Source organism: Mustela nigripes, chromosome 9, assembly GCF_022355385.1.
Source record: "Mustela nigripes isolate SB6536 chromosome 9, MUSNIG.SB6536, whole genome shotgun sequence".
Lineage (NCBI taxonomy): Eukaryota > Metazoa > Chordata > Mammalia > Carnivora > Mustelidae > Mustela > Mustela nigripes.
The window spans coordinates 42,705,385-42,839,133 of record NC_081565.1 but is presented as its reverse complement, the minus strand read 5'-3'; the positions used below and the strand labels follow the sequence as shown (position 1 = coordinate 42,839,133).

General features: G+C 41.3%; 1 protein-coding gene across 2 annotated transcripts; it reads left to right on the top strand.

Annotated features, from left to right (window-relative positions):
• Nucleotides 1–17,864: 17,864 nt before the first annotated feature.
• Nucleotides 17,865–114,481, top strand: TEK (TEK receptor tyrosine kinase). 2 transcript variants are annotated; one of them, XM_059411538.1, is made up of 23 exons: nt 17,865–18,343; nt 61,930–62,241; nt 70,746–70,856; nt 71,712–71,864; nt 75,650–75,781; nt 76,095–76,235; nt 76,979–77,107; nt 79,857–80,008; nt 81,640–81,784; nt 86,280–86,441; nt 87,599–87,733; nt 91,773–92,060; nt 94,298–94,597; nt 96,658–96,812; nt 98,587–98,797; nt 101,168–101,278; nt 103,516–103,706; nt 104,257–104,370; nt 108,518–108,588; nt 109,623–109,663; nt 110,757–110,853; nt 112,559–112,658; nt 113,491–114,481. In XM_059411538.1, the coding sequence occupies exons 1-23, from the start codon at nt 18,292–18,294 to the stop codon at nt 113,563–113,565; spliced, it is 3,378 nt and encodes a 1,125-aa protein (XP_059267521.1). In that variant the 5' UTR covers nt 17,865–18,291; the 3' UTR covers nt 113,566–114,481. The 2 variants fall into 2 exon arrangements, with proteins under 2 accessions (XP_059267521.1, XP_059267522.1); XM_059411539.1 differs by having other exon boundaries at nt 17,867–18,343; nt 96,658–96,809.
• Nucleotides 114,482–133,749: the final 19,268 nt, after the last annotated feature.

Below are 133,749 nucleotides of genomic sequence, written 5' to 3'. Positions count from 1 at the left end.
AAAAAAAAAAAAAAAGATTAACAATATCTATCTAGTATTTCTCCAAGTATTGAGCATTCATTTTGTTTTCATTTTTTGGCACTACAAATTATGCTACAATAAACATCCTTATATGTCTTTATCTACCCGTGTATTTATTTCTTTGGGAAAGAGTCCCAGGAGTGGGATCTGTAGGTTGAAAGGAATGTGCATTTTAAATTTTAATAGATATTGATAAATCTTATCCACTAGAAGCAAGAAATGTAAAAACAGCTTATGTCACTTTTACCAAAAATGCGACTTCTACACAACGGTTATGTAGCAATAAATGTGAAACCTTTAAAAAAAAAAAAAAAGAACAATAAACTTCTGGTAAGGAAGTTTAAAACAAAGATGCATTCCATTGGGATATGTCCTCCTTTTTAATTACTGTAATTGGGAAGTAGAGTTGAGTAGGAGATAGGGGCAGGAGGCAGGAGACTTTAAAAAAGAAAGGATACTAAAATAGAAATCTTTCCAAGTTTACTTTCATCAATAGGTGACTTTCCCCTCCATTAAGTGTGCTGTTCTAAAACAGGATGTCTGAACATCCTGGTAATATACAATCATGTGGCTGTTACATACTTTTTCTTGCAAGTTCATTGGCTTCTTATTTTGGCTACATGTTCTGTGGTGGTCAGCATACTGATTTTTACCACTTAAACATTTTTCATTGATTTTCTGTAGTAAGGAGTGGAGAAAGGGGAGAGAGTTATAAGAACAAAGGCTGCCTTGGGAAAGAAAGTACAAATATATTATCAAGTCCTTCAGCAAGTGCAAGTGAAGTCTTAGCAGAGCTAATTGCCCATTTCACTAAGTTTATAGTGCATCTTTGTAGGGAGCAGCATAAAATGTATGCTTTACAAGTTGGAATGAAAGAAACTTCATAAAGCGAAGTTATCAGTCCATTACTATTAATAGAAAGAATACTAATAGAGGATAGTATGCATTCTAAATGTTTCTTCATTAGTAATTTCTGTTAAGAAATACAAGTTTTATACATGGTAGATGTATAATAAGAAAGATTGGCATATTTAATTTTCACACTAACTTTAAAAATATGATAGATGAAAATTGGCTAAAAGGAAACTGTTTAAAATGGTAAACAAACAAAAACGTAAAAAGATCTTTCTACTACAGACCAACAGGAGAAGAGCCTGATTAATTAATGGCCAAGTGAATTAATTAAAAAAGACAACATGAAAATGACATTTGAAACAAAGTTGAGGGACCCCTTGGTGGCTCAGTAGTTAGGTGTCTGCCTTTGGCTCAGGTCATGATTCCAGGGTTCTGGGATCGAGCCCCACTTTGGGCTACCCGCTCAGCGGAAACCCTGCTTGTCCCTCTCCCATTCCCCCTGCTTGTGTTCTCTCTCTTGCTGTGTCATGCTCTATCAAATAAATAAATAATATCCTAAAAAAAAACAAAGTTGATACAAGATTTTACATTATTTCAAGAATAAATCAAGCCCTTCTGCAAATATGTTTTATTAAAGAAGAAAATATTGAGAAACTTAGGTAATGGGAATACTTCCTTAGTGTTTGAAAATGAAACATTTCTTGCTTCTTGCATCACAAGGATGCTCCTTGCATCACATTGTGCTTTAGATGAGAACGTTCTGGAAAATACATGTATGTATGTATGTATGGATATGGATATGGATATGGATATTTTTTAACTGAGAAATTTGTCATCTTCTTAAAAGATAAAAAACTATTATTTTTAAAAAATACAACTTTAATTCAAATTATGTGGATAATATGTTCCAAAAAAAGAGAATTTTCCTTAATTCCTAGGAAAAGGAGCAGGATATATAATGTTTTTCTACAGTAACATTGGAATTGTTTTTCTTCATCAACTGTAGGTTTGGACAAGCTCTTGGCCTGGTCTTTATCAGGCTTTCAATGAACTGAAGAGAAGCGGGTGAAGGTACAGACCAGGCATATCTCCCAGTGTGGGAGTGACTAAGAAGTACTATATCTCTTCTTTTAAGTCTAAATCTTCAAAGAGAGTAATGATTAGAGGGCAATTTAAACTATCAAGCCAAAGAAATGCACACACCTAATACCTAACTGTCAAAGGGGTGATTCACAACTTAGTCTCATAACTGGAAGAAAAAAAGAAACTTTTGGAATTAGAATAAACAAATACACTTGTACAAGATCTGCTGCAACTCCAAGTGGTTCTTCTCATAATTTGGAGAATTTTTTAAGAAGGGTGCCCTGAAAATCCCAAAGTTATCTAGCAGCAACTCAAATTCGACATAAACCAGAAAGAGTCATCTTTCTCCCTGGCCTTTTTTCTGCTGTGGATTCTTTTCTATATGATCGAGCCTCTGGGCTGTGTTTGATTTATATTTTTTTATTGTTATTTTATATGCATTTTTAGAGAAATCACAAAAGGAAACCCCAACTGAATTTACTTTTTAATAAATACTACATAATAGAACTTTTCTAGACTTCAGTTCCTTGTTTGTAAATGAGGAATCAAACCAATTACGTAGAAAGATTATAGACTCAAAAACCAGATGTGTCTGTTCATACTCCCAACTCTGCCACTTACATGTATGCTCTCCTGGAAAATTTTAACAACTCATCTGCATCAAAGTCTCCTTGTTCTTACATTCTTTATCTGATGATGTTTCCATATTTCCATATTTCCATATCATACTAAAGAAAATTAAATAAAATTAAATAAAATATTAACTTTAAGAGAGCCATGAAATTAGGTATAGACTGCAGAATTCATATATATTGCAGTTCGAAACATTACAATTGGAGGCTCCCAGGAGACTATTTCAATCCACTTGACTCTATACAACCATGTTCTTGCCAGCCCGAGTGACTGCCTCTAGCTGCTTCCACCTGAGATGCCCTCCTCCTGCCCATTTATATGTACCCTAGCCACACTTCAAAGCCCAACTCAACTCACATTCTCTAACTGAAGCATCCATTTCAGAAACACCCTTCTAAAAATTTCAGTAAAAACTGAACAGTAACTGAACTTTCTAATTAAACAGGACTTAGGCTCATTTTGCATTTCCACCCTTAGCAATATGTAATATACCGTTTTGCATGCATGAGGTACTTAAATTATTAATTCTCTTATTTACTTTCTTTAAATGCTCATCAAAAATGTACCACATACTCTGTGCTCTAGGACTTTATGTTTCTTTGTAAAATGGAAATGAAAATTCCTATCTTTCAAGGTTGTGGAAGATTTAAAACGATGTTAATGAAAGGGCCTGGCCTGAGTTATGGCATAAATGTCTGTTTCTTCTTCTTTTGTAAACAGGTATTTTCTGAAAATTAAAAAAAAAAATTAATTCTCAAGAATAAATGATATCCTATCCAGAAAGCAGTTTTCTTTTTTTGTCACAAGCAGCATTGTAACACTGTCTTTTTTATTAGAGTATTTTGGTATCTACTTGGAGATGTCTGTCACTTAAAAAAATTTTTAACTTTGCTAACATTAATAGAATTCCATGACCATACGTTTAGAATACTGGGGAAAGGTGATTCCTTCTCTTTTCCTCATGCTTGAAGGGTTGCTACATACATTTGTAATATAGATAGACTCTTTTGTTATGTTCTGTACTACATCTTTGGCCTCTTAAATAATTTTTTAAAAAATTCGAGTGCATTAAGTTTCACTCTTTGTGCAGTAAAGTTCCATGAGTGTGACAAATGCACAATGCCATATATCTACCATTACAGTATGATACAGAATACTTTCACTGCTTCTAAAAATTCACTGTACTCCATCCAATCAACACTACCTCCAATTCCTAGAAACCATTGATCTTTTGACTCCATAGTTTTGCCTTTTCCAGAACATTATAGGAATCATACAACATCTAGCTTTTTTATACTGGCTTTTTAAATTTAGCAATATGCATTTAGCTGTTTTTATCACCAAATAGTATTACATTGTATGCATATATCTGAATATATTAAAAATAGCATCCTATTCTTGCTTGCTATTTCCTCCAGTTGCTTTTCTTCTGACTGTTTCTGTAGGCTTCTGGTAAAACCAGGCTTTCCTCAGATACCTGGCTCTCTTGACTGTTTGTTTAAGAACAGGGGACCAAAAAGCTAACTGGAAGCTCTGAGCATGAGGTCAGTATGTTGAGTACGAATTTTCCTGTAGCAAAACTAATGGATTGGTTTTGTTGGAGGTGTCTTACTGACATATCTGTTGGAGAAATATCAACATCTTCAGACATAGTCACTAGGAATGGTCAGATTGCCTAGAGATATGCTGATCCTTTTTGCCAACTTTCTGCAAGTAAAAGTGGGGAGAAAGCCCAAGGTTTAAATTCAGTTCAGAACTTTAGCCTATTCCTATTGCCTATAACTGTATGGTCTAAAGAACCTCTCTTTTATACCTCCTTCAGCAAAACGGACTCCCATCCACTGTACTAGTCTTCTATGTGGTAGAAAAACTATGGTTGCTCTACTGTACAAGAAAATGCCTGGAGGGTCTAACTGTTGCATTTGTATTGGAATAGTTTTATTGAGATACAATCCATAAACCATACAATTAACTCTTTAAAGTACATAACTCAACATTTTTTAATATATTCACAAAGTTATGCAACTCACAGCACATTGATTTTAGAACATTCTCACCACCTCACCAAAAGGCCCTAAGTCCTGCCCACTATACCTCACATCCTCCACTGCCCCCCAACCTTAGCCCTAAGCAATACTAATCTACTTTATGTGTCTATAGATTTGCCTAGTTGGGACATTTCATATAAATGGATTCACTTTTATTTCTGCCAAACAATAGCTCATCATGTGGATATACCATATTTTATTTATTCACTTATCAGTTAATGGTTTGGAGTTGTTTCTACTTTTTGGCTCTTATAAATAATACTTCTATAAACAATTGTGTACAAGTTTCTCAACAGACATGTTTTTACTTCTCCTGGGTATATACCTAGGAATGGAATTGCTGGTAACTCTTTTTTAACTTTTTGAGGAACTGTTGGTATGTTTTCCAAAGTGGCTCAACCATTTACATTACCACTAACAATGTATGAGTATTCCAATTCTCCACATCCTAGACAACACTTGTCATTATCTGACTTTTTTATTACACCACTCTAGTGTACATGAAGTGGCATCTCATTCTAAATGGTTTTAAAACATACTTCCAGCTACTCTTAATTTTATTTCCACTTTGTCTCCGCTTCCAGAAGTATAAGTGGCTGCTAATTTATCATCTTTTAGGGGTTCTATAGAGTATGTTGCTTTCTCTACCAATCACTTAGCAGTAACATTTTGGGGACTGCTATATCAGGTAACTCTGACCCATCAGTTTTTCAGCTTCTAAAGTTTTGTGGTTTCTGTCTTTCCCATTTTCTTTGGTTGGCTTTCTATCCTTAAACAATTCATTTGCTTTATTTTAATGATTTTTAAAGGGAAGAGTAGCCATGCATATGATTAATTCACCATCTCTAAACTGGAAGTTTATTTTCAATTCTACTTGTATGTTGCAGTTTTTGTTTATAAAATAAAGAGAATAAAGTTGAACTTTTCTTTTTTCTAAAAGAGACATAAGGTGGCTTATGCCTCTTTCAGAAGAGGCATAAGCCATCTTAGAATAAAATACTACTTTTGGGAATAAAGGCAAACACAAACATACTTGAATTCTTTGTCATGGCTCTTTTGTGATCATTTAAAAATATATAAATTATATGAATAGAAACAACTTGTATTAATTTTTCTCATCTTTTAAACCCCTGAGCCACCCAGGTGCCCCAATTTTTCTCATCTTTTAAATTAATCACTGAGATACATTAAACTTTAAAACATCATACAAATGATGGCTATCAACTTCCTTTTTAAACTTTTAATGATGCTAATAGTAATACTTTGTACATAGTGTATCCCAGGCACTGTGCTAAGCATTTTTCATACATTACCCCACATAATTTTTCTGGGAGGCAAGAACTTTCGAACCGCTAGTATAGAGAAGGAAGCTGCAGTTTTCATATCTACTGTAACATGCTAGGAAATAGTGGACTTAGGCATTTATATTTGCTTTTCTGATTCTGAGGCCTGTTCTCTTAACAATATGCTATATTTTACTGGGGAAGACCTTTGCTTATTCAAGTTAGAGGCAGCCCAGGTTGGTTAAATCTGCCATAGCAGGGACAGCTGGGTGGCTCAGTTGGTTAAGCCACTGCCTTCAGCTCAGGTCATGATCCCAGGGTCCTGGAATCAAGTCCCACATCCGGTTCCTTGCTCAGTGGGGAGCCTTCTTCTCTCCCTGCCTTTGACTGCCACTCTGCCTGCTTGTGCATGTACTCTCTCTCTCTCTAAATAAAATCTTTAAAAAAAAAATCTGCCATAGCATAAATTGTATATCTATGTGTTTAAACATTGTGCTTGGGTCTGTAGGTATTACTAATATCTGTCTACATTTTAAATTGAAGATATATAATTGATTAAATTCTTTCTGCTGATGGATTTTTTTGAGCTTTAATCCAAATTAAAGTACAGATGATTATAATCAATTAACAACTTAATGTGGGATTCTGGAATGCCGGTTTTGGAAGTCAATTAAATATGGGCTTTCCCGTTTTAAAACAATTTGTAGCATGTGGGCCCTTGGGTGCTTAGTCTCTTAAGTGTATGCCTTCACTGTAGGTCATGATTCCCAGGTCCTGGAATCAAGGCCCACATTGGGCTCCCTCCTCAGCAGGGAGTCTGCTTCTCCCCTTGCCCTCCCCAAGCCAGCTCATGCACTTGTGTTCTCTTGTTCTCTTTCTCACGAAAATAAATAAAATCTTTTTTAGAAAAAATCTGTAGCACAAAGGGACTCCATGTTCCTGCCTTAAAGAGTATTTTGCCAAATACAGGAGGAAAATAAAAACAAAACAAAACCTTCTTACTTAAAAAAAAAAAAAAAAGTTGGTTTCTATTTTGAGTTGTTTTGTCAAATTCCTCATTACAATTGTTTTTTTGTTTGTTTTGTATCTCATAAGAACGACTGTGATTACTATCTCAGAGGTTGGGTGTGGCTGAAGAGATGATACACAATCTAACATTCTTTCCGAGTTAATTTGTTCTCTTTCTCCATCTCTTCCCCCCTTGACTGAAATGATGAACTGAAAGAGTTTTCAAGATAATGGGATGACTTACCACAAAGGCCCCAAGGAGGGGAATGGTTTATGAGGCTATGTGTTTAGAATGTTCCAGGAATAGTGAGGAGACCATTGTCCTAAGTGCAGAGGGCAAGGGGAAGGCAGCTCCTGATAAAGCTGGAGAGGTTGGCAGGATGGCTCCGCTCCTGTAGGCACTGCAGGCCACACCAAGAGTTCACAATACAGAGCTGATGAGTAGCAATGAGTCACAAAGGGCAGGGGGCCTTCCATGTGGTCAAAGCCTTGTATAAGAGAGCACCTCATGACTCCCTACTGCTTTAGCCTCAAAAAATCAAAAGGGAGAAATTTGGGTCTGAGTTTCTAAATATTTTGCAGGCAGTTTTAAAAGTCAAAGAATTACTGTTGATTTATTTTACAGTGAGATGCCTATATTCCTGACTGGCCAGGCCAAGATAGCTTCAATTTCATCTATGGACACATACCTGTGGAACTATAAATCTTATATGCAAAAAACAAACAAACAAACAAACAAAAAAACTTAATGTGCAAACTGCCTCAATTCAGAGAGCTCTTCCTCGACATTTAATCCATCAGTGCTAATGGCACTGAACTGAATGAACTCATGCTCGTGTAGGAACTAGTTAAACTGCTTGTATTTGCTTTTCCAAAATACTAATGCTATCCAAACTGCAATGTCTCCTAAATAGTATTTAAGGGCTCTGTATTTCATGTTTCGATTCTCTGAACCTTTATAGAAATAGCTGCTGAACAAGATTCCTGCTTTCAGGGAGCCCACAAACTATCTACCGTGTTAGAAAGACAGGCACACTATTTTTTTTTTTTTTTTTTTTTACATAAAGCATGATAGATTGTCCAGTGGAAACCTGATTCAAATTTTTCTCTGGTTGTCATAGGTGGATGTTGATGCTTTTTATCTGTGAAATGTATGAGTTATATTTGATGATGATGATGATAACTATCATCAGGCATTCTGCTGGATGATTTACACAAATTACATGTTATTTCAAAGTAGAAGTCCTCCTCCCCCTCCCTTCATTTAGTGTGTGAAGAAACTAGGCTTCAGAGAACTGAATTAGCCAAGGGTAAATTAGGTAGTGAGTGGGGTCACTGTGATCCCCCCATTAGTGATTCTGGAGTTCTGTACTTCTTGCCCTTCCACAGAGCAACTCCTTAAATACTATGATATATTTCTGGAATGAATCACAGGCAATTTGATAGCAACTTTATCACTAACCCTCTAAGGACATTTGTACTTGTTTTGTTTTGAATGATCAAATTGTTCTCAAGTGTGGGCCCTTCTGTATTCATTTACCAAAACTTCACTGAATATCTGTGAGTGAAGCATGATGCCAATGGAGCTACAGTGATGACTACACCATTGTGCTTGACTCTGGAGAACTTCAAGCCTGAAGAGAAGCAAGGAATTATAATGCAGAGTCACAAATACTGTTAGAGTAATTTTAAAAAGCCCCCTTCCTGCTTCTCGAGTCCTGTCTCTCTCCCTCCTCTACTCTTCCTCCTCTATCTACTTCTTATGGTAGTAGCTTCTCTGGGGTCCCTCACTTTGCATGCCATCTGAGTGACCTCCTTCATCCCCAAAGCTATGCTCAGACTCTTCTCGAGCTGCAAGCTAAGCGTCTATCCAAAGTTGGCTATCCAATATCCAACCCAAACCTATGTATCCTAGAATTTTATGCTGAATTTTCAGTATTTCCCGAAAAATGAGCTTGATGATCCTTTCACAGTGAGTATTATCATGTAAATATCGTTACACAAAACAGCAATCATGGACTTAACCCTAGTCTCTTCCCTCCATGTCAACCCCTAACACTCATTAAATTAATATTTATATCACTTTAACACCTATCATTTTCTCCACCTCTGATGCTAGTAGAGCCTTAGCTCAGACTTTAATGATCTCTAAATGCCACATTGCAATATTCCTCTATTATGAGTTTTTCTAGCTATAATCTCTAAAAATTTAACATGTCCATTGTTTCCAGAGTGATCTTCCTAAAATAAAGTTTGGGTCATGACATTCTTTGATTTAAGACCTTTTATTTCCTGGGCGCCTGGGTGGCTCAGTGGGTTGAGCCTCTGCCTCTGGATCGGGTCATGGTCTCAGGGTCCCGGGATCAAGCCCCACATTGGGCTTTCTGCTCAGCAGGGAGTCTGCTTCCTCACACCACCCCTGCCTCTCTGCCTACTTGTGATTTCTCTCTCTGTCAAATAATAAAATCTTAATAAAATAAAATAAAACCTTTTACTTCCAAACATTGTTATAGACCTCAGTATTGTAGACCAAATCAGAATCCAGTTTGATCAATGCACCTTGTCTCTTACCAAACCCTTTCTCACCCTTATTTCTGCTTGCTCAATCAATCATTTACATTTCCCCTAATATGGTACATTGCCTCACACCCCTGTATTTTGGTTCAGACTACTGGTCCATTTGTTGAAATGCCTATCCTCTCTCCCTCCTGTTCTTATCATGGTTCACCTGGTAAACACCTCTGCTTTTAGCATCCCACTGGAGAGTCCCCTGAGCCATATGGACTTTTCTAGGGTGGAGGAATGAATAAGTAAGCATGAAGAAGAGAGAATAAATCTGCTATGACAAATTTCAAAAATTGCCACAATATCAAAGTAGACTTCAGAACAGGAAATATCAGAAATAAAGATTAGTATTAAAGACAAGTCAATTTACAAAGATATGTAACAATCCCAAATATGAATAAACCTAACAAATAACCTTCAAAAAATACATGAAGCAAAATTGATAGAATTCGAAGGATAAATACAAATCCATAATTATAGTTGGAGCCTTTAACACTCTGCTTTCAGAAACTGATATAACTGGTAGAAAAGAAATAAATAGGGATATAGAAGACCTAATTAACACTATACTCCAACTGGAACTAACTAATTTTTGGAACATTTGGCCACCAACAGAATGCATATTCTTTTCAAGTACATGTGGAACATTCACCAGGATACACCTTATTCTGGGCCATAAAACAAACCTAAATGAATTTAAAAGAACTGAGATCATACAAAGCATGTTCTCTGATCACAACACAAACTATAAATCATAGAAAGAAAGATACCTATAAAATTCCCTAAATATTTGGGGAGTAAACAGCTCATGGATTATAAGAGAAACTAGAAAATATTTTGAACTAAATGCAAATGAAAATTCAATTTATGAAAGTTGGAGGTGCAGCTAAAGCTGTGCTTAGAGGGAAACTTACAGCATAACATGATTGTATCAAAAGAAAAAAAATATCGATTTAGTGATATAAGTGTCTACCTTAAAAAACTACAATTTAAAGAGCAAATTAAATCCAAAGTAAGCTGAAGGATACAAAGAAACTAGAATAACTAAAACAATTTTGAACTAGAAGTACAAAGTTGGAGGACTTAGGCTCCCTGATATTAAGATTTACTCTAAAGCTCTAATAACCAAGATTAGTACAGCATTCACAAAAGAATAGACACAGAGATTAATGGCATAGAGTGAAGAGTCTAGAAATATACCAATACATTTGTGGCCAATTGATTTTTGGCAAAGATGAGAAGCATATTCAATGGAGAAAGGGTGGTCTTTTCAACAAATGGTGCTAGAATGGTTGAGCTTTCACATGCAAGAAAATGTACCTGAACTTTTATCTGACATCTCATACAAAAATTCAAATGGATTAGTGAATGAAATAAAAAATTATAAGACTTTGAGAAGACAACACAGAAAATAATCTTTGTGACCTTATGTTTGGCACAGAAGTAATACTTTTTAAAAAAGATTTTATTTATTTATTTGACAGAGAGAGACATAGTGAGAGAGGTAACACAAGCAGGCAGAGTGGGAGAGAGAAAAGCAGGCTCTCCACCAAGTAGGAAGCCCCGTGTGGGGCTCGATCCCAGGACCCAAGCATCATGACCTGAGCCGAAGGCAGACGCTTAACCAAATGAGACACCCAGGTGCCCCCAGAAGCAATATTTGTAAAAGAAGATACAACACAGAAGCAATGTATATAAAAGAAAAAGATAGGGGTGCCTGGGTGACTCAGTCAGTTAAGCGTCTGACCAGCTCGGGTCATGATCTCAGGGTCTTGGGAATGAGCCCTGTATCGGGCAACTTGCTCAACAGGGAGATTGTTTGTTTCTCTCCCTCTCACTCTGTCCCTCCCCTTGCTGTTCTCTCTTTCTCAAATAAATTTTTTTTTCTTTTTTCACAGCTGGTGCTCCAGCGGGTGTGGATGCTGCGGTGGTCCATCCTTTCATGGCTTTCTCTCTGCTCCCAGGTCAGAGGCCACAGAAGAAGGAGCGGTTCTAGATTATCACATGAGAGAGGGGTCACAGCACAGAACCCCAAAAACTTAACTTTAAAAAAAATGACCCAAAGTCTTCATTTTGAAAATTTTTTGCCCTTTGCATTATAACTTTATAACTCTTCATACCAAAAGATGAAGTCCGCTTCCACCTCTTGGATCTAGTCTTAGCCGGGTGACTTGGTTAGGCAAATAAAATGTGGCAGGAATAATGACGTGCCTAGGTCTTGTTAGAAGATAAACTGAGCCATATAAAAAAGTTAAGAATTTATTTGAGCAAAAATTTATTTGAACCAGGCAACACCATATCAGAAGTGGTTAGGAACACTCTACCTACAGGAGTATGGGGAAGCAGCTCGGAAAGAGGCTTTTATAGAGAAAAGGAGGAAGGAAATTAAGAAAATTGGTTAGCTGTAGCTTAAAGCCTATTTGGCTGTGATTGGTTGTCCTTAAGGAGAGTTTTGATTTCATAATCTTGAGGCATTTACAGGCTTGGATTTTGGTTTACTTACCTTGGCCTAGGGCCACCTCAGTCTAATGGGCTCATTAAATTAGTTGAATGTCTTCAAGAAAACTTGCATCCCTGACTACAGACAAATGAGGGAGTCCAGGGGCACCTCGGTGGCTCAGTTGGCTAAAGCCTCTGTCTTCAGCTTAGGTCATGATTCCAGGGTCCTGGGATCGGGCCCAGCATCCCGGGGATCGGGCTCTCTGCTCAGTGAGGAGCCTGCTTCCCTTACCTCTCTCTTTGCCTGCCTCTCTGCCTACTTGTGATGTCTGTCAAATAAACAAATAAAATCTTAAAAAAAAAAAAAAATGAGGGAGTCCAGGTGAGCCTGAACTGTTTGTCAACCCACAAAACCATGAAGGTATTTGTTGTTTTAAGCCAATAAGTCATGGGGTGGTTTATTGGAGATCATTAACCACCAACTGAAAGTTTTCACAGATGAAGTAACATATGAATTGTATTTTGAAGGATGAATAAAAGTTTCTTTTTCTCTTTTTTATTATTATTTTTGTCTTTTTTTGAAGGGTTTTTTGGGTGGGAGGCAGTTCATGAAAAATACCTCCAGTCTATTCTGTCTGTGGCATATTAGTCTCATAGTGGTTACGGGGCATCCTGGTTACCCGTTCCCCCAAGCCATTGAGAAAATAGCACAGGATCATCTGGAATGAATTACAGAGTCCCTGCAATCTTGGGGGCAACAGCACAGACTCCTAAAAATTTTATTGCCAGTACCACCCTTTGGTATTTAGCCACATAATGCCTGATTTTGTTATTTAACTTTTCCTGTTTTGATACATCATTGTCATGCCAGGATGGTGTCATTGTGAGGTTCAAAAGCTAAAACTACATCTTCTATACCTGCATCTCTTCCTACAGCAACTGGCATAATCCTTGTCATTTAGATGCTAAAAGAAAAAAAAAAAAAAAAGATTTAGAGTAAATGAGGCTCATGGAGGGTCAGGTTTTTTTCCGTATTTTCCATAGCCATCAGCTCTGCTCTAGACCAGAGTGGGTGTTGCCACTTTAATTGTGGTGTCCTGGCAGAGGCCCAGGACTTAATTGTTGAAGACCCTTCCTTTTCTCCTAGCCACTGTTAAGTACAGAAGGTTCACGAAAAAGTTCATGAAAGTCCTAAAGAAGCCAGACGTGATAGCACTGGAGGTTCAGTAACCACAGCCCTACAAAAGGCAGGATGATGCCAAGACTACCCTGTGGGAAACCAACACTGGAAATCTGCTCACCCCTCGATGCTGAGCTTCACTTGGATCCCCTTCATATTTGTCATTGGGTGTTTTAAGGTACATCCTATGGCCTTGGGTCAACTCTCTCAAGGATTTCCCCCAGTCTTCTTCATTTGTGTAGATATGCTTATTATTTTTTAAAATGTTGAAATTATAGAAAGTTATAAAGAAGAAAATATTGTCAGTTTTCTAATAAACTAGAAATAATAGCATTTAACATTTTGGTATACATTTGTCATATATAAAGGAGTGTGTGTGTATGTGTGTGTGTGTGTAAATTTCACACTGATCAAACTTTTTTCCCAGTCAACAATATGCCATATACATCTTTATATCCTTCACTGTCAGTATGCTGACATTTTGACACTTTGTCTATTTTATTGTATATCATGATTTATATAAATCATCCATTTTTATTGGCTGTTCACATTGCGTCCATGTTTTGATTATTGTCAACAATGCTTCTATGATGCCCTTGTACATACATTTTGGAGCACATCCTTGACCTTTACTTGGGATATATCATAAAAGTGGATTTTCCCAGCTAAAGGATATACATCTATGGCTTTTGCTACATATTTGTGATACTGACCTCTAGACATGTGAAACCAATTCACAGTAACATTGTATACTTTCTACACCTCTTCACATTTTTTATTGTCCCTTGATATTTTTGTTAATATGTCTCAAAGATTTTTAATGTTTCTTATGGATATTTTTTCCTATATTAAGTGCAAAAACCAGAGAATAGAAAAGAAAAGATTAGCCAAGTGCCTTGTTTGCTCATTGTTGGTTTGGTTCTTTTGTTCTGTTGTAAGTATGTCTAGAAAAATAAAACTAAACTGAGTAAGCTTGACTCATAAGGAAGCTCCCTTTCACTTCCCTGGAGCAAGCAAGGCAGTGGGGTGCTCACAGGTCCTGGTATTAGCAATTACTATTTTGGAAGCACAATGAGAAGTGACTACATTCCTCAGTGTTATCAAGCTTTTTCCATTATCTGTCAAAGTTTCATTTCACATACTTTCTTAAGGTCTGGGTATACCCTGTTGATGGTTATGATATTTCCTATATTTCTCTTTATCTACTTTTCAGCATATTGTAGTCTAAAGATGAACTAAGCAAAAAAAAAAAAAAAAAAGAGTCATATATTAAACTTGCAAAAATTGGAAACCAAAAGACCAGGATTCTAATAGTCCCTCTGCTACCCACAGCTGAACACATCACTTAGACTGTGTGGGACCTCATTTCTGCATTGCAAATAGCTCTATATAACAGTCCGGGGGGGATAGTGGTGGCTGTAAATGGGGAAAGAATCTGTAGAGAACCTTTATTAAATATCACTTGTGCCAGTTACTATCTATTTATTACCTTGCTAAATAAGCATTATTTCCACTCATTTTATTTTTTTCTTTTCTTTTTTTCTTAAGCAGGCTCCATACCCTGCACAGCCCAGTACAGGGCTTGAGCTCATGACGCTGAGATCAAAACCTGAGTTGAGATCTAGAGTCAGATGCTTAACTGACTGAGCCACCCAGGTGACCCCTGCCCTCATTTTAAAGAAGAGGAATCTGAGGTTCAGAGATGTGAATGGCCCAGGTCATACAGTGAGTTAGTTATAGCTGTAACATCAAATCTAGGTTTGCCTAACTCCAAAGCCCTTTTTAGATGTGAGTATTATTTATTATTGACTAATGAGTAATTTGTTAGCTCAATTTATTATAATTATTATAATATATAATATATAGTATATATTTATATTATAACTATTATAATTATTATAATTTATTACTCAATTTATTATTGAGTGGCGAGTAATTTATTAGCTCATGAAGTATTTATTTAAGGCCTACTATGTGCCAAACACTATGCTCAGGTCTGAGAATTCAGTAAATAATTTATATCTTCTGCCTTATGAAGATTACAGTCAACTTGAGGTGGGAAGAAGAGGCATTTAAAAGATAAGGACACAAATGTAGGATTACCAGTTGTGATTAGCACCATGAACAATAGGGCATGGTGTTGTGAGAGAACAGGGGAGACCTAATCTGAATTGAGCAGTCGGGGAAGAAATTCCGGAGCCTGAGAAGGTAGCAAAGAGTTAGTCAGGCAAGGATGAGAAGATAATTTCAACCTTTCCAGGTGGACCAAGCTGCTAAGGGTGGAGAGCTGATCCAGCTGGCCCCCAACAAGCTCTTCAAGGGATGGAGAGGCCCTGATGATGGCCACAGCTAGCTTTCTAGAGAAGGGCTGTGGCATGTCCAAGTGTGTGGTATTTCCTTAATACGTTATGTACTGGGGAGAGTCCTGTCCAGACGTGGAAGTGGCCTCTCCCTTCCCTTGGAAATTCTGGCATGCCATCCAGTTTTGCAACTTCCCAGTATGTTGCCAGTCAGCTCTGCTAACCTATTGGCCCCACATCTCCTGGTGAATCTTGTAGTATTGTTCCTTGATCAGTTCTTCATGTTCTAATATCCACAGGGCAGAAAATGAGAGCTGAGCATGTTTAGCCACTTTTGTCTCCAATAATCTTCACTTTACACTGGGAATTTACATGCTAAAGATTCGGACATCTCAGAGAAAAGTTGCTCAGCCTTTTGACTAGTGATGTAATAATCATAGGCTCAGGAAATCTAGCAGTTTTTATTCAGTGGGGTCAATACTTTAGATAGCATTGGAAAGGATTACATGGAAGATGAGATCAAACTACATAGCTCTTTTGGATAAAGGAGCAACATTGTCTTTTCCATAATGAGCAGAATTTCTGGATTACAAATGAAACTGAGTCATCTATTTTGGATAAGGGAAGGAGAGAGGACTTAACAATTAACAATAAGTATAGATCTTTCTGGATAACGGGGGAAAGATGAAACTGAGGTGCTTTTCTGAATAACAGAGAAATAACTGAGAAAAGGAAGCGAGGTAGTAGCATCTTTGGCCCACAAGAACAAGCCAACAGGAGGGTGTGTGAGCAAAGACTTCCTTGTGTGGCCATCAAGCACAAACAGAGGAAGCTGTGCCTGAGGAGGCAGGTGCCCTGGAGTTTGTTTATTTCCAAGGCTTTCCATCGTTGCCGCATATGGCCTGGGGCCAGTAGAGCTCACAAAGCCTCAGCCGCCATGTTCTTAAAATAGAGCATGTTGTGACCCTCTAGGTTCCGCGGTGACTGAGATACAAAGCTAGCATCTTCTCTGAACTGCCCAGATAAGAGGACCTAGAAATCTACTCGGGGATGCTGTGAGAGGACAGTTTAGTCATTTAGACTTATGAACTGTTACCAGAGGAGGGAAATTAGTCACATCCAGTACAAATCCTTCATTTTACAGTTGAGGAAACTGAGGCCTGCAGGTGGGAAATGACTCGTCCAAGGTCTCACAGGAAGAACAGAGCTGGGACAAGAGCCCAGAATCCCCGACTCCCAGCCTGATTCTTTACAACACCAAACTTAAAGCCATTTCATAAAACGAGAGAATGGCTTTCGGAGAAATTGCTTGGGGTGGAAATCAGAGACTGAATGGAAAGACTCAAGGAAATGAATACTCTAACATTTAACGAAAGCCTTCTATGAATTAGGCACTGTGCCAGCCTCATGTAATCCTCTCAAAAATCCCCCCATTGGAGATATTATTGCTGTTTTACAGCTGTTGAAACGGAGACTCCAAGAGATTAAGTAAATATGTGGCTGAGTCAGTATTTGAACTCAGGTCTGCTCGAAAACAGCCTGCGCCTTTCTACCCGAGCAGACTGGAAACATCCATGGTTCTCAAGATCATCACTGATGTGATAAAACGTGGGACAGAAATGAGGCAAGGCTAACAAGCGCCTGCCTTTTTCTGTGGTGAGCAGGTCAGGAGGAGCAGACCGCTCTTTCCTCCAGCATGAAGGCAGGGTGATGAACAAGAACACTGACATTCTGTCCTGACGTCACAGTTTGTGTTAGGGAAAAATGATTTTCTGGATCAGTTCAGCATTTCTGATCTCATTTTAGCTATGGTTACTCCAAGAGCTGTTTTCCTTTTGGCCTATGTGGTCTCTCTGGTCTTATGAATGCTATTTTTATCCCAATTGAATCCCTTCTATTAGGTTTTGACAGAGGTTATTTGTAAAGTTTTGTGTATAATTTGCTTCTGAAACACCACTGGCCAAGAACCATGAAATTCCTGTCATCACTAAAACTCTTCTAGATGAAATGCTTTAAGAAATGAAATCACCTTTGGATAAATTGTTAATAAAAATTAAAGCTATAGCCAGTAGCATGGATATTTTTGGGCTCTTGGCCAGAAATGTAACCATCTGTGTGCAGGAAAACAGGCCGACAATTTTGGACTCTGGTCTCCGGGGCTGCATTGTGCGTTGACCTCACCGGTAATTACCCAAATGAATTGCTTTTGGGTTGTGTTCTCTCATCATGGAAACCTTCTCTTACCAATGCAAACCACGTGGGTTAAAATGAGAAAATAAAAGCCAAAACTCCTCCCCACCCCATACCCGAAAGCCCCTCTGTCAGGGAGCCCAGGTGGACCTGGTGAGCGGAGGGCGTTTGCTGTTGGAGGCTGAGAAGGGCTGGTCCCCCCCCATCCCCCCGCATGCCATCCATAGGTGGAGGGCTGTTATTCTGTTTCCCGCCTATGAGAGGATACCCCTATTGTTCCTGAAAACGCTGACCAGGACCCACACTTCCAACAAAAATTCCTCTACCCCTACAATAGCAGCAAGAGCAGCGGCAGAAGCAACAGCAATAGAGAAGTGTTTTGATGAATTGCAAGACGGATAGGGCTTGCCATGCCCCCAGCCCTGCAGATACCAAATGCCTTTAAGATACAGCCTTTCCCATCCTAATCTACAAAGGAAACAGGAAAAAGGAACTTAAAACTCCCTGTGCTCAGACAGAAATGAGACTGTTACAGCCCGCTTCTGTGCTGTTCCTTCTTGCCTCTGACTTGTAAACAAGACCTAGTAGAACATGCGAATGGAAAGTCACAAACCTCTGTGTGTTTGAAAGGCTCCTTGGGACCTCATGCACATCTGTGGAAACTGGATGGAGAGATTTGGGGAAGCATGGACTCTTTAGCCGGCTTAGTTCTCTGTGGAGTCAGCTTGCTCCTTTCTGGTAAGGTTTGGCTTTGTTTTCTGAATTTAGTTTTTTTTGGTTTATTTATTTATTTATTTTTGTTTGTTTGTTTTTAACGGAGTTAGTGATTCTGGGCTTTCTCACCAGCTGTTAGTACTAGTTAACAAGGGGCAGCTGTGGCTTCGGCACTGTTTCTCCAGGACTTTCCATTTAATCTATGTGTGGATTGAAATGCAATGTCTTTACGGCATTGAACTGATTTTTCTAGAGTTTTCCTTCTGCGCAATTGCCACCTGTGTTGCTGCAGACTCTGTGAGAACTGAGCAGGTCACTTTATTTGTAGAGATCCACTTACTGTGATATAGTATTTGACTGCCCCTCATTTGGGATTGTTTCCTTATTTAAAAAAAAAAAATACCTGCTTCAAAAAAAAACTCCCATAATTTTGTAAAAAATGAAATTCATGCAGAGAATTATGGGACCCACTTACAGCAATGTGCAGATTGTTATTTTTAAATGTAAGAACAAAAACGCTTTTCTATAAGGATTTCATATCTATCCACCTCCTACTTTAAGCAAAACAGCCAAAGGCTAGGCTTTTCTTCTTTTTCTCTTAGAGCTGGGGTCAGGACTTTATAATTTTTGTTAGATTTTTAAAAATATTTGGCATGTAGTAATTTATAAAGTCTTCATTATCCCAATGGGATGAAAGTTGGGGCAGTTACCCCGATCCCTGGGCACAGGAGAGTATCGAAAGCTGCTGGAGAGCTAAGAAATGGTGGGTTTGGGTGTTTTTGGATATGGTCTGTCTGTTGCTCAGATTCTCCAGATAGTGGCATGCCTCTTCTATTCCCTCACTCTGTGGGAAACTGGCTGAGAGTGGAATGAAATCCTGACGTGCAAATCACAACTCTAATCGCCAGCAGCTTTTCCCTTTTAGTTTGAAAACATTCTAATTATTGTAATGAAAATAGAATTGTTAGTGGAAATCAAATTGGGAAAATGAGCTGAATTCAATGGTGCAGCCTATATTATGTTATTAGAAATGGATCCAAACATACACAAGTATGTGTTACATTATTTCCATCTTTTTCTATATGTTTGAAATACTATATTAAATAGTCAAAAAATTAATCCAACAAGATACAAGAATTGCAGGTGATTTGTCTATAGCTTTTCAGTTTGCTTTCAACACCCAATTATACTGAGGATTTAATAATATTCTTAAGACTGTGTAATATAAACTGCTGAGATGGTTCAGTGTTTTGTACAAATTATTTATATTAACATAGAAATGCTGATTTCTCTAGTAATAGGCACCTTTAAAACAAATAATTACCATGATTCCATTTTTATTTTGCTTTCTTTTCTGTGTGACATATTTATCAGTAACATGAAATCTGGAACTACTCTACGCCAAGGATTACAATAAGGCAAGGCCCAGGGGGCTACAGTTGCTCTGAGATACTTTATAAGTTAAATCACCTGTGTGTGCACACATGCGCGCGCGCGCACACACACACACACACACACACAGAGTTTTAATTCATTTTTCCCCCTCAAAGTGACTGGATCATGGTACTTTGCAGCATAAACTTAAAATCAGACAAAAAAAAAATTATGTGGCTGAAATAGTTGCTCTGTGTCTAGACCTTAGTTCCCTGGAAACATAGCCCTGACTTCAACAGGGAGAGGCTCAAAGAGAGGGATTTCATGCTCCTTTTGAAAAGAAAGGGTGACACTAGCAAAGTTGGTTTCTGGGGAAGGTCTGTTGTATTGGAATCCTAACTTACTTTGCCAGTATAACCCTCCATGGACATGGATACACAATGCTTGGTCATTGCCACAAGAATCCAGCATGATCATGTCTATAAGCATAGGACTCCATTCTTTTTTGGGGGGGAGGGGCGTGGGGAGGCCATTCTTTACACCAAACTCCAGTCGTGCACCACTTAATGGAACAAGGGACTTACGGCTTATGCATTTCTTTCTCTATTCCAGTGGGTGGTTTCTGATTCCTTTTTCCTTTGGACATAGAGGACTGAAACCATATGTCACATTTGCCTCAATGAAGGTGGTTCTGGGTGGCAGATACTGACCCATAAGGGGTTGGAAAATGTCTATAATTTTCAGAAGAATTCCCTAGATTGTGGAGAATGGAGATTTCCCCTCCCAATGGAGAATCATGGCCAACTTCCAAACAAGTTCTCATAAACACACTAGCTTTTCCCTACTCTCCCATTCTCTCCAGTCAGGCTGTTTAGTCTAAAGAATTGTATATGCAGAAATACAAAATATATTATTCTTTGTGCTTTATCATAGTATGTCCTATACGATCAACACCGACCCAATGGTAAGTCTCTAGTAGTGTGCCTTCATATCTCTTTCCTGTTTCATTTGGCATTTTAAATAACAACTATTATCTCTAATAGTGGATATCTTGTCTGGAATGACAGTGGAAATTCGGTTACAAGGTCAGGGAAGTGGTCCCAGATGGAACCTTCTCTTTAGGGCTGGTCTTGGAAGGTTATATCAGGTCTGAGTAATCTAGGGTGGAGGTCCAGAAGCTGGGACTAGAGACACACCTGGGAATTACTCTCACAGGGAGGAGTTTTGCTTTCTTCACAGATGCTCCCTACTAAGCATTGTCTTTGTTGGAAATGTCAGGATTTCCCTTTCAGCTCTATGCTGGGAGAGCTTCCTGCAAGAGTTCTGGTTCTTTTAAGACCTCTCTCGAGGAGGGAAGTACTCATCCAAGTCCATTTCAGAAGATTGTGCTGTGTCTTCTGGGGGAGTCATATGGGTGGATTCCAAATTTTTCTGACTTTATAAATTTGTCTACTAAAAAGATATGTGTATGATTGTGTAACCTGCTTATTCCCTGTAGATGGCTTATTGGTTAGGCCACAGAATCTGTATTCAGATGATTTCTCTAAGATGAATAAGTGGACCAAACCCAAAAGATAGCATTTTAAAATGGATCAATGTGAAGTTTGGTTTCCAAAATGTATATATTTATGTTCAGTGTGAGAGAGTCTTGTTTTGTTGCAAGTTCTAGGGAATAATACCTACATTTTGGTGATACACACAATTCATAGGTACCAACATGTGCTCTAGAAATGTAATAGATAAGCTGCAACAGTGGACTTTAGTAGAAATATAAGGTCCACATTAGAAATGGTAGTCACGGGGCGCCTGGATGGCTCAGTGGGTTAAAGCCTCTGCCTTCAGCTCAGGTCATGATCCCAGGGTCCTGGGATCGAGCTCCGCATCAGGCTCTCTGCTCAGCAGGGAGTCTGCTTCCTCCTCTCTCTCTCTCTCTCTCTGCCTGCCTCTCTGCCTACTTGTGATCTCTAGCTGTCAAATAAATAAATAAAATCTTAAAAAAAAAAAGAAAGAAATGGTAGTCACATCTCCACTTCCTCATATCAGGGAGATCATATGATAGTTGTCTTTCTCTGATTGACTTATTTCGCTAAGCATGATGCCCTCTAGTTCCATCTATGTCGTCGCAAATGGCAAGATTTCCATTTCTTTTGATGGCTGCATAGTATTCCATTGTGTATATATACCACATCTTCTTTATCCATTTGGGGTGCCTGGGTGGCTCAGTGGGTTAAGCCTTTGCCTTCAGCTCAGGTCATGATCTCAGGGTCCTGGAATCAAGCCCCACATTGGCCTCTCTGCTCAGAAGGGAGCCTGCTTCCCCACCCCCAACGCCTGCCTCTCCTCTTATTTGTGATCTCTCTCTGTCAAATAAATAAAATATTTTTTTAAAAACATAAAAAAAGGTAGTCACGTTATTGCTCAGAGAATATCTATTAAACACTGAAGAGACTGAGAAATTTGACAGCAAACAGAGTGGACAAGCAAGAAGGTAAGTGCTTTAGAAAAATATTTAGCCATGAGAAAAGAGATGAATTTTTAAGGTTTTCCATAGAGAAGACACCATAGATTGACATTGTATTTTGCTAGATCTAGCTAGCATACAAGGAAGAAGGGAGTTTAGCTTGATTGATAGAAAGTTTCTGAATATTGGACCACCATCCCCATGATGAGTGAACTCCCACACTGGAGAATTTTGAGGCATAGATGGGGTGATCCTCTAGCAGGATCGTCTGAAGACACTTCTCTTTTACATCCCTTTCATTTTACTGTTTGTGGCTCTTCCCTGATCATTTAAGTGAAGAAGAGTTCAGAAAAGCCACCAACATCTTTGCCCAGTGAAACCAACCTGGGTGTTTCCTGAATTTTAACTCAACATGCCTTATGAGGAAAAACAGCGTATGCGTACATGTGCTATGATGACGCTTCCGAAGCCATTGCTCTTGGAGACTGAGGTGGAGCTACAAAACAAATAAATAACAAAAAACAGGAGAAACAGTGAAGAGTATGCATTGTGAAACCACAGATCTGGGGTTAAGCTCAAATTTGATGACTATGGGAATGTCACTTGATTTCTCAATGCCACTGTTTTCTCCTCTTTCGTGGATGAGAGGACTTATTTCCCAAAGTCATTATGAGCAGCATGTGATGCAAATAGAGAGCTTAGCCACTAAGAACTTCCTTAATAAATGAAGCAAGTATAATAATAATAATAATAGTAATAAGTGCTTCTATGAGGAACTCTGTGGTAGTTCAAGACTATTTGATATTCTCCAGCATGTAGGGAAGTCACTGCTCAGAGAGGTACTCTCCTTCTAAAAGACATCAACTTTATCTAATTCCACAAGTTTTATGTTCGTCTCCATCCATGTGGGCTATTATCCAGTGCTTCCCCTCACTCCTCTTCATCCTTGCTCTAGGCTCTTTGCATTCAGTCAGGCTCATCTCTACAATCTATGCATTCCTTCCTCTTGGCTCTTGTTTATGCTCCTCCAACCATTTGGAAAGGATACTCTCCATGCTTACTCAGCTTACTCAACTCAACCTGCCTAGGCCAAATTTTCCTCCATGATCTTCCCCTAATCCTCAGTTCCCTTACCATAGAGGCTGTGTCTTTGTGATTTGGGCACATGCATTTAGTACATTAGCCTGTAACATTTTTGGCAAGAGATGTTACTTCTTTTCTTTTTTATTCTCCATAACACATGCATTTGATGTTGAATAATCTTTATTGGATAGAGTTTAATATGCCATAATAAGAAATTGTTGGTATGCCACAGCAGGCCTGAAAGAAAGCGGGAATGTTGTAGGAAGGGTTTTAGTCACAGTGAAGTAATAATAATGACAAAAATAACAAATAATTGGAGGACAGTAACCAATTTCATGTAAATGGCAAGTTGTATTTGCTCAAATCTTAAAATGTTAGCTTCTGTTATGTATATATGATGTGAACAAAGTCAAAAGAAAATTCCTTCATTCCCTTAGATGCGAAACATAAAAAAAATTCATGAAGATGGGTCTAACCTGGCCTTTACCTAATATTAGATATTGTACTATTATTGAATTTCACCTGAAAGATAGACTCTTTATTCAATAGATTTTTGAGTTCTTGCCCACCTTTTCTTTGTTCATTTTATTCATTCCTTTACTCAACTATCCTTTCGGTCAAGGAAGACATTGAAGATTTAGTTTATGCCAAGTACTGTACTACTTATGAGGAATGCAAAAAAGAATGAGTCGTTTTTTTTCTCCCTTCACATTTTAGTAGGAAAGAAGAGTATAGGCAGATGAATTATGTGATGTGATAAATGGTACCATAGGGATACATAGAAAATCAAGCTTTTCAAGAGCTACAAAAACTATTAGTGACTTCAATTAAAAAAAAAAAGGAACTTTAAAATCTAAATTAAATGTCTGAAAACATAGAATGTCAACTTCATGAGTTGCTAAACATAGTATGAATAAAATGAATAATATTTCACAACAATCTGTAGGTTAGATTTTCCTCACTTTGCAAGAATTCCTAAATAGTTGTGGATATTGCCAATTATTGCCAATTGTAATTATAAGTTGCTCATAACCAAATGATTTGAAAACTAAGAATAAAAAAAAAAAAGGAAAAGGGAAGAAAGCACTTCCCATTAGAGGGAGCAGGGAGTGTTGAATAGCAAGGCAAGTTCAAGAAAGTCAAGTAAGGTTGGAATGTAGGGTGGGAGTGGAGAATCATGGTTGGGGTCAGAAAGGGAAGGGCCTTGTAGACCATTTTAAGTAACTTGTACTTCATTCTGTACATGTTGAAATTTAATATGGTATTTGTCCTATCACAGCTGATTTATATCTTGGAAAATTTACTGTGATAATGGTATGGAAGATGGGTTGACCCGGCAGAGACTATCAGCCCAGACTAATAATGTTTCTCTTCAAAACTCCAGGAAGGAAGGCGTGGATGGGCAGGGGTGTTGAGAATGTTTAGGAGGTGAAGCTATAAGGATTGGTGATGCGTTGCATTTGGGAGATTGAGTGATAGGGGACAGAATAAGTATTGCTCCATGGTTTTGATTTGAGTAACGGTGGTAAAATTCACAGTGCTGGGAAAGGAGGCAGAAGGAACTGGCTGGAGATGAGCTGAGGTGGAGCCCATCGTTATTTTGTTCATGTTCACTTTGAGGTTCCATGAAAAGGGAAATATTTAGCAAAATTGAGCTCTCTGGATCTGAAGCTTAGATAAAGGAGACTGGGCAAGGGTTTGAGACATAGGCAACCTTGGTTTATGGGAAGTGAAGCCATGGTCATGGATGTGTACAAAAATTAAAGGATGAAAAATAGGAAGTCAAGGGTTCTATGAAGAAGCAGTCAGGGAGTTGGTAAGAGAAGTAAATCCAATCAGATTTCTTTTCTGGAATTTTAGAGAATTGGTGTGGCAGTAGCTAAAGAAGAAGAGCTTTTTAAGAAGAGGAGAGTAGGATGGGGACAGCAGAGTGACAGCCCCCGGGCTTGATGTGGGGGCACCAGAGTATCGGTGTGTTGTTTTACAGAACACCAGCTGCACTCATAACATTCTGGACCAGAACTGGAAGGGATGTCAGACGATCAGTTGGCATCACTCCCAGCCTTCAGGAAAGGGAATGTCTAAAGTTGCCTCCCTTATTTCTGGAATTTCAAACTGATAACCGAGTTCCCACCAGTCTGGCCAGACTATTCCTTTACTCCTAGTACACGTGCACAGTGTTTTTTAGTTTGATCTGTGCCTGCTTTCCTCTGCACCCCATCCCCCCACTACCTCCACTTGTCCCTTCAGGAATCTGATCATCCTCCTCTCCATGTTTCTTTACCAAGGCAGCAGGGGCAGGTGTGGGGGCGTGGGTCTGCCAGGTGGAGAGACTCCTCTTTTCAACACATCTGCTGATGAGAGGGAATGAATTCTTTCTGCCCCGCTGTTCTCTGTGGGACATGATATGGATATGACAGGGGAACCTGTCCGGGGGCCAGATGACAGACACTCTGGGTGGCTGCTGTTAGCTTTCTGTTGGCCACTGCCCTTGCTTGGAGTTTGACCAGTGAGGTGTATATAGTGGTCACACCCATCTCAGCAGATCTGTCAGCTTTCCCGCCTTTGTTAGAGGGTGATATCATGCTTCCTGGGGGGAGTGCTGGAAGACAATGCTCGGCCACTTTTCTCCAGATACAATAGGCGGAGTCAGGAAGGCAGTATTGACATTGCTGGGGCCAGGGAGGCACTCAGAGCTCTGCGGCCGTTAGATGGTGAACCAGCTTAACCTTGGCACGCGGGGCCTGGGTTGTGCAAGGCGTCTGGCTGCACAGCCAAAGGGGACTCCGCCCTGGGGACAGGACTGCTTTAGACATCTGGGAATCTGGGATTGGCTTCCAATTCTGATCCCTCTGTCAAAAACAACCACAAAACAGTAACAGTACCAGATAACAAAAATGACTACCATACACTGAGTGTCTCTGTGGCAAGTATTTAATAGGATTTTTCCTAACTCACAACAATCTTGCTGAATAGATAATATTATTATTATTATTTTTTAATTTATTTATTTGTAAGAGAGAGAGAGCGAGCGAGCACAGGCAGAGTGGAAGGCAGAGTCAGAGGGAGAAGCAGGCTCCCTGCGGAGCAAGGAGCCCGATGTGGGACTCGATCCCAGGACGCTGGGATCATGACCTGAGCCGAAGGCAGCTGCTTAACCAACTGAGCCACCCAGGCATCCCGATAATATTATTTTTTAAATAGACGGTAAAACCGAGGCTCAAAAAGTGACTCGCTCAAGGTTAAAAACTAAGACCTGTATTATTTTGGACTGCCTAGCATTCCTATTTTTCAAGAGCTGTCATTAGTTCCCTCCATGTGACCCTGATGGGACTGCCAGTCACTGATTGCACAGGGTAGCCCTCCGCTGACCACAACAGTTGGTTCCGACGGAGGAAGAATGACCCAACAGGGACAGTTACACTCTTTCTCTGGGAATTTGTGAGCAAGAGGTTCTCCTTGTCCAGTGAGGACACTGAACACCCAGAGCTACCAGCTGAGAGAAATTGGTCTTTAGCAGGAGAGAATGAGTTCAGTCACGCAGAGAGAACAGAACCATGGCAGGCGCTCTGTGCTTACTGGAGTGTTGAGTCCAGTGGTTTTAGATCAGAGACCCAACCCTGTACCTTCCAGTTATGGGAACCAGTCACCTTCATTTGCTTCCACTATTTTGAATGTTTTTCTGTCTCTCGAAAGTGAATAGTCCTGAGAAGCCCCGTTACCTCAGGCTGGTTCCTGGAAAATGAGGCTGATGACCACACTTCTTCATGTGGTTTTGGTAATGATTTTAAAAGAAATACTACTTAAAATACTTAGTATAGTGTTGGTACATGATCCGTACTCAGCAAAACCAGATGCTCTTAAATGTTTGCTTATAAACAGAGCTGCAGACTCTTACATTGTTTGATGCCAGTCTTTTCAAAGTTCATCTGTGTGAGGGCAGGCAACTCCTATTCTATGCCAGACGGGGCTCCCCATCTTCCCTGGGTGAAACAGCCTTCGTATCCCACATTTGGCCTTGTCTCGGGGAAAGAAGAGAGAGCTTGGAGCTGTGGTTTCTTGGGTTTTTGCTAAAAATCTGGAGTGTCAGGTAGGAAAATTCCTTCCAGTCCCTCTATTGGGTAGCAAGATGGTGCTCTTTACTTTTCTCTGTCCAGCCCTCAATTCTTCCTTCTCTCTTGTCTTGATTGAACAGAGGGTCTAGGATGATTTGTCATCTATAAGTCCCACCTCAATTATCCCAAACCTAATTCCTAGTTCTTGATGATTTATGGTGGAATTGTCAATTCCAAATAGAAGTCACCTCATTTTTAACCAAGCTCATTATTGAATTTTTGGACCCAACTAGATTGTGTGTGTGTGTGTGTGTGTATGTGTTTGTGACAGTAGTTCTTCTCCCATTTCACCACTGTCTTTGCTCCAATTACTCCTGCTCTTACTCTTAATTCCTCTTTATGTCTAGTGCCCTCACGTCTAGAAAGCGCTTTCTTGTCTTCTGGGGTTGCTTTAAATGTCCACCTGTTTTGTTCCTTCTTGCTGCCTCTTCAGACTCAGACAGCAGGGTGCAAATAGCCGTTGGTTGTAATCAGTGCCTTTTCAGGAGCCAGTCTTTGCCTACCTCACCAGGGTCTTGGGATTCTCAGTCCCTCATGCTAACCTGGATGTGTATTTCAGCCATTCCAGGCTCTTTGCAATCTCTAAGCATACACTTCCAAGCCTCCCTGCCTTTGTATGTGCTGTTTCTCCTGCCCAGAATGCCCTCTTCCCCTTCCCTTCTTCATTTGACTTATTCATGCTTCAAGGTTTATCTCCAGTGTCATGTCTTCCAAGAAGTCTCCCGAACCTTCTTGCATGGGTTTGGGTCTGCCCTTACCTGGGATTCCGTCAGAAATGTGGCCTGAGGCAAAGGCACATGCGTAGGCAGGTTATCTGGGAAGTGATTTCGGGGAGCAGAAGTGAGGGATGAAGGGAGCAGAGCTGTACTAGGACATGTTATCATGCGAGTTCCTGCTGTGGATCCTGGATCCTGCCGGCATCCCGAGGAGCCTTAGGAAAGGAGACTCAGGACTGTTCACCTGTAGTACGGGAAAAGGAGAGGCATTCATCCTTTGTAATCCTACCCCTTTGTGCAAGGTTCTGTAGATAAAAGAAGCTGGTGAGTTACTGCTGGTGTCCTGTGCTGTTGAGCCAGAGGAAGTCCCAGGAGAGGAAATGAGATGGACTCACATGGGCTCTGGGTGAGCTACTTGGAGATTACATCCGCTGCTAGCTGGTGGAGGTCTGCTCAGAAGTGGCTGCTGCAGGTGGAGCTGGCCTGAGAGCTGGGATGGGGAGGATTTGCATTCATGCCCAAAAGGGGTTGCATGTAGGCACCCTTATGCTTGCTTCTGTCGTCGTACTTAGAACTTTAAATTATAATTAACAGTTTACTTGTTGTTTTGTCCACTAGGCTGGGAGCTGTGTTGGGTGTTTCAATATTCTAAGCACCAGACATAGTATACTGGCTGGCAGAGAAATGCTTTAATAAATGGTTTTTGCATTGGTTTAATTGTTCTAGCCATTGCCTCCCTAAGTGTACTGTATATATGACTGCTGGCCAGAAAAAAATAATTTGATGTAGCTCTTGGAAACATATTCTAAAACTATCTACTTGTTTTTATATGTAAGAGTAAATAGATGTGGTGTATATATATATATATATATATATACACACACACACATATATATATCTATACATTTATCTATACATATATCAGTCATAATTTTTTGAATATTCTTTTTTCTTTTAAAGATTTTATTTATTTATTTGTCAGAGAGAGGGAGAGCGAGAAAGTGAGCACAGGCAGGCAGAGTCAGAGGGAGAAGCAGTCTCCCTGCTGAGCAAGGAGCCCGATGTGGGACTCGATCCCAAGACACTGGGATTATGACCTGAGCCGAAGGCAGCTGCTTAACCAACTGAGCCACCCAGACATCCCAATTTTTTGAATATTCTTAATACAAAGCTAAGAAAACATGAGTTAAAGAGAATGGTTAATAGAATAATTGTACAAGCAGCATGTAGAGTCAGTAAGAATCTGACTATCATACATAAAATTATGCAGTTTGGGAGACATTGTTCTAGTTAGTTAGCTAATCTTTTTCAGAGCTCTGTGTGTCCAAATAAAAAATAGAAAATAATTAGGTATATAATTAATACTATCCAAGTGAGATGAGCAAAGTGAAGGCATCTGTGGTGATCAACCTGACTCAAGGACAGTCTAGGACTCTAATCTTGCTTTTCCCAGTAAGCCTGGAAAGTGGGCATTTGTTAATAAATCAGATACCTAGTTTGCCCCTTGGGCATACTGGGAATCCATGAAAATAGGCTGAGGGGTCAGCTAGCAAGCCGAGTCATTGTCAACCAGGGGAGGAATGGATATGTCAGTGATAGTCACACATTCAGGCTAACTTCTTCTGAGCCCTTTCTATGTCCTGGGAATCTGCTAGGTAATGCAGTTAGAAAGATAGTGAAAAGAGGCACATAACTTCCAATGCCTTGTGGTCTGCTGGGCGAAAATCTCTTTAATGGAGGCAGACATTGGGAGCATGGGAAATGGCGGCGGGGGTGGGGCAGGGAGTGGTAATCCTGGATGTTTGAGGAGGATGAATTAGGATTATGTTTTATGGAAAATCTGGAGTGAAAGAGAGGAGTAGAGCGTTCCAGGCAGAGGAAAAGCATGAAAACGGGGAATAGAAAGTTTAAGAATCATTGGTACACTGGTTCTACGTGGCTATACTCCAGGGCACACTGAAGGAGGTGGCAGGGGATACCACTGGGGAGATGAGTGGGAAAGAGAAGGTAATTTGGTTTGAGATGGGCTGAGTGGGCAGGGACAGCGTAGGGACGCTTCCGGGAGTCATTAATACTGTAGGGTGAAGCTGTGTGAGGGAATGAGATTGCCCAAGAAGAAGACAGCAGAGTGGGTCTGGGGACACCTATATTAAGGGGTGAAATGGGTAGAGGAAGAGAAAACTGAAGACATTCAAAGCGAGAGGCCAAGGGTGAAGGGAATTTCAACCACATCAAAAGTTGTAGAGGCAGGGGCAGCGTAAAGAGAGGGACTAGGGACTGGGTAATTTGGGACGGTGCACTGCAGAGCATTCTCAGTGGATGGGCTGGGCTGGGGTTGAGGGGTAAGCAGGAAGTGGGGAAGTAGAGTAGGTAAGTGTAAGTTCCTTTCTGAGAGATGTCCCTTATCCGGGGAGGTTCCTGTTACCATGTGCTTTTCTCTACGCTTGATTCTGGGTGATCTGGTAGAAGGTATGAAGTCCTCTCTGCCAAGATTGGCTTGAGATGCTAGGAAGATAACACAGAGGTCTGGAGATAGTAGGGAAGGAACTCTTCCATCACAGACACCCTCTCTTGCCCCTGGATGCGGTCCCAAGTTACCTGTATTAGGGAACTATGTTAGTGTCACAAACATGGTAATAGAGGTCTTCATGGAATAGAGTCTTCACGGAAGGGCCACACATTAACTGTTATACAGAGTAACAGAATAATAGGACTTAAGACTTAAAAGATTATTTAGTCCAGCATTTCTGAATACCAATTCCAGGAGAATCCTAGAATCTTTTATTTTTATTTTTTGTGTATGCTAGGGAGCTAACACAAGGTACCTTAAGAAATACTAACTTGGTTCAACTTTCTCATTTTATAGACGCCAGCACTGAGGCTCACCACTTTGGTCAAACCCACTGAGCTCATTAGAGGCTAAGTTTTTTCTCTTTGCCAGAGAATGTGGAAGGCAATAGAAATTAGAACTTAATGTACGTACTGTGTCATCAAACTACCTTTTTAAGGATAGTTTGTTATCATGTTATGCCTTTCGCTCAGGTCATGAATTTAAGCAGCAGTAAAGTGCTGTTTAAGTTAGAGTCCCCTTATCGTCCACTTAAAAATTCCTTGTATTCTTTTTTAAATGCATAATGGACACAGCTGTAAGGCCCCCTAGCAGCATTGGCTTGCTTCGTGCCTCCCGGCCCTCCCATCCCCTTCCCCCCTGTGGATCTCACACCCAGAGTCAGTGGTGCTTTTCACACAAATAGTCTGCCAAGAGGTGTGGAACTAGAGCCAGAAACCCAGAGCAGCTGCAGAGGCTCAGCCACATCTAGAGGCTTGCAGAAATCTCCACCAGGCTTGGCCACAGCCCCGATCACTGAGTGACTCTAGAGTACATAAACTATCAGCAAAGTGTGATTCCAACATGAGTAATACATGCATTCTGCCAGCTGCTTCTGGAATGAAACAAACAAACAAAAAGAAACAGTTTTGTTGCCAGCCAGGGAGAAAAAAAAGATCACCATTGATTGCATCACTGTCTTCCTATTAAAGCTGGGGAGAGTCTGTGACTCAGGCTGATTTCTGTTAGAGAACCTCTTTTTCTCTCCTAGAGAACATTTTCTGATGGAACTCATGGCTTATCACCCCTGCCAAGCCCACATTTTCACTCTACCCAGATTATGAGCACAGACTGTGGGGGCAGGAGAATCTGGTCTGGAGCTCCACACACTGTGGCAGCTGTGCGACCCTGGACAAGTCCTTTGTCCTTTCTGTAGAATGGAGATATGTTATGCCTCTAAAAGTAGTGAGGATTACATAATATAAGTAGATCAGAGGTTCAGCAAGTGCAGTTTCATACAAAAAGCTCAATAAATATTAGCTATCATTATTATTTCTTGTGTTTCCCAATGTGCTGAAGAGCTCCCTGTTGCTAAGAATCTGTGTAAATGTTATTCTATTCCATCTAGTCCACTCGATCTCATTTCAACAGCTCCTTCCTTCCCAGCCTATTCTATTCTATGAACATTTCTTGAACTCATCTCTGTGCCCCACCCTGGGTCAGCAGATGTGAAGATAAATACAGTCCCTGCTGCTAAGGGGGGCTGCCGGTGGGGTGGGACATACCGATGGCCGTCCAGTAGGTTCTCATCATTCAGAATAGTTCTATAAACTGCAAACACAGGGTTAGATTCAGGCAAGTCACCGCATTTTTGTCAACTAGTTGATACACCTAGTTTTGTGTGTGTTTTGTTTAAAGGCAAATCATTAGCACATGTGGCTGATGGATGAGCATGGACGTCAAGGTCAATGGCACTAACTGCTGCCTGAACAGAGCTCCTCTAACCCACGGAGTTTCTTTGGAGGCACATCACCGCTTTCTCATGCTTAGCAACATGAGACAGCACTTTGACACTTGGGGACACTTAAACTTGGGACCATTTCATTTTTTTTAATCTTTTGAGTTTGTCTTAAAAATCTTTTGAATACAGTTCGTGCACAAGGTTACATTAGTCTCAGGTGTATGATATAGTGATGTGATGGATTGATACGTTATGCTACGTTCATTACAAACGTAGCTGCCCTCTGTCTTGTTACATCACTATTCTGGTATCATTGACTATATTATGATATGCTTTTTATTTGTTTGGGAGTCATTCTTTTAAAAGATTTTATTTGAGAGGGAGAGAGCACCAGCAGGGGGAGGGGCAGAGGGAGAAGCAGGCTCCCCACTGAGCAGGGACCCAGACCTGGGGCTTGATCCCAGGACCCCGGGATCATGACCTGAGCCGAAGGCAGAGGCTTGAGTGACCCAGGCTCCCCTAGGAGTCATTTTACATGGTGAAATTGCCAACTAATACCACCAAAAATGTGAAAAAAAATAGCACTAGGTACGGTGTGAGGAGGATACTGATTTACAGTTAGCAACATGGGCATCTGAGGACAACCTAAGCTACAATGGGGGTTGGTTTTGAGGTTGTAAATAAACCTTAAGCACATTGACCGGTACAGAATACAAATGAGGATAGACTGTTGATACAAATGACTCAACTCAGGTGGTAATAAAATATCCAGAGACAGTTGAGGACAAGCACAGGAGAGAGAGAGAGAGAAATGGGATCCATCTGGGACAGTCCGCTCCACTGACGGCAATGAGGTGTTCAGAAAGGCATTTCTGACAAGCAGACATGGAAACATGGAGGGATGACAGTATGGCCCCAGGTTAGGGTTCAGGGGTTGGTTTTGAGGGGTGGAGGGCTCTGGGCCTCCAGCACTCTACTGTGCCGTCTGACTTGACTGGATACTTTTCGGCAGGCCTCTTCTTGCCCGCGTTCACCTAGAGGTCTTGTGAGACTCCAGACACATGAAACAATCTGACCCCATGGTGTTCGTGAGTAGTAGACTACTTAGTGGGCCGAAGGGAAAGATGCTTTGCATTGTACAGTGTGCAGCACGTACTGAGCGCATAAATAGACCTCTCTCTATTTCTCTGACAAAGTTCATCTCCAGCTCCCAGTCTCCTGATTTTTCTTCCCTTGCTCCACTGCCTGCATGATCCAGGCCATTCCATTCTCACCCCCCACTTGGACATACCACTCAGCCAAGGATAGACCAGCTAGTTATCTGGCCCACTCTCCTCTGGAAACTTAGCCGGAGCCCAAAATTGTGAGTCGAGCATGGCTTTGGGGAGTTTGCACTCTATGCTTCATTTCCCACTTATCCAAATACTCCGTAAAATATTTTCCTTCATGGTTTGGCATAAGCAATAAAGAAGTACAATGTCCCAGATGAGTTACCACTCCCTATTACTGCCAGTTACTCCTGGTGGAGTATTTTCTCATCTTGGACACGTGACCCATGGTTGCTACAGTTTCTTAATCACCTCGTCCAGGCTCTAGTCACATTAGATATTTGATAAATGAATAGATTTCCACTGAACTGATGATTTGGGGGAAAGGAGACATTTTTATATTTTCTTCCTTAAAACTGATAGGTAATTTTACTGTCATTTTCTTATACCTTTTACAAGGTTTTGTAATTCTCATCACATTAAGTTCTAAACATTTCTTCCTAATAATTCTCATCAAAATTTCCAGTGATACTATTTTTGAAACTTAAAATAATTGTGAATTTTATCTTGAGGAATAAGCAGAAGGAGCAGCTAAGAAAATTCTGGGAGGAAGAAAGTAATTCTTGGGAATAGCTCTATTAGATCTTAAGGGTATCTTAAGGGCAGAGTACTATACTATAGTAACAGTGGGGTACAGAACAAGAGTCTGGAGACACAGATTGACAGACTAAAAAAATCAGAACCAGACCCAAGTTTATATAAAATTTTATTACCTATAAAGGATACAAATTAGTGGAGAAAGGAGTAATAGTTCTGGGAAAATTAGTTTTCTGTTTAGAAAAAATAACTGTTTAAAAAAATCCATCTGTTACCATACAGCAAAACAAATTCTAAATAGATTAAAGAGTAAATGCAAGAAATCAAGCCATCAAAAGAAGATGGAAGTGAATATATTTTGACCTTTTATATGGAGAAAAACTTCTTAAGTTTAAAAACAGTGGAAGAAACCACAAAAATAAAAATCAATAAACTTAAATACATAAATATTTAAACTGTTAATTTAACAATAAGCAAAATTAAAAGGCAAAGAAAAAATGAGAACAATATTTACAACAATTATGGTAAATAAGCAACTAAAGTATTTTCATACACGAAGCTGATTGAAATTGATACAAAAAAAATCAAAAACATCAACAGTAAAAGAGGAGCAAACAATTCACAGAGAAAATATAAATGGCTAATAGTCTTGTGAAAAAGTTTATTCTCTAAATTAAAGTAAAATCAAAACAAGATACTATTTTTCTACATCAAACTACCAAAGATTAAAAACCATGTGGGGTTATTTAAGAATACATGGCTAGGGTTGGTGAGATGAGTGTGTTTTCATATACTGTAGCTCTTTAAATAGAAATTTAGAAAAACAAAGCAAATTTTTACAAGATTTAAAATGTTGTAAGGTTAAGTTAAAATTTAGGATATGAAATGTTCTGCTTTAACCTAGGAAAAAACCTACATATGTTGGTTTCTGCAGTTCCTCTTTGTGTATACTTTGTGTATAAAGGATATACATCAAAATGTTAACAAGAGTAAAAATGTTTCATCATAACCATTTCTTCTCACCGTATTTGGATCTCAATGTCCAGATTTGGATAGGCTTATCTGGTATTTAAAGAAAAATTTTATGAAAAGAATATGTATTTTTAAGTGTTTTACATTCTGAGTGTTTTAAAAAGAAGATTAAATACAATACTTCTGTAGTTTTAGAGATATTCCCTGCTGATCATTTTTATTCTCAAATTGTTACTACCTAAAGGATAAAAGTAATAGGAAAGGAACCCACGTTTATCAGGATTGCTGTCTATTTTGCATACATAGATTGTTAGTGACTGTCAATATATTAATTCATGCTGCATGAATACAGGAAAAGAGCAACATCTTCCTTGGACATTTTCATTGGGCCATTCAGATGATCTATTGAAATAAGACCAGGAGAAACTGAGAAATGTTTCTTTCACACGATTCAGTTAATTTTTGATGTTTGGGAATAAAAAAGTACTATTCAAATTGGAACTCTGTGGTAGTTATTTCAAATTATAACATTTGTATGCATTAGCTTCCTTAAAATGTATATTTTTCTGTAAAAATAATTTGATTATAAAAATATTGACAAAAGTATTTCATGTTCCTATTGAAAAATTTGGATATGCATAAAACATTTTAATATATAAATGAATTTTATACTTTTTAAATATACAAATATATTGAATACGTGTTAATATATAAATATAATATATAAATACAGAAATAACATATTTACAAAGGGATCAAGAGAGAAAGAAAGATTAAGAGACAGACTGAGAGGCTGTAGAAATACAGATTTGATTATTTGGTTTTAAACATCTGTTAATTATTGTCTTAAGGCATAAACCCAGCTTTGCCAGCTCCCTTTTATGATGGGAACTGAAAGAGGGACAGAAAAGGGGTCTCCACCACAGCATCATTGACCATAAATCAGAAGGGCTATGCAAACTGAAGACAGAGCTAAGCCAGGTCTTTTTTTTTTTTTTTTTTTAATAAGATTTTTTATTTAATTGAGAAAGGGTGAGAGAGAATGAGGGGAGAGAGGGAAAAGCAGGCTCCCCACTGACAGGGAGCCTGACACGGGGCTCAATCCCAGGACCGGGAGATCATGACTTGAGCCGAAGGCAGACCCTTAACCAACTGAGTCACCCAGATGCCCCTAAGCCAGGTCTTCTGATGGTGCCATGTTGTACTCAACCAAGCCCTGAAACAAATACTTTCCTCTTGTCCCTGGACCTCTCATCACTTAGACTTAACCATGAGAGATGAAGTGAGAATTCAGGGAAGTGGGAACGATGAAGGTAAATTTCAGAAATGGAATTGGAATGTCATCTACATGTTACTTGTTCATAAAGAAGACCTTTTGCTATTAATGAAGAAGAGGGTCATGGCTTGTTTTAGGGTCGCAAGGCTTGAGAATGTCCAGGAAGGCATTTTTCAAAATGTTGTGTCCTTCTGGCTCTGTGTCTTTTGCTCTCCATGTCACCATCTCTTTGTAAAACAGAGGGGCCATAGTCAGCTGAGTTTGAGGAAGGTGAGGACGGCAGCCCCCAGTGCCCTCCCAATCTTGCTTCTTGGCCTCCTGTGTTATCACAGTGGCTGTGATGTGGCCAAACCTGAAGGCCAGTGTCCTCACCTCACCTTAGCCTTTAGTATTTGTATGCAAACTAATTACCACACCATGTCTGATCTTTCTACAGATATACCATTAGGTAGGCCAGTGGCTCTCATATTTTCTTTCTGGGGTCCTGGGATTGCAGGGGGCACCTGTGTGTCTGGCACACCTGGCCAAAGTGAGTGAATGCCCGTTGGTCTCCAACCCTATGCCCCTACTTTGCCAACTTCAATCAAGATTACTATACTTTTTATATAGTTAACATCATCTTCTATATAATACAGATATACTCAGGCAAAGATGGCCCTGAGCTGGGCTGGGTAGACACGTATCCCGTATGAGGAATTATTGGCTCAATACTGGCTAGAAGTACAGGTTTTGAAACTGAAATAAGAAAGCGGATGGGTTTCTTTATTTACTGTAAACCAGAAACCAGGTCATTACTTCTATCTGTAAAGGCTGATAAAGTTTTGAGAAGGTTTGAGAGACTCTTCTAGGAATAAAGGGGATGTATTTTTAAGCCATGAGCTAACACTGATCTTAGTGTTATGGAAAAGATTGTTAAAAAAAAAAAAAAAAAAAAAAAATGGCAGAATTTTGGCTGGATGAACTGTTACTTTATGGATATTAATATTTTATATACTTGAATTAGGAGTTAACACCATCTCATTTATTCTATGAGATTTATTGCCAACGAACCCGAAGTTGAGTAAGTCCTTTGGTAATCTATTGAATATGTACAGGTATTCCCTTTTAAATTGACATTTGAATGTTGATCCTTTTCACACATTAAAATTTTGAAATTAACCACTCAGACCTCAGCAATCAAGTTTTAATTTCAAGCAAAATAATAGAGCAAAAAAATGATCATACTTTGAATACATTTTACATCACACAATCTAAGAACTAAAGTCAATTTGATCTTGTTTTGAACTCCTTTAGGAGCCAAGCATAGGACTCTCAGAAATTCTTTTTTGAAACCTAGGGCTCTGGCTGATGAGTCCTCATTTAAAATTCAGAATCCAGGGATTTGGGATTTACATTCCTAGAGCAGATGGTAAGTCTTGTTTTCCAGCGGTGACCTTAGACTTAGTCATTCTTAGAATCGGATTTCATTATCATTAAAGAAACCATAGATTAAAACTTCATGGCCCCTACTAGAAGTTAAATCCATTTGAAGATCCAACCCATTAAAGGAATGGAGGCTTGAGCAACACAGCCCAGGGAGCCGGATGTAGAAGGAACATAGTTCTGAATGTTCAGAAGCTGATAGGCTGAGGGAGACTCATTTCTTGCCTCTGTTTGTGTTGCTTCTCTGGGCTGTTACTATCTGGAAAAAAAAGAGAGCAAAAAGGTGTGAAACAAATTTTAAAAAGGATCCTTGTCCCAGTGCACCGTTACTGTGCAGGATGGTATTTAACAGCTCACTCTCTGGACCCTGTTTTCTCTGGATGTAAGATAAAAATGCTACTATAAACTTGAGCTTTTTCCTGTGATGGGCTCTGCAAGCAGGATCACCCCTCGAGAGGGTGGAGTTGGGCCTATTCTGCAGGACAGCAGGCCCTATTTTCTCCTCATCAGTCTCACAGCTTTAGGGAATCCTGAGGTCCTCCTCCTCCTCATCATCATCGCTGTTCATCGACTATTACACTATTTGTCACACACTCTTAACACATCATAGAATTTACAAAAATCGTTCTATATGATGTAGACCTGCACATGTATCCATCCTCAGCAAAATGATAAGCGGTCAGGATCCTCCTGTCCTTACAATGACACCTCCAAGGCATAAAAAGCTCAGTCATTCGAGGATGGGTCCGTGTTACATGAATAGTATATAGCAGATCTGGGACTCAAACACTGGCCGCTGGATTCCCGAGATTCTGACTGGGAACTGCATGGCTCTGCTCCTCAGCCAGGCTTACCTCGCTGGCCTTTCACGCGACGGGATGGGTTTTGAGATAGGCGTGGCAGGGCATTGGGGGCTGATACAGAGTTTAGACCCATCGCCACAGTGAGAGGCAGGACTGTAAATCCAAGACTTAGCATGCAGAGCACAGGCCCTTTGCTTTCCTTCCAATGACTTCATTTAAAAAAATGTTTATCTTTTATTCTGTGTGTCTACTACCACCATCCAGAGATAGCCACTGTTAACATTTTCCAGATAAGATTGAATTTTATATCCCTCCCTATAGAATTCACAAGCCTCCTACCAGGTTTCCCCTGTGAATTCCCAGGGCACTCCCACTCCCAGGGTTCCCCCCTACCCTAAGTTTGGCTTCAGTCTTCGTTTAATTTATGCACCCCTCCCTGACTCCGTCCTGCTGCTCTAGTCTCTGTTCCACTTGGTGTCAAGCTAGACATGCAGCTCAGGCTTTTATACCTCAATTAAAAATAAAAAATGGCAACAGTTGTTCAACACACAGACAGACGATACATTTGTGATTATAACGCACTTGAGTTGAACCAGAGGTGGGGTTTATCCTGTGGCAACGCAGACACACCTGCTTCCTAAAGTCCTTTAGCTGCCCGTGGTACTGCTCGAACTTCTCTTTTTTTCTCCTCTTTCCTTTTGTGCCACCAACTGGGATTATCTTAAGTTTATGAGTTAGTTTAGGAAGAGTTATTTTTCCACTTCAGAACACAGAGCATTTCTCCGTGTCTTTAGAGCTTTTTTTTTTCAATCTTTCAGTAAAATTTTATAGTTTCATAAAGGTCCTACACGTTTCATCGTGAGCTATTAATACCACTGTGATCTACAACACCATTCTTGCCTGCTGGGAACCATAGATGTATTTACAGAGAATGAATCCTTTAATAAAGGGCTAAAGTGATTTTCTAATATTTGGGATTTTTGCTTTTTCAGAAGTGAGATAAGGAGTAGTTTTCACTTGTCAGCTATTTATTTGAGGTTAGATAACAGGATTATACTACCTTAAAGGAATTGGTAGATTTCTTTCTTTTTTTTTTTTTTAAACATGCTGATGTATTGAATGAACTCATAAGCAAAATCAGTTGGCTCTGTGAATTTTTTTTTTTTATTATGTTCAGTTAGCCAGCATGCCCTGTGAATTTTTGATGAGCTAATTCAGGCTTTGTATTTTTCGAGTTTAAGAATCTATATTTCCTGGGGCGCCTGGGTGGCTCAGTGGGCTAAGAATCTATATTTCCTAATAAAAATCACTGAATATATGTTTTTCAAATCTACTGAGAATTATACATGAGATTTTCTCGTGATTTAAAACAGTTTTTCACAAGCTATTTTGCCTTGTGTTTTATTGACAATTTTAGTTTTTTTTTTTTTTTTTGAGGACTCTCCTCTTATCTTTTATTTTAATCTTTTTTTTAAAATTTAAACTTTATTTTTTCAGTGTTCCAAGATTGATTGTTTATGAATTGTTTACCACATTGTTTACCACACCGAGTGCTCCATGCAATACGTGCCCTCCTTAATACCCACCACCAGGCTCACCTACCCCCCACCCCCTCCCCTCTAAAACCTTAAGTTTGTTTCTCAGAGTCCACAGTCTCTCATGGTTCATATCCCCCTCCGATTTCCCCCAACTCCTTTCTCCTCTCCATCTCCCAGTGTTCTTCATGTTATTCCTTATGCTCCACAAGTAAGTGAAACCATATGATAATTGACTTTCTCTGCTTGACTTATTTCACTCAGCATGATCTCCTCCAGTCCCATCCGTGTTGATACAAAAGTTGGATATTCATCCTTTCTGATGGAGGCATAATACTCCACTGTATATATGGACCAGTCTTCTTTATCCATTCATCTGTTGAAGGGCATCTTGGCTGTTTCCACAGTTTGGTGACTGTGGCCATTGCTGCTATGAACATTGGGGTACAGGTGGCCTTTCTTTTCACTACATCTGTATGTTTGGGTTAAATACCCAGTAGTGCAATTGCAGGGTCATAGGGTAGTTCTATTTTTAATTTCTTAAGGAATTACTGTTTTCCCAAGTGGCTGCACCAACTTGCATTCCCACCAAAAGTGTGAGAGGGTTCCCCCTTCTCCACATCCTCTCCAACACTTGTTTACTGTCTTGTTAATTTTGGCCATTCTAACTGGTGTAAGATGGTATCTCAATGTGGTTTTGAATAGATTTCAGTGACTTGCTATTGTGAGTTCTATCCACAGCATAAACAACCTCTTGGAATTCTTCTTTTTTCTATTTTTATTAATATCTGTATTTAGCTTTATTTTTTCTTTTTCCCTGCCTTAATTTTTTTTTAAAACTTATTATCTATTTAGAGAGCGAGGGAGAGAGCAAGAGAGAGAGAGTGCGAGTTGGGACGGGCAAAGGGAGACGGAGGCACCATACTCAGAACAGAGCAAACACAGGCTAGAAATTGAGATCATGGACCTAGTCAGACCAGGACCCTGAGATCGTGACCTGGGCCACAATGAAGTTAGACGCTCAACCAACTGAGCCACCCAGGAGCCCTTCTCCCTGCCTTTTTAATGACTTATTAGTTCTTTTACACATATTTCCTGAGTAGAGTTATTGGTTTGTTTATATTCATTAATAAGCAAAGTATTTAAAGTTATACATTGTCTCTGAAAGTAGTTTTGGACTCGTATAGTTTTGAAAGTAAGAAGATTATCCTTTATTTTCTAGAAATCTTGTCTTTTTAGTTCTGGTCTTTTCTAAAAATTATTTAGAAGACAGTTTTATGATTTTGAGGAGTTGGGAAGAGTTGGATTGTTTTCACTTGTTCATTGATAGATCATTAAACTCGATTTATCATGCTGTGTATGGCCTCATTAGGTTGTGTTTGGGGAATGTTGCATGGGTGGTTTGTCTTTGCTGGCCTTCACTGAGGCGCGCACGCACCATGAGTTGCGGCAGGGCTGATATTCCACTGTTTCATACTCGTTCATCTGTACTGATTGTTAAAAGAGTGAAATAATTCTGTGCTCTCTGGTAAAAGTTGCTTTCTCTTCCTAAAGGCCCCCTGTCCTATCACCTTGGCTGCCTAGTCCCTGTAGACTTCCCAAACATCTAAAGGGTAATGTCTGGCCTGTCAGAGTCTTTCAAAGCATTTTCTGGCACTCAGATCAATGTGCATTTTAATTTGGTTGGCCCAGGTTGTTAAATATTTTGAATATTACCTCTGAGCCAAACCAAATGGAAATTAAGCAAATACAACTAGATATGCTTGGTCTAAACCACATACAAATATAAAACGGTGCAGATAATTTCACATGCCTTCCCTCTTCCACAGAGCTTGGTCTCTATTCAACTGCTTCCCATGCTCTGGTTGTGAGCCCTGTGTGTGGAGGTACATATTTTTTGTGTCATCTGATTCCTGAATACCAACCGGCTCCTTTATCTGGTTCTCATCCAAAGCAGCAGTGATCTGTTCCGGTGGGGGAGGAAAACCTACATGTTACATTTGTGGATTAATGACACACTTCCACATTATCTTTCTGGATGAGTTAAAAGATTATCAAAAGTAATTTTGTCTATATACAGTTTGACCTTACATGCTGATCTTACTAAATGTGTTGCTCCTTTGAGTGTACTCAATTTTGGTAAATACTGTTTGGATGGTTGGAGAAAAAAGAACCTGACTTCCTTGTTTTAAGGTATAGAATTCCTGAATTCCTTTGTTTTAAGGTATAGAATTACAGAAAAATATGTGTGTGTGTGTGTGCATGTGCGTATAATTTATAATAATTATATGTTTGATTTTTAGTCTACTTCATCAGTCCGCATTTGAGAGAGATGTGATGCTGTCCCCCAAAACTATTGTACTTACATTCTTTTTGCTTTTACCTTTTTTCTTTATCTATTTGACTCTGTATGATTTAGAGCACAGCAATTCATGACCACTGTGTTTTCATTGTGGACTTCATTTTCCATCAGCATAATATAGATTTAGTTCCATTTCCATTTCATGCCTTCTGTCTTGAATTCCTCTTTGTCTGAAACTAATATTATTACCTTTCGTTTCTTTTTTCTTTATTTTTTATTCTTTTTTTCTTGTCATTTCTTGATCATCTCTTTGTTTTTAAGATTGTGTGAGTTTAAGTGAGTCTTCTATAAGGATCATCTAGGAAGATTTTAGTTTTTAAACTAATTTTAATTAATTAATTTAATTAATTAATTTTTAATTTTTGTTCATAGGTGATTGTAAACACTTATCTTTAAATCATAATATATTTAATTTTAACTTCTAACCTCCTGTTTTATATCTGTTTTTTATTCTTCCCTGATGTTTCCTTTTAGGTTTTTTTTTTTTTTTTTCCTGTCCTTTACTTATTTGACTTATATTTTTGTTTACCTTAATCTTCTCTGGTCATTTTTTGATATATACATACTGTTTTTAAATTTCATTAGTGGTTACTCTAAGTTTGTCAAAAACATTCTTTAACTTACACTTCTCTATTTATAATAGTAAATAATGAATCCATATCTTGAACGTCTGCATATCATTGAGGAACTCATCACATTTAAACTCCGTCCCATCCTTCATTCTCCCTTCTAAATCCTTCCTTACATCATATGGAATTTGAGATCTAAGTTACACATTTTCAATTTTAAGAGATACTTTTATTTTTTAAAATATTTTATTTATTTGACAGACAGAGATCACAAGTAGGTAAAGAGGCAGGCAGAGAGAGAGAGAAGGAAGCAGGCTCCCTCCCGAGCAGAGAGCCAGATGCGGGGCTTGATCCCATGACCCTGGGATCATGACCTGAGCCGAAGGCAGAGGCTTTAACCCACTGAGCCTCCCAGGCAGCCCTAAGGAGATACTTTTGATATTATAAATATTTTAATAATAAAAATGAATACATTTTTCAGTCCAATTTTATTGGCCTTTGTGGTTGTTAGATGCTGATAATAGGCTGATCACTATAGCAACAATTCCTCGTTCTTTGTTTTATCTTTAGAAAAATTTGAAAGAAACTACACTAAAGGTGCTAGTCAGATGACACTGTAAATCTGAGATCCTCAGCTCAAGTGTTTGTTGATGGATGAATGGATAAAGAAGAGGTGGTGTATACACACAATGGAATATTAGTCATCACAAAAAATGAACTCTTGCTATTTGCAATGACTTGCATGGAGCTAAAGTATATAATGCTAAGCGAAATAAGTCAGAGAAAGACAAATACCTTATGATTTCACTCATATGTGGAATTTAAGAAACAAAACAAATGAGGGGTGCTTGAGTGGGTCAGTCAGTTAAGAGTCTGCCTTGGGCTCAGGTCATGATCCCAGGGTCCCACAGTTGAGTCCCATATTGGGCTCCTTGCTCTTTGGAATCTTCTTCTCCCTCTGCTCCTCCCCCCTGCTCATGCTGTCTGTCAAATAAACAAATAAAGTCTTTTTAAAAAGAGGAAACAAATGAGCTAAGGAAAAAAGAAAAGAGACAAACCAAGAAACAAACTCTTAAAAAAAAGATTATTTATTCTAGAGAGAAGGAGAGAAAGAGAAAGGGAGAGAGAGAAAGAACATGAGCTGGGGAAGGGAAGAGGGAGAGAATCTCAAGCAGACTCCCTACTGAGCACAGAACCCGATGGGGGGCTTGATCTCATGACCCTAAGATCAAGACCCGAGCCAAAAATAAGAGTAGGAAGCTTAACCCACAGAACCACCCAGAGACTCCAAACAAACTCTTGACTACAGAGTAAACTGATGGTTACCAAAGGGGTGGTGGGTAGAAGCATGGGGGAAATAGGTGATGGGGATTAAAGAGTACACATATCATGATGAAAAAAAATAAAATTATTGAAACAAGGGGCTCCTGGGGGGCTCAGTCATTAAGCATCTGCCTTCAGCTCAGGTCATGACCCTGGGGTCCTGGGATAGAGCCCTGTATTGGGCTCCCTGCTCAGCGGGAAGCCTGCTTCTCCCTCTCCCACTCCCCTTCTTGCCTTCCCTCTCTCGCTATGTCTCTTTGTCAAATAAATCTTGAAAAAAAAAAGATTGAAAGAAAACAAAAATAAATCTGAGATTCAGACTTTAGTATTTAGTGTTAATAGGCTCTATTTCTATTTCATGATGTTATTAATTTAATATCTCACATTTGTTATCTTAAAGTCCTCTGTATTCTTTAATTCAAAAAAATAGGTATAGAGGGTTTGAGTTATCAGTTATGACAGTCTACGCATCTGAACTCTCTTGAACTTTGCAAAATGGAAGGGAAATTCCTGTTACCTTAGAGACTTGAACTGAGTCTCAGAAGAGACTGGACTTGAGCAGATCAACATACATAGGGAAGGGCGTCCTTAGCAGAAAGAACCACGTCAGCAGTGGCCAGAGAGGCTGGGACTACAGAGACCACTATAAACTCACAGTAGTTCAAGTGAGAAAGAATGAAGGCATGAAAAGGGATTGAATGTGAGAGACAGAGTCAAGCTAGAATGTGCAGAACATGACGATTGGCTAAAAACAGTGGGGGAAGGAGACTCGTCAACAATAACATGGAGTTTTCAGGTATCTGTTAGGAAAGGTGGAGGCTTAAGAGATTGTAGGAGAGGAAAGGTTAAGGCAAGAGAAGATGCTGAGTTTGTTACAGTCCTATGACACTTGAGATGCCTGTCGAGGGGTCCGTAGGCATTTTCATAACGTGTGCTTGTAGCTGGGAAGAAGTTAGAACTGGAGACCCCGATTTGGCATAAGTGGTCACTGAAGCCTTGGGAGTTGGTGAGATCACTGGGAACACGGAAATGGGGTGTTCCATAACACTGGTCAGGCCATAATCTCGGGGCTAAGGCCACAGCCACTTGCTGAGTTTTGGCAAGAAGGGTGAACGGGAAATGAGATCCAAGGGAAACCTGCTCTTTTGGATGGCCGGTGTTACTCGCAGAGTACTCCCCACCTCTACTGGGATGACCTGGTGTATGGGTACTGAACCAGTGCACATAGAGAACCTCCTGTGCCAAGCTCTCCCTCAGGGAAAAGGAAGAGTTAAAATTCTAACTCTATTGCGGGTGTTTTCCATTTGAGATCCCCCTTAGTCACGGGTTGTTGCTTGGTTCAGTCACCACTGATGTACAGAGATATAAATGACCAACGGGATTGTTGTGAGAATTACGTAAAACAACGCACTTAAGGTTCTGAATGATGGTAGGTGCTTGATAAGCGGTGGCTATCGTATTACTAGCAGTTTTAGTAATTGTTCACGTGTAATTGACACAATGCTATTGAAACACCAAACTAGCAAAATACTTCACACTGATTTGCAAATGCTTAAACGAAGAGCTCTAGAGAGGCGCTCCAGTGGCTGCTTCAAGGTGGGGAGAGTAGGGACGAATGCTGGGCTCCGGTTTCCCTGCCAAGCCACAGGAAGCATGGTTTTATCTGTTTTAGTTATCAGACATCACAAAAAAATGAGAGTTGTTTGAAATGAGCATAGACCTGAAGGCATGAGGGAAAGGAACATTCACTGAACCCAGATAGAGCAGTGGCAACAGGGGACAGTCCACCAGAGCCATGGCTTCTGTAGATGGCTTAGCACGGGGGATGCTGGGAGAACAGACGCCCTGACCACACGCTCCTTCCACCCACCAGTCTCCTTCTGGGGCTTCCTACCAGCAGAACCTGGTGGAACACAGGGGACCTCCATGGACCCAGCGCTAGGGGGGAGGAGGTAGGAGAGTGGCTGCTGCGGGGCACATCTTGTCAAAATAGAACTGAGGAAAAGCCTGACCCTAGTGGTTGAGACTCTTACACTGTGACCTTCACATTTGTGAACTAAATTTGACTTAAAAATGGACTCAGCCTATCTATGCCCAGAGTATCTGACTCGGACATTTCATGAGATGCTTCTCTGGCTTTCATGTTTTCGGACTGCTTCCCCTCAAGTGACTGCACAGACAGGCTCTGTCTCCTTGATGCCAGAACAATCTAAGTACATCCTACCTTGTCTAATTGGGAAGATAAAGGAATTGTTCTAAACCATTACAGTGATTAACTGCCCAGCAGCAGCTCTCTGTAGGATCACAGCCTCTCACACGGCCATACCCATCTGTGCCACAGGTACCACATCTGTGCAGTCCCTAAGACACAGCCCCTGCCCTGTGGCACCTGGGATGCTTCCCGGTGTTACACGAGAGCATTAGCCTAGCTCGTGGGCCAAGCAACAGTTGACCAGTTGAATGTGGGCATAAAAGCCCTGGAGGAGGCCATACAGGCACGGAGTGTGGTTCATGCCAAGAGATTCCAAAGTTGAATCCTTGGGAAGAGCTGCTGACATGTTTGAAATGATGTCACTGTCACTGGAGTAAATGTGTGGGGCCTGGCAGAGCCTCAGGGATTACACGAACTGTGGCCTCCAGGGCTTCTCTTAGGAAGAGCACAGACTAACAACCCTTGAGACATTCAGGCTGCCGTGTGATCGGGGAAAACCTGACAGAAAGTTGAATTGGTTTTCCACCTGGCAAATGTGTCTGTAATTTGGAAGTACAAAGGATTTTTTTTTTTTTAATGAAGGCAAAGGTATGTGAGGGTATGTGACCAGACAAGCTGCTTTGCTTCAGAAATAGGTGACTTCCATTCACAGAAGTAATTCTGTAAGTAAGGCACAGAAGACAACAGATTCCAGAATTGTCATAAAGGAATTTCTAAACTAAACGATGCAAGGCTAGAGGGCATCTGCCTTTTTTTTTTTTTTTTTTTTTACTATGAGTTAGGATCATGACCCCATTGGTGAGGCCAATGCTTCTAGAAGGCAGACCTATTGTCCTGTTTAAAGAGTAGAGAATTATATAGAGTGCACAGACTCACTTTAAAAGATGTATATAGAGTGCACAGACTCACTTTTTTAAAGATAATGAAGAAGATGTCAGAGCAAGTGCTCTGGCCCAGGGACACACACAATGGGGGGCTACTGGGTTAGGTGAGTGATTTCCCTGAGGCTAGCAAAGGCTGATGGAAAGATTGCTTGTGTTATCTTCAAGTGGCCCCTGGTGCCCCCTCAAAGTTGCCACCGTGTCATCAAGCCAGTTGTGAGACTGCTTTTCTAGAATCACTTGCACGTGCAGAGAATTGGTTTCCTGTTAAGGTCAGTCCTGTAAGAAAGGGGACAAGAATCAAAGTGCTTTTGAAGGAAACAGAGGGAATCTTCATTAGCTCAGGACTGGCCTGTTTCCTGTTCATGTGGGTTTGAAGTGTGTGGGAGGGTAGGCACGCAGCAGGACAGAAAGCCCTTAGCAGTTCTTCCTTTTGTGGGTGCTTTCGTTCCAAGATGACTTAAAAAAATAAAACAACACATGGGCGCCTGGGTGGCTCAGTGGGTTAAGCCGCTGCCTTCGGCTCAGGTCATGATCTCAGAGTCCTGGGATCGAGTCCCGCATCGGGCTCTCTGCTCAGCGGAGAGCCTGCTTCCCTCCCTCTCTCTGCCTGCCTCTCCATCTACTTGTGATTTCTCTCTGTCAAATAAATAAATAAAATCTTAAAAAAAAAAAAAAAAAAAAAAAAAAAAAAATAAAACAACACAAAACAAAACCCCAGCTGTCCCCTAAGGCTAATGCAGACCATGAGTTGATAGAAATTCAGTGATCAAATTGGCTTTGTGACAGGTCAATACAAATTGTCCTTGACACAGAAGTCCGTGATTGAAATTTCATTCTCCCATTTCACAGTTGAGTAGAATGAGACAAGATTTCAAGACCAAAGATCTTAACTACTCCGCTATCTGGTTGACGGTGCCAGGCAATTAGTAATTCACAAAATAGTCACCTGGGTTTAAGATGGATTATTTTCAATTATTGTGAAATTCTTCCAGTTCAACTTAAACATACCGAGAATACAAACTATCTGTCAAACATAGTGCTTGATGCTGGAGAGTCAAGGGTGAGCAAAGCAGTTCTTTTCTTCAGGGAGCTCAGAGTCTAAGGATGGAAATGGACATCTCAATTACTAATTAGAACATGGCCGTTAGATTGATTCGCTGTGTTACTAATTAGAACACGGCCATTAGATTGATTCGCTGTGTGTGCTTTTCTGTAAATAAAAATATTTTAAAATTACAAAAAAAACACTATATGAATAATAAGTGAACATCTTTTTTAAAAATTTTTTTATTAACATATAATGTTGTTATTAGCCCCAGGGGTACAGGTCTGTGAATCACCAGGTTTACACACTTCACAGCACTCACCATAGTACATACCCTCCCCAATGTCCATAACCCCACTTCCCTCTCCCTACCCCCCTCCCCCAGGCAACCGTAAGTGAACATCTTGAACAGATACTGAACACAGTAAGTGAACATCTCCCTTCTTCCTCACCCCACCCTTAATTTCTAAGCCAATTTCATTATCCAAAGGTACCACTTACTAAATCGGAGTATGACATCTAGGCTTTTCTCTGTTTGGCAAAGATGAGATCACGCATATGGTTCTGTGTCTTTATTTTTATTATTTTTATTTATTTTTTACACTTTTGTTTTCTTAATGTATCAGGGGCATAAATCCCTGTAAACTTCTAATATTCCATTCTATGTAAGAATCGTCATTTACTTAGCCATGTTCCTATTCATGAATTTCATGGTGTTTCCAATTTTTGGCCATAGGCTGTGATGAATATCCTTGCCATGTCTTTGCATATTTTTACCAGTAATTATGGAAGATACATTTTTATTGTAATTTTAAAATTAACATACAGCGTAATTGTGTGTGTGTGTGTGTGTGTGTGTGCGCAGCCCTATGAGTTTTAATGTTTTAGAAATTTGTGCAACTGTCATCATAATCAGAATACAGAACCATTCCATTACCCCAGAAGTCCTACTGGACTGACCCTTTGTAGCCCGATCTCTCCCACTCCTAATCCTGGGCAACCACTCATCTGTTCTTCAGCCATAAAAGGCTTTCCTTTTCCAGAATGTCCTATAAATGCAGTCATACAGTATGTAGCCTTCTGATGCTTCCTTACTTTACTCAACATAATACCATGTTGTTGCAAAGATCAACAGTTTGTTCCTTTCTGTTGTTGAGTAATATTCCATTGTGTGGATGTTGATAACTTCATCTACTAAAGGTCATTTGGGTATTTTCAGTTTTGAGTGATTATAAATAAATAGAGTTGCTATAAACATTCGTTGCAAAAACAAAAATTTCAATTTCTCTCAGGTAAATACCAGGAGTAGCCTTGCTGGGTGATATGATAAATTTAAGTTTGATTTTATGAAAAAAATGTGGAAGCATTTTCACAGTGATTGACCCATTCATTTTATGTTACACCCAGGAATGAATGAGAGGTAGAGCTGTTGTGCTTTCTTAGTGCACTTAGTATTATCAGTGTTTTTTGATTAATAGTTTTGTTTTTAGCCATTCTGATAGGGGTATAGCAATATCTCATTTTTTACAATTTAATTATAATTAATAATTTTAATATCTCATAGTTTTAATGAGCATCTCCCTAATGGCTAATGAAATGGGACATCTTTCTGCATGCTTTTTTGCCATCCATATGTTGTCTTTGGTGAAATGTCTCAAGTCTTTTGCCCATTACAAAAAATGAATTTTTTTTTTTTACTGTTGAGTTTTGAGAGGTTTTGTTTTGTTTTTTGATACCTTCTGGATACAAATTGTTTGTCAGATATGTGACTTGCAAATATCCTCTCCCAGTCTGTAGTTGTCTTCTTACTTCTAACACTGTCATTTATAGACTGAAGTTTTCAATGTTGATAAAATAAAATTTGTTCATTTATTTCCATATGGATCACAATTTTGGTGTCCTAGCTAACAACTCACAGCCTAACTCCAACATCATGAAGATTTTTCTTCCATATCCCCATATTTTAACATTTTATAGGACTCATTTTCAGTTAATTTTTAAGGTTGGAGGTTTTTTTCAGGGCTCAGTTATTTTTGCATATGGATGTCCAATTGTTCCGACACTATTTCTTAAAAAGACCTATTGTCACTGAATTGCTGAAAGATACATTTTTTATGTGAAATGGTGTAATATGAGTATAGTTTAATTGTTAATAGGTTTTGAAGCCAGTCTGCTTAAATTTGAACCTCAATTCTACCACTAATTACCTTGGTGACACTGACCACGCACTTAACCTCCCTTGGCCTTAGTCTCCTTTTTTGTAGAACAAAGAGTTACAGTTCCTGCTCCGTAAGATTGCTATGATGATGATTATGTGTAATACACTTGAAGCAGCACTTGACACGTAGTAAGTAATGAATTAGGGTTAGCTTTTACGTAGCTTTATAGTTATTGTAGATATTGCAAGCATGTCCCATAAGTGCATTTCCAAGAAAATATAAACTATTGCAACCATTTTTTCTTCAACCTACTAGTTGGCTATTTGTATTTCTTCATCTGTGAATTAACACTGATCTATTTTCTCTAATATTTTATTTATTTATTTGAGAGAGAGAGGGCACATGAGCAGTGGGGTGGGGCAGAGGGAGGAGGAGGAGCAGATTCCTCACTGAGCAAGGATGGGGTGCGGGACTGGATCCCAGGATCCTGGCATTATGACCTGAGCTGAAGGCAGACATTCAACTGACTGAACCACCCAGGCACCCAACACTAATTTATTTGTATATTATATGTATTAACACTTGAAGTTTCACATATAATAGTGTTTTTTTCCATTAGAGGCTGGACCTTGAAGTTCCACCTCATACCCTCTGGGGAGAGGTGAGGAGCTGGAGGTTGAATCAGCCAATCGCCAATGACTTAGTTATGAGTCATAATGAAGCCTCCATAAAACCCAAAAGAACTGGACTCCGAGCTTCCAGGTTGGTGAGAACGGAGCTGGGGATTCAGGGACCGTGGTGCTCCTGGAGAGGGCACGGAAGCTCCCAGACCTCCTCCCATACTTTGCCCTCAGTACCTCTTCACCTGACTGTTGATTTGGATCGTTTATCATATCTTTAATTGACTGGCAAATCTGTTTCTCTGAGTTCTTTGAGCCCCTCTAGCAAAATAAAAGAAATTGCTCTAGCAAACCTCCTAAGAGGAGGTCCTGGGAACCTCTGCTTTATAGCCGGTCAGTCCAAAGTACAGGGAACAGCTGGCACTTGCAGCTGGGATCTGAAGTCCAAGGAAGAGGGTTTGGGAACCTCTGATCTGTAGCCCAGTGGAGAAGCACAGATAACAGCCTGGACTTGTGACTGGCATCTGAAACAGGGTAGAGGGTGGGTCGTGGGCTATCTTACAAGACAAAGCCCTTACTCTGGGGAATCTGATGCTGTGTCGAGTACATAATGTCAAAATTGGGTGGAATTCTCAGACACTTGCTGCTTCCAAGAATTGCTTGGTTTGGGACATTGGGGAACTCCTCCCCTCACATTGGAATTGAGTCCAGGAACCCAAAAAGGGTTGGTGTCAGTAAACCTATAAAATGGAATATAAATACCTTTCTTCACTATTATTATAAGAATTCAGGGGTACAGTGTTTGTAAAACACCCAGTACAGTACCTATTAAGTAGTATATGATAAGGAGTGCTAGCTGTGTCCCTACAGGGTATAATCTGAGGCCTGCTGGCAAGGCTACCTTCCTCCTTTGTCACTCTCTTCATAAAGACTATTATGATTCTGAACTTTTTCCATTACAGACTCATTTCTTTTGTTTGCTCTTCTAATAGTTCTCAGTGTGTGGTCACTTTAGGCAATTCTTGATTATTCTCTTTTTTGTGCAAACAAATCAATCAAATTGACTTCTTTATCAGGATCTGGAGATCAAGGCATGAGGAGATAGAGTTGTTGAATTCTGCCTTGGAAGATAAAGACATTAGATTGTAGAAGCAGACACACGCACACATTAGGGCAGCCTAAGGGTGGGGGGGGAACTTGGCAGGTGATTAAATCGGGAGAAGAGCCCAGAAAGAATTGGTAGCCTGGCACCAAGCGTGGATTCCTCTGACACCCGATGCATTTCCTGGCGCAGATGAACGCAGTCCACTTCGGGAGCAGTCTTCTCTCGGGGTGAAGTGGACAGGAAAGATTGTAAGGCAGCATTGTAAGACTTGGGGGTATTTGCGAGGTAGGAAAACTTCATTTCTGCGTATTCCCAATCTCTCTGTCCTGTATCCTTTCCAGATTTTTGGCTGCCTCTCCTCCAGCTCTTTCCTCCTTGCCTTAGCTTCTACCAAGCGCCAGGATTCTCCACGTACCATGCTGCCAGATCTGTAAACATTCCCAATTCCCTCACATTAACGATCTGTCTGGTTCCAATCCTATCCCTGGTGACAGAAAGGGCCCTGGAGAGAAATCAGCAATTGGGGACTGGCTTGACTATCGCCTTTCCTGTGACCACTGATGAGTCTCTTGTCTGTAGGCCTCAGTTTACTTTTTAAACACTGTGAGTCTTGCTTTGGGAAGTCTCTCAAGTCCCCTTCAGTTTAAACGAGCCTTGATGGGATGGTACCACGCTACCTCCATCCCCACGATGTGGAACAGAGTTTGTAAGTAAGTGCACACGTGTGCTTTATACTCAGTAAAGTCTCCCTGTGTGGACGTTCTGCCTATTCCCTGGAAATAAACAGTTTCCTGCCAACTGACTGTAGCTAATTCTAACTAGAACATGTGTTACTCTCAAAAAGAAATTGATAGGAAAAGAATGATGCTGAAATTGTAATTAGGCGGACAACACTGTAGTCTTGAGGTAGAATAAATGATGTCACTAAACAATATCTATAGTTAGAATATTTGTTATTTGCTCGATGTGTGAATTTATTCTAATTTAAGTTATCATATCTCAGGAGGTACTATAACCTCAAGAGGTGGGAACTGACTCAGTTTTTCTCACTGTTATGTTCTCACCACCTAGCACAGTGCCTGGTATGAGCGAATGCTCAATAAAGGTTTCAGGAGGAAAAAAAAAAAAAAAAAAGAACATGTGTTACTTATCCTGAATGGAAAATTTCTGGTATTCTAAGGTGGGGAGAGGTTGCCATTTCATCCAGGAGACAGACAAGGACCATATTTGGCTGGGAGACAGGGATGGGAAACAGGCATGCCCTTTGGGCAAACAGGCTTGGCACAGCTCCTGGTGAGATGTTAGAGATGCCCAGCCTAGTCACATCAAGGATGTCCTTCTCTAACTCCAAACTCCCAATTATACAATAAAAAAGGTAGCAACTTCCTTTAGTTATTTCTAGTCTTGTACGTTTTGGCATCTTCTCGTTAATTGCCCAATACCTTCTTGGAAGGAACCTTGAGGATAACGTTAGTCCTCAGAGACTTACTACATACATAAAAGGATCATGAAGAACAAAAAGAGATTAAAGTGTTGGAAGCATGCCTGGGAACTGGATTTCTTCAGAGAAGGCAAGAAAGCAGAGAAGATACTAAAAATATTTTAGCACAGACACATAGAAATGGCTCTAGTAGTTCTTAGGATCCAATAAAAAGAAACTAATGCCAACTTTAGGATAGATTTAAGAAAGAACATTCTAGAAGAGAGTCTTATCAAACACTTAATCATTCTTAAAACTCTGCTTTGTAGTTACCCTTTCAGGGAAAAGTATTCTGTCTTCTCATATCCCTTTTGCTTTATCTGAGTAAGTCTAATTCTTCTTCAGGCCAAATGTCATTTCCTGAGGGAAATCTACCTGACCCACAAACCATTCCCCCACCCCAGCCAAGTCTGATTAAGTTCACCATTATGCTATCCCATAGTCATCAGAACTTGTCATTCTCTCTCATACTATTTATCATGATTCCAGGGTTACATTTATTTATGTACCTAGTTTCCTACATCTGTCTTTCACATTTGCCTGGAAGCTACATGAGGGTTGAAATCATCTGTTTTATTTATTATTGTGTCTCCAAGATGGAGTACAGTCACTGGCACAAGGGAGGTACTCGGGAAATTTTTTTAGTAGATGGATGAACATGTAAATGACTTCATGACAGGTTTTTAACCCACAGATAATTTTCCTTTTCTGGGCAGTATATAAAAAATAATAACCATTCCGCCAAATATCCTGGGTAGTTTGGGGGTTGTCTTGGCTTCTTCAGCTCTTTGCCAACTCCCTCATTCCAGAAATGCTTTGGTTAAGATAGTGTTCATTGACATTTTAAATATTTGGAAGTTTAAGACATCTACTGCTGTTACTAAGCTGAGACATCCAAGAACACCTTGAAAAGGTTTTAAATGTGGTCAAGATCAAATTTCCAAGAACTCATACATACAGTTGTTCTAGTCTACGGCCATACTACCCTGAACGCGCCCCATCTCATCTGATCTCAGAAGCTAAGCAGGGTCGGGCCTGGTTAGTACTTGGATGGGAGATATACAGTTGTTGTAAAGACATGATATCTTACTCCAGACACATATCGATGAAACTTTACCAATACTATAAATCTAAGGTGTTAAGAAGCACAAATAAATGGCCTCAGTATGCAATAATTTAACCTGCTTTTTCTGCTTACCCTGTCAGTGCTTTGAAGATGGGGGAGCTGGTTTAATCAGAACTTCATCATCTGCAAACAGTCTCGAACTTGAATGTGGGAAGAGAGGGACAGCAGGCTAATTGGAATAAGCATGTTGTACTGCATTGGAATGTATTCTCATTGATAATCATATTTAACCTTTCAGTTTTTTCATCTGTAAAAAGAAAAGTAGTTAAAAGCGGTGATCTTTGAGGCTTTGTGTGTTTTTATTGAAACAAATTTTTAAAAAGATTTTATTTATTTATTTGACAGAGATCAGAAGTAGGCAGAAAAGCAGGCAAAGAGAGAGGAGGAAGCAGGCTCCCCACTGAGCAGAGAGCCCGATGTGGGACTCAATCCCAGGACCCTGGGATCATGACCTGAGCTGAAGGCAGAGGCTTTAACCCACTGAACCACCCCGACGCCCCTGAAACAAATTTTTTTCCCCAATTTTTTTCCCCAAATGAAAGCTTACATGAGTGTAAATGTAAACAGATAAAAGTTAAGTAGCTCATTGAGAGCATGTATGTGTGATAATTTCACCTCCACCAGTCTCAGAAACTTCTGGAACAACATTTTAGAAAACCAAGAAATAACTCCTTGAAATAATACAGCTTGAAAAATGGCTCCATCTCTAATTTCCAAATCAGTTAATTTCTATTGTATGGGTATTCATTTAGGTCCACAATCCTTTCTATAATAATTTTTAAAAATATTTTTATTTAAAATATTTTAATTACAGCATAGTTAACATACGGTGTTATATTAGTTTCAGGTATACAATACAGTGATTCAGCAAATCCATATATGACTCGGTGCTGTTCAAGATAAGTGTACTCTTGGGTCACCAGGGTGGCTCAGTCCATTAAGCATCTGACTCCTGATCTCAGTTCAGGTCATGATGTCAGGGTTGTGAGATTCAGCCCCACGTTGGGCTCTGCTCTTGGTGAAGAGGCTGCTTCACATTCTCTCTCTCCCTCTGCCCCTCCCCCAGCTCCCGCACACTCTCGCTCTCTCTCGAATAAGTAAGTAAATCTTTAAAACAACATTAAGTGTACTCTTAATCCGCACGTTACCCTATTTCACCCATCCTGCTGCCCATCTCCCCTCTGGTAACCATCTTTTTATTCCCCATAGCAAAGAAACAGTTTTTTTGCATTGTCTCTTTCTCCCTTCTTTATTAATTTATTTCTTAAATTCCACATATGAGTGAAATCATACGGTATTTTTCTTTCTCTGACTGGCTTATTTCCCTTAGCCTAATGCTCGGTAGCTCCATTCATGTTGCTGTGAATGACAAGATTTCATTCTTTTTTTATGGCTGAGTAATATCTTCTTGTGTATATGTGTGTGTATACACCACATCTTTCTCCATGCATCTATTAGCAGACATCTGTGCTGCTTCCATAATTGGGCTATTGTAAATAATGCGGCTGTACACATGGGGTGCATATATCCCCTTGATTTAGTGCTTTTGTATTCTTAGCGTAAATACCCAGTAGTGCAATTACTGAATCATATTCTTCTTTAAATTTTTTGAGGAGACTCCATACTGTTTTCCACAGTGGCTACACCAGTTTGCATTCCCACCAACAGTGTGCAAGTGTTCTTTTTTTCCAAATCCTAACCAAAACTTGTTAAAAAACAAGTTTTTGATTTTAGCCATTTTGACAAGTGTGAGGTGGTATCTCATTGCGGTTTTGATTTGCATTTCCCTGATGCCGAGTGATGTTGAACATCTTTTCATGTATCTGTTGGCCATCTGGATGTCGTCTTAGGAGAAATGCCTGTTCATGTCTTCTGCCCATTTTTAAATTGGATTATGATTATTATTATTGGTATTGAGTTGTATAAGTTCCTTATATATATTTGGATACTAATCCTTTATTGCGTACGTCATTTGCAAATATCGTTTCCCATTCAGTAGGTTGTTTTTTAGTTTGTTGGTTATGTCCTTTGTTGTACAGAACTTTTTATTTTAGTATAATCCCAATAGTTTATTTTTGCTTTTGTTTCCCTTTCTTCAAGGGACCTATCTAAAAAGATGCTATTATGACTGATATCAAAGAAATTACTGCTTATGCTCTCTTCTTGGATTTTTATGGTTTCAGGTTTCCCATTAAGGTCCTTAATTCATTTTTAATTTCGTTCTCTATACAGTGTAACACACTGGTTCGATTTTCATTCATGAATGTAGCTGTTCAGTTTTTCAACACCATTTTGTCAAAGAGACTGTTGTTTTCCCTTTGCATATTCTTACTTCTTCTGTTGAAGATTAATTGACCATGTAATTGTGGGTTTATTTCTGGCCTTTCTATTCTGTTCCATTGATCTATGTGTCTATTTTTCTATGAATATTTTTGTTTGTTTCAAATTTTTATTTGAATTCTAGTTAGGGGTGCCTGGGTGGCTCAGATGGTTAAGTGGCTACCTTCGCTCAGGTCATGATCCCGGGGTCCTGGGATCAAGTCCCATGCCGGGCTCCCTGCTCAGTGGGGAGCCGGCTTCTCCCTCTGCCTCTCTTTCTCTATGTCTCTCATGAATAAATAAATAAAATCTTTTTAAAAAGATTAATTCTAGTTAGTTAACATATAAGGTAATATTGGCTTCAGGAGTAGAATTTAGTGGTTCATCACATATAACACTCAGTGTTTATCACTAGTGCCCTCCTTAATCCCCATCACCCATTTAGCCCATCCCCCGCCCACCTCCCTCCATCAACCCTCAGTTTGTTCTCTATAGTTAAGAGTCTCTTATGGCTTGCTTCCCTCTTTTTTTCCCCCTTTCCCATATGTTTACCTGTTTTATTTCTTAAATTCCACATATGAGTCATATGAGTGAGATCATATGGTATTTGTCTTTGTCTGATTTATTTCACTTAGCATAATACACTCTAACTCCATCCACATCAATGACTATTTTTAAAGAAAAATATTTCTTTGTCTTAGTTAATGAATCATTATTCAAAGCAATATTAAACATAAGAAAATCTAAGGGCAAAAACAATTTATAAACATTTCGAGTGTACCACAATGCAGTTTAATAAGCAAATGTTACTGTGAATGATTAGATAATGTGTCCTATAGCAGACAAATGACAGAGTGAGAGAAGTAACATTTTAGGATATTGGGCTTCAACTGTGATGGACAATCATTTGTTAACTTGGCAGATGCCATGTCATGATGGAAAGCACTTCTTTATAAATAAGACATATTTTAGGCAAATATTAAAAAGTGTTTGCAAGGTCTTTGCTAAGGAAAAATCATATCAACTCCCAAAGCATGGAAGATGCCTGAAATTCAACATGCATCTTACTTACTCATATAGCAAACTTAGCCTTTTCCTTGATGCTAGGTTTGTCAAGAACTAAGCACTGGATTGGACTAGAGCCCTTCAGACCGTGACTGAGGTGAAAGAACTCCATGCCAGTCCCCAGTGGGACTTGGGGAAGACAGAGTTATAAGGTAGGAAAAGGCGTTAGGCACAGGAAATGATACTGGTGTGAACCTGGTCTGTCTTCTGGCAATTTTTCTGAGACCTGTGTCCCCAGTAGCAGATTACTCTGTGGCACCAGCTGTGTACCTACAGTCACATCTTTCACAGTGTCCGTGGCTGAACTCTTTCAAGAAGCCACAGACCACAGCTGTACCCATGGCGTTAGGGCCCCGGCTCCTTTATTCTCTTTGAGAGGCCAAGTATGGTTACTCTTCTTCTCCCTATTCTCAAGGGTTTTTTCTCTTTTTTCTTTTTTTAAACCCATGTTTTTCCCCCCAGCATTGTGGAATGGTATCACATTTCCCACTAAAGAAGAGACAAAGAGAAAAATGCATTACTTGGATGCAATCCAAAGAGATTGGGATATGGGGACAAATGATGAGAGACACATAGATCCCTCTGGCTCTTGATTCCTTTCCAAATACAACTTTTTAAGGAATGAGCAATAGCATTTACTTTTTACATTTGATTTTTATGTGTAGGTATTATTCAAATGGTTCTAAAAGCCAGCGTATATATGTACATGGTAACAAACCTTCCTATTATCATGTCCCCCAGGTACCCCACTCTCCCCTAATGGGTCACTCTTGTTCTCAGTTTCACGTCTCACCTTCCAGAATTGCTTTAGGCATATGCAGACAAGTTACAGATGCATACTCTTGTTTCAGGAAAATTAAGTAGATGATTTTTAAGATCCACCCCAGGAATCTGGTAGGGATTTCTTCTCATCTCCATAGCTCACATACAAAATCCTACTGACACCTCACCGTAAATGGCATGACCAAGGACCAACAACTCATCGGTGGGAGAGGGCTTCCTGTAAGTGGCATACTGAGTAAGGGGAGGGAAGCCTAGTCCAGTCTGGACCCGCAGAAGTTACATGATTTCCCTTTCTGTCACTGAAAGTAAAGGGAGAGAACTGGGAGCAAAAAAGGGAAAAAGAAACCGGATCCATACCCAGAAACCATGTAGAGATGAAATGTGGCTGTCTTTTCAAATCAGCTGCGTTTTCTATTATTTCCTAACATCCTTCAAAAACCAGAGCCAGCGCAAGTTCAGTGAGTTCAGAGTCAGTCCCTCAGTTTTGGCAAGTCACTCACCTCGTCCTAGAAATGAGCCTCGATTGAACCGGAGCTGAAAGAATGACAGTGTTTCCTTCCTCTGAGGACTCTCTCTGGGAACATGCCTGGAATGAGTGAGTGTGGGAGACGAGGTGGTATCCACTCCAAGGCACAGCTGGACCTACGTGTGGAGGGGAGCTGGGCTCCAGTGTTATTTTTGGAAGCCCTAATTCCACTGCTAGTTTTCCTCACTCATCCTCTCTTACAGCACTTTTATTATTATTATTATTATTATTATTATTATTATTATTATTTTAAATCACAATCCCTGTCTCTTCTCTAGAGATCGTGAAGTTACCATTGAGGCTTGGAGCAAGATACATGCTTCTTTCGGGTCAGGTTGGGAAACCCATTCAAGGCAAATTTTGTCCCTCAGTCCCAAATATTGAGTTAACATTACAAAATATATATATATATATAGCTCTCATTCCCACTTATATTAAGATTTGACTTGGACATTCTTCTTAATTAATCAGACAAAAATGTAACTCCTAATAGTGTCCTTCTCAAAATATCACGGCGTCCATCCAACACTGGCAATTGCCATTCAAATTCTAAGAGGACTTCATGGCAGGCATAATGTCTGATATAAGCAGAGGCTCAAAAACGATCTGGTAGATGAATGCCAGTCAGCCCTATATACTCAGCAATTGATCACCTTCCTGTGGCATTTTATAAAAATTAAAACACTTGCTTTTTCTTTCTTTAAACTTAGTACTTCTCAAAACAGCCTTTTAAATTTGGGCAAGGATGTCAATTTAGACTCAGAGGAACACTTCCACGTTTAACTCATTATTCTAGAAGTCGGAGTTGTAAACTTGGACCAGGCAGATCTGGAATAAAATTAGTCCACCCATCCATCCACCCAACCACCCACTCATTCAACAAATATTTGTTAAGTCCTACATTCAGGGACTAGGCAGGGTACTCCTATATACGTCAGTGTGAACAAAACAGCTTCTCTCCTTCACGGAAGAGAACTTGTCATCCATCGTGCTTGACTTCGCTAGCCCCCAGGTCACTGCATGTAAACTTGGGGGATCAGCCATCACCTGAGCCAGTGAATACCCTTCATCCCTGGTTTTCCACACTTGAGAGGAGCAGAGATTTCATTAGTTCATCTTAGAAACTTTGGAAATCAGAGGAGAAGAGTGAGGAGGGAGGGAACCTGAAAAGAAGGCATTTTCTTTTCTAAAATGTGCTTCATCATTTATGGAAAACCTTTTAAAGGCCAGATAGGATTTCATTTTCACATGTGGGGATGGTTGAGGTGTGGGCCTAGGTGTTCAGGAAACAGAATTAAGAGAACTGAAATAATGGTCATTGTAAACCCCATAAGATACAGTGCTTAGTAAGTCTGGTACCTTATCTCATTTAATCTTTACAGGAATCCTGCAAAATGGGTCTTGTTAGCCTCGTTTTTTAAAATTACTTTATATATTTTTTAAGATTTTATTAATTTATTTGAAAGAGAGCAGGAAGGAGAGAGAGCAGGAGCAGGGGGAGGGAGAGGGAGAAGCCGACTCTGCTGCTGAGCAGGGACCCAGACATGGGGCTCCATCCCAGGACGCTGGGATCCTGACCTGAGGCAAAGGCAGATGCTTCACCCACTGAGCCACCCGGCACCCTTGTTAGCCTCATTTTAGAGATGAGGCAAAAGAGGCTCAGAAGGAAACGTGGCCCTTACTCAGTCCTTCTCTATGGAATTCTTTGATAACGATGAGAGTACCACATTCTCATTAATTTTTAATAATTATAATTACTTTCATTAATAATTAGTGGCAATAATGCTATTGTTGTGAATTTAACTCAACAAGCATTTGCTGAACACCTAACTAATGTCACAGACACTGGAGTGGGTAGAGCTATAACGCACAGCTCTGTTGGGGGGGATGGAGAATAACTGAGAGTCCATGGCAGCCGCGGTGTGCAGTGGGGCAGGAGGGGCTCGTAGTGTCTAGGTGATGCCATGGTAAAGAGTTTCAGTTCTTGTCCTATGGAACAGTAGCATTTTAGAAAGACGGCTCACCAGCTATTCTCAGCCAGGACTCTGTAAGCCCCCATTTATCCCATGGAGCCACATTAATAACCTTCCTCATGGATGACGCACCTTCTTTCTTTTTCAGGAACAGTGGACAGTGCCATGGACCTGATCCTGATCAATTCCCTACCTCTGGTGTCTGATGCAGAAACGTCACTCACCTGCATCGCCTCTGGCTGGCGCCCCCATGAGCCCATCACTATAGGAAGGGACTTTGAAGCCTTAATGAACCAGCACCAGGATCCACTGGAAGTTACTCAAGATATGACCAGAGAATGGGCTAAAAAAGTCGTTTGGAAGAGAGAAAAGGCTAGTAAAATCAATGGCGCCTACTTCTGCGAAGGGCGCGTTCGAGGAGAAGCAATAAGGATCCGGACCATGAAGATGCGGCAGCAAGGTAACATGCCCATTCGTCGGGGGCCGTGGCGTCCGCTGAGGCTCACACAGAGCTCGTCTGCGGCTTGTCTCTAGTATGCACATAGGATTTGGGAGCAAAGACACCGGCCAGTCCACCTCACCCACGTTCAACCCCTTCGCCGGACATTGGGCCTGGTTCCTGAGATGAAATGAACTGTAAATACATATTGTGCTAAGGTTTCCGTGGCCCTTATGGAGATAGGAACATGTTACCTGTATGGAGTAGGGAAATCACAGAGACGAAGACAACTGTCCATGCCAAGATAGGAGCTGTTTTGAGCTTTCTAATTGAGTTTTCATTTGTTTCTTTGTTTTGCTTGCCCCCGAGTATTCTTAACAGAAGTCACTGTTTTCAGGGGACAATGTGGTAGAAATAAGAAACTTAAAAAGGGAGCATCTATCAATAACTTAACTGGTTCCTTAGTCTGTCGGTTATCTGTGGCCGTGGTCATGCTGTGTCCCACACAACCACAGACCCCAGTGGCACGGCACAAGTAAGCGTTCACAGCCCGTGAGTATAAGTCAGCTGGGCGGATTGGGTGGCTCTGCCATTCCTGACCCGGCTTTCTCACACGTGGATGTTGGCCGACAATAGGCGTATTATGCCAGCCTTGGCTGCACCAGCCTGGGTCTGTTCCATGCGTCTATTTTCCTCTCGCAGGTTTAGCTAGGTGCATTCTCACAGAGATGGCAGAAGTGCAAGAGAACAAGAGGAAACGCACAACGCTTCTTGAAACCTAGCCTCAGTGTTGTGCGCTCTCACTCCTATCCCATTTCTTTGCCCAAGAAAGTCAAATAGCTGAGCCTAAGCTCACAATGGCTAGGCCTCCCACAATTAAATGGCAAAGATGACAGAGACAGGGAAGGTTGAAGCACTGGGGCCCTTCCAGCCCGCTGCCATTCTTGGAAAGAGAACGTGGTTTCCTTTTGGCACTTGAGTGGCCACACTTAGCTCACAGAACCCTGGAATTTTGAAGGCAGATGTTGAGGGGTTTCTGCAAAGGGGCACATTATTCTTAGCTACTGCCTCACAAGGCAGTGATAGGATGGAACCTTTGTCCCAAAATACAAGTGGCTCTAACCTAAGTCTTTAGGCCCGTCCACCAAACTGATGACCGCTGGAGAAGGCAGCTGTGCGTATTCTTTAATGGTTCTGTTTTGCCCTGAGACTCCCAGGCCTGGACAGGTGGGTAGACTCCTGGTATCTTGATGCTGCTTGCTGGGAGGAAGGCACAGAATTCCAGCAGAGATGACCTCTCCTTGTTCTGACTGGAATGATCTGGCCACTCATGTGTCAACCCTTTTTTCTGAGCTGGTCATACTCTAGAGGAATCCTTTCCAGATTGATGTCATCGTATCCACAGGGACCGTGGCCTGAGAAAGTGTCATTTTAGGAGATAATGACATTGTGAACTCTTCAGGGTTTGATTTTTCATTGCTAGACTGATCCACATAAATAACACAGCTCTACATGTGTCTCTGATGGTCTGTATTTAGCTAGGAGTCTGCTTTTTTTTTTTTTTTTTTTCTTAGCCCAGTGTCTCTCTAAGTTGAATGAGCTTCTAGACCAACCGTGGGTCTTGGTAAAATGCAGACTCTGATCCGTAGGTCCTTGAGGAGAGTCCCGAGATGGTGCATTTCCCACAAGGTCCCAGGTGGTAAGATTCCTCTGGGCTGTGATAATGAAAAGATTTGAAGGCAGCAAGCTCATTTTAAAGTCAAAAGTGATAAAATCACCATTCATTACAAATAAAGGAAAAGGTTTTCTTAGCAAAACTGCACCGGTCACCTTTAAATGACACTAGGGTGAGTGGGAAAGTGCACAACAGACGTTCCCAGGAATGCAGCTCTCCGGTGAGGGAAGAGAGTTTGAACAAAGGGATGTGAGGTGTGCCAAAGCTATCAGAGCTGAAGAGTCAGCCCTGTTATGTTCCACACGTGTCATTCGGGATTTGACTTGTGTCAAGAGTTAGTCCTTTCTGCTGACGCTTTCACATTCAGAATGAAGATAATCCGAGACGTGGGCCCCGGTGCCTTCGTAGGAATGAAATGTGGGATGCCACTGTGCCCTTTTCAGGCTGGTATGGGTCTGTCCTTGATGGTATAGAAGTAAGAACCTGCAGAGTATATTAAACCAGAATTTTGGGAGTCAAAGACCAACCATAACAACCGCTCCAAACCGAAGGTCTAGGCCAGCGCAGGGAAAAGAGAGCTTAAATTCAGCTAAATGAAGTGAAGGCTGGCTTTCTAGCGAGAAAGCACGGGGAGGAGATGGCTTTTAGATGCCTTTTCCCATCAGTTTTAATTCTTTCCTCACCACTCACCAGCTCTGGGGCCCTGGACAATTTCTTTAACATCCACTGGTCTCATTTTTCATCATCTGTGAAATGAGTATAATGATACCTTCAAAATACCATGAGTGCCTTTCCATGAAGAGTGGATGGATACGGTCGACATGTTGCTAAAAGCTGGGGTGAAATGAGACTTTGCAGAGTGAGTTACAGAATAACAATAGTGGTTTGTAAATGGTGGGAATGGGATTTTAAAAAAAGATTTTATTGATTTATTTGAGAGAGAGAGAGAGAAAGCATGAGAGGGGAGAAGCTCAGAGAGTGAAGAAGACTCCCTGCAAAGCTGGGAGCCCGATGCAGGACTCGATCCCAGGACTCCAGGATCATGACCTGAGCCGAAGGCAGTCACTTAACCAACTGAGCCACCCAGGCACCTGGGACTGGGATTAAATGACCTGTGACCTGACTGCTGAGCCTATGTGGGTGACCGTTACCATACGCTTGGCACATCCCTCCCAGTTGCTGTTAATCCCCCTCCTCCATTCTGAGCACATGTTTTATAAGGTAGAGCCAGTCCATTGAGCCAGTCCTGCAGGGCACTCCAGGGCACAGTGTAGAAACATGGGCTTAAGCCTCTGCAACTGAATCATAGGATGCAGGGAAAACTCCTTCACTGAAATCATTTTTCTCACTTGAAAAAAATGATGGAGGTAGAGATTTTACCCCAGACATCTGAGAATCAAAGGAGATGGCCAATCTATCTGGCTCCTAGTAAGTTTTCAATAATCATCACAGTGCCATGGAAATAAGCAATAATTTAGTAAGACTATTTTTCTACTCCGTTGTGGAAAAATGTAATACCATCCATTAACGTAATTGTGCAAATGTATACAAAATAGGAAAAGAGGTAGCGCTTGCTCTCTTGCATTTTAATAACAACATCACCGGCTGTTGAACTGATTCTGTTTCTTTCGCTGACCATCCAGTAGCTGAAATGTGGTGGGGGGAAAGTGCTATCCTTTACGGTCAATCAGGAAAACCTGCACAGCTCGGTCTTTGTGACACTATTAATTCCCTAGCAAAACACCAGGGGATCTCAGAGGTGCCTGCGCAGGGACATAGCAGGATAGGATAAACGGCAACGTAGTCCAGCTTGCTGCTGACTCGTGCATCTGGGGAGGAAGTGGAAAATCCATTTGAGATGGGCCAAAATACGCTTATGTTGGCTCTCACACGCCAAACAGGCAAACCATTTTTATCAATGGCATCATGCAAAAAAATCAAAAGCAGTTTGTTCAAACCTCAGTGATGATTTCATGTGGGGGTAGGGAGGTATAAGTGAAGTTTGAGACCTTTTTACATCCAAATGCTGTCTCGGTGTTCCATCAGAAGGAAGCATAGGTTATTTCCTTCCTATTTTCATCTGAGAAATCGCTTTACTTTAAGAACATCAAACTTTGCAGGGGCGCCTGGGTGGCTCTGCCACCAGGTTAAAGCCTCTGCCTTCAGCTCAGGTCATGATCTCAGGGTCCTGGGATCAAGCCCCTAGTAGAGTCGGGCTCTCTGCTCAGCGGGGAGCCTGCTTCCCCTTCTCTCTCTGCCTGCCTCTCTGCCTACTTGTGACCTCTGTCTATCAAATAAATAAATCTTAAAAAAAAAAAAAAAAGAACATCAAACCTTGTAAATATGTTTTGTGACATTGATAAAGAGGAGCTATTTCTATCTAAACCAACACAAATGAATGTGTTAAAAGCAGAAAAAAAATAGGAAAACTTGAGATCTGATTCATTCATATATTCTTTCATTTCCCAAGTACTCTTAGGCCTCTTTTTGTGTCACACATGGGAACTAAAGTGACAGTAACATTTCCTGAATACTTCTGTGCCTGACATTCCCCTAGCAGTCTTATAGACATTACTGCATAGTTTAGTCTTTACCAAATGTATCTCTGACGAGGACTGTTAGGACCTGTATTAATAGATGAGGCTTAGAGCAGTTGCAACTTAGATGCAGTCACACACCTGGTTTTCATTGTCAGATCTGGAAAGGTTCACTTGGGCTGTTCCCAGAAGCCAGGCCCTGACCAATACCCCATGCTGCCTTTCAAAACAGATGTGAACTTGTATCTTGGAGCGTTCGGGCTAGCAGGGGTGCTGCGCTCTGCGGGGGCTGGCATGGGGACATGCGGGGCCTTCGGAGAGCAGCCTTGAGGCACTCACCCTGGATCCCAGGGGAGGGGTAAAGTTCCTGGAGAAAGGGACATCTACGTAGGGGCCGAGGATGAGTGGGACTTGGTGAGACATGGGGGAAGGAAGGAGCCAAGGAGAGAGAGAAAGTTTATGACTTGTGTATGAGTGATCCGTGGTCCTTTCATAGAGCTGAGTACAGTTCAGAATGGCTGCCGTTGAAAGCTGAGGCCATGGACTTGGAGTGAGATCGGTCTGGAGAGCTAGCATTGTTGAGCAAGTGGGGGTATCTTGAGTTCATGTCTCAGCTTTCACACGGATTCACTGTCAGGAAGCCTCGGGTAAGGGACTAAGTCACCCTTAACTCCATCTCCCACATGGGTCGACAAATGGATACACCATCTTTCTAGCACACTTGTGAGACTGCACAAAAAAGTAATGGGCATAAAACTGTGTTATTACCCTTAGTCTCTATCATTAAAGGAGATACCAAAAATTGAACTCAATTATTTTATACCAGTGAGAAATATCTTTGTTTATAAGTGTTACTATGACCTCTTCTCTTCATCAGCCCTTAAGGAATAGGGAATCATGTTCTTAGTTAAGCTCTGTCCATTAAATAGCCCATTCAAATGACCTTGAACAGTCATCTTCACATTCAGTCCCTAGCAATCTCATTGATAAACGAGGTACTAGGACTTTAAAGCCTTGTGAGTAGTAACATTATATAGCCTCTGAAAAGCTTCCAGACCCAAGGAATCTAGTTTAAATCCTGACTCTCCCATGAATTTGCTGCATGAATTTGAACAAGTTACTTTACCTCTCTGCATCTTAATCTCCTCATTTGTAAAATTAGGATAATTGTAGTACCTATCTGATAGAGATATTGTGAAAATTATATCTGAATAAAGTGCTAAGAAAAAGTTGTGCCTGATCGTAGGCACTACTGAAAGGTGCTTATTATTTTCATGATCCTGTAAAGTCACATGAAATTAATCTGTGCATGCTGTAGACCAGCGGGGCTCCAGCAAAGGACAGTGTGAAGGTTGTAGATCCCTATATTAGTACTCAGCAGAGAACAGTCAATTTAGAGCCATTAATGCAGGCGTGGGCAGGATGGGTGGCGTGGACTCTGTTGTTACCGTGTTTCTACCTAAGGAGACAAGGAGCTTATGGGACACCTGGATGGCTCAGTGGTTAAGCATCTGCCTTTGGCTCAGGTCACCATCCCAGAGTCCTGAGATCAAACTCCACATTGGGCTCTCTGCCCTGCGGGGATCCCGCTTCTCCTTCCTGGCTCTTGTTCCCCCTGGTTGTGCTTTATCGCTCTCTGATAAATAAATAAATAAAATCTTTAAAAAAAAAATGAAAGAGAACAGGGAGCTTAAAAGGCACAAAGTCTAAAATAAGAAAGAACCACAGAGTGGGCGGGGGGGGCGGGGAGAAAAGCCCCTTTAGAGCTGAGCCTCGTGGGGAATAGCAGTTCCTTTTCAGGATATGATGTTGAGTGAGAAGTTCCATGGTCAGCTCCATGGTCAGACCGCCACACAGAGGGGCAGAAAATCAAAACAAACCACAGAGAAAGGAACAACAGTAAAAAATGGTCACAAAAGGTTCTCTCTGGTTCTCCTGCTACAGAGAGCGGGAGCCGCATGTGTCAGGACTGCTTGAGGAAGCCCCTTGTCACTGCGAGCAGGAGCCCCAAGTCCCCCTGCCAGTCATGTGTGCCTTCCCTGCATGCTTGATCCGTCTCAGTCCCCGTGAGAAAGCTGCCCCTGTTGTCCGTATTGCACATGTCCGTGTAGCTGTGCTGTCTTTTGTTTATATTTGGGAAGGATGCTGATCACTTCTAAGTCCCCCTGCACTTGGAATCCATCATTTCATATTCCACAACAACCTTTTAAAGTGAATACTTTTACTTCTAAATTAGAGATGAGGAAGCTGAGATGTTCAGAGGTTAAGTAACTCCTTCAAGGTCCAGTAAGTAGTGGAGCCACTTTGACAGCCCAGGACTGTCTTCTTCCAGTGCTCCCACTGCCCTTGGGTCTGTCCCATCCCCCCTCTAGGTGCTCCCCATGTCACCAAAGGCATTGATGGGGGTGTCCTGGGAGGGCACTATGCCTGGGTGTGCAAAAAGACAAGAACAGAGAGATGAACCTAAGGCTGAGTCCTGCTGAGTGCAGTTCAAGGCATCGTCTGCACCCAGGGTAGCCCTCTAAGCCCATGGTGTGCACGTACCTAATCAGCCTCTCTCAAGGCACCAGTCTGAGAGCCACAGAGGAGCCAGGAAGGAAGGCTGATTCACCCTGCTGTCTGCAGAAGGCTTGCTCCTGGGCTGAAATGCCTTAGGCATCCAAACGTCAGGGCATAGGGTGCTTTGCTACTGATGACTAATTTAGGTGCATCTGGTCAGATAATTTGTTCCATGGGATATTGGTTCTATGTTATTTATGGAGATGTGCTTTGTGGCTTAATAAGGGAGGCGATGATCTTAGAACTGGGTACAGGGATCTGTGAATAGCCAACAGATCTTTAATTGTGTTACTCAGTAATTTTGGTGTGTTTGATGGATCAGTTTTGGGAAGCTTCCACAATGTTTGTGGGTTTGTCAGTTTCTTCCTTTAATTCTGTCAGTTTCTGTTTCGTGGGTTTTGAACCTGTTGTTAGATGCATATATAGGTTTATGATTACTAGATCTTCCATTTTTTATATCATCATGTAAAGACCATCTTTATCCTTAAAATTTTGTTTTGGCTTTAGAGTAAATTATTTTTTTCTGACATAATTATTGCAGTACCAGCTTCTTTGAATTATTGAGTTTGGCATACATTTTTCTCTCCCTCAGTCTTATGTTTTACTATGTTTAATGTGTAGGTCATGAAAAAGAGCGTGTGTGTGTGTCTGTGTCTGTGTGTGTGTGTGTGTGTGTAATATATTTTTAAAAAATTCATTTAGGATTCTCTGGCTTTGGACATACATTTGGCAGAATCTATCTTTTCTGTATGCTGTGATTTTTACTTGGGCTTTTTTCTCCTTTTTTAGGTCCCTCCTGGCCTCCATGTTTAGGAAATTTACATGTTCTGATTCTCTTCTTTAAGTAGTGATGCTTAAATTTTAAAAGTTGGCTTAACATGTATGTCAATTATACCTCAGTAAGGCTGAAATTTTAAAAAATTGACTTACCTCAGTAAAGCCTAAAATTAATCCCCCCTTATTCTTATAATTGTGGCTCTCTATAGATTATGGCATAAATTAAGGGAATTCAGATACTGTTGTGGCTGGAAGAATGCTAGAAGATTTTATCCACATACCTTGTCCAACAAACCGAAGGACTCAGACATATATATATATACATATATACATACATTTATACATACACACACACAAAATTAAGAGGAAGAAAGGAAGATACTGGATCTCATCTTTGCCTTACTGTCCAATATTCCAATATTTACATCATTAGTAATAAGTCCAGTATTGTGCTGATTCCATTTGAGAAATACTTGCTGCATTCCAAAGCAATTAGAATTAGTTGGATCAACACAACCCAGAAGGACCTTGACCCAAAAGGGAAGAGCCATTTGGCAAATCTCTAACCACTTCTATTCTTTTCCACTTTGAGAAAACTTGGTAGGAACTGGAGAAGGTTGTTTGATCCATTGTTACTATAGTTTATAGCTAATGTCAGGTCTTAGTTTGATATCGGATACTAATCAACATAAAGTCCTTATCTCCCCAACTAGTTGTATGAAAACAATGTGTTTATGTATAGTGTGTGTATATATGTATTTATATTTTTATGGAGAGAATGAGTATTCCTTTCATCACATTTTTCAAAACCTTAATGAAGTTTATAATCTGTTAGGGGCCATCGATTTTCCTGTCCTACAAATCAGCTGACTTCTGGCAAGTGCCATTCCCCATTTGTTGAAGTTCCAAGTTCACTTGCTCCTGGAGAAAATGTGTGACCTCATTTTCTTATTTGTTTTCCTTCTTTCTTTCAAAAGCTTCCTTCCTACCAGCTACTTTAACCATGACTGTGGACAGGGGAGATAATGTGAACATATCTTTCAAAAAGGTGTTGATTAAAGAAGAAGACGCAGTGATTTATAAAAATGGTGAGTATGTGTTTCATTTCCTGCCAGCACCATGGTGTGAGACATTAGATAGCATGAAATGTATCGGGTCATTATCCTGGTGCAGTCTTGGGGGCAGATGTTGCAAGCAAAGCTCTTATGATGCAAGACAGTTGAATCTTATTAAAGAAGCTCTATGAGTCACTGTGGTTGGTTGCTTAATTAAGTAGAGATTCATATACATAAATGAATGTACATTCTAAATTTATGAGTGTATAATGTGAAACTGAATGTACAATAGACACCCCCTTATGATGTGATAAGAGAGGGCCCAAATTCAGCCATGTAGACTGAGGGTTGCTTGATTGCAAGGTTAAGGAAATTAGCAGATTGAGCCTGGGAACCAACTGGAAGTAGGTCTGGGAGTCCAACTGTGTCTTACAAATCTGTCCAGTTCCAGCTGTGATTTGACACCTTGTGGTGGCAGTTGCCTGATCCAGCTGGAATATTGATGGGGACTATGCGGAGTTCTGTGAGTAGAGAGGACTTCCAGATTGCAGCAGGGATTCTAGGTTATCTCCTGGTTAGCTGATTAGTCGGCTGGGTGTCTGTGCCTGTTCACCTCTTCCTGCAGAAGATAAGCACTTTAGCCTTACCTCTATCTTCATAACTTTGGTGGTAGATCACGTAGACTAACCTATCTGCTCTATCACTGTAACTTTCTCAGTTTGGGGGAGAGCACTGCATGGCTCAGCCTTTTCATTCTTCTATACCCAATATGCTAGAGCACGTTTTCTGTATCCAGTAAGAGCTGATGAAGTGGAGGGGCCAGAGGTTTCCAGGGGAAACAGAGTGTCTGCGTATGACTCACTGTTCTCTACTCTTCTCCCTCACCAGGTTCCTTCATCCACTCAGTGCCCCGGCATGAAGTACCTGATATTTTAGAAGTGCATCTGCCTCATGCTCAGCCCCAGGATGCTGGAGTGTACTCAGCCAGGTACATAGGAGGAAACCTCTTCACCTCAGCCTTCACCAGGCTGATAGTCCGGAGTAAGTGACTGAGAGGCCACAATCTGTGATGATTGGGTCATTAGGATTTTTAGTGGCAAATAACAGAAACTGACTCTGACTACCTGAGCAAAAGCCAGGGGAATTGGTTGGAAGTTTACTAAGGACTCTAGAAAATTGGTAGAATGGCTGACAAAGAAGTTTCCAGAAAAGATAGGCCCCAGGGAAGATCTGGGGCTCAGCGTGGGTGGGGGCAGATGGACTTTCTCTCAAGGAGGCTGAGCTTACTCTAACTGTGCTTCAGCAATGGTTTTCTATTTACTAAATTTGAATTCCCAAGATAGAGAATCGGATAGGTCTAATATATGTCAAATGTCTACTGGCTTACACCAATGAGCTATAGTTGAGTGTGGGGGCAACATACCAAAGCGCAGACTCCAGGACCTCACACTTGAATAGCAGCTTCATTCCCCTAAGAAGGGGGCATCACAGTGAGCTGGGCAGTCTCCCTGAAATGCATCTGATACACGGGGATGAGTTGGGCCTTCTGGATTGGTCTATAGCTAGTTAAACATTCAGTCTCCTGTGAGGCTCTTGGGTAGCTCAGTCAGTTAAGCATCTGACTCTTGATTTCAGCTCAGGTCACGATCTCAGGGTCATCAGATCAGATCAAGCCCCTCATCGGGCTTTGTGCTCAGCATGGAGTCCGCTTAAGGTTCTTCCCCCTCCCTCTCTCTCTGATCCTCCCCAGTGCCCTCATGCTCTCTCTCAAATAAATAAATAAATAACATCTTTTTAAAAAAACACATTAAGTCTCTTATAAATCCTACACTGTCCAGACTATTTAACTCTCAAATGGGATTTCTATTCTCATGTTTGAAAATGTGCATGAGTTAGAGAACTAGTAAACAACCTGATCCCTTTTTACAACTATCAAAGTAGAGAGGAACTGTCAACCAGTAGTTGTTTTTTTTTTTTTTAAGATTGTATTTATTTATTTGACCGAGAGGGATCACAAGCAGGCAGAGAGGCAGGCAGAGAGAGAGGAAGGGAAGCAGGCTCCCTGCTGCACAGAGAGCCCGAAGCGGGGCTCAGTCTCAGGACCCTGAGACCATGACCTGAGCCGAAGGCAGAGACTTAACCCACTGAACCACCCTGGGGCCCCTCAACCAGTAGTTTTTATAAGAAGTTGATTTATAGAAAGAAAAACTTGCCTTGAACTTCCTGGCTATCCCACGTATTCATGGTATGAAACAACGCAGGTCTAAGTATTTGGGCTGTTCCGTCATTCTAATGATTGGAATCTTACAGTTTTTCTTTTTCTTTGCCTTATATTTATTCATTTGTTCATTCAACAAAAATCTATTAATCATAACTCTGTGCCTAGTATTGTGTTAGTATGGAAATACAAGGATGAGAAGATGAATCACTGTCCCTTGGGTAATTCTCAGAGCAGTTATATCGGCAAATGGATAAATCGTTTTGGATTATGACAGTGGAAGTGTGAAAAGTGTGGTTCATCTGGTTTAGTCCCCTTTTATTCCACTGCTCTCAGGAAGAGTCCAAATGGCAAGAGCACGGTTGGACTTCATTTCATTTAGGTGTTTCTCTCCAGCCTATACAGCACTGCATACCAGGTGTACTCAGAGTCCAGGGAAAATGGGCACATTTTCTAGTCATATCAGAAACACCAGATGTTGACATATGGTAAAAGATTTAACTTTTTTTTTAATGTCAAAACAATCATGACATAATATAGACTAGAATTTGAAACTCACCTGAAGTTTTAAGATAAAGTGAAAGATTTCAAACACATTTTGATCTCTAGCTATCTCTTGAGACTGCTAGGAGCACTCCTTTGCTTCAGAGTATTTTGGTGAAACTGAGAAGCATTGCTAATATCTAAAATAATTCTAAGAAAGTTTGAGTTCTACAATCATCCGGTTTAGGAGTATTTTTCGCCAGTATGATTTACTTGATGTTTTAAGCAATGAGGTACAGCTAACGGTATTTGTCCATTTCTCATAACTCTAGGGTATCTATCCAGGACAAATTGAAACCTAGGAGTAAATCACAAGTTCCTTAGACTTTGTGCCAAGAATCACACTGGTTATATTTATAGCATTTCTTTTCAAAATAAATTCTCTCTCTGACAAAAGATTTCTTAGAACCAATGAATTTATAGGATTTCTCTCTATATGCATGAATATTTGGTTTCCTAAAAATATAAAACCTCAGGGTTTTTGATAAAAATCGCAGAAGGCTGATTGCATCTTGTTGCTTACCAAAAACCATTTTTCCTAGCTTCTCCATCTCTAGGAGATTACCTCAGTTTTCCCTTCAAGCTTTATTCTTTTGTCTTTCTCAGGATGAGGGGAAAAGCTGGGAAAGGTCTATAGATAAGTAGAGAGCTAGAGACATAATTCAGCGTAATAGGAAGCTCATCTTCTTCTCCATGGGCTGCCATCATTAGTATTCAACACATGCAAATAACTGTGATGTGGCTTTCAAGAAATCACTAATTGTGCAGAAGTATTTTCCCCTTTATATAGTAAGGCATGTAAATATTAACTTTTTGACATTTTGTAGCTTTATCTTTTAAATGGAAGTCTGTAAGAAAGGGTCTGTGTAGACAGTCTTCCTGATTGTTTTAGAGAAAATACTGATAACCAGGAATTCTCGCCAAAGAAATTATTACATCAGCTGTAGGCACAGGTCCAACCTTACCACCGTGAGACTAACATTCAGGGACAAAGACACTCGTTCCTATCAGATGAGAAATTAAATCGCTGACCACAGAGGGTCATCCCAATGCCCCTGCATTTTTTCCTTATATCAGAAGGTGTCTTTGGACCTAAAAAAATCATCTAAAATCACTAAATGTTAGAAAGAAGTAACTAGTAAGTAAAAATCTAGGAACATTTAACCATTCTTGTACTTTAGGTTTTGTATAGCTTGTTTTACTTTCTGTATTTTTTTGGGGGGGGGTGGTGGATGCTAGCAGCTCCTGCTCGCTCCTTCAGCCACATCTTGTCTCTACAAACTGTGGACCACAGGTTCTCACACTCTGGCGTGCATTAGAATTATCGGGAGGACTTGGTAAGAATAGATCGCTAGGCCACCTCCAATTCAGTAGGTCACGGATGGGGGCTACATTTGAGATTTGCATCTCTAGCAGATTCCCGGGTAATGGAGAAGCTAGTGGTCAGGGATCACACTTGGAAAACCATTGCTCTAGCTCTGATCGTACCTGCAGCTCTGGAGAATGCCAGGCCTTCCTCCCCTGCCCTACCTTTGCTTGGAACACACTTTGCAGCCTATCTTCTTTGCTAATTATGTGGTCATGCAGGTCCTGCTTGCATACCACCTCCTCCAGGAAGCTTTCCTTTCATCCCCAAGATAGGATTAGGTACTCCATGTCTCTCTCTCTTTTTAAAGATTTTATTTATATATCTGATAGGGAGACACAGCGATAGAGAGCACAAGCAGGGTGGAGAGGGAGAAGCAGGGAGCCTGGCTGTGGGGCTTGATCCAAGGACCCTGGGAACATGACCCAAGTGGAAGGCAGATGCTCAATTGACTGAGCCACTCAGGCACCCCTCCTTGTCTTTGTTGCTATCCTTATTTCCTGTTTCCCACAGAGGACTATTAGCTTTTAAAGAACTGAGATTGTTAAAAAAAAAAAAAAAAAAAAAAAGAACTGAGATTGTATTTTGTTTCTCTTCATTTACTCATGTCTATTGAAATGACTGCCATGTTGTAGGTGTTTAGTAAAGGTTTATGGAATGAGTGTGCTCTACTCAGCAGAGCCTTGTTTTTCTTAAAAGGATGTGAAGCTCAGAAGTGGGGACCTGAATGCAACCGTGTGTGCACCGAGTGCAAGAACAACGGTGTCTGCCATGAAGATACGGGAGAATGCATTTGCCCCCCTGGGTTTATGGGGAAGACCTGTGAGAAGGGTAAGTCAGGAGCGCTTGATGAGCAAGTTCCACATTTAAAAAGCCGTCATTGCTGGACGTAGAATTTTAACTCTGGACACTGTTGGGAACAGAAACTAAGTGGCCCATGTTAGGCCATGTAGGAACTCGGTGGGAATTGGGAAAAAGCACCCTTTCCTAAAGGTTCTTTATTGCCAATCAAAGTTGTCCCTGCCGCAGCTGAGATTAGATTGTTTTCTGTTTTCACTAGTCTAGGGGAGACCCGTACAAGAAGACCCATACATTTCAAGGGTTTGAATATTTGACTCTGACTCATCTTTTTCTCCCACCAAAGCTTGCGAGCTGCACACATTTGGCAGAACGTGTAAAGAAAGGTGTAGTGGACCAGAGGGCTGCAAGTCCTATGTGTTCTGTCTCCCAGACCCCTACGGGTGCTCCTGTGCCACAGGCTGGCAGGGTCTGCAGTGCAACGAAGGTACGTGCCAGTCACACCCCTGAACAGAAATGTTCCAGCACGTACACCCGGGAGACCCAGCTTGCAGGAGATCAGAGCGAGGGATGAACCTGGACTGTTCTCTCTACAATCCAGTGCTGAGCTATGGGTTTGTTTGTTTTTTTAAAAGATTTTATTTATTTATTTGACACAGAGAGAGCAAGAGAGACAGTGAGAGGGGGAACACAAGCAGGGAGAGTGAGAGAGGGAGAAGCGGGCTCTGATCCCAGGACCCTGGGATCATGACCCGAGCCTAAGGCAGATGCTTAACAACTGAGCCACCCAGGGGCCCCTGAGCTACAGGGTTTTGAATCACAGATGTTTTCATTGCAAGTTAATGATGCTTTCATAATTAAGCATAAGACTCTGGATGTTAGAGAAAGTGTTTTTCCTGCACATTATCTAGGGTTCTTATTAAAACACAGCCTCTTATTCCATAGGTGTGGACTGGGTCCTGGGGTCTGAGTTTCCCAAAACTCCCAGATGGTGCTCCACGGTGCTGGTTTTCAGATCACATTTGAGTTGGAAAGGCCATAGAGATTTGTATTTTTTTAGTGGACTCTAGATATCAGAGCTCTGAGGTCCTATCCAGACAGGATTTGGGCTTTGAAAATAGAGGAAGAGCTTTCTTCTGTGGACCCACTAACATCACCTCCTAGGCACCCACAGACTTCGTTTTCTCCCTTCGTCTCTGTTCACCATGGTTCTGGGGTCTTGGTTTACAGCGTGCCAGCCGGGTTATTACGGGCCAGACTGCAGGCTTAGCTGCAGGTGCACCCACGGGGAGCTGTGCGATCGGTTCCAGGGATGTCTCTGCTCTCCAGAACGCCAAGGGCTGCAGTGTGAGAAAGAAGGTAAAGCAAGGTAACACTGTAATTAGGGCCGTGTTTAGCCTGTCTGCGCTGGGCTTTGCCGGTTTTAATTCTTGCCCAAATTCCTCAAGCCCAAATTCCTCAAGCCACTCTTCTGTTTCCATCCAGAAGTTGGGAAGAATATACCCCAAGTTCTAAAGGACAGCATTCTTGTCCTTTCCTACAGGCCCTCCTCCCGGGCTTCATTCCTCCTTCTGCGAGAGGAAACCACGTACCCTTTGTGGAGCAGGGAGTGATGACTGGCGGGCGAGGGCTCTGCCTACCCCGTCTGCTCCCTTCCAGGGCACCCATCTTTTCCCAGGGTATGCACAACAGGGGAGAATTCCTTTGGAGGGATTTGGACAAAGGCTATTTTTGAAAAGAAAGATAGAAAAAGGAAGCAAAAAGAGAAAAGATGAAGCCTCAAAGTGCAATTTTAAGTAATTCTACTTCAGAAATTACCGTAGAGCAAGGGGTCCACAAACCCTGACCCACAGGCCATTCAGTCTGCCATTTTTTTTAACAACTTTATTGAGATATCGTTTCTATACCATGAAGTTCATTCCTTGTAAGTGTGCAATTGAGTGATATTTACAGAGTCGTGCAGCCGTGACTGCAATCTAATTTTAGGATGTTTCTAATTTTAGGATGTTTCTGCTCCTTCAGAAGAGACCTTGTACCTATTGGCTGTAGATCCCATTCTCCACCCCCCCACCCTGCCCCCTGGCAACCCTGAATTTACTTTTTGTCTCTATAGAATGACTTATTCTTGACACTGCATAAACTGTAGATGGGATCACCCATTACGTGGTCTTTCGCGACTGGCTTCTTTCACGGACCATACTGATTTTGAGGTTTAACTGTGCTATAGCACTTAGCCTTTTTATTTCCCCACCGTCTGTTGTTGTAAAGAAAATTTGATTGGCAGGAGCCATACTAATTCGTTCAGAACATGTACTCGCTAGCTGCTTACACTCTACATCAGGGTTAAGGAGTTCGTGATTAGAGAACTTCCAGTCCGCAGAGCTGAAAATATTTACTGTCTAGACAGAAAAAGCTTCATTCTTCCTCTAGAATATACTTTATAAAATGCAAAGAAACATATTTTTATATATTTTCCCAAAACTTAAAAATAATGAACCTATATAATAACTTTTCCAACCCTACAAACCTAAATGTTCCAGAAGGAAATCTACACTCAGAGCAGCAAGACCAAGACCCTTACAGCTTTTTGTCTGTTTGTTTTTAAATTCAGAACAAATATGGGAGGAAAATACCAACAATTGTTTTCTCAAAGGCTTTGGCTTCATTTTACTGTGTTCAGTCCCCCCCCCCCCCCCCCACTGTTCGGACTTCTGGCCACAGGGCAGGAACCTGGGAGGGTCTAGGAAGGGAAGGAAAGGCCTCGGGGCTGCGGGCGGCCAACACGCCCAGGGATTTGACTTTTCAATTTCATGCCCGCTTACCTTTGCTGAGCCTGAAGTTGCGAAAGGTGGGAAACCCTCAGACCGAGATGCAGGCCCCCGGCTTTCAGATAGCAGCCCCGCACCCCGCTTCCTGGCTTCTCCTCCATCTCCACCTGCAAACGCGCCTTCCAGCCGACTGCAGGAAGTGCAAGGCGACAGAGCAGGAAAGACTTAACTGCCTTCAAAGTGTCAAAGCGCTTTTTAAAGTTCCTATGCGAATCACTTCTTAAGCCGAAAAATCTGGTAGATTCTAATCACAATCCCTTCAAGTCTACAGATAGATCAAGGAATTACCCTTGTAATTATTAGACCTCTTTCCTCCCTGCTCCGTACCTTTTACTCATCGCGTTCTAGGCCCGGGAATCAGGACAACAATATAAAATATGAATGTTGTGTTCAACACGGCCCCATCGCCTTACCCCACCCCCACCAGTATCCAACAGCTCGTTAGTCCCCGCTGCTCTTGGGGGGCATTTCCATCACCCACAGTCTTCATGAAGTGCTGGACTGGTTTCTACTGTGTCTCACTTTTAGTTACAAAGGTCTGAGGTTCTCTAAGACCCTACAATTCAGAATAAAATCGTTGTATTTCAGGATTATTCATTCTCTACCACGTAGGTATTAGGCAAAGAGTCCTGATACCCTTGTTGATACCAGAGACAGTGTCTTTCAGTATTGGTAGAAACACTAGTGACTGGGCTCTTGCCTTGAAACCAGTTTGAGGGACTAGTTCTGTTCCACTTTGCTTCTTGCGTGTGTCAATGTTCCTCATTGCTCACCACCTGCAGATTCAGGGAGCTCTGTCTTGTAGAGCACAAGGGAGGCTCACGTTGGTCAGCGACGTTGTGGGGTTGTTTGCAGAGTCAAAGAGGACCGAGTTTTTGTTTTTGTTTTTGCTTTTTTTTTTTTTTTTTTTTTGGTCAGCATTCTCTTAAAAAATAAAGGGAGCTGAAACTTCAGACCAGGGATGATTTGGTCATGAGGATCATTTTAACATAGAGACTGTCCACCCCAGATCCACTGAGGGGAGCACAGCATTATGGCAGAGTGTAGACTCTGGATTCATACAGATCTGAGCTTGATTCTGGGCTATGAGCCTCAGTCTTCTCATCTGTAAGATGGGACCACAATAGCATTTTTCCCCACAAATTTATTACACGATGATAAAACAATAGAATACTTGCAAAGTTCTTACTGGGGACGCGGCTTGCCAAATGGTAGCTGCTTTTACTTCTGTTGCTGCTATGTCAAAGACTAGATTTCACAGTGCTGTTTTCCTCGTGCAGGCACACCAAGGATGATCCCAAAGATAGAGGATTTGCCGGATCATATAGAAGTAAACAGCGGCAAATTCAACCCCATCTGCAAAGCGTCTGGCTGGCCACTACCTGCCAATGAAGAAATGACGCTCGTGAAGCCGGATGGGACAGTGCTCCACGTAGGAGTTCTTCTTCTTCTGGCTCCTGACAGCACTAGATGCTTTCGGTGTAGCAATCCCCTCGCTGCAGGCTGGGTTCCACCCTGGGCTTGCATCCTCCAAAGCCAGTGTGTTGTCACCTTGGACAGAATGCTGTGTCCCTGGGGAGGTAGAGCAGAGTCACCGCAGCCTGGCCAGTGCCACGGGGCAAGGTTGGAAAGAGACCACCACAGTGGAATTGAGGAAGCTGAGTGCCAACCACGCCACTCTTCCCGCAGAGTTTTCCCACTGTGTGTGCTGAGAGGAACATGTGAGGCTATGCAGGCTCTACTCCTCACAGTACATCCCCTCGGTCTAGCATCTATCGGGAAGAATGAGGGGGTCTTGTGGCCACCAAAGGGTGTGGCTAGGTGTGGCCACATGAATCAGCAGGAGATTTTTGTGTTACCTACCATGTGCTATCAGGAAATGGAAATTTGATGACTGATCTACTTCTATTGTGTTCTTTGGAGCAAAAATTAGCAGAGCACTAAAGAAGGCAGTTCAGTCTAATTTCGTTGATTCCAGATAGATCTGCTCTCACACTTCCCATTCAGAAACCATAAACCATGGAATCCCTTGGATCCGAATACTTTCCTTGGGCCTCTGACCTCTTCATTCTGCCCTTGTGGCAGGAGCTCAGCTCTGGTTAGGGGCGGTCAGAGCACTTCTTCTTTGCTGGAAAGGACTAAGCAACTTTTCCAAATGTTTCCCTTCTCTCTTCCAACAATCTCCAATGTGGCCCAGATAGGAGTTGCCCAAATTTCTCTGGGTCACCAGAGATCCTCAGAAAATTGATGTATTTTCTTGTCTAAACATTTTGAAATGGTTATCTTTTTGTTTTGTTTTGTTTTCCTCTCAAAGATAGCTGAAAATCAACCTGGCAAGAGGGCCAGGGAGGGCCAGTGTCCTCCCGGGTGCAGGATATGTGGAATGTGCCATTCTTGGTTTCCACATGTCAGCTGTTCCTGACTCCCCTCAAACAATTCCTTAGGCAGTGAAGCCAGTTGACAGCTGCTTAAAATCTTGTTGGCCTTTTCCTGACTTAATGGAAGTAAGAGCTACCCTCTAGGGAGAGTCAGCCGTACTGTATACGTGCTGCTTATTATTCCCTGTCCCCTCACTAGAGAAGTGGAAATGGGCTGGGTGACGTTGACTCAGGAATTGTCAAGAGCGGCAGAGTAGGGATGTGAGTTGATGTCCATGTGTCTTCAGGGCCCAGATTTTTCCCACAACACTGCACTCAATAGCCCCTCAGTTATTTGGGGGAGCCATTTTGTCCTCTCACCCAGTCATCTCTGTATTAAACTGGGAAGGAACAAATATTGCCAGAGCAGTTTAAAGGAATTGGGTTCTTAGTCTGTAAGTATTTACCCCACACTCCCAAACACACAAACACAACAGCAGGATCTGAGAGGGCGTCAATCCAATATAAACTTTCAGGGTTACTACAATAGCTTTGGAAATAAGCCAATGATTATACTAGCATTGCATTTGGCTTCTTAGTCTCTCCTAGAAAACTTCTTATCAAACAATGAGATGGGGTCAGTGTTATGGACCTTTCGTGTGTTTATGCCTCCCTAGAAGCTTTTATTTGTGTTTGACCCTTCCAGCCCAAAGACTTCAACCTTACGAGTCATCTGTCAGTGGCCACATTCACCATCCACCGGATCCTCCCCCCGGACTCAGGAGTCTGGGTCTGCAGTGTGAACACCGTGGCTGGGATGGTGGAAAAGCCTTTCAACATTTCTGTTAAAGGTAAGCTCCATTTTCTAGAGAAGAGCTGGCCTCCTCGGTGCAGTGTTTATGTATGTTTGGGTGCTGCTCCCAGATAGAAATGTTATCTGAACACGAAAATGCCTTTTTGGGTATTTTCTAGGTTTTAAAATTTTTTTCATAGGCAAGAAAATGGAAAGGAGGGATTAAGTAGATAACCTCATACAGCCCTGGCTTTGATTTTTGTCCCTAAGAGCAAGACAGCTTTTGTATAGCCCTGAGCAGATGAGTTTAACTTCTCTGAGCCTTTCTTCATTTGAAAATAAAGTTTAGTTCATCTACTGCTCAGGGTGACTGTGAATATTTGTTAAATATGCAAAACACCTGGAACTGTGTCTGGCACAACATGTCTAGTCGTGTTTATAGTACATGAAAAGTTTGACTTCATCATTGTTGTGACTTCCTATTCATTATTGTACAGAATAATTTGGAAAATACTTTGAGAATTACTCACTTATTATGAAGCACAGGCTATGCTATATAATGAACAATAATTTTTTCACATATTCTGCATGGCGCATATTCTTCCTGCTATGAATTAGTTTTCCAAAATTTACATTGATCTAAGTAGATGGGTATACATTTGTGGCTTGAGGGGGAGAAGGAACAGGAAGGTACATCCAAATTATCTTGGCTGGTATACATAGATACCACAAGGAATTTTAAATTTGGAAGTTTCTTATGAACCCATTTAGACAGAAACAGCTAACAGCTCTTGGATGTATTTTGTAGAAAGTCACCGGGCTAAGTACTTCACACACTTCATCTTATTTAATTATTATAAGAACTGTATGCAGTAGACATTGTTATCACCACTTTACCAGTCAGAAAACAGGTGCAGAGGGTTTAGTTAACTTGTATAAAGTAGCACATTTGTTAAGGAATAAATCTTAGTTTTGAACCGGGGTCTCCTGACTCAGATGCTGCACAATCTTTTCTAGACCATTTCGTTTTCTCTGTCTCCTGTGTTAAAGTTTAGGAAGCAAGATAACCAATGATGACTTGTATTTTACCCATTTGATTGCTTGATTAGGAATCTTTGGGCTATCTGAGAAGTAATTTCCATAAATAAAATAAAAGTAAATGCCCAGAGCATAATACTCTTTTTAAAGAGACCAGTAACGACATTAGCCTAAATACAACCTTGTAGATTGGGATTCTCTATTCTGAGCATCCATATAAACTGTCACAGAATCTTCAATATTTTTTTTTTTGGAATTACTGGAAAAAGCCCTGATCTGTTTTATTCAGTAGAACATTCACATGATCAAAATAATTTCTTGTATCTTGCATGTTCTTGAAAGGAAGGAAATGATATGCAGACAAGACAAATTACCTTATTTTTAAGCTTCTTGGAATGTTTGCTGCCCATGGAAAATAAAAGTCAAAAATAAAACATGTTGCTAAAAGTCCGTGGTTATAATTTTTATTTTTTAGTAGAAGACACAGCACATAAAATCAATGCATCAAAGCCTTTGTAGTACTAAGTTACTGATATCTCTTCATGTCCTATATACTGATAGATATAAAATCAAAATAGCCATTTGGTAAATTAGTCAGTGTCTTTAATCACAGTAAAAAAAAAAAAAAAAAAAAAAAAAAGTTGCAAGGCTTTTACTACCAGAATATTAGTTGGTACAACCACTTTGGAAAACTGAAAATGTATGCTTAAGTTAGCCTACATATACCTAGGACCCGGCAGTTCTCCTAGGTATAGGCTCAAAAGAGTGTATATGTTCAAAAAGACATCTTCAATATTCAGAGCAGTTTTATTCACGATAGTCACAAACTGAAACTAACCCAATTATCGAACCACATGATAAAGGAGAAATAGATTGTATTAGATTCATACCTAATGGGTTGCTAGGGCTGTCATACAGAGTGTCACAGATGAGGAGGCTTAAACAGAAATCTGTTTTCTCACATTCTGGAGGCTAGGTAAGTGATTGAAGTGTCAGCAGAATTTATTTCTCCTGAGGCCTCACTCCTTGGCTCATAAATGGCTGTCTTTTCCCTGTATTTTCACATGGTCTTCTGTGTGTGAGTGTGTGTGTGTGTGTGTGTGTGTGTGTGTGTGTGTGTCCTAATTTAATCTTATAAAGACAACAGTTGTATTGGATTGGGACCCACCCTAATGACCTCATTTTGACTTCCTTACCTCTTTAAAGACCCTGTCTCTAAATAGAGTTTCCTTCTGAGGTACTGGGGATTAAGACTTCCACTTAAGAATTTTGGGGGAATGCAGTTCAGCTCATAACATCATACAATGGAATATAAAACAGCAACAAAAGAGAATTCCTGCAACAATATGGCTATCATAGACATAATAAAGAGCAAATGAAAATAGATGCTTTATGATTCCATTTATATATAGAACAGGCAAAGCTAACTGATAGTGACAAAAGCCAGGGTAATAGTTCCCTATTGAATAGTTCCCTGATCCTCACAAGAGTGCCTTCCTGGGGACTGGAAATATTCCTTGTCTCAGTCTGGGTAATAAGTACATGGGTATGTGCACAAGTAAAGTCCCTCGAACAAAATACACTTAAGAGTTTTGCACTTTATAATATGTATATCTCAATACAAATTACTAAAAGACAAAAAACTAAAATAATAAATTACTAAAAGGAAAGTTTTGGAGCAGTTTGTTTCATGTTAATATCATGCATATACTGCATATCTGTTTATTACTTTTGTAATATCTGAGGCTTTTTTAATCCCATAAGAACCAATTTTAACCTATATAGGGGTGTTATTTCACCCTATTGAGAATATATGGTCTTTGGAATGGGGAGATTATTCTAGATTATCTGGGTGGACCCACTCTAATCAGATGAGTCCTTAAAAGCAGTTATCATCAGATAGAGATATCACAATGGAAGAAGGGTTCAAGATACATGATGTTGTTGCCTTTGAAGATGGAGGAAGGGACCATAAGTGAAGGAATGTAGGTGGTTTCTAGAAGTTGGAAAGAACAAGAAAACAGTGTCTCCCTTTGAGCTCTGTACAGTCCTACTAACACCTTGATCTTAGCCCAGTGAGACCCCGGTCTGACTTCTGACCTCCAGAACTATAAGAATCAATTTGTGTTGCTTTAAAGAGAAAGACCATGCATAGTTGAGAGGAAGACCAATATCAAATGTTCACACAAGCTCTCTAAGAATAATAAATTCTGAAAATTGCAATGGAGGACAAGATTAAGTTCTTTGAAGCCTAACTGAGGTTCTAGTATAGCCCCTGTAAAGAAATCACATCAGAGCTGATTAATGAATGATCAGTTAAGAGGTAACAGAGAATGGTGAGAGGCCTGGGGTTTTGGTTTCAGGAAAACAACACTTAAAAAGAACAGAGAGATAGAAAGGAGCTTGTCACAGTTTTCCTTGGATGAATTGAAAGGTCAGTGGCTCGGTGATGGGCGTTAAGGAGGACATGTGATGGGATGAGCACTGGTGTTACACGCAACTGATAGATCATTGAACACTACCTCTGAAAGTGATAATGTACTGTATGTTGGCTAACTGAATTTAAATTAAAAAGTTTTTTAAAATTAAAAAAATGTCAGGGATACTGGAGGGTATTGAGTGAGGGGAAGAGGAGGCAGGGGCTCAATGTGCAAGGCCTGATAGGTCATGGTATAAATTTTAGATTTTATTCTAAACATGATGGGAATCCATGGTAAGGTCTTGATTAGAGGAGTGATCATATTTTAAGAAGTACTTTGCGGATAGTGGGTGGGAGGGGAAAGAGCAAGCCAGGAGACCACAGCGCAGGCGACTGCATTGAATCTGAACAGAGAACTCTTAAGAGTGGTAGGGGAGACTGGGGGAGTTTTCAGGCCCTGAGACCTCAACCACCAGCCAGTGCCACGTTCTTGACTCATGAGAAAGAATTCAAGGAATTCAGAGTATAGCAGAAGTTATATTACAAAGCCAAAGTACACACAGATACAGGATCTGAGATGCCCTGGGTGGATGCTGAGTTCTGCTTTTTATAAGTAGTCACAATGGGCGGGTGATATATTCTTGAAAGCTGGGAATAGACGGGGTCTTCCAAAAGCTTTGTATATCATTATGCATGGTTTATGGCAGCTACTCTGCGCAGGCGCAGTCTAATTTTTCTCGTACAGATACTCCATAGTCAAAATGTGCGAGGAGTACTCTGGCGCCCCCAGTGGAGGAGTCATTCTGTCATTTGCAGGCTGACTGGGACTGTGTATGCGCGCCATGGGCTTGAGCCATAAGGGGATGCTTGGGGCCCTGAGAAACCACGGAGCTATCGCCGGGTTTACTCCGTTGTCACAAACAGTCTGTCGGGTGTCAGACTCCGTTCCCTGCCTTTTGTTCCTCCTGCAGTTACCCAGTGTTTCCCTATATACTGCCTCAAGGGGGTTTTGTTGGAAATGTAAGGTTACCTCTCCTCTGTCCTCATCAAAGTACAACCTCCAGAAACTAATCTGATTGCTGAAATTTTTGTTTAGTTCTTCCAGAGCCACTGAATGCCCCAAACGTGATTGACACTGGACATAATTTTGCTGTCATCAACATCAGCTCTGAGCCTTACTTTGGGGATGGACCAATCAAATCCAAGAAGCTTCTATACAAACCTGTTAATCATTATGAGGCTTGGCGGCATATTCAAGGTAAGGTTTGAACAGGAAAGACTCCAGCTAAAGATGGGGCACCAGGAGGGGAAAAAAAAAATTCCTCAAATAAAGAAATACAGAAATCCTCTCTTGCACTCTCATTGCTCTGCCCCAGGGTAGTGGCTGTAGCCAAGGATTCCATTTCAGAGTTAATTACCTACCAATCTTTTAGTTTCACTATGCCCGTGATTTCCTAAAAAGGGCCCTCTAGGCACTGCATGTAGGTAATTGAGGAAGTTACAAAAAGGAGAACAAAAGGAGTTTTGGGCTTCATATTAACCCAGCTGACCTGGATATGTGAAATTAAGTCATGGCACTGTTACCGAGCCGTTCACATTCTATTGTAGACTCAGCCAAAATTCAGAATCTAGTGACGTAAGGCTGATTTGCAAAGTAGCCGTTGACAATATCAATGGAGAGGTTTTATTAAAAAGCAGCTTTTTTTTTTTTTTCATATGATGCTAATAATTTGTCACTTTCCACAAACTGTTCTTTTAAGAACTTGTAAACCCAGCCCAATTTTTTTTTCTTACCAACTGGAAATTTATCGTATGGTAAGGCAGTACTTTTGCAATACCTGTGGAGAATAGAGTGTGGCTAAAGCAAATGGCTAAGGAGAAAAGATGCACATACTATTTCTTTATGAGATCTATTTTCAATGACTTCAGAGCCCTTCATTTGTAAATGGCATGATTATTACAAATCTGCTTTCTGGTCTTTGTAAGCAAATCCTCAAAGAATCTCTTCTCTTGATAGTCTGGTTGTGATCACTATGTATTTAAAAACAATGGCAATTAAATTATATTATTTTAATTGAGATCCCCCCACTAAGTCTAATTGCTATTCCATATAGTTGAAGATTTGTGTGGTTTTATCCTATAAGTGAAAAGACAAAATCCCTAGAGCAAAAGTGATTCAGTGGCTCAGAGAGACTTACATTAATGTATACATTGTAATCTGGAAACTTCCTTAAAAAAGCCTCATTTTCCTTATGTTAGGAATGGTGAGGCCCTAAAGGGGGGGATTGGCTATTTCACTTAGAACATTGTATTTTTGAAAAACCAAACACTAGTTCACATCACAATAACAACATTCCACTTTAAACAAAGTACAAGTATGCCAGCTTAAGTTTCCTGAACTTTCCCTCTTCTCAGTGACAAATGAGATTGTTACACTCAACTATTTGGAACCTCGCACAGAATACGAGCTCTGCGTGCAGCTGGTCCGGCGTGGAGAGGGCGGGGAAGGGCATCCGGGACCCGTGAGACGGTTCACAACTGCTTCTATCGGTCAGTGGAAGCAAACAGCATTTATTCCTGCACTGGGTGGGAGGGGGGAGGAAGGGGAAAGAGGAAGGAAGACCAGGAAGGGTGGTGGTGGGTGAGTGGGTGGGTGGAGATGTAGGGGGAAGGAGTTTGCTTTTGAATGGGTGGGAAAGTGACAGGAAGGTTGGCAGCTTGGAGCCAAAGAGCTCTTTTATTTGGGCTGCACTCCTGGTCTATGTCCCTGGGGGAGGGTGTCTGCAGCAGTATGGGGACAGAGGAGGAAGCAGATGAGCCTTCAGGAAGTCAGGGCCATCCCTTAGGACTTGGGATTTACTTAGCAGCAACTGTTTGGCTCCTGAGTTTTACCAACAGCTTCCTGTTTCCATCTTAAGGGCCTAAGTGAGACTCTTGCCACATACGTACTTCAGATATCCCAGTTTATTTATTTTTAAAACTAATTTCTAATTTTTCAAAGTAATTCATGCACAGAGTTAAAACATCAAATAGGATAAAAGGCTTTTATCTAAAGAACAGCAGACCCCTGTTCCACCTCCCAACCCTCCAGTGCTGCCTCCTACAGGCAGCCTGTTTTACCTCCTTAAGCTAATTTTTTTGGTTTCAAGATTATTTATTTGTCAGAGAGAGAGAGAGAGCACAAGCAGGGGGAACAGGGGAGCGGCAGGGAGAGGGAGGAGCAGTCCTCCCACTGAGCAAGGAGCCCCCGATGTGGGGCTCCATCCCAGGACTCTGGGATCATGACCTGAGCCAAAGGCAGATCCTTACTGGAATGAGCCACCCGGGCACCCCCCCTTAAGCTACTTCGTATTGTACATACGACTCCATGTGTGTAAATCACTGGTTCTCAAACATTAGTATCCTTAAGAATTACCTGGAGAGCTGGTTAAAACACATTTCTGGGCCCCACCCCCAGAGTTTCCAATTCAGTAGGTTTGGGGTAGGGGTCGGGCTTAAGACTTTGCAGCTCTAAGAAGTTGACAAGTGGTACTTGTTGTTGATCCTCGATCTGTACATGCTGAGTAATAGTGCTTGGAGAAGCAGTGTGCAAACAAGGGATGGTTTCCTGGAACTCACCAGGTAGCAAATACAAAAAATAGCGCTTCTGGTACTATATATATATACATATATATGTATATATAGTTATATAAAAATTATATAAATAAATTTATATAAAATTATAAAATTTTATAAAATTTTAATAAAATTTATAAAAATTTTTATAAAAATATATAAATTTTATATATAAAATATATATTATACTTTTATAAATTTATATAAAATATATATTTATATTTATATATAAAATAAAAACTAAAATATATATAATATAAATTTTTATATATATATATATATATATATATATATATATATATATATATACACACACACACACACATATAAGTTGGAAGATAAAGAGGCCTCTGCTCTGTGCTCAGGTTGCTGCTAAAAGGCAAAAGATAGTTAATTCTCTCTCTACCAGTGTTAATGAATCAAAGGGGAAGGTCATAATCTGACTCAGATGGAAAGTATTTATGAAACAGATCATAAAACACTTCACAGACCCACACAGTACTGTCTTCAGCATTCAGAGTATGTTCCAGCCAGGATGTCTTTAGAAGTCTCTTGGAATATTTCAAAGTAGTTCTCAGGGGTAGGTGGGGAGGGAATTCTTGAAGGTTCTTCTTTTCCCATCATTTGAATTTTGCTGATGTTTGTTTTTTAATTCATGGGGCAGTTGCACTATTTATAATATGTTGATTTAATGGTGAAAGCCAGGAGGCCCGGGTTGGGGGTGGGGAGGGGAGAGAACACACTCTGAACACAGTCAGCAAAAGGGCAGGTGGGGGGCGGGGGGTGAAGGGTAAGTTCTGTTCCTGAAGGAAAGGAAAGGAAAAGGGAAATGACCATTTATCAAGAGACTCTTCTGCACCCAGCCTAGGCTTCGGAGGTTCACGTATATACATGCTCTCATTGTCAGAGCAGAACAGAACTTTCTGCTCTGCTTTGTCATTCTAAGTTCCTCCGGATCCTCAGGGCGGCTTCTTTTAGAACTTAAACTTCAGAGATAAGGAAAGGAGTTACCATCACCTCTTTCAACTTGTAAAGGATATAGAGAATAAGAGCTATTTAGAGTAATAAATGTATTAATATTAAATAGTTAAAATAATGATTATATTTGCAAAGGCTACAGGTGGTCGTCCTGATGTATGGAAACAGACCCTTTCTCTCACCTCCAACTGAAAATAGCAGTTTTTCAACCTTTTCTCCCTCTTCCTCTCTCTCCCCCTGCTCCTCCTCCTCCAACTACTGCCCCCTTTAGATATCTGTGTCCTTAGGACAAAATGCCTCTTTTGTCCTAATGCCTCCCCTGCCATGAGTTTTAATACCATAGATATATTTGTATACTGTGGCCCTGCATAAGCCACTGTAATATCTAAAATATTCTCATAGCCCACAAACCAGTTTTTGCCCTCTTAGGAACAACAGTGTCCCCACTGAGAATGCAAGAGTTAAAGGATGCCTATTGCATGTTTTGAAAATACTTAATATCTAGAATTTAAAAATCAATTTACTGTTATTATAAACCGAGAATACAGCGTCCTGTGCCCACTGACACAGATAAGACAGGAAGGGGGGGGGGAGGGAGGAAGGAGGGAAAGTAGTTGATGTAAGAGTCCCTGACTTCTCGTAAGCATTCTCCCAATCCATTATCCCATGTGTTCCTCCTGAGTCCGAAAGATAACTAGTTCCATTTCGTGTTATGTGTGAACTTGGAGAGCTTAGGAATTTTCCCAAGGTTGCAAAACTAGGCGTGCTCCTCTCTCTTTCATTTCAAAACCCTTGTCGTTTGCGTTCAGGTACCTGTCTGGTAGCCCAGGTTCTCAGTCAGGGCAGCGTGTAGTCAGAGCCAGTCCCTTGCTGTGATCAGAGCAGGGTGAGGCCAGGCCCTGCCACCATAGCTGTTCCAATGTGTGAAATTCTTGCTCCAGGGAAGGAACCCTGAAATTGCGTTAAAATAGATTGCTCAAAATCGTAACTGAAACACTGAATAGTTACCCACCCATCCTATCCTTGGAACAACCACTGTTATAATTTATAACAGTTTCCTCTGTATCCAGGACTTTTAGCAAACTGCAACTAGAGTTTTTTTCTCATGCATTATAGATATTTTTATTAGCCTCCCATGCTACTCCCAATGATCTATTTTAATTCATTGGATAGTTATATCATAATTTATTAAAGCATTTTCCTATTTTGAGCATTTAGGTTTCTTCTGATTGTTTGCTATTATTGAATAATGCCACAATGAATGTCTTCATGCACTTAGGTTTTTCTCTTCTTCTGGATTATTACTTCAGGATAAATCAGGATAAAATTATTTCTTCAGGATATAATCTATTGTCAGATTACAGGGCCAAAGCAGACAGTTACTTCTAGAACTCTTGAAAATACTCCCAAGTTGTTCTCTAAGGGGGTTCCTCTATTATAATTACTCAAACTACAAATTAAAACTGTTATAAAGGGGCACCTGGGTGGCTCAGTTGTTAAGCGTCTGCCTTTGGCTCAGATCATGATCCCCGGATCCTGGGATCCAGCCCCACATCAGGCTCCCTGTTCCAGGAGTGGGAAGCCTGCTTCTTCTCTCCCACTCCCCCTGCTTATGTTCCCTTCCTTTCTGTGTCTCTCCCTGTCAGATAAATAAATAAAATCTTTAAAAAATAGAATTGTTATAAATATTTGCTATTTTGACAAGAAAAAAAGTATGGCATGGCTGCTAGCTTGTGTTTCTTTGATGGTTTGTGAAGCTGTCTATTATTCTAGATGCCAAGGTTATTCTGTAAAGCTGCCCTTTGGGGCTGTTTGTGCTTCACCTGATACAAAAATCATGATCCAGGGGCACTTGTCTGGTACAACAGGTAGAGCATGTGACTCTTTACCTTGGGATTGTGAGTTCAAGCCCCATGGTGGGTGTAGTGTTTACTTAAAAACAAAATCTTTAAAAAAAATCTTTTAAAAAAATGGTGATCTTTCTGATTTCTCCCAGGTCTCCCACCTCCAAGAGGTCTCATCCTCCTACCAAAAAGTCAGACCACTCTAAATTTGACCTGGCAACCAATATTTCCAATTTCAGAAGATGATTTTTATGTTGAAGTGGAGAGAAGGTCTGTGCAAATGAATAGTGACCAGCAGAATATCAAAGTTCCAGGCAACCTGACTTCAGTGCTCCTTAACAATTTACACCCCAGGGAGCAGTATATAGTCCGAGCCAGAGTCAACACTAAGGCCCAGGGGGAATGGAGTGAAGACCTCATCGCTTGGACCCTTAGCGACAGTAAGTAACTCACCTGGCACTGGCCTTGCCCGAATGACATTTGGGTGCTGCTGCTTGCACTTAGCTACCATCAAGTCAAGCCTGTTTGCTAGACATCATAAAACGCAGTTAAGTGTGCATGGAGGTTAACCAGTGTCCCCATCCCAACACACCAAATCATTTAAATAACCTGTAATATATAAGAAAGCCTCATGTATTTAGATTTGCAATAATTCAGGCAGGACTGTGCTAAAATTTACCTTTCCTTGGTATGCTATTATCTATTAAGTAAATTAATAGCATGAATAAGGTTTCTAGGGTATGTTTAATTTGTTGTAGGACAGGTTTCAGGATTGTCTTATTTCTTCAGACCCACAGATGCTGGTTAATTAGTTAGGTCTTTCCTAATCTTTTTTTTTTTTTTTTTTTTTAAAGATTTTATTTATTAATCTGACAGAGAGAAATCACAAGTAGACAGAGAGGCAGCCAGAGAGAGAGAGAGAGGGAGAGGGAAGCAGGCTCTCTGCCGAGCAGAGAGCCCGATGCGGGACTCGATCCCAGGACTCTGAGATCATGACCTGAGCCGAAGGCAGCGGCTTAACCCACTGAGCCACCCAGGCGCCCAGGTCTTTCCTAATCTTAAAAGTCGAAGAATTCTGCTTGAAAAATCTTCAGTAGTAGATAATTCTTAGGGTTAGAAAATACATTTGAGAGTAATAAAACCTCTTTTCTTTCAAAATATTCTGAAACTCAGGATTTCCTCTATTTCAGATTGGTCATTTAAAATTTATGGCTGGAACTTCTTGGGTTTCTTGGTAGTATTGAAAGTTTTTCATCATTAAGCAAGGAGTTCTGTTTTGCATCACTGCATTAGAACTGTGTCTGTGTATTTTGGAGTCATTGGAAAGATAAAATATGTCTTGGCCACACGGACTATCTTTAGGTTAGGATCATGGGGTCCCTTGCCAACACCCGATGTCTGAGGTTCCCCTCTGCAGCTGCCTATCTCCACTTGCTCAATACCAGGTGTAGAAATGGGCTCTGTGTTCCTCCAGCCACTCTCCTGTATCAGTGACATGTGGAAGTCTCACCTGTTATGGTGGCATTCAGGGATTCTTCATCACTTTTTGAAAATTCGTGAAATTTACAGAATACTCAAAGAGTAATTCAACAAACACCCACATTGCTACCACCCAGAATTAACAACTGTTACTATTTTGTCATGCTTGTTTTCAGCTCTTTTGTTGATTTGTGGAAGTAAAAGCACAATACAGATCACAGGGCCCTTGGCCTGTCCTCCCTACTCTCATTTGATGGCTGACTCCCCAGAGACAATCCAGTTATGAGTTGGCTGTGTATCTTTCCATTCAAGGTTGAATCAGCTCGATATGTTAGATTCATCCATAAGTGCACAGTGGCATACGTACTGTTCTTCATTTTGCCTTTTTGAATTAACACTATGATTTCTATCTTATCCATGCTCATTGTTTAGATCTGACATATACTTTTAAAATTTCTGCATAACATTCTATGTTCTGACTATATGGTCTTATTTATCCATTCTCTTTGAGGTGGACATTTAGGTTGTTTCCTTTGTGTACCATGTTCTCCCCCTTTTTTTAAAACTATCCCAAACAAAAGTGCAATGACCATCCTTATACTTGTCTCCAGGTGCTTAGATGTGAGAGCTGTCCTAGAGAATATGTCCAGAAGTAGAACTGATGGGCAGTGTTTCTCATTCAATGTGTACAATGTCCAGGAGTCTATGAGAGTATCATTTTCCCTACATCCATCTATGTTCATATATCTTTTCCCTATATCTCTATTACTTGATGGTGGAGAACTTTTTATTTTTCATAATCTCAAAGATTAAAAATGGTACCCCACTGTTAAATTCAATTTTCATTTTCTTGATAATTAGCAATGTGGAGTATCTTTTCTTTGGCATATGGATTTCTGCTTTTTGATGAATTTGTTCATACACTTTGCCCAATTTCTACTAGTTGTAACAGAATTTGATATCTTAATTTAATGCAAGGATGAGAAAACATATGATGAAATATGTGTTGCCATTTTCCTGTCTTGTGCCATTTTGTCAAGTCTTCATGGAGTCCACTTCCAGTTGATTGGAATTACTACCCAAGAAAACACCTATTTGCCCTTCTTGGTTTATGTGCTGACAGTAAGTATCCATTAAAAGCATAGTAATCTAAGAGATGGTAGCGTAACTTAAGTGAATTTTTTTTTTTAATTTCCAGTTCTCCCTCCTCAACCAGAAAATATCAGAATTTCTAACATCACAGACTCCACAGCCATGATCTCTTGGACAATCTTGGATGGCTATTCTATTTCTTCAATTATCATCCGTTACAAGGTTCAGGGCAAGAATGAAGACCAGCACATTGATGTGAAGATCAAGAATGCCACCATTACCCAGTATCAGCTCAAGGGCCTAGAGCCTGAAACAGCTTACCAGGTGGACATTTTTGCAGAGAACAACATAGGGTCAAGCAACCCAACCTTTTCTCATGAACTGATGACCCTTCCTAAATCTCAAGGTTGGTAGAGTGGACAGGTATTTACCTAGGATTGTTTCTAGAGAGTATCAGAAAAGCCCCATTATCTTAATTAAGATATTGACCTCATATGTATGTGATGTGACATAATTCATTTGTCCAAATAGGCTTCACCATCTCTAGATAGGTTATTTTTTAAATTATTATTTTTATTTTTTTATTTTTAAAGATTTTTAAAAATTTATTAGAGAGAGAGAGATCACAAGTAGGCAGAGAGGCAGGCAGAGGAGGAGGAAGAAGCAGGCTCCCCGCTGAGCAGAGAGCCCGATGTGGAACTCGATCCCAGGACCCTGAGATCATGACCTGAGCCAAAGGCAGAGGCTTTAATCCACTGAGCCAGCCAGGCACCCCTCTAGATAGGTTCTTAAAATGAAAATGCCCCTGGGAGGGATACCCTGTTGATCCATTTTCTTTTGTTAAGCCTAAATCAGCCCATCAACACTCCCCATCCAGGAATGGAGGCTCTGAGGAATATGAATTTCATTCCACGGAAAAAGAACATAGAACCTGCTTAGTGAAGGCAGGCCTGTGCGGGTGTTTCAGTGGGAGGTACCAGGAACCAACTCCATTCTTTCTCAAATGAACTCCTCTTTTAGCTTTGAGGACACTATGCTCTTCCAAGTTGGGTTTTTTTGTTGGTTGGTTGGTTGGTTGATTTTGTTTTGTTTTGTTTTTACTTTTTGGATCCAAATTATGATGTCTCCATGTCCACCACTAACCCCCATTCCAGTGAGAGTAAGCTTTTTGAGATAGCTGGAGGTCTTTCAGAGTGCCAGGCACACGATGCTCTGTGTTTATGGCTGATAGTGCCAGTTGAATGTAGTTAAGTGGATAAGGGACCAGGGTTGGTGCGGGGGGGGCTGTAGCTCCCAGAGCACCTTCCCTTTGAACTCTGTCTGCAGTGGCGCCTGCCAGCCCTCGGCAACGTGTGCAGGGGAACACAGAGTGAAGTTAGATGGAGAGTTTTGCAGATTTATAATCTGGGCTAGAGTTTATTTTTACACTAAATCTTCTGGTAGTAAAAACTTCTTGGTTTTCGAAGGTTACTTAAGAAATAAAAGGAACCATGCCATATTTTCAGGACTGATTCTTTGGAATATTTTTGAAATGTCCAAGGAATGAGGAGTCTGCCAGTTATAGAGAGTTGCAGTTTTCAGGTGACACCCTTAATTAATGCCTATTTTTTACAATTATTTGTGCTTTGGTACAATGTATACAGGCCCTAAATCCAAGCTATACATAAAATACAAACAGAAAAATTAAAAACAAAGCATAACAAAGCAACAAAATCCTCACCATTCTGTTCCAGATGTGTCTTTATGTACCCATGCTTAGAGAGAGAAGGAAGGAAAGAGGTAATCACAAGAGTACTTGTAAGAACATAGGGTCTTGCTCTACATACTGTTTTTCAGAAAATGTATTGCATTTAATTTTTTTTGTTTAAATAAAGGGAAAAATGGGTTAGAGCAGAATCTTTAACAGTTGATTTTTACTTAAGCCCTAATTTAATGAGTTTTCTTTTCTGTCTTTCCCTCCTTCTCCTCCTCTTTTCCTTCATTCTCCCAATGTCATTCTTGGGTTTTCTCTATCAGGCTTTAAACAAGAAAAAAAAAAAAAAAGGCAAGATAACTTACAGATTTAAATTCAGCAACTTAAGACTTGAGAGCTTTTCTAGTTAGGGAAGTTGTGTGGAGACGTTTAGCCACCTTCCTAAAGTTTTATATCTAGTCAGTCTTTCTTGCTGCTACTTGATTATGCGCTACTGCTTGGGCCTTTACTTGGAAGTAAAAGTGGGACAAATGATAATAACTAATGCTTAGCACTTTTCCCTTTCTTTTTTTAGGTCTTATAACAGTCCTGTGAGTCAGACTCCTCTCCATTGAGTTTCAGAACATATAAATGAGTAGCTGAACGTTTCGTAACAATTAGTTGGCAGAGCCAGGGCTGCCATTACATATCCATTGTACCATGGTGTTGCCCAAGGATGGTCTTGGCTTTTCTCTCCTAAACTAAACCTGCTGCTTCTCCTGTGTTCTGTGCAGCACCAGCAGACCTTGGAGGTGGGAAGATGCTGCTTATAGCCATCCTTGGCTCGGCGGGAATGACTTGCCTGACGGTGCTGTTGGCCTTCCTGATCATGTTGCAATTGAAGAGGGCAAATGTCCAAAGGAGAATGGCCCAAGCTTTCCAAAACGTGGTAGTGCCTCATCTTCCTACTAGCTAATAAGTACAAGTCTGCATGTATGCAGAATCCTCATTTAAAGATGTGGACCAGGAGGGGTGCCTGGGTGGCTCACTTGGTTTAACAATTGACTCTTGATTTCAGCTCAGGTCCTGATCTCAGTGTTGTGAGTTCAAGCCTCATGGTGGACTCCACGTTAGGTGTGGGGCCCACTTTAAAAAAAAAAAAAAAAAAAAAAAAAAGATGTGGACCAGGAAATTTACTTGTAAAGCAAATATTTCCCTTAGGCAGGTCTCATCTTCTCTTTGACTTCCATTATGAAATGGGAGATAAACAACATGACCATGTAATTTGTTGTCCAAACTGGAATGAATTTGAGAGTGGAAAGTTTGCTCTTAATAATTATTTAGGAAACCAGGGCTAAAACAGAACTATTGCCCTGCCGAAATGAGATGTATTACCATCATAGTGATGAGTCACCAGGAGGACCAGTCTTGCAATATGAAGAATGGAATGCTGTTAATAAGGAAGGACATGAACATAACCAGACCTCAGTGTGATGGGTAATGATGTATTATGCTAGACAAATTTTCCCCACATTTCCTATTTCCAGTTCATATTTAATTCTTCTAATATCTCCCAACCTTATTATTGCTCACATATATGTGTAATATATGTAAATTTTTATGTTCACATGTGTCTCTCCATTCTTGTGTACCCATCAGTCTGCAGCCATAGTTTATAATACCTGGCACAGCCCCATTCTTTCATTTAGAAATTTTGACCAGTAACCAAGGCTTACAAAATCATTCCTGACCAGTATACCCCCAGTTTGATTCCTTTGGTATGCTATAGCCTGAATGTTTTTCTAAAACTAGAACATTTTTCTAAAACTAGAACGTTTTTCTAAAACTAGAACGTTTTTCTAGTTTGTAGTTTCAAACTAGAAACTCGTTTGAGGTTTCAAATTCTATAAAATGAATTTGTACCTGACTTTATTAAATTCCATGTTTGAAACATTGGGTACAATTACACATTCCAGATGAGGTGCAGCTTCCTGTCCACAAATCCCTGAGAGTCCCCTCCTTGGAGGATAAGGGGAGCTTTGTTTTCTGACTCCATGCCAGAAGTGACTCAACTCAGGCTATCTCTGGAGAAGAAAAACTAGCAAGGGGGCTGGGAATGCTGGAGCTGCTCATGGTCCCACTGCTTTGTTCTGATATGTCAACAGTCTATCAAACTCAGGAGAAAAGGGTTTATGCTATGTTGGGCTTTACTATATGCCTCTGTCATCCTGGAGCCAGAGTCTGCTCCAGAGTGGGCTTGAGATGTTCAAAGGTTTAGGATAAGTCAGAGAAAGTAAGAGTCAATAATGGACCAAGATAATGCAAGGAAAGCTCTTAGCAATGCATGGCTTGTTACTGCCCCAGACAGGATCTCTGAGTTCTTTTCCAAACCAGAACCGAACACCTGTTCGTTTCCCAGCTCAGCAGAAACTCAAGTGTGACTAACTCAGGGATGCGCCATCCTGTGGCATACTTGCTGTTATTCCCCTCTGCCTTGTGCTCTGCAGACATTGTTAATCGATTGCAGCATGCCTTCCACCTGAGTCCTGCAATTACCTCATGCAGCCCTTTAGACAGCCTGTTAGATGAAACCTATTTCCATCTGCATTTTAGAATTAGACAGTTTCTTGTTTTACCTGGTATGGATACAAACCAGGAATATTTAAGTACATTAGAATTATGAAAAATCCTGACACTAAACCATGAAAAAATTATTTCTCCAGAGGGAAGAACCAGCTGTGCAGTTCAACTCAGGAACTCTGGCCCTGAACAGGAAGGCCAAAAACAACCCGGATCCTACAATTTATCCAGTGCTTGACTGGAATGACATCAAATTTCAAGATGTGATCGGGGAGGGTAATTTTGGCCAGGTTCTTAAGGCACGCATCAAGAAGGATGGGTTACGGATGGATGCTGCCATCAAGAGGATGAAAGGTCAGTGCTTGACCAGATCAAGCCAGCATTTCACTAGGGTGGGGAGAAAACTTCACTTCCTGTCAAATCTTTCCGCTATGGTCTTAAATTATTTAAACAGAAAATTGGCATGATGTCAAATATAGCTGTTCTGAACAATGGCAGGTGGTAGTTCCTTTGAGGTCAGCCGGTGATAGGGCCAGGCCATGAACATGAAGGCATGAGCTGTTTACATGCCACTGTCTCGAATCATTGGGATGTGACAATATAGATAGTTCTCTGTCACACATGGCTAACTTCAGGGGAACACTGTTGTTTCTCTTGATGCAGTGGCTCTCAGAGTGGAGTGAGTATCTGAATCACCTGGAAGGCTTGTTAAAAACAAACTGTTGGGGTCCATCCTGGTTTCTGATTCAGCAAGTCTGGGGCGGAGCCAGAGGATTTGCATTTCTAATTAGCTCACAGGTGATGCTGATGCCAGGGTTTGGAGATCACACTTTGCAAACTACTGTCTTCGTGGATGATCTGCAACAGAGCTCCTGGAGACATTGTTAGAAATTCATCTTCTTGGCCTCTCTGTTGGGTCTAGTGTAGGTGAATTTCTTGGGGGGGGGGGAACACATGAGAATCTGTGTTCTTAACATGTGTGCTCTGTGATCCTTCTGTATGCTCAAGTTTGAAAGCTACCAAACTAAGGTCAGAAGAACTACATCTTTTCCAGTTGTGTTCATCTCAGGACTGCTTGGTGCTTACCCACTTACCAAGATGGCTAATATACGTCCTGTGAGAAAGCAGACTGACCAGCTCACTGGCGGTCCTGGCTGTGTTCTCTTGTTGTGAGGAGTTTACGCGTGGCTTGACTAGGAAGCCGCGGTGTTGTTTGTATAGCATCCGGCCTTGGAAAGCCATGAATTAGAGCAGGGAATGTCATGAACTCTTGTTCGTCACCTTCACAAAGTGGGCTCTCTAAGGCTGCTGCTAGGTTTTCCTTTTTGACAACAATATGGAACCTAAAGTTGGAATTAACCCTAAATCTCATTATGTCATTGTTACTTTTTGCAGTGTTGACAGAAAAGAAATAAAATAAATAAAATAGTGTCTGTGCTTAGGGATAGTAGTATGTTTCAAACACACACACACACACACGCACACACACACACACACGCACAATCTTGCTTAGCATCCATAAATCTCTTTTCCATTTTGCTACATTAGTCATGGGGAGTTTGGGCGTACAGTAAGGACAGAATGAGGGAACAGGGTATAGAATCTTGTAAAAGCCAGGCTTTTAAAATCTGAACTGAGCCTGATTGTCTCATGCCCGAGTGAAATAGCTTAAATGGGGCATCAAGGCAGAAATTATCTATAGGAAGAGTGATGCATTCAGAGGACAATGACCAAAGTAGAGAGACAACTTGCTTATAAAGAACTTCATTTTAAAAATGCTCCCAAGGCATTGACCCTCGGGCTACTTGTGGTAAGAACGGTGTATCTGGCCTGGGATTGCCTACTAGCTAGTTTTATGGGTACCCTTAGCCCCTGTGAAACATTCCAGTAATTTCCAAGCACATTCAGGCCAGCACAGGGCCACCAGCACCCAACAGTCCCCCTTTTCCCACCTTTCCTATGCAATGCTATTTTTCAAAAAGCAGCACGAGTGCTTTGTCACTGACCAAGGCTGATCGGTTTGTGCAGCAACCAGAGAGCACCTTCCCTTCAGCCTGGTTGGTCCTGGAGATCCTTCTGACCAAATGCTAAGGGAAAGACAGGACGAAAAGACTAGTTTCCTGACCACTAAGCACTTCCATAAAAATACTGTGGGATTTGAGTTTCTATTTTAGCAGGACTGCTTTGTGGAAAAGCAAGTTAAAATGATGGTAATAAAGCAAGGTGTCTGCATTCCTTGTGTTGTTGCTCTGAAACTGGTTCTCCTGCTGAGCATATTTATTGCTGGACAGCGGCTTCAGCTAGAACAGGTAGAGTCTAAAGTGGAGGCCACTCCGTCGCTACCAAGTCATTTCATGGGGTCTTTGAGAGTCGAAACGAGGAAAAGTGTAAAGCAGTGGTTCTCAAGCAGGGGTGGTTTTGCCTTTTGGGGGAACATTCATCAGTACCTGGATACATTTTTGGCTGGGTTGCTGGTATCTAGTGGGAGAAGCCAGACGTGCTGCCAAACGTCCTATTGTGCACAGGACAGCTCCCAACAACAAAGAACTGTCAGCCCAAGGTGTCAGCAGTTCCAAGTACTCTTCCTAGAGTAATCTCTGGTTTCTGTACAGTTTTCTAGAGCTGATGGTGACTCTGAAGGTCCTCTGAGGGGAGCAGGACAGGACAGCTGTTTCCAAAGAGGTCTAACAGAGAGGGAATCACAACTCTTGACTTTTTTCCCAGAATATGCCTCCAAAGATGACCACAGGGACTTTGCTGGGGAACTGGAGGTTCTCTGTAAACTTGGCCACCACCCAAACATCATCAATCTCTTGGGGGCGTGTGAACATCGTGGTAAGATGCGCTTTTCCTATCTTTCCTGACAGAATTTTTTCTTTTGAAACAGGCACAGTCCATATTAAAATCAGTAAAGATAATAATCTTAAGAATGTTACCTTTTAAAAAAAAAGTTGCAGTTTCCATCAGAATGTCCAGTCCCATTTATAAACTGTGCTGAGGTTTGACACCTTTCTGGAGGTAGGTCTCAAGGTTGGATCTTTTGCCCTCCGATGTGGTTCATCATTACTGCCCAGACGTTCCCATGGTTGCTGCCAACTCCCATCTTTGTTGACCCAGAGGTTTCCTCGGCTGCTGTTGCTTAGGTAGATTGGGGAAGCCTTCAGCATCAGGAAGAGAGAAGTGCTTTGGCTCTTCTTAACTGCTTACCTTTTTCCCTCCAAACCCAAGACACTGATATTCTGAATGTGAAATCCATGAATGCCAATAATCAACTGTAATATGAAAGCATTGGTGATGATTAGGATGAAATAAGAACAATAATCTTATATCTGATTGAGCTTTATTTTTTTCCAAAACCATTACTTGTACAATTATGGTGGAGCTTTACAACTACCCTATGTAACACTCTTAAAGTTAACTTATATTATTGTGGTTTTTTTTAGATTTTATTTATTTATTTGACACACAGACAAAGTTCACAAGTAGGCAAAGAAGCAGGCAGAGAGAGAGGAGGAAGCAGCCTCCCCACTGAGCAGAGAGCCCGATGTGGGGCTCGATCCCAGGACCCTGAGACCGTGACCTGAGCCGAAGGAGAGGCTTTAACCCACGGAGCCACCCAGGCATCCTTCAACTTATATTATCAATTCAGATATTACTGAGTACTTCCATGAGTTTACGTCTCCAGGCTACCTGGGTTTCTAGTTCTACAGGAATGCTTTCACTTAATTTCTCATGGAAAAATTCGTGTCCACAGAAAAGCTCCACAAGCAATTATTTACAAACTTGACAACCTCTTGTTGACTTTGCAGCACAAACAGAAACAATAGAAAAGAGACTACTTCCTCTTCCTCAATTTATTAAACTAAAAATACTGGGGCTTCAAACAATATATCATTCTGTGATCCAATAAGAGTGTAATTCTGAAAGCCAGATCATGTCCCTTTAGGTTAGATAATGAAGTAATGATATTAATTTGGAGCTATTTCCTGAAAAGAGTAATCAGCAGGGGACAACAGTAAATGAAAAGTTAAAAAAAAAAAATAGTAACCACCATCAACAGAAAAATATGTATCTTCCAAATTTTTGCTCTATCATCACCTTAGCCCATAACTTGTTGGCTCTTAAAATTTGTAGTTCAGCAAGGAAGTGAGAAAGCATTGAGGTGTATCTTGACTTACAGTGCAACGTGGTACAGTGTTAGACTTTTTTTGGGGGGGGGGGCAGAATTTCAGTGTCTTAGAATGGCATTGAACTTTACAATCACTTGACATTTTAAATTTAAAAAATGGTATACCAAAAAAAATTACCTCTAAAAGACAGTAAAATCAGTCTACTTTTCATTGACTCTAGAGATCAACATTTTTATGGAAGTAAGTAATTTTATTAAAACAAACAATTTGGAATAAAACCAAGACAATGGACCATAATTTGTTCGAGGATCTATTGTTTTATTTGTCTCTAAAAGTTTGAGTTTTCTCATCTCTCTAAGCAAGATGTAGCCTCTGACATTAGACTGTGCTGACCAGTGAGCTAATCAGCAATACATTGACCGAGGACGAACTTCCAGGGAGGAGTAGAAGCAGGAGAGAGAATGTTACCTGGTGTGGGTCCTTCTGCCACGGATACGGAATCTTTTCCTTTTTAAAAAATAATCTCAAGAAAAGTTAGAGACTAAATGGAATAACATGCCTGGTTCATATTAGTTCTCCATCAATATTGACAAAAAAAAAAAAGCTGACATGCACCTGCTGTCCTAGAGCTTCTGAAGGGAAACACGTTCATTCTGCTCTTCCTACTGAGAGGGTGAAAGCATTCAGGAAGCTTCCATGTTAGTCCACTGGCGGCAGGAGGGAGGGGTGTGGGAGAGAGGGGACCCCGGGTTCAAGCATGGTGTCCTTTAAGCACGGCAGGAGCATGGAACTTCTCTTCCTCCTGTCGCCAGCGTTCCCAAGGTTGGTACCGCTAGACTTGTTGCTTTCAGATTCCGAGTTTTATAAGCAGTTCCCAGGACCATAGCCCATCTCAGAAATTTCACAGCTGCTGAGAAGGTGATGTGTCTCCCTTTCCCACAGGCTACCTGTACCTGGCCATCGAATACGCCCCCCATGGAAACCTCCTGGACTTCCTGCGCAAGAGCCGAGTGCTGGAGACTGATCCAGCCTTTGCCATCGCCAACAGCACCGCCTCCACGCTGTCCTCCCAGCAGCTTCTCCATTTCGCGGCAGACGTGGCCCGGGGTATGGACTACTTGAGCCAAAAACAGGTTTGTTGTAAGGACCTTGCTTTGGACATCTTTCCTTTAGAATTCTCTCCAGAATTAGAGTTGAGTTAAATCTATGCATTTTTCAATTCCTCTTCCCCAGTAATTCCCCTTAGAATCTCCCTAATTTTCATGTCTTCGTGACTGTTCTATTTGTATAGAGGTTAAGGCTGAACACTGGCAATACCTGTATTTAGTGAAGGTCGGCATATGCATTTGGTGAGGTGCCCTTACCCATCGTAGCTTCTCCTGGGTCCAAACGATGCGCAGGGGCAGAGGACTTACCTGGCAACAGGAAGATTTAGTGACTTGGGTTTCTTTTCTTTCTTTTTTCTTTTTCTTTCTTTCTTTCTTTTCCCCCATGAAATGCTTCCCAAGACATGGCAGGTCACTTGGCAGAACCCACGGAGGATTTTGGAGGGGGAAGTCTAAGGGACTTGGATTCCTCACTTCTCTATTTCCCAGAGTTCTTGCCCCCAGTGGCTCTGTGCCAGCAGAATGAAGCGAACAAGCAAAAAATGCTGAAAATACATGATGTTTTTTAAAATTTCAGTTTATCCACAGGGATCTGGCTGCCAGGAACATTTTAGTTGGTGAAAACTATGTAGCCAAAATAGCAGATTTTGGATTGTCCCGAGGTCAAGAAGTGTATGTGAAAAAGACGATGGTAAGTTCAGAGCACAGACACAGAGAATGTCCTCCCCAGGGCCCCTCCCTCCCACGATGGCCCTTCTCTTGGAATACCTCCATTCTTTGGTGACTCAGGCACCTGGTTGTGTACCCCAGGAGTTAGTGCCCTGGCCCAGAAAACATCCCTTCAGAGTTTTGATTCCCAAAATGCCTGAAGGCTCCACATTTACCAGTGAAAAGCCACCATCACATGTGGCCAAGGGATGGTATATGCAAGTCTCACGGTGTAGGGGCTCTGGTCTGCTTCTAGGCCAGACCCTTAAGTGTCTCACCCCGAAACCTCTGAGGAGCTCCCTCAACCCCCATTCATGTACTGCAAGCATAGGAAGGGCAAAAAAAAAGGCATTTAACATACTTTCCAAATATAAAGGAAATAAATTAATGAGGTTCCTAAATCACAAGGAGGCCCTGGGGAGAAATTCACAATTTCTAAAGCCTCTTCATCACAAGTTCTCCACTGTCTCTCCAAGCCCACATCGAATCCACATATGCCTGATGATACCTCCTCTCCCAGATAGTGATATTTAATCTTGATGTACAAGATCCCAGAGAACGTTCCCACAGCAGGAGAGAAGCTGGACTCCTTCTGCTTTTGTGGCCCAGTGTAAATCATAACGCCCCAGAAATGCCCCCCGCCCAGGGACGTGAGAGCTGGGTGTCAACATGGCGCCGCCCTTGCTTTCCCTACATGGGTGGGAGGGTGAGGACCTTGGCACTGACAAATCCTGTAGTCGTCACGTGTGTTTGGTGGCTCTACCCCAGTGGCACGGCTCCTCCTTCCCGAGGGCTGATGGACATTGCTCGGGCTCCGCTTCCCTGTGACGATGGCAGTTTTCACACGGTCCCTTTATGTTTGTGGGTAACAGGGTGTCTCGCCAGGCTCAAGCTTCTGTATTTATCCTCTTATTCAGGTTTTTGTTTGTTTGTTTGTTTCTTGTTTTTCGCAATATACTTATTTTAGTTACTGACAAGATAACAATATTCAAGAATGTTTTGAAAAGGAAATGACCCATTGTTCACCCCCTTGACCCGTTTTTATTTTTCCTTTACTTATTGCCTTCCACAAACATACATATTTTTATATGGTTACCATCCCGGTGAACATGACCGTTTTGGATCTTTCCAGTCCCTTTTTGGATGGGGGGTTTGAAGTGGGACCCCTTCGGCCTGTAGGGACCATCACACACAACCAGTGGGACTCCAGGTGCTCATCGATGGCAATGCTTTCAGAAGCCATAGTCGCCTCCTTGAGGACTGGCTTCCGTGTAATACTTTTTTCTCTTGTTCTTTTCCGTTTTTCTGAATTTGCCTGACCCCAAACAGGCAATGTTTCTCTGCAGAGGGACTGGGCTTATCTTAAAGAGCCAGGACCCGCCCCTCACCCATTTACTCCCACTGTCCCTGCTCCTCCTGGGCCACCTGAAGCTTGAGCTCTCCTTCACAGAGCTCCTCTCCTTGCTTCTCTCTGGCATCTGGGGGGCTGTGGTGCTCTGGGTGATGGGGTAGAGGCACTAACACAGTTTACGCCACAACCTGCACATTTTATCTGGATCCTGCCCTCCGATTCCTAAGAAAAAGGCTGCTTTGCTTGGCATTTCATAAAGGGCAGGGATTTCGGCAGCCTTGGAAAGTTTGGGGAAAATGTTTAGAGGGTTAGAACACTTGGGTAGGTCAGAACTTAATTCTGTCTGCTAGCAGCTGGGTGAAGTGTTGTGGCAGCACCGGGTCTGGGAGGAATGACGCAGGGACAGCCCAGGCTGAGGAAAGATGAGGGAATGGAGAGAAGCCGACTCCCAGCAAGAGGGTGTAGTGTGGTGAGTGACCACCAGAGGGCAGAGTGGCTGCCTTCCCTGGCCTACCGTTTAAATCCATGATTTTCCACTCCTTGCACTCCAGAATTTCTGGGAAGCTTTCAAAAAGTACAGATGCGGAGTCCTATGGCTGAGATACTATGATTCAGCTGCCTTGGGATGAGGTTCCTACATCAGTTTCTGTTTTTTTAAGTCCCCCAGGTGATGCTAATATTGGAAGTGCTGGAAGCCAACATACTAAGTGATTTGGGGCTTTTTATTATCATGGATAGATCCATCCCCTCATCATCGATTTATTTATGACTACAATGTTTCATGCCTGTGCTAGGTTTTGGGGTAACATAAATTGAGCTAGTCTCAACTTCTAAAGAGCTCGGACAAACAATGAACGATTGTTAACAGTTGGTGAGTGCCAAGGGCCAGGAGGGCACAGAGGAGGAACACACACTGAACTGAGCCCTTGTCGAGTCATGAGGGCTCCCTGCAGGAGGCCAGCTCCTGGGTTTTACAAATGTTAAATAGATATTGGAGACACAGGAATGAATTGGATCACCTGGAGGGTACATTCTATATAAAAACTTAGAGGCAAACATTCAGGTCACGTAAGTTAGTGTGGCTGGAATGTAATGCAAAGAAAGAGAGTTAAAATTTAGGGTGGCAGGAGGAAGGGGTTATAACGTCTTCTTGTAGATTCTTGATTTCCAGCTAAAACATTTTGGATTCAGTTAGGGACTTGAGATCTTGGGACCATAAGGGACATTGAAGAACTTTAAGAAAAGGAACCATGTGGCTGGATTTGCCATTTCGAGTCGGTCTGGCCATGGTGAGGAGGACTGATCCTTAGGGCGTAAACTCTGAAGCAGGAAGGTCAGTTAAGAGGTTGTCCTCAGGTAAGAGGTGATGGTGGCTTAAATCATGGAGAGAGCGCAAGGGGAACAGGTGGAAGTGGAAAGATCCAAAAGATGTCAAATGAGAAAAATAAAAAAGTGAACGTGGAAATTAGTCATTGGGAGGTGTGAGATCAGAAGCTAGCAGGTACCTAGAAGCAAAGACAAGACAGAAAATGTCGATGACACCTTCCATTCCTGTGGAGGGGAAGAAGCAGCTAGGATAAGAGATCGGCGGTGGGGAGTGGTGGGCATGGAGTGGAGGGAGGTATGAATGTTGAGGATACATTGAAGAAGTGGGTTTAAGAAGAGACAGTTTTGTAACTGACCTGTAAGGTAGCAATCAGGACTTACGATCAGAAAGAGCTTCAGAATATCACTACTTCACAAAGATCTAGGAGACAAGGGCATGTTCAGGAATAGTTTTTGCGGTCCAGGGCACAGCTGGTCTCGGGATGGTTGGTCTGGGAGAATATCTGCTCCTGTTTCAGGGGGGCTGAAAAGACCCCCCCCCCCCACACACACACATAGTGCTGGCTGTTGCCCCACTTCTTGGCTACTGTGGGCTGAAACACCACTGTTGGAGCTTGGACAAAACCCTGGAAGGGAGGCAGCCATCTCTCAGGAGGGCCCATGAGATTCTCTGGGTGGGTCTTTAGGAAGGCAGCCCCCAAATCACGTAAAACTAGGACTAACACCTAGAAGTCAAACTTCCCAGCGTCCAGTCCACATTCCTTTTTGCCAGGTTGGACTTAAAGAAATGGGGACAATCTGGATGGAGTCAGGGCCGGGCCCCCAAAGATGAGTGTCCCTCATGACACTCCAAACCCAGTGAAAACTGCACTGACAGGAAATTATTTCTTCCTCCACTGATGTGCATGTGCCCTGTTCCCTTTGGTCTGAAATGTTCTTCTCCCCAGGCCACCTGCTGAACCTACACATCTTACAGGACCCAAATCCGAGGTCACCTTGTCTGAAAGTCTGCCCCATCTCCTCCAAGCACAGTTGGTCACGTGACATGGCCTGAGCCTTTCCCAACTTACAGTTTAATTCCTGGTTTCTCTGCCTCCCTCGCCTTTCAAGCCTCTGAGAGCCACAAAGTGAATAAATGAAATGCTCACCAAGAGGGCACACAGCCGTCCACACATACACATGCCCATGCTTACAATTCTTCTTCTTTATATAAAACTCCTGTAGGGACTCCTTGAAGTAAGCAGGGCTTAATCTTTGCATGTCTTCGAATTTGAGAATGCTCTTGTGCATGGCATGTACACAAACAGCAATTCCTGATTCTACCACCCCATATGTCTGGGAATTCCAAGTAGAGTTGCCCGTGGGCTTGGGTGAAGCAGAGCTCCAGGCAAGTTACATGCCTTGGGCAAGGGCCCTGTCTTGACTAAGTGGCATCTCACTTTGTTCTCTCCAGGGAAGGCTCCCGGTGCGCTGGATGGCGATCGAGTCACTAAATTACAGTGTGTATACAACCAACAGTGATGTGTGAGTACGCCTTTTATTTTGAGGGGTTTCTTTTCCCCCAGGAAAGTAAGCATTTGACAGAGGTCTTAACGAGAGGCAGGAATATGATGTTCCTCTGTAGAAGAAAGCTAGTCCGTAAGCCCAGGAAATAAATTAATAGTCTACAAAATGCAGCCTCAGAGCAGAAAGACTGTTCTCATGGTCTAAGATCATTGGGGGCAGGTTGTGGGTTTTATTCCGCCTGTCAAGGGGAAGTGGTGACTTCTCAATCACCAGAGAGTTAAGGGGCTTGTGGGGTTTCCTGTGGCTCCACATCCCCAACTGAGTTCCGCATACAGGTGGGGGGTGGAGGGGCAGCCCAGACTAGCTGCTGGGGTCAGAGGCGGCAGGGACAGAAGGCAGGCTGGGTCCAGAGCGTGTCTCTGCTCGCAGCCTGCGGGGACGAGTCTCGGGCTGGCGGTGGAAGGGACGGTTGGGAGCGAGACCTCGGCCACCTGGCCCATACCTTAATGACGGCAGGAGAAACTGAGGCTTCGAGGGTTGAGGTGACTTGTCCAGGGAGTTTAGCTTCTGCCTGGGGAAGGGCGGGGGGCTGGCGAGTACTTGTGTCCTCGCTGCGTGCAACGTGCCTCTGGGGTGTTCGCTCACTTCCTCTCTGTGACCGAGGCAGCAGCTGGTGTCCCCACTTTCCGAACACACGAAGAGGCCTCAGGCGGTTCAGCAACTTGTCCCAGTCATGCGAGTGCCAAGGTGGTAGAGCTGGAATTTAACTCCCGTCTGTCAGCTCGGACTTGGCCCTGCCGCCCCGATACCGCACCGTGCTCTCCGCTGGAAGCGAGTGGGGGCTTTAACGCGGTTTCCCTGTTAGAATCCTGACCTTGGCCGAAGAGGGGAGAAGCACGTGCCCCCACGGGGCCCTGTCCCAGAGAGCGCACGCTTAACACTTCCTTTTATGCAAAATGTCCGTCACCCTGACTTTTGAGGCAGGAAACTAACCTGTCAGCAGGTGTCAGCTTGTCTGTCGGTGATTGGACTCCCCGTTGTGTCCCCTGCAGGTGGTCCTATGGAGTGCTGCTCTGGGAGATCGTGTCCTTAGGTGAGTGTCCACGTTCATCTACGGCAAGACTTCAGGCACTCGGAGCCGGCCCTCCTGGGCCCCCTCGCTGTGTGATTCCACCGGTGCTATTTTTACGTATTTCTGTATTTATATGGCACCACCGGTTAGGACTGGGAAATAGAATTTGATAAGTTTCTGTCTGTGCTTATTCCTGTCTTTCTTTTTTGAGAGCCCTGTAGCTAATGTCATACCTAATACTAACAATCTGGTGTCTGTGAGCTACACTAGAGCTTGTGTCTGTGGGCGCAGAGATGTCCCAGAACTATTGCACGTTTGCTTGAAGATGGCACGCTACACCGTGAGAAGTCCTTTCCGAAGGCCAGTTAATAGTCTGTGAAAATGTGTGTCAAAACCCAGCAACTGGGGCACCTGGGTGGCTCAGTGGGTTAAGCCGCTGCCTTCGGCTCAGGTCATGATCTCAGGGTCCTGGGATCGAGCCCTACATCGGGCTCTCTGCTTGGCAGGGAGCCTGCTTCCTCCTCTCTCTCTCTGCCTGCCTCTCTGCCTACTTGTGATCTCTGTCTGTCAAATAAATAAATAAATCTTTAAAGAAAACAAACCCAGCAACTGCCTTACACTAGGACCCCCGTTGAGTAAATACTGCCCATGAAAAACCTGGAAAGACCACACCAGAGTGATACACACTATTGCTTGCTCTCTTCCTACTTTTTTGTATTTTGCAAGTTTTCTGTCATTGGACAGTAACTATTACAGATCAAACAGGAAGTGGATAATCTAATGGCAGACTCCCAAGTAGGGAAAAGATACCGCTCATTGGGACGCTAGACAAGTTGTGTGGGCTGACTCAGGGGAGAGAATAGCCCTGTGAGTAACAGCCCTGTGAGCCCTGAACTGGATCTTTCCACCGAGGGGATGGCCGCCCTGTGACGCGGTTGGTGGCATCTGGGCAGCTGTGCTGTGTGGTGGGTTTGCTCAGAGGGAGGGTCACGCTGGGTGGGCACCACCCTTGCCACACCCTTTCTCCCCGTCTCTCTGCTTGAGAGGCTTGGGGCAGGAGACCCTGTGTGCCAACTAGCAGGGCCTGAGGGTGACGTGGTTTCCTGTCTTCCAGGTGGCACCCCCTACTGCGGGATGACATGTGCAGAGCTCTACGAGAAGCTGCCCCAGGGCTACAGACTGGAGAAGCCCCTGAACTGTGATGACGAGGTGTAAGTCAGGCTCCGCGCTGGGGCCATTTCACCTTGACCTCCCCCGCATTTCTTGAACACACACACTCTCATGGAAGGGGTGTCTGCTTCATACACACGTCGCCATCCCAAACAGCCAAAACGGAGGAGGAGGGTAGGGAGCTCCTTAAACTCAGAGCATGGTGCAGTGGGCAGGGATGAAGAGCTTTATCGGCATAGAAATCCAGCAGGAATTTAAGGCAGTCATATCAGGAAGGTGGAAATGAGGAAAGGCCCCAAATGCAGAAAAGATCTGAAATTCATAAATAAATGTATGAAACCTTGAGGCTAACTTTGGAGAGAGAGAGTTCAGAGCTGTGACGTTAGGAAGATGGATTTTTTTTTTTTTTTTTTTTAAATCACAGAATCTTGATTCTGCAAGAATCATTTTCCAGGAATCAGAATTATTCCCCAGGGAAGAATGAGTAGCTTTTGTGAAACCACCATTCCCAGAACTCCCTGAAAGAGCTGCTGCCTGAAGGGCGTAATGTGAAAGGGAAAGGCGCTAGGTTCAGCAAAGATTTCATTATCCACACGGAGTTACTTTCTGAGAAAGCGTGTTATTCCTTAGGTCTCTGGTACAAGAGGCATGAACCTAGACCACACTAGGTGGCTAGACTTCTGTGGCTGTAAGTTTCCTTTTAGACATTTGTTCCCTATGTGAAATTTTGAGCCCTACCCAACATTGCTTTAAAAAAAAAAAAAAATTAACATACAATGTATTATTTGCCCCAGGGGTACAGGTCTGTGAATCATCAGGCTTACACGCTTCACAGCACTCACCATAGCACGTACCCTCCCCCGTGTCCATCACCCGACCAGCCTCTCTCTACCTCCCTCCCCCCAGCCACCCTCAGTTTGTTTTGTGAGATTAAGAGTCTCTTAAGTTTTGTCTTCCTCTCAATCCCATCTTGTTTCATTTTTTCCTTCCCTACCCTCCACAGTCCCCCAGCCTGCCTCTCAGATTCCTCACATCAGAGAGATCTTTTGGTCCATAGTCAGACATTGCTTCTCTAGGTCTAGGGTGGGTCCCAGGAATCTGCCTTTTAATACAAGTGGTTCTGACCATATTGGGGAGTGTACTGCCTTAGACCAGTGCTTCCACACGGTGTTCCCGGGACACACAAGATGCAAATAGGTAATATAAGAGGGAAGGAATTCTATGGTCTCTTACAGGGGGCAAGTTCTAGGTTAAGTCAGGTTACACAGGTTTTTTTGTTTGTAAGGGCAAGACTTCTCAAGCTTTGACTCTGCTACTCCCTAAGCGGGAGACGCAATAGGTGAGAATCTTGCAAATTACTCTTGAAAATTGGAGTCTTAAAAAAAAAGAATTAACATTTTGAGAGATGTGGCATTCCAAGAGAGATGTGGCATTCCAAGAGAAATGCTGCCCTAGATGCATGCAGGAGTCAGTTCTTTCCCATCAGGAGAGCTGAGACCAAGATCCCGCAGGAATGGTACTCAGGATGCGCACTAGTTTTCCTGACAGAAGAAAGGGGGACCAGTGGGGCGAGGAGGGAGGCCAGAGAGAAACCCGGTGCTCTACTTTTGTGCTGCCCCCGTAAGCGCAGATGCCCACGTGTGAAATGGCTCCCTCTCTTCTCTCACTCCGGTGCCCCCACAGCAGGACAGGCCCAGGACTGACGCAGAGTCACGGAGTTCACTGCTTAACCCTTTGTGTTCACAGGTACGACCTCATGCGACAGTGCTGGCGGGAGAAGCCCTACGAGAGGCCCTCCTTTGCCCAGATCCTGGTGTCCTTGAACAGGATGTTAGAAGAACGCAAGGTGAGCGCGGACTTCCGGGCAGACGCTGGAGTCACACTTCATCACGCGTCCCCTGTGGTTAAAAAGAAATAGCTGATACAGTTCAGCAAGGCGGTCTGGGCGTAGCCTGAGGCAACAGAGGGATATAAAGGATGTGGCCCCCAGCTCTGAGGATGTTACAGTGTCCGAGTTAATCAGATTTCCATAAAAGGGAGAGTCACTCGGTAGGACAGATAGAATTACCTCTGAGTTAGAAGGAACCTCATCAGTAATGGAGTCTGACTCTTGAATTTTGCAGAAGAAATGTATACAAAGAGGAGAGATGGAGGTGTCCAAGGGCACACAGCCGGGAACCGGTACAGCCTGGTCTGCAGGGTTCTAGGGCGCAGGGGCAGGAATTCTATAAAAAGGTCCAGCAGGTGGTTGGCTGTACAAATCTGAGGTTGAAAAGACAAATTTAGGTTATAGAACTGGACGGGAAGTTACCACCACCCGAGGGGTAATTAAACCAGAGATGTGGGTGAGGTCAGAGAGAAATGGGGACTGAGAACGATCCTGAGAGACTGGGACATTTCCGGGGGGACCACACCAGGACAAGAAAGAATGGCCTAGAGACTGAGGAGAGTACAAGGGTGAAGTCTGAGGTGCGGAAGGCCAGGGATGCATTTCAGGAAGAAAGCCAGCAAATACAACATGGGGACTGAGGACAGAAAAACATCCCCAGGTACCTAGTATTTGAATCAAAACAAGTTAAGGAAACTAGGGTCTGATGATTCCTGCCCCTGGCAGTGGCAGAACACTGTTAGACCACTGTTCTAGACGCTGCTGTTCTAAACCACTCTTGCTCTCGTAGACCTACGTGAATACCACGCTTTATGAGAAGTTCGCCTACGCCGGGATCGACTGCTCTGCTGAGGAAGCTGCCTAGAACAAATCATACCCATCTGTACGTAACGTTGCCCCTTCCCCGGCCTGTCAGACCTTTGATGCCAAGAAAGCCAGCAAGACTCTGCCAAGAGAGGGGACACAGAATATACAAATGTATATATATTGCCGTATGTCTGGGACGAGACCACAAAAACCCGTGCGTGTGAATCTGTAGGACCCTTTGCCTCTACTAGGACTGTATATACCGTTTTGAGTAAGAATGTACTGAACTCAGAATGCCTGTTGGTGGTTTCATATGCAATAATATATTTTTCTAAAAATATGGACTTTACAGGAAGGTGTGTGAGTATAATTACTATGATGCCTAACTCATTATCATTCTGGATTTTTTTTGATATTTACCTTCATAGTGAATGCTGTAAAATGTTTTGCTGTATAGAAAAAAGATGTTAATAAATGTCACACCAACCCTGGTGGCACGGGTGAGGAAAGTGGGGGAAATAGGTTAGTTCTATCAGGACATAGTTGAACATTTAAAAGGGATTCTTCGATTCCTCAACTGTAGAAGCCATTTCAATGTCATTTGCTCATTGGACCCCATTGTCATGTGTGTCCAGAGCCAGTGTGTCCAGAGTCCAGTCCAGAGTGCTACCATCTAAAAGGGGACTCAACTCTCCTTCAGTGTGCATCTAAGGAACTTTAAAGAAGTACAAGTTTGGTAAATCAACGGGATTCAGTTTTAGTTTCTCTGGTGACACTGTTTTGTGTATTTTAAGAAATCGAGTAGGACGCCTAGGGCTCTATTTGGAAGACATGTGACATTCGTACCAACAGAACACCATGTATTGCACATTGTAAAGTTCCCTGTTGATCAGCTGTGAGTCTGCAGTTTATATGGTAGGCACACATCGCCATGAGATCTCATAGTAAGTGAATAAATGTCTTGCGTACCTGTTTTTTGTCTGGGAGTGTTTCTCCTAGGTCATGCCTGATGTCAAGTTCCTGTCCTCCAACTGTGTTGGTGAGATGCCCATAGTGCGGTGGGTGGGGACTCCAGCTGGAAGGACTGGAAACATCGAGAAGTGTTCGGGTGAGCCCCTTTTCTTGTAGCAGTGCCCTGTGCCCCCAGTAGTGTGCCAGTGTCCACTGAGGGCTTAGAACAGCAGTCTTTTTTTTTTTTTTTTTTTTTTAAGATTTTGACAGAGATCACAAGTAGGCAGAGAGGCAGGCAGAGAGAGAGGAGGAAGCAGCCTCCCTGCTGAGCAGAGAGCCCGATGTGGGCTGGATCCCAGGACCCTGGGATCATGACCTGAGCCAAAGGCAGAGGCTTTAACCCACTGAGCCACCCAGGTGCTCCAGAACGGCAGTCTCTTAACTGGGATAGTGTGAAATTGGTTGACATAGAGCATAAAGTTCCCTGTTCCTTCCACTTGATCCACCTCGTGTGTTCAGAGACAATAGCAGGGCCCTTTGTTCCCAAAGGCATTCTCCAGGGGAAAGCGCACACGCAAGGCTGCCAGCAGACAGAGTCAGCAGCCAGAAACGCAAAGAGCCCTTGACGGGTCCAGGTATCTGCACTAGCTCCTGGGGCTTTTTACCACATGTTGTGGAGATACTCCTGACAGCCCCTGGTTTGAAAGTACGTGGAACTGAGCAAGGAGGACCTGAAAACGCAGATCATCCCTTCACTGCATGTGGCATTGCAACACATCTCCCCCCCCCCCCAATAGTCTTTCTTAATTCATATTACTTAAATTCATAATGATTAAAATTTGTATTGTTTTACTTTACATCAAGTACATGACAAGAGAGATGGCTGAGAAGTACCTGGGGCAGCAAGAAAAACATGTTCAGGCATCACTGGGTTACTTGTAAGTCACAACACGGAGGCAGCCAAACCGACGTACGCTTGAGGGCATCTCACAAGCAACCGTCAGAAGGTAGCAGGCGTACTTCCCGCCAGAGGCCCTCCTATCAATTACTCTGACTCTCCTGTACTATTGGCAGTGAAACCTTTGTAATTTTGTAGCATGTTAGCAACATTAATACTGAAGATTCGTACTCAAGGGTAATCAAACTGAATCAGGTCAGGTACTTCCCCATGATGAGAAAGCAAGAAAGATGGAGCTAACCCCTCAAAGGAATGAGACAGGTCCGGCACTGAACACAGGTTAGTGTGTTCAGAAGATCCCTAGGACTCTGCCTGAAAAAAATAAGTTATGAATTAAAATCCAGTCACAGTACACCAGTTAGAATACAAACATTACCCAACAGCCAAATGACCCAAAGCTTTATGTTAACAGAGTACACTGAAAAGTTTACATTTACTTTGTGAGGAAAATCTATTTATATATGAGACCTAAAAAAAATGTGTTAGGTAATGATAGTTTTCAGTATTTGGAGAGAAAGAAATGTACGTAACCAGATACGTGACCCTTGAGGAGGTCACTGCTCAACTGTAAACCATACTCCTTGGTAAACCTGTCACCCTAGATCCATCAAGAGGAGTCGAAAATTCAAAGCAACTTAATCCTCCCCATTAACCGCCCCCCCCCCACCGCACTCACAACTTTTGTTGGAAATTGAAGAAAAAGGTCAAGAAAGTTCCTACCATCATAGACCCAACTCTACCGCCAGCCGCAGAGGCGTCCCTGAAACCCCACTACAGGGATTTAAGATGTGCTCGGGCAGAGCGATCACTCCTTTCCTTTCAGGTCTTGTTTTACCCTCCAGAGAACCAGTTCTATGAAGGCAGTTGCATTTTCACTTGAACTATGACCTTCAAGCAGTACAGAATAGAAGACAACGTGTCAGACCCACAATGACTGCATCCATGACATTACCCACAGCGGTTCTCAAAACGAAGCCTTGAGATCGTGTTTATAAAAAATTAACACCGGGCACTTACCAACACATGATTCTGAATGCTTTGTAAAGATTATACATAAATCTAGATTTAGCAAACCTCTCCCTTTTCCTACATAGGCTGTCCCCACGTTGTCACTGCCATGCTGTGACAAGATAGCACATTGTTACCTTCTCTGTAAACCCCATTTTCCAGAGAACAACAAAGTGGGAGAGCTTAGTAAAAGATCTGGCAAAAAGCCAAACATAGTGCTAGAAAAAGTGCAACTCTCTACACAGAGAATGACCTGAAATACAAGTGGATAAAATTTACCCCAAGTATAAAGCCTACAGTTCTGATGAGAATAATAAATGATGTAGGAGGTTAAATGAGAAAAATCATATGATCACCATGTCTAAAATGGTATGGTATTTTTCACTTGTGTTATTCTGGAAAAAATGGGTAGTATATGTTTATATAAGCTGTTTTGTGTTAAATGAAATATTTTCCTAAGGTTCAAGACGGTTTTCTTTTCTTTTCTTTTTTTAAGATTTTGTTTATTTGACAGAAATCAGAAGTAGGCAGAGAGGCAGGCAGAGAGAGGAAGGGAAGCAGGCTCCCTGCCAAGCAGAGAGCCCAATGCGGGGCTCAATCCCAGGACCCTGGGATCACGACCTGAGCCGAAGGCAGAGGCTTTAACCCACTGAGCCACCCAGGCGCCCTTCAAGACGGTTTTCAATAGAACACATTACATTTTGTAACAGAATATTGTGGGAATTTTTTGAGATGTATTTTTAGCAAAACAGATAAAGACCCACTGTGAGGCAGCAGTAGTGTCTAACACACGAAGAATCAAAGAATAAAGACCATAGGGTACAGCTGGTATGTTGTACAATTAATGACACAGTCAGAGGGCCTTCCCATGTCTTAGTTATCTTTAGAAACACAGCACTATAACAAATTTTAAAATAGGCAGAATTAGTTTTCTTAGAATTCTCTATTGTGCCAAAGAGGAGCCTACATGGGTATGTGTGAATGTACAGAGTAACCCCCATTCCAAGGCAGATACTGCTTGACTGTGTATATGGCAATGCCACTAACAGGGTGGTTGTAGCTATACTCGATGTACTTGACTAACTTGTTTACGGTTGGGTGCACTTATCAGAAAAAAACAAGATGTTATGAGAGCAAGATACACACCAAGCCAGTACAAATCACATGCACATATGATGAAATCTTTTGAATTTGAACAATAGTTTTTCCAACACAACACGCACAATTTACTCTGGGTGAGATGACCTGACCCCAGTACATTTTGGAATCTCATTTAATGAAAAGCTGGTATGAAAAGAGGTACCCAGCAAAATTAGGACTGGAATTAGACCTTCCCACCAACCAACCGAAGTTTTATACATGAACTCCAAGACCAGGCAACTTGCTGAACAGCGACCTGGCCACCATTCTCTGTGGCCTGACTGTTCTGATGCCTGTGGAAGAGCCAGGACGACACCAGGCAGGGGGGGCATTTGAGTGGTGTCTATGTACGCAGATGCTTTAGGGTTCTCCACCCTAGCAGGGAATTCGTAAAAAAAAAAAACCTACCTTAAGCATTTCAGAAAGCAAAGCTTTTACCACGAATCCCATGGTTTGTTTACTCAAGTCAGACTTAGGATCCTGAGATTAATCATGAGTGAACAGGCTCTTACCACAGTCCTGAATGATTCTCTGCAGGTGGTCAGCCACTAGACAAACCTCGCCCACGAGGAAGCAGAATTGTTGTGTCCGCAGCCCAAGTAGGAATTAGCTGTCAAGTGAACGAGAAAATGCTATCAGAAGCTCTCCCCTCAAAATAACCACACTGATAGCAGCAACCATCATTGTAGACGAGAACTTTGCTCCGCGGGCAAGGAACGTGAGGCAGCTGTGACCTATCAGTCATTAAGCTCTCCACGTAGATTATCCAGTACAATTTGCAAACCAACCGAATGGGGTATTTTTTCGTCCCTTTTATGATATTAGCCCTTGTTACAGCCCAGGAAACTGCAGCTCTGAGAAATTAAGAACGGAGTTAGGAGAGTCCTGGGGAATCAAACCCAAGCACTCGGACTTGTGGATCCACTTCCCTGCTGGAAGCACCACCAGGGGGCAGCATGTGCAGACAGGTTCCAACCAAGACGGGTAGATGCAGAGCCATGCTCCTCTCACCCTGGGGCGCCACTGAAGGGGACACCCCTCAACTTAGCACATGTCCCATCACTTATTAGTGTTTACGTGTCTGCGTCTGGGGAGGCGGCACGGACAAGGACCCTATCCCATCTATGTCCAAGTTTCCTGTGCTTATACATGAAAGATGATGCATACATTTCCACTGAAGTTTCATAAGGCAGAAAAGAGGATAAAAAGCAGAGCAGTCAGATAACGGAGAGTCTAGAAAGTGAGGTACCAGTTTGGATTCTTGCGGAGGGGAGCTGTATTATGAAAGGAGCGTGGAAGATGAGCTTCAAGAGTAATTTAGAGACTCCCCGAAAAATGAGGAGTTGGAGAGTTAACAGTAAGCACCTAGTATGCCGTGTTTCAGAAGTACTGTAAAATGTCCTTTAATGAGTCAACTACCAACCAGACACCAGTTCCTGTATTGAGTAAATAAAAGAAGATGGTGGTAGAAATAGAGGAAAACGGGAAAATCCATGAGTTATCTGGGCAGAAGAAACAGACGGATTGCAGTGAAGAATCATGATAGTTTAACATTTTCTGATCCAGGAGACAGGTGGAGTAGAATGGTTCCTGAAAAAGGAAAGACAGAGTCACAGTGAGAATTTCAGTTTGAGAGGTGAGGTCTCTGGGCCACAGACGGACATCCCTGGAATAACTTTCTCAAAGACAACTTAGGTCTGTTCTCACCTCTCTCTCTCTCTTTTTTTTTTTTTTTAAATATTTTATTTATTTCTTTGACAGAGACAGATCAGAAGTAGGCAGAGAGGAAGGCAGAGAGAGGAGGAAGCAGGCTCCCTGCCGAGCAGAGAGCCCGATGCGGGACTCGATCCCAGGACCCTGAGATCATGACCTGAGTTGAAGGCAGAGGCTTTAACCCACTGAGCCCACCCAGGCGCCCCCATTCCCACATCTTTTTTCGCATAGTTTGGTAGGTCTGGGAGGAGGCACATCCCAGTCTTACCTGGCACGTGCAAAGACAACACTGCTATGGGAAACAGATCTATACTTTGAATGCCAGGTGCTTTACAGAGAACGAGGTTGACATTCACCTATGAAATTTAAATAGCTATATTTGTATTCTTGCACTAAAGAAGAACTAGCCCTTCTCAGCATGAAGGTAAGTCCTGGGGGTGGCTAAAACAAATAATCAGCAAATGTCTCCAAAGTTCAAGAGCTGTGCTGTGCAAGTGGTAGGCCACCAGTCGCATGTGGCTGTTTAAATTTAATAAAAATGAAAAAATCATCTTCTCAGTCACATTAGACATACTATAAATGTTCCATAACCAAGTGTGGTTAGTGTCTACCATAGTAGGTAGTGGAAAATCTAGAAAGTTCTATTGGATACCAGTGTTCTGGAACAGAGATAGCCACCAACCTCTTCACAGTGTCAAGCTATAAATATTTTGGGCTTTCAGACCACATAGTCTCTGTCAAAACTCTTTAACAATGCTGCTGTAGCATGAAAGAAGCCACAGGAAATACAGACGTGAATGGGGGCAGTGGGTCTAACAAAAATGTTTGCAACACTAGGTGGCCAGCACCAGCTGCAGTGTTTGGACTCTTGTCCTAGAGCAAAGAACAGATCATTTTAACCTGAAGTATATTAAGGGGTAGATTTTTCAAGTCTATCATGCCAAGAAAAGTGAACATGACATTTGATTTTGAGCCTACCTGTAAGACCTACTTGGACTTAACACAAAAAAGTATCTCCAAGTAGGTGAATAAAAAAACCTTAGTCTCACCCATTTGAATATTAAAAGATAATATCAAACAATGATTTTGGTTTAATTCTAACTAATGGATTTTCTTTTTGATCTGGATGAGCCAAATGACTTTAGCTCTCTTACACTGCTTCTAGTTTGTGATGGTTGGACTGTGTTATCAACATGGACAGCAATTCTTTCCTTCTTAGTTAACAGGGCAAATCAACCATCAGTGATAATGCAATAGTAAGGACTACCACCTTCACTCATACCGCTCTGTAAAAGTACAAGGCTGTACTTCTTTACCTTAAGAGCATACAGACTCCGTTCAAAGCTATGTCCAATTAGTACAGTGTCAGCACTGCACAGGTTCAACAGGGTGGCTTGGACGTCCGGATCGATATTCTTGTGTTCCTCGGGTCATCTTCGACACCAGAAAACCTGCCCCAGTAAGACACACAATGCAAGAAGCAATCTCGCTGGATTTCATCCGTTAGAGTCACTGACCCAACGTGACAAATATTCACTGAACAGAACAATGATCTTACTTATGATCACCAGCTATCCTTTACCAGCTTATATTTGTAAAATGTAATGTGGACTAATTGATGTAAAGCTGGGAGGGGGAAGACATTAGGAGTTCACAGAGTTCCTTTGAACTCTCTTCGTATAATCTGCCATTTCGTATAATCCCATTTCAAGTAAGCCTCAAAGAGCCACCACGGAAAACAATATGGAAGTTCCTGAAAAAATTAAAAATAGAATTACCATATGATCCAGTAATTCCACTACTGGGTATTTATCCAAAGAACATAGAACCACAATTCGAAAAAGATACATGCAACCCTATGTTTACTGCAGCTTTACTTGTAATAGCCAAGATATGGAAGCAACCTCGGTGTCCATTGATGGATAAAGGTGTGGTACACACACACACACACACACACACACACACACACATTATGCAGCATTAAAAAAGAGTGAGATCTTACCATTTATGACAACATAGATGGACCTAAAGGGTATTGTGCTAAGTGAAATAAGTCAGACTGAGTTTTCACTCACATGTGGGATAGAACTATAAAAATAGAGACCTAATGGTTGCCGGAAGGAAGGGGGATGGGAGGGTGGCCAAAATGGGCAGATAGGAGTGGGAGATACATGCTTTTAGTTACGAAGTAAATTAAGTTCTGGAAATAAAGGTATAGCATGGAGAGTATAGTGCTGTGTGGTGATATTTGTGAGCATAGAATAATGGAGATATGTTGAATCAACGTTTTTTATACCTGAGACTAATGTCACAATGTGTGTTGACTATACTCAAATAATAAAAAATAATAAAGTCTAACTATGAAATATGGGTAGCATGGAAAGGTCCTAGGGAGAGGTCAGATAACCTAAGTTTGAATATGCTATGACTCTACTACTTACTTACACTTTTTTTTTTTTTTACTGTTTTATTTATTTTTTAAATTTTAACCTCAGGGTAGTTAACATACAGTGTTATATTAGTTTCGGGTAGATGATATAATGATTCAACAATTCTATACATTACTCGTGCTCATCATGGTAAGTGTACTCCTACTCCCCTTCACCTCTCCCCCATTCCTCCCTCTTCCCTCTGGTAACCATCAGTTTGTTTTCTATAGTTAAGAGTCTGTTTATTGGTTTCTCTCTCTCTCCCTCTTTTCCCCCATGATCACTAGTTTGGTTTCTTAAATTCCACATATGATTGAAACCATATGGTATTTGTCTTCCTCTGACTGACTTATTTCCCTTGGCATTATACTCTCTTGTTCCATCCATGTTGTTGCAAATGGCAAGATTTCATTCTTTTTTATGGCTGAATTATACACACACACACACATACACACACACACCATCTTCTTTACAGTTACTATATTTGATTTTCAGAAAGTTACTTAACCTTCTGGTCTAGACTTATCTGTAGAGTTAATTACCAATCTAGAAAACACTCTAGTGGCTTCCATGAAGCCCATTCTAAATAACTGTCCAGAAGCATGGCTACTTCTATGCTTTACTGTGATTTAGGAGAAAACCAAGAGATAAAAGTACTGGGAAGGTATTTTTTTAAGATCTTATTTATATGACAGAGAGACAGCAAGAGAGGGAATACCAGCCAAGGGAGAGGGAAAAGAAGATTCCCTGCTGAGCAGAGAGCCTGATGCGGGCTCGATTTCAGGACCCTGGGATCATGACCTGAGCCAAAGGCAGATGCTTAACAACTGAGGTACCCAGGAACCCCTGGGAAGGTATTTTTTGTTTTAAGTGTATACTGATATTATTGTCCCTGTGAACAAAATATATATGGCTCAACTTTTATTTAATATAGTATAGGAAGTATTAGCTAGAGCAACAAGAACATGATTTTATATATAGACAATCCAAAGACTCCACCAAAAAACTGTTAGAATAAATGAGGTCAGTAAATTTGCAGGGTCCAAAAATCCATATAAAAAAGTCTATTGCATGTTTATACATTAATAATGAAATTTCATTGAAAGATTAAGAAAATCCCATTTACAAGCATCAAAAAGAATAAAATACCTAGGAATAAATTGAATCGAGGAGGTAGAAGACCTGTACACTGAAAACGAAGACACTGATGAAAGAAATCGAAGGGGATACCAGTAAATACAAAGATATTCCATGCTCATGGATTGGAAGAACACTGTAAATATTGCCATACCACTCAAGCAGTCTACACATCCAATGCAATCTGTATCAAAATTCTAATGGCATTTTCCATAGAAATAGAACAAACGATTGTAAAAATTTCTATGGAACTACATAAGATCCAGAATAGCTAAAGCAATCTTGAAAAAGAACAACAAAGTTGGAGGCATCACACTTCCTGATTTCAAGCAATATTACAAAGCTATAGTAATCAAAACAGTATGGGGTATTGGCATAAAAACAAATGCAGAGATCAATGAAACAGAATAGATAGCCCAGAAATAAACCCATGCACTTATGATCAATTAATCTAGTACGAAGAAAGAAGGACTACACAGTGGAGAAAGGATACTCTCTTCAATAAGTGGTGTTGAGAAAACTGGACAGCCACATGCAAAAGAATGAAAGTGGACTACCATCCTATACCACACTCAAAAATTAACTCAAAATGAATTAAAGACTTGACTGTAAGATCAGAAACCACAAAACTCCTAGAACAGGCAAAAAAAGCTCCTTGACATTGGTTATAGACTTTTTTTAAAAAATCTGACTCCATAGGCGATGGCAACAAAAGCAAAAATAAACAAATGGGGCCACCTTAAACTAAAAAGCTTTTGCACAGTTAAAGATACCATCAACAAAATAACCCATGGAATGGACGAAGGTAATTGCAAATAATTTATCCAATGAGTGGTTAATACCCAAAGTATATAAAGAACTCCTACAACTCAATAACAGCAACAAAAAATCCCAAACAATCTGATTTAAAAATGGGCAGAGGATCTGAATAGACATATTTGCAAAGATACACAGACAGCCAACAGACTCATGAAAAGATGCTCGATATCACTCATCACGGAAATGCAAATCAAAACCACCATAAGAGGGACGCCTGGGTGGCTCAGTTGGTTAAGCAGCTGCCTTCGGCTCAGGTCATGATCCCAGCGTCCTGGGATCGAGTCCCACATCGGGCTCCTTGCTCCGCAGGGAGCCTGCTTCTCCCTCTGACTCTGCCTTCCACTCTGTCTGCCTGTGCTCGCTCTCGCTCGCTCTCTCTCTGACAAATAAATAAATAAAAATCTTTAAAAAAAAAAAAAATTTAAAAAAAAAAAAAAAACCACCATAAGATACCACCTCACACCTGTTAGAATGGCTACTGTCAAAAAGATAAAAAATAACGTGTTGGTGAGGATGTGGGGCAAAGGGAAGCTTTGTGCACTGTTGGTGGTAATATAAATTGGTGCAACCAATATACCACCAGTATACAGTATATATGGTGCATAGCCATATACTATGAAAAACATGGAGTTTCCTCAAAAAATTAAAAACAGAATTACCATATGATCCACTAACTATACTTCTGGGTATTTATTTGAAGAATATGAAAAGCACGAACTTGAAAAGATGTATGTACTCTAGTGTTTATTGTAGCATTATTTTCAACAGCCAAGATATGGAAACAACCTAAGTAATCACTGATGGATGAATGGATGAAAAAGAAATCTACAAAGAAATACCACTTAGCTCTATAAAAGAATGAAATCTTGCTATTTGTGACAACATGGATGAAACTTGAGGGTATTAGACTAAGTGAAATAAATCAGAGCAAGATAAACACTGTATGATTTCACTTATATGTAGAATGCAAAAAAGAAAGAAAGAAAGAAAGAAAGAAAGAAAGAAAGAAAGAAAGAAAGAAAGAAAGAAAGAAAATAAATCAACGAACAAAACAAAACTCGGATACAGAGATCCAAATGGTGGTTTCCAGAGGGGAGGACTGTTGGGGGTAGAAAAAAATGGGTTCAGGAGACCAAGAGGTACAAATTTCCACTTTTAAGTCAAGAGGTTGTAATGTACACCATGGGGACTATAATCATTAAGACTGTACTGTTACTGGGAAAGTTGTTTAAAAAGTAAATCTTAAAAGTTCTCACAAGGAAAAGTTTTTAAACTGTATGGTGACAGATGGTAACCAGTCTTATTTTGATCATTTCACATGTGAATGACAAATCATTATATTGTATGTACACCTGAAACTGATAACGTATGCCAATTATACTTGAATAGTTAAAAAAAAAGATACCTAGCTCCATCATCAAGCTTAGGGAATTTGATAAATAATCAAATATTTGGATTAAGAGGAAATTATCATGGGGTACTTGGGCTTATTTTAAAACATTTTTAAAAAATTCAATGTATTGAATATATTTGACATTTTTTTGAGACTCAAAAATTATTTATAATGCAAGCCCCTCAGTTATCATTTTGTCACTATGAGTATCAATAATTATCAAATATTTCCAAAATTCAGTTAGGAAAGATCCCATTAAAACCATTAAAGAGTAAGTACCATTGGAAGGATAGTAATGTTAAGTATATTACAATTTTGTTTGTCAATATACCCCAATAAAGCTGAAAAAAAAGAAAACAGTTAAATCGATAGGACTATTTAAATGTGGCAAAAATGAGTAGGAAAAAAAATCCAAAGAGGTCAGGAGAAAGATTAGTATACAAATATTAGTGTTTTCTGATCATAGCAATTTTTACTGTTTTTATGCATATAATCATTTTTATGAACTGTGAGGGAATTTAGGTTTAAAAATGTTTATTAGAATTCTCTATACATATTCTCAATATTTATCTTCAAAATAACTTTTAATTTACATGACCACTTTGCTTTGTTGTGTTCCAAAATTATGGACATATATACAGTATATATTATATGATATATACTTTATATACAATATTATGTAAGATAGTATATATACTATACTATATTAATGTATACTATATACATTATATATACTATATATGTGTACATGTATATACAAGTCATATTTGTTTATATATGTAAACAAATCATATATATATATACACACACATAACTGAGTAATTTTGGTACTTTCGGAGAATGTGTTAAATTGAATAAGTACAGTAACATCAATAATAAACACTTCTTATTCTAAAGTGAAAATTTAGATCCTTGCCATTTTATATTTGAGGAAATATATAAATTGGTCATGTTATAAACCTTTAGGAAACCCAAATTCAATTGATCAGTGATATCACTGGTGTTTCATATGAGGTTTTAAAAAATTAAAGGCACATCTATATTCTACCACTTCAAGTTAGCACTGAGTTTGGGTCAGAAATACATCTTATTTTAATAATAATGATTCACAGAATAGAATCTGCACTGAACCATTACTCTGCTTGCCATATCAAAGCCATTATACTCAGGGACATGTCTACAAGATTGCAGAAATTTTTATCCAATGGGAATTTTTACTGAATGGAAATGGCAAATAGGGAATTTTCAAAAGGAACTGAATAATGATGGAACAATGAAGAGAATAATTTATTCAATGTTTTTACCTCTCTAGCTTCTATCTACCACTTCCACATGTCAACACCATGAGGGCTGAAAACCTGTTATTTAGGGTTGTAACATGGGGTCTAACACAGTGTCTGTCTGCATAATTTTAGCAAGGTATTCCATAAAATATGAATGTTTTTGAACAAATGAATGAACTAAAGGAAAATAGTGTAACTCCTGCTATAACATTTACTCAATAAAAGTATTAAGCTAAAACTCACCTAAACTACATGTTGAATATTCTACATTCTCAAAGTCAACCCTTTTATATACCTGGTGTTATAGTCAATGACTTCTTCATCTGGTTTCAGAAATGTGTCATAGACCACCTGGAGGCTGGGATCAACCACGGTCACTTGAGTAAGTTCCAAACCTTTGGCTGCACAGCACTATAAAGGGGGACATATTAAACTTACATAGCATATTGAGTAAACATTTTAACATCTGAGATATCCCAAAGGAGTATTTCTGACTAGAATATACAATTTAGTATTATTTGGATTTCTAACAAAAACCAGTCTGACAGTCTTACAAAAGATGTTCCAAACTTTTATTTTTTCTTTAATGTTAGTAGTATTTCTGCTAATAAAATAATTCCATTTTCTTGGCTTAGTCTTTATGATTATTTTTATTAGAATCAGTGCTATCCAGTAGAACATTCCATGATGACCAAATGTTTTATTTCTATGCTGTTTAATATGGCAGTTAGTAGCCACAGGTCTGAGGGGTGCTCGGGTGGCTCAGTCAGTTAAACATATGACTCTTGATTTCAGCCCAAGTCATGATCTCAGGGTCTTGAGACTGAGCTCTGCACTGGACCTATACCAGGCATGGAGCCTGCTTGGGATTCTCTGTCCCAGGGCACCTGGGTGGCTCACTTGGTTAAGGGTTTGCGTTCAGCTCAGATTATGATCCCTGGGTCCTGGGATCCAACCTCGCATTAGGCTCCCTGTTCAGTGGGAAGTCTGCTTCTCTCCCTCCCCCTCCCCCTGCTCATGATCTCTTTCAAATAAATAAATAAAATCTTAAAAAAAATTCTCCCTCCCCCATTTGCCCTTCCCCCACTTGCATGTGTGCTCCCCGCCCCCCACCACCTCTCTCAAACAAAATGAAATATGGCTAGTGTGACTGAGGAACTGAGTGTTACCATATTGGATAATGCAGTTAAAGATCTTACTCAATGAAAAAAAGAAAATCTTTACCATAAATGTATAAACATGGCATTGTAGAGGACAGCATAGTAAGGATACTGGAGTTCAAAGCCTGAAGCAGCCTTAATTGTTTCTAGTTAAAGACCCAAGCTTCAAACTGAACAATGCCTTATATAGTTATCATAATTAAACTCTACAAATCTGCTCTCCAAATACACTAGAGGGAATAAAAATTTGGGGTTTTGGGAGAGACAACTCTTCACATGATGTTTGACACATCCAATGTACTTTCCCCTATTTTAGTATATCTGATTCTCACAGTAACCATGGAGTGATGATTAACCCCATACTTCACAGATTAGAGCATCTGGGACTCTTGCTCGGGGGTGACTGTGGGGGAAGGGTGGAGGTTCCGAGGTCACAGGATTCCAAGTTCTGTTTGTTCCCTACTTTTTTGTATTGATTCTCATATGAATAAAAGTCCCTACAAATATTTTACTGTCTCTATAAACAATAGTTTCTGAAAAATTTATTCAAGTTTTTATGTTGATTCTGGGGATAACAGCACTATTTATACTATTTATATTCTCCACCCATATAATTTCAGCAATTTGAGGAGTAGAAACACCATTGGTAATATATAAAGAAAAATTAATAACCCAAAGGACCACCAAGGTTCAATTCCTGGCTCTATCTCTAAGTATAGGAAAGTGGCCAAGTGGCCTAACTCTCTTCAGCTTCAGTTGTTTCTGAAAATATATGAACTACACTGCAGAGCTATGTGGGATGGGGATAAAGCCCAGTGAAGTACTCTCATACGACAAAGGGTGCAACACCATAATTTCCTTATAATTACCCCAAGAAGGGTAAGAGAGAAAACACTGACATACCACCTCACAACTCACAGCAAATACACCAGGATTACTGTTGGCAGGTGGGCACTTGATGGAAGTCTTCATGAAGCCCTCTAGGTTTTCTTTCCAGTCATGAACATGAAGCTGAAATAAACAGGGCCAAATAAATTACTGTATATTCCTGCAGGGGCGATTATGCTCATAGAAATTTCATCAATTAAAAATTAGTTAATGAATTCTTTCAAATTCTTTCAAAGGCTTCTTGATCTCTGGAGACAAACCTCTGATCCTGACCCGGACAGCGGTCTTGGTGACAAGCCCTACCTTGGCGAGCGGACACGCAGCAGGTCCAAGGACAGGTTCCAAACAGCTGTACTGTGTCTCTAAGCCACCAAGGACTACAAACCAGAAACAAATAAAAATCAAAATAGCCCAACTCTATAAAGCAGAAGCAGACCTCACTCCCAGGTCTTACCTTCAAAGACCTTTAAGGACACTGCTGTACATGTGATCTGATGTTACCACTCCATATAGTCTTAGTTCTAGATATTCCATAATGAGCAGAAAAATCAACTCCTGGAAGCAGAGTTCTTATGGGTTCCACTTTGATGAAGTACAATTACCAATGTCCTGAACACTTTCTATTCCCTTCCTTCCTCTTTCCCTCATTCTTGTTCTGGTCCCTCAGCAATCCTCTGGCATCATTTTTTAAAGATTTTAATGTATTTATTTATTGAGAGAGAGAGTGCAGGCACATGAGAGTGGTGCTGTGGCAAAGGGAGAGGGAGAAAGGGAGAAAGAGGGAGAAAGAATCTCAAGCAGACTCCATGCTGAGTGGGGAGGCCCACAAGGGGCTTGAACTCAGGACCCTGAGATCATGACCAGAGTCAAAATCGAGAGTCAGACACTTCACCAGCTGAGCCACCCAGGTGCCCCTAGTGTGGCTTCTTTATTCTGCTTTGACTTTACCTCAACTATCTTTTTGATTTTCTCTGCTCCTTGATGTTTCCTCTCCACTGGAGCCCTCTGGTTGGGGCTACCAACTACCAGCTTCTCCCTTCCCGTGTCTGAGCTGTTGATCTGATCCAGGAAACCTCACCCAGTTATACAGACTGAGACCACAACACAGATATCCCCTCCAGCCTTGGCTAGACCTACGAAACCCTGACGCCCTCTTCTTCTGGATCTTTGTTCAGGCATATTGCACATTTTCACAGCCATAATCCCATAATCCCAGCCTTCATAACTCTTTTCTTACCCCACTCCCATACGCCATCCTATCTGTTTCCTTATCCACCTCAGCCCATTTCCCTCTGGCCAAGACAATGTTCTCTCAACTGCTGCCTATTAAATCCTTCTGCCTCCAGTGGTTTCTGCACCAGTTTTCCTATAAAATGTGGTTAAGACTGACTTTCCTAAAAGACATACTCATGATATCACTTTCCACAAGTGGTTCCCTTGCACATGACTGATCAAATGCGAATTTCTCAGGCTGGCCCCGAAGGCTCTTACCGACCCAGCCTTACCTCACTCGCCCAGTCTTGACACCCCACAGCCCCCATCTTACTTCCTCCCTGGATGAGGAAGGGAGGCGGGGATCCAGTTTTAACGCAGCATTTATTATAAGCCAGGACTTGCATACGTCAGCTCACCAAATTGTCACACAAAGCTCATTCTGTGAAGGTGGAACCACGGGAACCACGGGAACTACGGGACGTGTTTATACATACAGCCAACGGAATACTTTATTCCACTTTTCTCTCAACAGCTTGGGCACTGGCTGGTCAAAGAAGTGCAAGAGAGCTACCCAGTACTTGCCTTTATGACTCAGCACCCGGCCAGAGTGGTAGTGACACTTCCACCCTGCTGTGTTTGCCAGCAGGCGACACGCTATGTTATTTCTCTCCAAGGACAAAGTATCTTCCTGGAAGCTCAACCCAAGCAGGAAGTGAGATTATTTGTGACTCTATGGAGAGAAAAGAAAAACGGATAGAAGTGCAGGGAATGAACCACCCGTGTGTTCTTGGTCATGCATGGACAGCACATGCAGCGCTGACCATGAAGTCACAGAAGTCACAGGGCGACTCCAAGGAATTCTTGCCGGAGACCTGCTCATGGCAGCCCGGGCCCCTCCTCAAACAGGCATCCCTGGTCTGCCTCCAGAGTCAGCCCAGCACCAGAGAATTGTGGATTTAGCCCCACAGTCAGTCTGTAGCCAACTTGATTAGCCATGCGTGCTAGCCCATCGTGGCTCCTGAAATGAGATGCAAGTCTTCCATATTATTTTATCCCTTCCAGACACACAGTGACCTGTACGTAAGTGTTAAGTTGCTGAGTGTTTATCTGAGCTATTTACTAGACCCATTTCTGAAAAATATTCCTCAAACTGGCCATGATGATGAAAGCAGCTTTTGTCTGAAGGCCTACTATGTGTTTCTGAGGCACACGCTGTGCCAAGTGCTTCACATGCATTCCTGGAACAGATGCTCAAAACAACCCGATGGGGGTAGTAGCTCCATGACCCGGAACTGGGAAGACGAAGGCTGGGAGAGGCTAAGTGACTTCTCCACCTCCAACTGGCATCCAAACCTGGATTTGCCTTCCTTCTTCAGAGCCCGTGTTCTTAACTGGGTGAGGGGGTCTAGAAAAAAAAAAAGGGGGTATCACAAATGGTGGAGGTAATCGTGAGAAATATTCTAAAGATACAAAAGATATTTTATAGTCACTGAAAAATATTCCTATAACTGCATTTCAAACTCCAGTGGACCTAAGATTTGACAGTTGTGGTATCAAGTATACTATATTTTCTTGTTTGGGGTGGTGGTGGGGGAAAGGAATGGGTTTTAAGTAACCATGCCTAGCATTTAGAGAAAATGTAGAATAATAATACCAGTTGTAAATCTTTTGGTAAGAATTCCTAACCAAAGATGTAAAGTATTCAGATATGACACTGCATATGTATATGAAGAGTAGTTAGGAGTAAGGACTCCAGAGTCAGACTCCTTGGGTTCAAATCCTGGCTCTACCACTTATTTTCACTTGATCTTAGCCAAAAGGCCGAGAAGCGATCTACCACTTATTTTCAGAGGGAACTCTGACAAGTCATTTGACCTGTGAATGGAGATAATGCTAGTACTTACCAGAAATGATTATATTCAATACAATAAATTATGAAAATAAAATAAACTACGTAGGTAATGGAAATGAAGTGGGAAGGGAAAGAGTCCTTTCAGTGTTCCAACCTTAGCAAGTAACGAGGATCATTTTTGGTCCCCATAGACTTACTGTCATTCACAAGAGCTTTTGTGATGCCTGGGGTTAAAAGAACACTTCCTGGTTTGTCAGGGTTGGGGTGGGGATAGTTATTTTCCTGTAACTGTTCTTTGGGTTAGAAGGCAGTCTTTCAGAGGTCTGTAGAGACTAATTCCCGTGAGTGCTAAGAAAAAAAAAGGAAGGGGCACTGTTCAATAAAACTTAAATAAATACTTTTAAAGGAGTGGTAAGGTTAGAGTCTATTAATCCTTCCAGACATGAAAAGCTAGGATGCTAATTAATATTAAGTAAAGGAGTAGCCTAAAAGAATCCAAGTCTCCATATCCTCTGACAAAAAGATATATATATATATATATATATATATATATATACACACACATATACACATGCATGTGAATATACAGACATATATACATATACATGCATACATATATATTGTTCCCTGTATCATATGATGTCCTATACTTTGGGTAAGAGAGGGGAAAGTAAGAATCAGGTCAGTAACAGCCAGTGCATAGTAAGCATGCCAAAAACTATCCTAATGACTTCGATTTAAACTTTATATTAACCCAGAAGGGCACACATATTGACCTCGTCTTTATAGACGAGGGAGATGAAGCTCAGGGAAATGAAGACACATGACCAAGGTTACAAACACAGTTGATATACAAACTCTGGTTCCATATCATGCTTATTGATTCTTAATAGTCACAGAGATAAGGGTGCAAAAGCTTACAAGCAGGAAACATGGTGACTTTCACACAGGCCAAATGCACAAGTTCAAGGATCTCTTCCCAGCATCACTAACTCTTAAAATGCCTCACACTAATGGATTCTTAAAATTTCCAATACCTTATTTAAAATGGACAGAATTCGCTAGACCACCTTTTGGCAAACCTTTTTATAAAAGGAAGAATTCTTCTGTGTGAGAAGTATTAAGAGATTCTAGAAGCATCTACTTTGTTTCAGACAAGTACTTGGAAGACAAGTACTACCATCTGGTTTTATTCAAAATACAACCAAATTCAAGTAACACCTTTTCTCTAGTTTCTTGCTCCTGGAAGTTTGTTATAAATGCAGACTTTGAGGCTGTTCCCAGACCCGCTGAAGCAGAATCTGCATTTAACAATTCCCAGGCCATTACGTGCATGTTGAGTTTGAGAAGCAGAACTCTTTCTGACTGGATGTATGTTAGCTCTCACCCTCTCAAAAAAGAGAGGTTGAGAATTCAAATGCTGCCTAAGTATAGCCCATTTCTTCATCTATTTATACTAACTTTTAAAAAGGATATCAAGTATGCATAGTGTGCAGATGATCCTTCACAAACAACAGCAATTTAGTAATTGCATTATGCTACGTTTAGTTCTTTAAGGTGACACGGTCAAGAGTCTGTCATCATTACACCAAACTTACCTCTTCTCTTTTTCTTCTTTTTTGATCCAGTTGTTTTGCTGTTGTTACTGCTTCCAGAAGTAGAACACATCTAGAACATAAAAACACATCTAGAACATAAAAGAACTTTTCTCCTAAGACATGAATTTTTTTTTATTTTTAATTTTTTAATTTCTTTTCAGTGTACCAGAATTCATTGTTTATGCACCACATCCAGGGCTCCATGCAATCCGTGCCCTCCATAATACCCACCACCAGGCTCACCCAACCTCCCACCCCCTGCCCCTTCAAAACCCTCAGATTGTTTTTCAGAGTCCATAGTCTTTCATGGTTCATCTCCCCCTCTAATTTCCCTCAACTCCCTTCAACTCTCCATCTCTCCTTGTCCTCCATGTTATTTCTTATGCTCCACAAATAAGTGAAACCATATGATAATTGACTCTCTCTGCTTGACTTATTTCACTCAGCATAATCTCTTTCCAGTCCTGTCCATGTTGATACAAAAGTTGGGTATTCATCCTTTCTGATGGAGGCATAATACTCCATTGTATATATGGACCACATCTTCCTTATCCCTTCGTCCATTGAAGGGCATCTTGGTTCTTTCCACAGTTTGGTGACTGTGGTCATTGCTGCTATGAACATTGGGGTACAGATGGCCCTTCTTTTCACTACATCTGTATCTTTGGGGTAAATACCCAGTAGTGCAATTGCAGAGT

Excerpts from the sequence above, each read along its gene's own strand:
- TEK (XM_059411538.1), top strand. The coding sequence starts at position 18,292 with ATGGACTCTTTAGCCGGCTTAGTTCTCTGTGGAGTCAGCTTGCTCCTT. Across the intron at positions 81,785-86,279 it reads TTTCAACATTTCTGTTAAAG|TTCTTCCAGAGCCACTGAAT; the intron begins GTAAGCTCCATT and ends ATTTTTGTTTAG. Across the intron at positions 96,813-98,586 it reads CCCAAGCTTTCCAAAACGTG|AGGGAAGAACCAGCTGTGCA; the intron begins GTAGTGCCTCAT and ends TTATTTCTCCAG.